The sequence below is a fragment of the Schistocerca nitens genome, chromosome 1 (assembly GCF_023898315.1).
Source record: "Schistocerca nitens isolate TAMUIC-IGC-003100 chromosome 1, iqSchNite1.1, whole genome shotgun sequence".
Classification (NCBI taxonomy): Eukaryota; Metazoa; Arthropoda; class Insecta; order Orthoptera; family Acrididae; genus Schistocerca; species Schistocerca nitens.
Window position 1 is genome coordinate 614,597,492 of NC_064614.1, and position 144,179 is coordinate 614,741,670.

Sequence of the window (144,179 nt, forward strand, 5' to 3'; positions counted from 1 at the left end):
GTCTATTCGCATCTCACGAGGGATGCGGTATTGAGACCGGTTTTTTTTATTATATCACGGAGAGCGGGCTTCAATTTATAAAAAGGAGAAAAGCTGTATCATTATCATTGACTGTTGGCGTTAAGCAACCGAAACTGTTCATCAAAGGGTTTCGGTGAATGAGTGGTGAATGCGAAATGAAACTGTGAGCGAAGTTATGTTAAATAAAGCAGAAGAGACAAGACAGTTTGGTCGTATCTGTTATTATTCCATAAACCGTAACATTTCTTCTCGTTGTACGAAGCCTTTATAGACGATCGTTATGACAATTTGCTTTCAAGGGATCTCGTTACGAGTTAAGTTTTTGGGGACCTGGTCAACAGGGGATAGATCTTAACTACTGCAGCTATTCTGGAATCAGGTGCTACCGTGACCATTGTGTGTTGTCAGTGGCTTAAGGTCATCATATCTCATGCTCTAAGATCGACGCACCTTTCCTCTTGGTATAACGGTGTCTCACAGTAACAACGACAACGCCGAAGGCGAAGGAAGATACAGTAGAAGATCACATAACTAATGAGGAGGTATTGAATAGAATTGGGGAGAAGAGAAGTTTGTGGCACAACTTGACAAAAGAAGGGACCGGTTGGTAGGATATGTTTTGAGGCATCAAGGGATTACAAATTTAGCATTGGAGGGCAGTGTGGAGGGTAAAAGTCCTAGAGGGAGACCAAGAGATGAATACACTAAGCAGATTCAGAAGGATGTAGGTTGCAGTAAGTACTGGGAGATGAAGAAGCTTGCACAGGATAGAGTAGCATGGAGAGCTGCATCAAACCAATCTCAGGACTGAAGAACACAATAACAAAAATGATTACATGCCCCACCCAGTACCTTACACTTTGTATTTAGCTAGAAAAAACAGAAGTGGCTTATCTGTTATCTTCAATGATCATGTTTATCTCTGTATAATGCACCAGAAAGTATTAGACAAATGTCCTTTTTTAGTGTGAAAAACCCTTTTAAGAAATTGTTATCTTAGCTTTGCAGGACATAAGAAAAGATGTTTTCCTTCAGCTGAATAAACATGTTTCAAACAGTGCTCCTCTTTATAATCACATTCCTCAACTGAAAAAAGATATACTCACTGAGTATTTTAAAATAAGGCTACATGATGACGTGAGACTTCACAGCAAGAAGGTACACCACACTTTGATTAAAAGTGTTCACATAAAAGTAGTTTCATTTAATAATCAGTGATTTTGTGATTGTTTTGAAAATGGAATTACATACACATGTAGTGGCACCTGCAGCTACAGAAGTTAATTCACCTACAGCTGAACTGTAGTCTTTCTGTTTATTTATGTGAAATAAATTAATGTATTTGAGCTCCGTTCTGTAAACTTTCTCTGTATTCTTCTTAAAATCTGTTCCTGATAAATGAGAAATTGTATTATCATCTTAATTTTTAAGATGACTGAAATTTTTGTTTTCTTCTGCCCCTCATACAGTGTTTCCACGGAAGTAAAAGTCGCATTACATAAAGTTGATTCTAAAATATCTCTGTTAAGTGATACTGTAATAAATTTTACGGAACAAGGATGTAAGTTTTGCATTAATACTGTTTTTCTATGACACCAATATTCATAAATTATTACCGACAGCTCTTTCATTTTTCTGTTGTGTTCATTGCTGTCCTAAGGAACCTCTTGGAATATTTTGGCACCAGACCAGGAACAGTAAAGATTCAGTCACCGTAAACCATTGCCCCTTTACCAGAAAAGGCAGCATTCTTTACTACCTAACACAACTATATAGCTTATTGCAGATCTTAAAAAAGGTAATGCATTTCTATGAAACTGATAATGATCCTGTTAAAAAGGGGCTGTTTACCTAGTAAGGAATTGCTCTCTAAGGCAGGGTTCTTAAAATGAATCAAGTTTTTTTGCCAGAATTGAACAGCAAGATTATTGTGTTAAGCAGATAACCATAAACTGTGCAGAATGCTTTTTAAGACCCTTGGAATTCTTCACACACTCCCCAATACATATACTCCTTAAAAAACAAGCTTCAGGTGAATTATGATGTATACAGTCACAAGAAAAGATATACAAAATAATCTTCATGTACACTTCGGATTTTTGCTCCATGATCAGGTGGTGTTATGCATGGGGAATTCCTACCAATTTAAACAAAAAAGTCACTTAATTAGCTACCCTTTCTAGAATTTATCTAAAGATCTAGATAAAATGATTAAAAAGACTGTCGGTTACATGGCAGGTAAAAGTGTTCTTTGTAAAGTTGTATGTCAGATACTAATTGGAATCAACAACTTTATTTGATTAAAAAAGGATAATCAAGTAAATATCAAGCTACCACTAGGAGATAATCAGCAACTATTTAAAATAACTGTGGAGGCAGCATCTTCTTTCAAAGTAGCAGCTTTCTTTTTAATTTTCGTAATTAAGTTTAGCTAGTGAGGACATGAATAATACTAATCTATACAATGGTAGGTAGATTAATGTTAATATTGGAATTGATTAAGATCTGCAATTTCCTTGTCCTATGTTAATGTATATCGTGACTACATCCCTGATGGGATTTTGTCTCAGATCATGTTTTGTGCTTTGTACTAGAAACAGAAGTAATGACTTCCATGTATACTCAAACTATTGTTTTGCAGCCTACAGCCTAGGCACACTCACAAAAATCTCAGTTGTAAAAAAGTATTATTTCACAATCCTCACAGAGATATTTCTGTGAATTGAAAGGTAGGTATTATGTTGGTCCTTAGAAGTAAAACTTGATGAAACACTAAAAATTTTAAGATGAAAGGATATTAATATATCCAACTAACTAGAGGAGTTTTCTCTAAAATTAACGTTTTCTAGTATATTACGATATAGATTGTTTCAGTGTCTGACAGCATTCTGCAAAAGTCATAAAATGTAGATGCTTACTTTGCGTAATAACAGACATTATAGGTATAAAAGGATTTCATTTTTTAAAAAAGTCTAACAAAACATTTCACACATTGTTGAGGAATCTTCATTTTCTCTTTCACTCTTGTGAAAGTAGTGAACTAAAAAATTCACAGTGCAACAAAAACAAGTATTCACTGACGAATTGGAATTCTGTTGCTTGTAAACAGAACTATCATTATGTTTAACCTGGACACATGTAGAGACGATTACCATCGCTTTAATACTGGGAATTTAGGAGAAATTAGGTTAACTGTGCTATTGCAAACGTAATAACAATAGGGCATGTTGCTTTATTGTTAAAATCAATGCTTGATTTCAGTTACAAATGAGAAAAACTTTGACTGTCAACTTTATTTCACATAGCTTGTAATGGTGTGAACTCAGTTCCCTGCCCTGAATCACATGACTTAGATGTCAGTTTCAAACCTCAACACTGCAGAGGTAGGAGTATGCACAGCATGTGCTATTTGTGGTCTATGATTTACACTGTGAATCAGAGATAATTCTTTCTTTCTTTACAATATCTTGTTAAAAGTATTACATTACAAAATATATGACAGTAACATGAAGTAAAATAATGTGTGTGTGTGTATAACTTGAAGACTTAGTATGAACACACTGTTTCTCTGTAGTGCTATGGGATTCTTTTCATTTATTTGTTTATAACTGACTGAAGAAGTATAATGTACAAACAATTATATGCCAAGCTCTTAAGGGTGGTCGTTGCCACTGTCACAGCTTTTTCATTTAGTATGTTCTGTCCATGATTTCTGTTGTGAATGAAAATTTCCAGTTCTTCATTAATGCTGAGTTTGTCGTTCGTTCATTTTGTGAAATATTAGATTGTCCTCTATGTTATCAAAGGACTGTTCTATGTTCTGCATGTGTGTAGCTATGGCAGATTTATTGGGTGCATTGTACCTAATTGCATTAATGTGTTCTTTGAATCTAATTCGGAAGCTTCATCCAGTCTGACCTGCATACTGTGTGGAGCATTGATTTTTCTTGTATAGATTTGAGTTGGAGAATTTACCTTTATTGGTTTTTCTATTGTGTGGCAGTCTATTTCTTAATTTATTGTGTGTGGAGAAAGCAACTCTTATGTCATATAGTCTTAATACATTAGCAATTTTTTTCTCAAACAGTACCAAAGTACGCAAGGCATACCATCCTGGTGTCTGTCTGTTTGCTCTTCTTATTCATATTTCTACCTATTTCTTTTTTAACTTCCTTAGACATTTTCTCTATGAGTGTAGGTTGGAAACCGTTTGTTGCTGCTGTCTGTTTAATAATGTCAATTTCTTTTTGCAGCGTTTCCTAACTTAATGAGATTTTGTGTGCTCTGTGCAACATGGATCTATAGGCTGCTAATTTGTGTGCGTGTAGATAGCGTGAAGAAGCATGGATACTTACATCTGTAGTTGTTTCTTTTTGTAAATACTGAACACATGTTCATTCTTTTCTAGTGTTGGTGGGGTCCAAAAAGTTTATTGACCTTCTGACTTTCGCATTAACAAATGAACCGAATGTCCTTGTGCATGGTGTTCAATGCCTGAGTTATTGCTTCAACTTTTTGTTTGCTTCACTCCTCTGTTGCTATTAATGTGTCAGCAGCATATCTTTGGTAAACCGTAATGTTTTGTGTAAATGGGGTGTTATTATGAACAGCAGTCACAAATGGTTTTCAACCGACATACATAGAGAAAACATCTAAGAAAGTTAAGAAAGGTATAGACAGAAACATAAATAAGAACAACAGACAGACAACAGGATGGTATCACTTCCCTACTTCGGCACTGTTCCTAAAAATATGCTAATGTAAGGAGACTATCCATGTAAGAGCTGCTTTAGCCACAAAAAATAAATTAGGTAATTGACCGCCACACAATGCAAAAACCAATAAAGACAAATTCTCCAACTCAGGTCTATCCAAGATAAAATGCGGTCAATGCTCTGTACAATAAGTAGGTCCTACCAGACGAAATTTCAGAACTAAATTCAAAGATTACATTAATTCATTTAGCTACAACACACCCAATAAATCTGCCATAGCTACACAGATTCAGAGCACACGACATTCCTTTGATTACATGGAGCACAATGTAATAATACTTCACAAAATGAACAAAGGCCACATACAGTGTGCGTACAGTAAAGTCTATTCAGTTATGATTACATTAATTAATAGATCCTGAATTTAACTGTGTGCTAAGTTCATGTTGTAAGCGAAAATAAATAACTTTTTACGTTTTATAAAACACCTGAAGCACTAAACAGTAGGCCCAATTTTTGCTGCTCATAAATAACAAACATTCGCGTAGTGTGAAGCATGTTAAGTGATTTAATTATGTTTCTAAGCGTGTAATCTGTCTTGCAATGCATGATAAATGTGGATGTTGCCATAGGATAGTCAAAGAGGGAGTTTATTTATTTACACTCCTGGAAATTGAAATAAGAACACCGTGAATTCATTGTCCCAGGAAGGGGAAACTTTATTGACACATTCCTGGGGTCAGATACATCACATGATCACACTGACAGAACCACAGGCACATAGACACAGGCAACAGAGCATGCACAATGTCGGCACTAGTACAGTGTATATCCACCTTTCGCAGCAATGCAGGCTGCTATTCTCCCATGGAGACGATCGTAGAGATGCTGGATGTAGTCCTGTGGAACGGCTTGCCATGCCATTTCCACCTGGCGCCTCAGATGGACCAGCGTTCGTGCTGGACGTGCAGACCGCGTGAGACGACGCTTCATCCAGTCCCAAACATGCTCAATGGGGGACAGATCCGGAGATCCTGCTGGCCAGGGTAGTTGACTTACACCTTCTAGAGCACGTTGGGTGGCACGGGATACATGCGGACGTGCATTGTCCTGTTGGAACAGCAAGTTCCCTTGCCGGTCTAGGAATGGTAGAACGATGGGTTCGATGACGGTTTGGATGTACCGTGCACTATTCAGTGTCCCCTCGACGATCACCAGTGGTGTACGGCCAGTGTAGGAGATCGCTCCCCACACCATGATGCCGGGTGTTGGCCCTGTGTGCCTCGGTCGTATGCAGTCCTGACTGTGGCGCTCACCTGCACGGCGCCAAACACGCATACGACCATCATTGGCACCAAGGCAGAAGCGACTCTCATCGCTGAAGACGACACGTCTCCATTCGTCCCTCCATTCACGCCTGTCGCGACACCACTGGAGGCGGGCTGCACGATGTTGGGGCTTGAGCGGAAGACGGCCTAACGGTGTGCGGGACCGTAGCCCAGCTTCATGGAGACGGTTGCGAATGGTCCTCGCCGATACCCCAGGAGCAACAGTGTCCCTAATTTGCTGGGAAGTGGCGGTGCGGTCCCCTACGGCACTGCGTAGGATCCTACGGTCTTGGCGTGCATCCGTGCGTCGCTGCGGTCCGGTCCCAGGTCGATGGGCACGTGCACCTTCCGCCGACCACTGGCGACAACATGGATGTACTGTGGAGACCTCACGCCCCACGTGTTGAGCAATTCGGCGGTACGTCCACCCGGCCTCCCGCATGCCCACTATACGCCCTCGCTCAAAGTCCGTCAACTGCACATACGGTTCACGTCCACGCTGTCGCGGCATGCTACCAGTGTTAAAGAATGCGATGGAGCTCCGTATGCCACGGCAAACTGGCTGACACTGACGGCGGCGGTGCACAAATGCTGCGCAGCTAGCGCCATTCGACGGCCAACACCGCGGTTCCTGGTGTGTCCGCTGTGCCGTGCGTGTGATCATTGCTTGTACAGCCCTCTCGCAGTGTCTGGAGCAAGTATGGTGGGTCTGACACACCGGTGTCAATGTGTTCTTTTTTCCATTTCCAGGAGTGTATTTAATCGTGTCTGAGCTACATCTGTAATTAATTAATACGCTATATATACTAGGTTACAAATACAAGTAAATGATAGTTATTCATTCATATATACATTCATGATCTTCACATATTGTAAGTTGTCATTATTGTCTAAAGCAAGACTCATATCTCTCTCCAGTGTTCAGCACACTTCACTGCAGCGTCGTTGGCCAACCACAGGTCTTGGAAAGTGCATGGGGCCAGCAAAGATGGACAGGTCAGCAGGTGTGTCATGGTTTGTTTTCCTCCACATTGGCAGCGCTCTTCTTCGGCGTATCCCCACTTGATAAGGTTACCCTGTGATCTTCCCATTTCACATCTAAGTCTATTTAGGCTCTTCGAGACTCTCCATTCCATTTGTGATCCAGCAGGAAGTTTTTCTTTAATGTTCCAACTTTTCAGACTGCCTTTATCCAATTTCTGTTTCCACATTGATTCTCTAGTTTGACTTTCGGTTAGTGGACGTTCAACTTTTATGAAGTCTTTCCTAGATTTAAGTCTTGCCTCGGCTGGCTGATGTGCGTACAGGGCATGTCTTCTATCTTCGCACTGCCTGCTTCGTTCGGCCATCGCCAACGTTTTCCGTCTGATCTGTGGGGGGCTATTCCAGAACACATATAAAGGAGATCACGGTTTGTAGGCTTCAGGCATCCCGTGATTAATCGACATGAGGCACTCAGTGCTGCGTCTAGCTTCTGAACATGTGTCGATCTTCTCCAGACGGGGCACGCATATTCAGCTGGAGCAAAGCACAATGCCAGGGATGATACACGTAGAATTTCAGGGTTTGCTCCCCAGTGTGAGTTGGTAAGTTTACGGATTATGCCGTTCCGTGTGTTGACTTTCGCTCTAGTTTTCTCTACGTGTTTCTTGTAAGACAACGGGGACAAGGAAGGAGCCTCCCAGAAGATTGTACAAGTACATTCGGGCGTCCCCTGGGCAACGGTAAATACCGGCAGATCCTTCCACACACTGAGCTGCGTCTAAAGAGGGAGTGATAAGTGTAGACTATGGGATGGAATTTCACTGGGGTGATTATAGCTTTAAACTGAATGGGGAATTCAGTGAGGCTCTCCCATGGAACTGTAGACTCTGCAAAAAAGACAAGAGAATCGCCGAACACGAGGCAAAGATTTGTGCCCCTCAGACTGAATAAGATCACGCGAAATTGAAACTAGATAGATTGAAGGGGAAAAAAGGTCGTGGGAACTGGGTAAAGGTAACAAGCAATGGGCGGAAGGGGAACAGCTCATCAACTTCTTCTACATTTGAGGTATCAATATCGAATAAATTTGGCTTGTTACATGAAGTAGGAGGGGAAGAGCCTCATACAGCTGTAGGTTACAGTAGGGTGCAGCAGGCTTCTAGCCAAGAAACTCAGAGCAGGTTAGTACCCAAAGAGATAGGAAGAAAAGAATCTTGCTGCTAGGTAGGAGCCATGGGAGGGGTGTAGACCATATGGCGCAGGAAAAGTTAGGAACAGGGTACCAGGTCACAAATATTGTGAAGCCAAGTGCTAGTCATAGCCAGGTGACAAGGGACATAGGAAAATAGTGCAAAGGTTATTATAGTATGTGGTGCAGGAAACCTCATAGCTAAGAACAGTATTTACAGCATTAGGACTGACCTGGATAAAATAGGAGTAGCAACTGCACGCACAAATGTGAGTTTTCTGGAGATCTTGCAGCGCTATGACCAGCCCTGGGTTAATAGTGCTGTGAGCTATGTTACTCTGAAATGAATTCTCAAATGAGTGCAGTGCCCTTTGCTACAATTGGCAGATGGAATTATACTAGACATGACTTGCACCTGAATAGGAGAGGGAAAGTTAGGTTGGCTGGACTTCTTGCAGGAAATGTAGGGGAGGGGGGGGGGGTGGGCGCACCATCGCACAATGCAAGATCCCTGTGGTTACTTGTGTTAGAGGGGCACATTTTTTAGGTTAGAATAAAGTTTCAGGCATCATGTTTTGAAAGAAGTCACTATTACAGAAGAGCCCCACAAGAATACACAGAAAAGTCAAGTTAGCTTATTCCACCAAAATATTAGGGGACTGACTAATACGATAGAAGAGCTTCTTGCCTGCTTTCAAAATTTAGAGGAAAAGATAGACATCCTATGCCCATGTGAGCACCACATAACAACAGGGTTAGTTAATTTACATATAAAAGATTACAGTCTAGCAACTTACTCATGCAGAACTAATATGGGAAAAGGAGGAGTTGTTGGGTATATTAAGACAGAACTCAAGTTCAAAAGCATTGACACAAATAGATTTTGTAGTGATCAGCACATAGAAGAAGTGTGTGCTTGTGAAGTACTGCACTTTTAATTGTAGGAGTATATAGATCCCCAATGGGAAATTTTGAATTATTTATGAGGAACCTGGATTCCTTACTGTGCTGTCTGTCAGGCATCAGGAAGCAGTTATTAGCCTTTGGTGACTTCAATGTAGATTTTCTATAGGATTCTGATAGGGAAAATGATCTGGAAACCTTATTTGGATCCTACAGTTTGCTCTCAGTAGTTAACTTTCCAACACAGGTGGATAAAGGCAGTAGGTCCCTAACTGATAATGTTTTCTTTGATGAGGCACAAAGCAAGATAATAACTGTTTACCCAGTAGCACATACTCTCTCTGATCATGATACATAGTCAGGATAAATGACATGGTGCCTTACAGTGCCGATATACCTCAGTGGAAGTCAGTCAGAGTCATTAATGACTACAGGGCAAATGTTTTAAAGAGTAGTTTACAAGAAACAACCTGGGATGAAATTTATAAAGAACCAGATGTCGATATAAAATTTAATCTAGTCATATTCCATGATAAATTCTTATCAGTATTTGAAAATAGCTTTCCATATAAGAAGAGACATTGAACAGACATGTAAAAAACCATGGATCATGAAGAAGATTAAAGTATCTTGTGAAAGGAAGGGGAAAACGTATCTTTTGGCAACAACAAGCAGAGACCTTGCAGTAGTGGCAAAAATTACTCAAAGTTATTAAAAAAATCAAGAAACGTGCACATAATGTCAGAAATCAGTACTTCTGACAACACAGTTAAGGCAATATGCAATATAGTTAAGTAAGGGACAGGACAATCAACCACAGAAGAGGATAACATTACTACTGAATTGAATGGAAGGGTTATAAATGAAAAGCCGCAGGTAGCAAATGTATTTAATAATCATTTTTAAACATATACAGGATGTTACAAAAAGGTACGGCCAAACTTTCAGGAAACATTCCTCACACACAAATAAAGAAAAGATATTATGTGGACATGTGTTCGGAAACGCTTAATTCCATGTTAGAGCTCATTTTAGTTTCTTCCACCTACGCTCAATGGATCACGTTATCATGATTTCATACGGCTGCTAGAACACGTGCCTTTGCAAGTACAACACAACATGTGGTTCATGCACGATGGAGCTCCTGCACATTTCAGTCGAAGTATTCGTACGCTTCTCAACAACAGATTCGGTGACCGATGGATTGGTAGAGGCAGACCAACTCCATGGCCTCCACGCTCTTCTGACTTCAATCCTCTTGACTTTCATTTATGGGGGCATTTGAAAGAAAGCTCTTGTCTACAAAACCCCGGTACCAAATGTAGAGACTATTTGTGCTCGTATTGTGGATGGCTGTGATACAATACGCCATTCTCCAGGGCTGCATCAGCACATCAGGGATTCCATGCGATGGAGAGTGGATGCATGTATCCTCGCTAACGGAGGACATTTTGAACATTTCCTGTAACAAAGTGTTTGAAGTCACGCTGGTACGTTCTGTTGCTGTGTGTTTCCATTCCATGATTAATGTGATTTGAAGAGAAGTAATAAAATAAGCTCTAACATGGAAAGTAAGCGTTTCCGGACACATGTCAACATAACATACCGAGCGAGGTGGCGCAGTGGTTAGACACTGGACTCGCATTCGGGAGGACGACGGTTCAATCCCGCGTCCGGCCATCCTGATTTAGGTTTTCCGTTATTTCCCTAAATCGCTCCAGGCAAATGCCGGGATGGTTCCTTTCAAAGGGCACGGCCGACTTCCTTCCCCGTCCTTCCCTAATCCGATGAGACTGATGACCTCGCTGTCTGGTCTCCTTCCCCAAACCAACCAACCAACCAACATAACATATTTTCTATCTTTATGTGTGAGGAATGTTTCCTGAAAGTTTGGCCATACCTTTTTGTAACACCCTGTAGAAAGCATAGGGTTCAAGAGGAAGATCACAGTAATATGTTAAAGAAATAACCATCTTAAAATTACATCATATGAATGTACCACGAACTTCTACTTCTGAAATTAAGAGGGTGATACATTCTCTCAAGAATGAAAGCTCTTCTGGTTTTGATGGTGTTTCCAAAAGAGTACTAAAGATTTGTTCCAATGTAATAAGTCTGGTATTGTCTGAAATATCCATTGCATCACTAACTCAATTCCTTTTTCCAGAGAGACTAAAATATGCTGTTGCTAAGCCCCTCTTTAAGAAATGTCATAAGAGAAACATAAGTAACTACCGACCTATTTCATTTGTGACATCATTTTCCAAAATTTATGAAAAGGGTATGTATTCTAAAATAGTATCTCACCTTGGCAACAATGATATCCTCAGCAAATCACAGTTTCGGTTTCAGAAGGGTTGCTCTACTGAGAATGCCATTTACATGTTCACATATCAGATATTACAAGGATTAAATAACAAAATGGCACCGGTAGGTATTTTCTGTGGCCTATCCACGGCATTTGATTGTGTGTATCATAGTATACTCCTAGATAAATGGTAGTTTTATGGGATCCATGGTATAGGCAACAAATGGATCATGTCATATATAACCAAAAGAATGCAGAAAGTTGTACTCAGTAGTAATTCAACCAGCAGAATCCTGGGACATCATTTTGACTAGGGAGAAATCACGTATGGGGTTCCCCAAGGCTCAATCTTAGGTCCACTACTGTTTCTCATGTATGTAAATGATCTAACGTCTAATGTACAACAAGCAGAATTATCTCTTTTTGCAGATGACACCAATGTTGTAATCACACCCAGTATACATACAGAAATGGAAGAAATGGTGAACAAAGTTTTCAAAAGTATCACTGATTGGTTTTCTGTGAATGGTCCCATCCTGAATTTCACAGACACATCCTATTCAGTTCTTCACCTATAAGGGTACTACAGCAGTGATAAGTGTAACACATGGTGATGAAAAATACAAAAGGTGGCAACTTCAAAATTCTTTGGTGTTCACATTAATGAGAATTTAATTTGAAAAAAAAAACAATTTGGAACTCCTAAAACAACTTAGTTCAACCATATCTGCACTTAGAATCACAGAAAATTTTGGGCAGAGAGAAATCAGTAAGTTGACATATTTTGCTTATTTTCATTCAGTAATGTCATATAGAATAATGTTCTGGGGTAACTCATCTTTAAGAAAGAATGCCTTCATTGTCCAAAAACGTGCTGTAAGGATAATATGTGGTGCTCACCCACGATCATCTTGTAGATGTCTGTTTAAGGAGTTGGGTATGCTGACTATCGCTTCACAGTGTATTTATTCCCTCGTGAAGTTTATTGTAAATAATCCTCTGCAGTTCAAAAGGAACAATGAGGTACATAGTAACAATACTAGAAGAAAAATGACATTCATTACTCAATGTCAAGGTTGTCTTTAGCACAGAAAGGGGTGCACAACGCTACAACGACAATTTTTTACCACTTACCCAGTGATATAAAATGTCTAACAGACTGTAAGGTAAAATTTGAAAATAAATTGAAAAAGTTTCTCCTTGACAACTCCTTCTATGCTGTAGATGAATTTTTATGTTTGTAATGTGTAATAGGTAGTGGGTAGCAATTGTTAACTCAATCTGTATATGTTGTTTTCATTTTGGGGGTAAAAATAATTATATGATGAGGTTTAGAGTATAAATAGATGTACAAATTAATTTGCAATATGAATGTAAACTGACTCATTCCTCATCATGATGACTTATCATTCAAAATTATCTATGGAACATGAAAGTAACTAACTAATTAACTAACTAACCTTTATGAACAGCTGGAAATTTTCATCCACAACAGAAAACGTGGACTGAACGCACTAAATGAAAAATCTTAGACAGTGGAAATGACCTTCTTTAAGCACTTTGCAAGTAAACTAGATGATGCATTGCAACTCTTTCTAAATTCTACTCCCTGAGAAAGTTATAAATAAATAAATATCAAAGCACTACAAAGAAACAATATGTTCACACTAAGTCTGCAAATTTTGTATATATACAGCTTATGTACTTTTATGTTATTATCATATATTTTGCTATGTAATACTTTTAACAAGATGTTGTAAAGAAAGGAACAATATCATAATTGCTATTTGAATATTTGATCCACAATGTAAACTAGCTATGCATGACCTCTGACGCATAGTACCATATCTTTACATGGCTACAAACTTGGAAGTGTTTATATTAATAGTTCGTGTTTCTGTGTGAAAAATCAAATCAAAAATGTTCATTCATGATGAACTGCAGGCTTTTGTACATGAAAAAGACTGTAAATAACTTCATCACTATTTCAAATTTATAATTTTAGTGCAATATGACGATAACAAGTGCCTGTTATGCTTTTTAGGTAGCAAAATGAAACTAAAACAAACAGCTAAATGCAGCCAGCTGGTACACATGTAACAAGATATTGCTGTTTTTCACCTGAAGATGAGAGTATAAACTCTTGAAACACGTTGTGGGAGAAAATAAAAAGTGACTGACATAGATATATTTGAACTTTTATTCTCCAGGTCTGTATGGAATATTGTAAATATTAATGTGTTCCATGCATGTTACTATACTTCTCATTTCACATACTATTAAGGGGACATGCTCGTGAAATGACCAAAAATTTGAAAAAAATTCTTGGTCTATAGAAAAGACCATTTCAAACTGATTTAAAAAATGTGTAGTTTATTGGCATTATCATTTTCCGTTCGTTCTAAAATTGTTTTGCTTATGATAGTGGGAGCATTACGATGGAGATAGGCTGTTCATGTTTTCGGTTTCTTAATCATTCTAAGATCAATGAAAGTTCGTTGCGAGATGGTATACCCACTCCAGCAGGTTTCGCACTAACGCACGTAATTCGTGGAATTCAGAACATCCAAAACACAACTATTTGCGAAATACTGGTGCATAGTCTCAGTAAGTGCTATTTAATTACAGTGAATCAATGTAAGTGATGCTGTGTGTTATACATCCTCCCATCATTAACAATGTTCCATTAAACCTAGAGTCTTCCACGCCATAAACGTACATGTAGACTTCATGCTGATTTTTGAAATTTAATATGCTTGCAACGAAAGTACAACCCACCCAGCTGAGCAATGGAATCAGGTGTCTGTAACATAGTTATCAAACGTCTGTCAGGGGTATTTAAATAGTGACGCCCTGTGTGGTACCTCTCTCCATCATTAAAAAATGTTCCATTAAGAATACAGTCTTCCACACCATTCATATCCGATACTGATTTTTGAAATTTAGTTCCATATCACCATCATTTAGACAGGATCCAACTTGAACACTCCATTTGCATAGTTATAAATCAGAGTTTAAAAGCCAGATTCCTTTTAACAGGGGAAGATGTAAACGTTTCTCCCAGGCATTATGTATTTGCACATATTCATTCTGATTACCTGAATCCATAAGCTGGTAGTCATCTACAAAAGGCCATTGCAATAATATAGACCAATGGTCCATTTCAACATCAACCATTGCTGCTTTCGATGGAGTTTTTATATTCCTGCAGCATCCATGCTATGGTATATGGTACAAAGTCTCTGGAGTGCATAAACTTCCCCCTATTAATGTACACAGCATACACTGCGTACATTAAGAAAACCAAGCGCCTTTGAATACATGTTCTGGTTATGTCTGCTGTGTCATGTTTTATACTAAAGTAATATGACGCATGGCCATAAGTAGCACTCGGATTTTCTTTTACTCCCTGCAATACGCCTCAATGCAGAATCTAGTCGCTACTAGCTTGGTGGGGTGTATGTGTTATGGTATCACATGGACCTCTATATTACACATCTTAACAATAGTACTCCGCTGGAGGACGAAATGACGTTCTTTTTCTCATGGAAGACTGCATACATTGACAGAATGGTGAAATTGTATGTCAGTTCTGTACTTCGACAATAAAAGGAATCACGGTTCTTTAGCACAGCTCAGGAGGTATTAAGATCACGGTGTAATCAAAGCTATCAAGAGCAGACTCAAATGTGACTGACGTAGGAAAACAACAAAAAAGAATTCATTTTAATGATAATGCTTTATTCCTCACAATGTGTATTAACAAACTATAAAAAGTACAGCATAAAATAAAAGTATTTCTTACAACATTGTTGCATTCGTCAAAAATGCTCTTACTGTATCTAAACAGGTCTCTGACTCACAGCACACCACGAAAGGATAGGTCCACATGTAACGCAAGCAGTAATATATCCTGGAAGCAGGTTTCACACATGTGAGCGTTATCAGAAGCTCTCATGGTCACAAGGTGTTCTGTTGCTGTTTTCTGAAAATTTGATGGAGGTTTAACATTATCTGCAACCTTTGCAGTAACTTCTGCATCTCTCCTCTGACAGATATTATCCACAAAATCCCTACCCCTTGCAAGAAGCACAAACAAGCACTTGGTAAGCCACACAACATATTCAACCCATAGTTTATCTGTATCATCCCAATATTTCAACCCTCCACCACAATGCAAACACGCGGTTTCATCTCCATTAATGGCATAAAAGAATCCAGCTTCACTTAGTTTCTCAGGATGTTGCTTAATAGCTAAAGACAAACCTTTGAAAGATGCATAAAATGTTCTAGAGGTAGGATGAGCAAACCTAATCTCCCACACAGCACACACTGAACTGTATAATGATGCTGATTCAGGAGATGAATTCTGCACAAGTTACAAGTATCATACAGATCAAACAGCTCAACACACTGAATATCTCCCAACACCCTCAAACATCCACTATGTTACAGAGCGACCTGCTTTCAAAGCTCCCATCTATATACAGCATATCTTTAACGATCCAAGATGTTGACACTTCTACTCATGCGATCCTGATGTCACTTTTGGTCATGTATTCTAAATTTGCTTGTAAATGTATAGCTATCAACACTTAGTGCAACTGCGCTGTTTCTCTCTCTCTTTCTCTCTCTCTCTCTGTATGTGTGTGTGTGTGTGTGTGTGTGTGTGTGTCAGTTTCATATGTTGGCCCTCAGACCCTGCTCCAATGAATCCACCTTCAGACGCCACCTTGGACTTATCACAGTTGGATTCACCTACAAAGCCTTCCTTGCCCCTACCACTGGAGAATCCACCTTGAGATACCTTCCCAGACATATCGTGGGTGGATTTACCTTTGAACCCTATCCCAGAAATAGCACTTGGTGGCTCCACCTTTGAACCATATCCCAGCCATAATCCATAGTAGGTCCATTTCCAAACCCCATCCGGACCATAACATATGGTGGATTCACCTTCAACCATATCCCAGGTGTAATACATGCTGGATCCATCTATGAGCTATATCCTGGTCCTATCCCAAACTTACCCTGTGCTGGGAAGCCCCCCCCCCCATGTGAAACCGATATACACACATACATAAAAACAACAGTAGACTTCAGATATATTAGTGCTATGGCGAGTATGTTTTCTTTTATTCGAAATTTAATTACTTTATCTGCAAAAGTGTGATCCTCATGTGTGTGTTGTATTATGACAGTTGTTTATGAGTGGTGGTTTTTCCATGACAATTTCGATGTGTAATTAGAGCAGTGAATCATTCCTGTCACTTGTAGTAGTATATATTTAATCATGATCTGTGTGTGTTTGAAATACCTGGGCTTTTGGGTAACTGTCAGCTCAGTTTCAGGTTCTATGTGATTTTATTAATTGATAATCTGTGAGCTTTTCCAGGCAAGTGGTTGAGGGAGGAATGCTGCATTCCCATCAGTTTCAAAACCTCTCCTGGCCGGCAGTGGTGGTTCATGGAGCCTAGGGGCAATGGTCACACAACTGCAGTCCCTCCTGCCTGGTGCAGTCATGGTTCCAAGCACTCCTGCAGTCGTTTGATGGTGCATGTGATGATGCAAGTGTGTGTCTGTGTGTTTAGTGGTGGTCAGTGTTTTAAGTGAGTTTTTTTCCTGAAAAAGAGTCAGTCAATTTGATGAGATATTTCCCATCAAATATGCTAAAAGTGGCGCAGTGTTTCTGGGAGGGGAGGAGAGTGGATGGGAAGGGATCATGGTTGGGGTATTTTCCAGAAGGGGAAAAATGGATCAGAACTGAACTGGAAAGGGAATGTCAAAGAAAGTGTCCCAGGATCGGTAACCCCTTTCCCAGAGGTGTTAGGGTGGAGGAGGAGGAGGGGGAGTGGTTGGGGTTTCTCAGAAGGATGGATTATCTGCAGGAAATCATAAATCAACATCCAAGGGATCATAAACCAATTACCATAACAATAGGTTAAGGATAGGGGGAAGGGCATAATTTGCCCTCGAATGTATGCCTGCCCCTGAATATATGCAACACACACAAACAAAATGCGCCAGAGCATCTTTACTGCACTACTGTGAACTGCTCGACACCGTCTAAATGGCTGATGTAGTGTTGGTTTCTCTAGACACTGGCAGAAAGCGTACATCAGCAGCTTGTGGTCTGTTACTAAAGTGAGCTGCCGTCCCTCTAACATGTAGCGAAACTTCTTAATGGAGGTGTATGCAATGTACATTTCACGACTGTATATGGACCAGTTTCGCTGTAATGGCGGTTACTTTTGACTGAAAACGGCCAAGGGCTGCAGACACATCGACCATTAGGGCGAGAAATGCCTGTGGAACGGGTGTGCTAACAGTCTAGCTTCTGTGATGACGATCTCCACATTGTTAAATGCCAACTTGGCCTCACTATTTCACGGCAGTTTCTCCTTTGGCATTGGTGCAGAATGCCAGAATTCATTCAGTGGTCCAGCCAGGAGATCATGGTTGCAAATGAAACAATGTTAGAAATTAGTGACACCTAGAAATCACATCATTTTCTAACCATCATACACTGGGGAATATTACTATGGCTTCGACTTTCTCCTATGGCGGCGTTGTACCGTGAGCATTGGTTGTAGGCTAGGGTGCTCTGAAGATGTACTTCGACAGATTGATAAGCAGACTGTGTCCACAAAGATGAGTGAAAAAACGCCATCCACGTACACATAACAAAAATGTAGGGTATGTGCAACTTCATCCATGAAATATTGAAATGTTTGGGCTGCGTTACAAAGACCAAAAGGAATTGTAGTGAATTCAAACAGTTTGAACAGTGTGCAGATGGTGGTCTTAGTAATGTCGTCTGGTGCCACAGGAATTTGGTAAAATGCCTGTACTAAATCCAATGTATCAAAAATACATTTACCATGGACATTTGAAACGTCCCCTTTTGACAATTTTTACATAACTGTGCTTAAACTGACGCACAATATTTTTTTAGCGCAACGCGATCTGACTTTCAATAATCTCTACAAGAGAATGGCCCTGACTAACATTAACCTGTACTTTTCAGAAATCACTTACCTCACAAAAATCTTGGTTACTCCCACTACTACAATACAGCAAGCGCCACTACTGCCAGCTAAATAAAAGATTCAAACTATGGAAGGCACTAACTACTGATAGGGATAGTTAGCAAATGAAAGATATTAATAGAGAACAAACAATGTATTTACCTTGATATCATGACAAATTACAAAACTCCGCCATCTCTCTCCCCACATCCACCACTGCTGGCGGCTCACCTCCAACTGCCCAGCGCTACGCGCTGTTCACAGCCAGCTGCCTAACACTACAATGGTTGAGTATTACAACAATGCAAAGCAGCCACAGACTGCACACGGCACAGCCGGTGATTTTCATACTTAGGTGGCGTTACCAATAAAAAACCTAAACAGCCTACTTACATAGCCCCCATGCTCCCCACAAAAAAAATTTTACAAATTGGGTTGGGCAGTGGGCAATACATATTTGTTAAAATTTTTCATAATCGTAATTACAATAACAAATAAATCAAATGCACACACTTATTGATACAATGTTGGTCAAAAGCTAAAATTTTCTCACAGTCCCTAAAGACAGTCCTGATCATTCATCACATTGCAGTGTTTTTCTCAAAGTCTGAGCAGTAAAAGACAATGCACACAGACGTAGTGGATTTCCATGCAGTCTTGAAGAAGTAGTGTTGTCCTTCCAACGGAAAGACAGTGCTGACTGTTGACATGCTGACAGGTAATGGGCCACAACAGAGCAAACCCACAACAGAGTCAGTCGAAGTTTTGAAGAGTATTGGTGTGTAGGTCATCACAGAGCAGACCCACTGTAGTCCTGGTAGAGATTACGGTATTGGTGGGCCACCAGAGGTGCAGACCCACTGTAGTCCTTGTAGAGATGGCTAGCAGCCATCTGTTATGACTGTGCAGGTACACAATCACCATTGAAGAGTCTTGCGGACAATATAGCAAGTCCATAACCACCACTTGTGCACTCACAAAGTTTTTGGAATTGTCCTTAGAACCAGCAATGCTGTTATCCAGTCCCTTGCTGAATTATTAACACACGTGCAAACACTAACAGTCCCTACTTGTCACATATTGTCCATATATTATGACCAACAAAAACGTGTGCAGTGAAATGTAACTTACAAGTTACTTAATTTGATGACCTGGTGTCAATTACAATTTTATAACATAAGAATACAATAACAACGGTATAAAATACATCATTAAAAACATAATAATACAGATAACATTTGTAGGAATAGGGGCTTTACAAAAGAATAGAAATAAACAAATACATCAGTGTTACAAAAATAATGACATAAGTACATACATAAAGATCAGAATAACTTTTGGAATATCAACTTCCACATGAGCATTAAAACAAAACAGAACAAATACTGTTTAAACATGTTTACAAAGTAAATAACATATTATCAATGCAAATTATATTTGAGGATCACAGTATTCCTCATCATAGTGAATGTAGCTTAGTATTAGAAGAAGAAAAAATTCTATGAAACTACACAAAGACAGGAAGAAAACAAATACACAAGGGTACACAAACACATAGTGGGATAACACAATGGAAAGGACAGGGTTCGTTTTCAGTGTAACTTTTGGGACTGCAGTATTTTGTGAACAAAACCTTTTTTTGTTCTTGGAGATCTCCCTTCGTTCCTCATTATTTCCAAAAGTCCTATCTGTACCTCTTTTCTGTATTCCAACCATAATTCTTTCAAAATAAATATGGCTCATTGTACAATACTCATTTTGGCCCTATCTGTTTCTTGCGGCTTCTCAATGCATTTCTTCCAATTCATCATAGTTAGTTTCTTATATAGTCTACCCCCTCTTAAGCTAACTTAAATCTACTGAGCTCAGATGCTAAACTATGGGACGAGGCAATGCAGCAGCACATAACAAATTAACACAAACAGCAATGACAAAAAAAACGCAGATTTGCGAAGCAAGCAGCATTAAGAAATTAGCAAAGCAATTGTAATATTACAACTAATCTAAGGCAATGTGCAACAAATAATAACAAGAAATCATTAGTAAAACTGGCTTAACAGAATAATACAAAGTCAAATTCAATAACACTATGCCTGGCAAACAGCAGCAACTGATACCTAAACATGACATAGCTCAAGCAGAAAAAATAGTACACTAAAGATAACAATGCAGATAAGGGAAATGTATAATCACATCTTAATGTCTAAGTAATTAAAGTGGTGCACCACAACAACTTATTGTAAAAAAAATATTACCATGTACTTGAAAAGAAAATTATGTGTGCAGTAACTGTTACTAGTCCCTTCTTATTGTTCTTTCCATTCCAAGAGCTCCTTTTTCGAAGAATGTGGGTCATAAAGTAATTATTTAATAGATCTGTTGACAGAAAGTGTTCACATTAGCAAATGAATTTTTTTTTTTATGAAACCAATGCTGCAACACAGCTGGAAACTAGATATCAAATGAAATAAGCAACTATGTACAAAGTAAAGCATAAAATAATCATTCAGTAGTCATGTGACATTTCATAAGTTAGAAATTCTCTCAACTCTCGTAGAAAGACGCTTGTCGTAATCAGGTGTGCAGATGTAAAAATATTTCTCGTCATTTCATTAGGCATTTCTGTCGCCATATGGCATTTCTCTCAACTAGCACGACAATAGCCGTGAAATGTTGCGATGCTTTCTACAAAGGAACGTCAAGCGAGGATAATGGCCCCCCCCTTTTTTTTTTTTTTCTCCACCTAATGGCTGTTTCTCCAGGTGGCTGGCACAGGTGGCCGCTCACAACGAATTACGTCTCGGTCACTTACCTCTCATCCCGGAATATTTACGACAGCAGTTTTCGCTACAGTGACTCATATAAAAATATTTCACAGGTCAAGAATTTGGATTACAAATCTGTAGAAACAAAATCCTATAAATATAACAGCGTCCAAAAAAAATTTTCGTCGGCATTGTGATACATTCACGCATTTACACACATTTCATAACTCTTAAAGTACGATTCTTGGTTTCCAACAACCTTTATCACAAATCAGAGTCCCTAAATCACTATTCATTACTCCTTACCTTATTACACATATACAAATTCGTCGACGCTTCTTCAATATTTCCTGTTAATGAATACGTAGCATAATCAAATAACTCATATAGCATCAGCTTCTTGACCATAAACATACCTCAGCAGCATAATACACATCGTCGTCGTAATAATAACATCATAAAACCTCAGTCAAATCTCAAAAACGTCGTAGCTTCCTCCAATAATTTCAAAACCTAAAAAAAATTCTCTGCTTATGTCAAAAGTGTCATCTGCCTCAAACGTACTTTAAAAATTATGATCCCATACCAAATACATCATTCAACGCTCTCATAGTATCACAATGGTTCCGAAAAAATATGAGCATTTCACAAAGTACAGACAAAATACAATTTCATAAGTGTGAAGGTATCCAACTGCGTAATTGCGTAAACATCTGTCATTGATGTGGTAAAATAAATGTTTGTTTCTTTGTTAAATAATCGGATAGCTGTGTAATTTGTGTGTTAGAGAAATATGGTACCGATGTGTAAAGTTGTATAAGCAAATACCATATTAGCTAGGGTTCCTTGTGTTTGCCAAACACATGGTACACAAAGTAAGCGTGTACCCCCCTGAGGATAAATGTAATTATACCCTCCGGTGTTACAAATTACAGCAATGGAATGAAATGTATCACGGAAAACTTTCTTTGCAATTTAAAAATCTTAAAAAATAAATGTTTGAAGTACAAAATTAATCACTCAAATACGTGTCCTGTAGCGCTAAACTGTGCGTCATGTTGTAAGATAATCTCTGTGGAAGTGTCGTAGTTATCGTCCTCCGAAAGCTAAGTTCTGCAGAAGTCAATGTACTTACCTGATGATACACAAAAGTGAAATGCTTTGCGTATAGATATCTTAGTTATTACGCTTATTGTTGTGATGAAGAAAGTATTGTGCTGTAACGTATTGTTGTGCTACGGAAAAGGCTGGCTCATTGTTGCTATACCACAAAAGTTACTACTAAAACATGTTTTACTTTCCAGAAGAATTCAGAAAAACTGTGCAGATATAAAACAGATACACCGCAAAAGCAACAAGGTGAATTGTGTCACACATTAGTAGCGTCGTGATATAGTCGTGTAGCTGTCAAATAGACTAACCACTGTGTCACCTGGTATCTCTCAGTAAGCACCTTGAATCCATAATGTATTTGCAAGTAAACCAATATGTTGCATTAAAAAAAAGCAGATTATCTTTCAATAAACGGTTTTACATGTGAAATGTGGTGTAAACCTTTACTCTTCCTAGTACGCAGAGTTTCAACTTCAACGCAATTATCATGTGGTATACGTCGGATTCTGTATGGTCCATTGTAAACTAGAAAGAATTTGTGACTCAAGTGTTTCTTCTTATGTGACAATGAATGAGCTTTAATGAGAACTTTCTGACCAATATACAATTTCTTTGCATTTGCTTTTCCGTGTAGTTTTCTCCTTTTGTCTGCTGCAGATTTTATATTTTTAAGAGCCAAATCAATTATGTCTTTGTGTCGAAGTTTACGTGTATTCGGGAAAGGTACAAGCTCTCTGATTCTGTTCGGTGGTTTTTCATTCTTCAGCACAAGAGTAGGTGGTAAAGCAGTGGAGTCATGAGGCATTTCATTCAGCACGTTTTGAAATAAGTGTAAATATCTGTCCCAATGCTGATGCTTTCTGTGACAATAAAGTCTGCAAAGCTTATTGATTTCTTTCATAATCCGTTCGGAGGGGTTACAATGTGGTGAATACAATGAAATAAAAACAGGTTTGATTTTATGGTTGCGAAGCATGCGAGACCAAACAGCAGATCTGAATTGCGGTCCGTTATCTGAAATGACTTTACTAATGTGTCCAACTTCACGTAAGAAATTTTTAACAAAGGCGTTGGATACAGATCGTCCAGTGGCTTTACGTAACGGAGTGAAAGAAACAAATTTGGAAGTAAGTTCAACAGCGACTAGAACGTACGAAAATCCATTCGATGTTCTGACAAGGGGTCCCAATAGATCATCTGCAGCAAATTCTTTTAATTTAGAAGGAATAATAGGAAACAACGGAGCACGATGTGAGACAGTAGATGGTTTCGCCTTTTGACAAAGTTTACAAATAGACAAGACTCTTCGAATTCTCTTTTCCATATTGTTAAAATAACAAGTCGTTCGAAGAATATGATAACATTTTCGTGGACCAAAATGTGCGTAGCTGAAATGAATGTACCAAATGAGCTTATTAACAAAATCGTCAGGAATGCAAAGTACCCATAGCTTGTCATCAACAGTGCAGCGTTTAAACAGTATGTTGTTTCTAACCAGATAATAATGCCGAATCTGTGTGTGTGTCTTTTCATGCCATTTGCTTTTGATGTCTTTCCAAATCGGATCTTTATCTTGTTCATGAGCAATGTCCTTTAAAGATGTGGTGATGAAGTTTTCAAAGGCGACTTTCTGAATGTAAAGAATACTGAAATTTTTCTCGAGGTTGCCTTCTGTGTTACTTTTCTCAAGCCCAGCCGGTGCGCGTGACAGTGCGTCCGCAACAATGTTCTCCTTGCCGGGAATGTAGACTATTGTGAAGTGGAATTCTTGCAGAAACAATGCCCAACGTTTTAACCTGTCATGATTTAATTTTGAAGACATAAGAAATTGTAATGCACGATGATCACTGTATACTTTTACGTGCTTACCAGAAAGAAAGAAACGGAATTTGTTAAATGCCCAAACGATAGCTAAAGCTTCTAATTCAGTAACGGAATAATTTTTTTCAGATTTTGTTAGCACTCGGCTAGCAAAAGCAATGGTTTTCTGAACAGTAGTGTCATTTTCTGTGGCTTCTTGAAATAAATGGGCACCAAGACCGACTTTAGAAGAATCCGTGCTAAGGCAGAACTCTTGTGACAGATCTGGATGAGCTAGAATTGGCGCGTTAAGTAGCGATTCTTTCAAAGAATTGAATTCCAACTGTGCTTGTTCGTCCCAGTTCCAAATAGTATTTTTTCCAGTGAGAGAACAAAGTTTTGGTGTAACAAGGATATGCATATTCAGAAAACGACGGTAAAAATTTACGAGACCTAGAAAACTACGGACTTGTCTTTTTGTGGATGGAACTGGAATGGCTCTGATTGCTTCTAACTTTTCAGGATCCGGCTGAATGCCTTCAGAAGAAATAATATGTCCCAAAAACCTCACCTTTGACCTACCGAATTCAGACTTTTCCAAGTTAACTGTAATTCCAGATTCTGCAAAAATACGTAACAAACTGTTGAGGATGCGATTATGTTGTTCCCATGAGGTTTCTGCTATCAGAATATCGTCCACATATAAGGTGATGTGACGTTTTAAGAACTCAGGTAATATGGAATTTAGCCCGCGAATGAATGCTGCTGAAGAAATGTTCAAACCAAAAGGAAGTTTCCGAAACTGATAACAAACGCCGAAACAAAGGAAAGCTGTGTATTTTCTACATTCTGGATGAAGTTCGATCTGATAAAAGCTGGATCTGAGATCAATGGAAGACAACACGTTTACACCATTAAAATTTTGAAGAAGTTCTTCCAACGTTTGCGGCCTGTCTGTTTCAGGAATAATGATAGTATTGATTTGTCTCGAATCTAAGACAAGCCTGATCGATCCATTTTTCTTCTCAACAACATGTAATGGATTGTTGTATGAGCTTACTGCAGGCTCAATAATGCCCTCGTCAAGCATAGATTGTATTTCTGTTCTAACACGGTCCCTATAATGCGCCGGAATTACGTATGGTCTAACACAAAATTTAGTATGCTCACGAACACGAAATTGGTATTGAAATCCCTTGATTGTTCCTGTTTTGTGAGTAAAAACTGTGGAATGTGCTTGTAAAATCTCAAAAAGGTCTTGCCTATCATTGTCATTACAATTCTCAATTGTTTGAATTTTATTCTGAATTAACTCATTAGTATCAAATGCGCCGTCGATATCACCCCTGTCAGTACTTGCAGAGTGATTGTTAGTGTCAAGTTCCGTCGAAAATTCCGAACTGTTGTCTAACAGGAGGTAAAGCCGATTAATTTCTTCGTCATGGTTTGAGAGCCAATCTTCAAATTTCAAAGCTACTGACTTACCTTCTTTTTCTAAACTTATTTCAGCATCGTGAAAGCTTAAGATTGCTTTGTATTCATTCAAAAAGTCTACTCCCAGTATAATTTCCGTCGACAATAATGGAACAATGAGAAAGTTCATAGAGAAGCTGTGGCTTTGGCAAAAGAATTCTAAGTTGGTTTGTTGGCGTACATCTACACTTTTTCCAAAGATTGCACCTTGTAATTTAATCTTACGTAATGGAAGTATGGGGCAATCGTTCGATTTGTTGCATTTGCTAAAAGCTGTTTCACTAATTACTGAAATGGGACTGCCAGAGTCAAGTACTGCCGTAAATTTTACGTTATTTACTGTAATGTGAATCACAGGATATGCAATGTTGTTATGTTTTACGTCGTGTTCTTGGAGTAAGATGTCCCTAATGTCTTCCATTTTTACGTAATTACTAGCTACGGCAGCTGCGTCGTTAGTGTCATAAGAACGTTTTGTGGCTGCCAGCGGTGTGAGTCATTGCCTATTGTCTCTCTGTTGTCGCGCGTCGTTATTGGGATTTGGAGACCTAACTTCTACAAATTCACCGTGACGAGAGGGCCCTGCCCTGTTTAAATCCCGCCAGTTCTGATGCAATTCAGGTCTGTCGTTACGATCACATCGTCTGTCGTCATGTCGGTAGTTTCTGTGGTTTCTTTCTTGTCGGTTAAGTGGTGGAGAATTTCTCCCTGAATCGTAACTGCGCGCTGGACCGTTGCGTCTAAAGTTATTCTGTCCCTCGTAATAATAATTGTTTTGGTTCCCATATTGTCTGTTTCTCTGATTGTCTCTGTGATAGTCATTACCGCGGAGAGGTGATCTTTCCCTGTAATTATTACTACTCTGCCAACGGTTGTTATACGGGTGGTGTCTGTTTCGGTCACGATTTGTGTTGTGAGAATAGCCTTGTCGCGTCCAGTTATTATTTCTTTCATCGCGGAATTGCGACGGATGTGATCTGTAATTGTTGTGCTCGTGCGTTCCGCGATTGTCAGTGTCAATTTCTAGTTCTTGTAAGAGTCCTTGAAATGCTTCAATGTCGTCTTTGCAACGTCCTGCCAAAATAATATGTCGCAAATGTTCAGGCAGTTTGATTAAGCAAATGCGGATGAGTTCTGAGGGGCTGTATGGGTTTGACAGGTACTGATTCTTGTGCAACATGTCTTCAAAATATTTCACAAGACTGGAAAATTCAGATTGTTCGAAATGTTTCATCATTATGATGCTATGTTTTACTCGGTCTTGTGTAGCTTGAGACCAATATGCTGAGAGGAAGGCATGATAAAATTCTCCTTCACTGTGACAATCGTGAATGACCGATCGCATTCTTACAGCTGGTTCATTTTCTAAATAGCCACACATAAATTCTAATCTGTGCTCTAATGACCAGTTGGGAGGAAAACAATGAGAGAATTGATGGAGCCACGCTTGTGGATGAATGTCGTTGCCAGAATTCTTAAATGTTTTGAATTTACGTGTAGTAATGAACAGCTTATAGTCAAAGTCATCATGTCGGCGAGTCGCATATCGGTCATTATTACGTCGTTTCGGCGGTTCCATCTCAAAATTCGGTGTGCCTTGCCAATTTCTGTCATAATTTCCGAAGTGTCCTGTGTTATTATTTTGTGGCTGTTCCATATTGCTAAGTCCCTCTTCCCGTATTGGGGCGCGAGTGTCCTCCGAAATACGTAATTCTTGTACTACCTGTGTCAGCTGATCTTGTACTTCGCGGATTTCTCTTTGGTGTTGCGTATTAATTTGATTCTGATTTTGTTTGAATTTCCTAATTTGTTCGCACTCTTCTGTGTCATTAAAGACTACCGGTTTTGTGTCATTCAGATTATCATCTACCTTCGTAGATAAATTATTTAGCTGATCCGAAAGTTCAACTACTTTCTCTGATAATGTACTAATTTCCTCCATGTGTCTTTCTACTGTGTCTTTTAAGTTTTCCTGGGTTTTTGCAAGTTGCGTAACCGAATCGGTAGATGCAACTGAGTCAAATTTAGCTTGCAAGGTCTCATGATTTTCATGAACAGTAGTTTGCAGTTCTTTTATGGCTACTTCGTGATTCTGTAGTGCATTTTCATGCCGCGAAAAAATAGGTTGGAAATGCTCACAAATTTGTGTTTTTACGTCGTTACAGACTTTTTGACATTTCGATTCAATGTGATGTAACTCATTAGTTAAATCCTCACGTGTTTGTTCAAGAATTTGCTCCAATGAGTCTAACTTTTGAAGCTGTTGCTGTGTTTGACTCTGATTTTGTTCCATTTGTTTCTGATTTTGTTCCATTTGTTTCTGATTTTGTTCGATTGTGTCTAATTTTTGAAGATTTTGTCCCATTTGTTTCTGATTTTGTTCGAGCGTTGTGTCTAACTTTTGAAGCTTTTGTTGTGTTTGTCCCATTTGTTGTATTAATTGTAATAACAATGCACTGGTGTCTGGAACATGTTCCTCAGTGCTTTTCGGCAGTGAATTTGCACCGGAAACATTCACATTTTGACAAGCAGAAAATGTGTCTTGACTCATTTGAGAAAACGGTGAGGACCCAAATCCTGAATTCACAGCATTTGCGAGATTGTTTCCTGTCGTTTCGGATTCCTGAGGCGAGCTGTCGCCGACCGATCGATCGATAATGCTTCCCTGTTCTCTAATTGTTTCGCTGTCTACACCATTGTTTGCAGCCCGCTCCATTTCCCTATGCACAGCTACCAAATTATTACTTTGAACATCTGTTAATTCATTACACAGTGGTGCTGGCAAGCTACGCTCGTCGTCACTATTATTTCTCAGTTTGTTTTGGAGCCTAGTGTTACGTTTTTCACACGCCATTATTGTCACAGTATTTCACACGACAACACAGAAAAACACAATTTGAAGAGCAAAAATAAGAAAACACATTAACATAGCACTGAAAATAATATCTAGTTAATTGCAAGCGCAGCTGCGAAATACTTGCTGCAAATCTACATGCATGCCACAACTGTTTTACTGTACAACAATGAAAAACTACAACTACAAGGAAATTCTCTCTATAATTACGCGCTAGCAATAAACAAAATCTACACTAATTACACAAACTACAAGGAAAAAATCAGAAGATTCCAGTGAGGTATCCTCGGCTAAGGGTCGACATATGAAACGTCCCCTTTTGAACAATATACACGACTGTCCTTAACCTGACACACAATATTTATAGCGCAACGCAATCTGACTTTCCACACACAATATTTTGTTAACGCAACGCAATCTGACTTTCAAAATTCTCTACAAGAGAATTGCCCTGACTAACATTAACCTGTACTTTTCAGAAATCACTTACCTCACAAAAATCTTGGTTACTCCCACTACTACAATACAGCAAGCGCCACTACTGCCAGCTAAATAAAAGATTCAAACTATGGAAGGCACTAACTACTGATAGGGATAGTTAGCAAATGAAAGATATTAATAGAGAACAAACAATGTATTTACCTTGATATCATGACAAATTACAAAACTCCGCCATCTCTCTCCCCACATCCACCACTGCTGGCGGCTCACCTCCAACTGCCCAGCGCTACGCGCTGTTCACAGCCAGCTGCCTAACACTACAATGGTTGAGTATTACAACAATGCAAAGCAGCCACAGACTGCACACGGCACAGCCGGTGATTTTCATACTTAGGTGGCGTTACCAATAAAAAAACCTAAACAGCCTACTTACACATTGAATACAAAATCTTCGATATGATCAGATACTGGTCAGGGATGGTTCTGGCGTCCAGCTGTCTATAATCTCTACATGGATCTTCTTTCGATCCACATGTGATGGAGAGACCTGCTAGTGCTTAATGGTGGCAGTGTGGACCCATTGGTGGCGAAAAGGTGCAGCCATCACAATTTCGGTAAAGCAGACGGGCAGATGGATAAACTAACACATTAGTATCTTTGTCTACAAGGAACTGTAGCTTTGTATTATGCTCTGTCACGAATTGTGAATGGCTCGCATGTGGAGCACCAGTGGCCTTCATGACTGACTTCCTGTTGTTTCCCTTCTCACATGGTGAACTGCACTCCCACACCTTTGAAGTGTAACTGTCAGTTTTACCATCAGTCTCTTGCTGAAGAGAGTGAGTGGCTGCGCTTTGCTGCTGGGCGGTGGCGACTGGACTGGCGACTGGTATTCTGAGTTCGTAAGGCAGAAACTTACGCAGTGAACACAGTGATCTGTGTTTGTAATCTGTTGAGGGTGTTACCTGCCTGAGGCTGTAGGTAAACTGTGGTGATGCATATGGACAGATACATCTCCGCTATGTGATCTGAAGATTGTGAGAACCCAACCAACTCGTTAGCACACACAGTTAATAACTTCTGTGTGTTACGTGGCAGGCATGATAAATAAATGTTCCTCCGGATGTCTTCGTTAACAGCATTGCTTGCTAACGTACGCAGGCGCCGCAGTACGATGGAGAGCCGTCACCTAGCTCCTCAGCAGGGAGCAGCTTCTGCTTCTCCAGTCTCTCCACCTCAGATTGCAAGAGGCGGATAATCAGGGTGTCCTTGATCGTTGTGTAGGGATCAACGCTTGCTGGTGACGCCAGAATGTCTTGCAATTTCATGGCCTTACGTTTGTTGAGCTCTCTAATATCGTAGCTATACTTTGTGTGGTCTGCAATTACATACACTAAAAAAAATTAGCTTTCTAACTCCACAAACCACAGGACATGTTTCTTCTGCCAAAACAATGGCAGTTTTACCATCACAAGATTGATTACTGCACCTGTAAGCACTTCTGCAGTTGGTAGCCGGTCTGACTTGCGGAATTACAGTGACAAAGATGCGAAAGATGCATCACGTGGTTGGCGTAAATGTTCCTTACTTAATGTGACATGGCATTACTGACGCATCAGTGACGGACGAATATCATGTTGAGGTCACCAATTGTTGTAGGTTTAATAAATTGACATTTGAAACTATCCTGTAACTCAGTCGACGTTTTTTCAGACACAGAATCAAATGAGATTAATTACAAAACAGAGAGAAAATATAAACCGCAGAGTGATTGTTTCAGAGACAATCACCGCACAGCGTAATCACTTGCACGTGTAGCATTACACTTCATTTAACGCTGTGGTTCAGTCGCATACCCTGTAAACAGCACAAAGAAAAAATGCACAGATAAATCATAAGCTTTTGGTTGCTTGGACACACACACCTTTACGTGATGTGGCATGTTACAAACCTAATCTTCCCTTAACAGTTGCATATTGCCTCTCGCTACTGGCGTACTTATATACAACAACACTCAATCGTGGCCAGCAAAACATTAGAATCTCAGTGCTCTTTGGCTGCGGGTAATAATCAAACAGTGTATCTCGCTTCTGGCTAAGTTTAAGAAAACATAAAATTCTTTGCTGCAACAGGAGTGAGCTCAGTGAGAATAGGTTAGCTTCTGATGTTAGCAGGCAAAGTCACAGTTTCCAGTGTCTGTGCATGCACATGCAGATACTGCAGTATATATAATATTGTAGAAGTATACACTTGGTATAGGCAGTTGATTACACTGTGCAATAATGAAAATGTAAATCGAATGAAAATAGCTGATTCCTATCAGTTCTAATGTGCTGATCGCGAATATCACAGAGACAATTCAAAATTAGCTCTAGTTTTCATTTTATACTGTTTTATTATGATGAGATAAATATATATGGATTTGTATGGTAAGTTTAAAATCAAATATTATAGTGGTTTGTCAAAGTCATAATAACAAGTAAAAATGGATTATGTTTTTGTCCCTGGTCTTACTTGTGTGCAATATTTTGGATATAAACATTTTAGTGATCTTTTTGTCTCCCTCCTCTTCAACTGCAGTGACTTTATTAATGCATGTAATACGTTTTGCACGTTTGTTTCCAGATTAATCACCAGTTGTTCAAGTTGACTGCTTCTGAAGTGAACAAAAATGCCACAGGTTTGTGTTAACAGTGCGGACACATTTTGGTATGTGTGTGAAGTGACATTTGCTTCACAAAACAGCAAATAACTCTATTGATTAAAAAAGCTTATAGTTGTTAGATTGGGTGCAAAATTGGTGATCAGGATAAAACCTGGGCTCCACATGTGATCTGCAACACTTGTGCCAGCAACCTCAGAAATTGGATGCATGGGAAAGGACATTCAGTGCCCTTTGCAGTGTCCATCATCTGGTGTGAGCCAATTAACCATGTCAGTGATTGCTACTTTTGTATGTTTCCTCCTATCAAGAAGGGAATGTCTAAGAAGAAGCAGCAGGCACTGATCTATCCTCACATTCCATCTGCCATTAGACCAGTATGCGGGATTTCAGAAAAAAATTAATGGTGGCCCTCAACTATGTACCCACAGACTCAGAGTTGAAATATTAAAAGTTTTGGCTGGTTTCGTTGTCTATGGGCTGGGATACGTAGTTGCCGCATTATATGCCATATACTGCTGCGTCTACAGTATACAAATGAATACACACATGAATCAAAAGGTGGAAGGTTCCTATCACTCGGCAATTGCGACTTTTGAATGTAACATAGAAATTCATAAATGAAAGATTGCAATTAAATAAAATCTTCAGGTACTATTTTAACGACTTAATGATGAGTACGATATCAGGAGTACCTTTAAGAATGTCATTTATTACTGCAAAACACTTATTGGAGTAAATGGTCCTGCATTTAAATAAAATATAAGTTGAATAACAGGGAAACAATAGAATCCTACTTCACGTAGTTAGCTATGAACGACAACATAGCTCACAAAATATTCACTTCTAAACACATACTACATCTTCACTGCAGAAGCCATGGAAATCTCACAAGTGCATAAGTCAGCACTACGAAATATTTCTATCTCCCGCGACCACGTGCAAACTGCTCAAGTATTTCCTGCGGCCGTCCGTCGCGCCTTCCCGTCCAACACTCCTCCACCTGTGCACTACACATGCTCACACGGATTTTAGCACGAAGTATTGATCAACTCACATCAGTCTTTTGACCAAGTGCCTCGCAGAAATCGTGTCTACCTCTGAATTCCGAGCTCCACCGTTTATAGTGACAAATTTGTCTACAACGAAAACCAAAAGTAGAAACCCATCAACAAACCATTTCCCAAATCCAACCAGGATCCTCGGTAAGGATTCCCTCCAGCGGAAAACGGTACTTTAGGAACAAAGTCACAAGGCAAACGACTGAATCACAGTAAGCTCAAATTCTCACAAGGTCTATTTAATTGACTTTAATAAATCCTTCCTACCTCCATGCACCAAAAAATGCGTGCATACACAATTACAATTTTAATGCCCATCAAATTGACCACTAAATTCTTCGCCACACACTTATAAAAAGCATAAACCAATACATATTGTACTTAAATCCACGAGGTCACTGACCTCCACACACCCTCAGTGCCTAAACTTCTCCCTCTTGCACACTTACAGTGCCACAATAAACTAACAAATTACTAATGAATCCCCAAGTAAAACATATAAAATTATCCCTCCAAAATTACTACCACTAATTACAAATTAGAACAGCTTTTCATTTCTCCCATTTCTCTATAAACAGCCTCAACTCCGTCACCTTTATTATACCCAAAGGTTTTCCTGAGAAAGGATATTTTAAACGGTATGCATTTGGGTGAGGGTACTCTGCCACAATAAATGGTCCATAGTATAACTCAAATAATTTCCTTATCTCCCCGTCCACTTCGCTGGAACGCTCTTTGGTGCGCACAAGCACTTTGTCCCCCACTTTGTACTTCATCTGTTTGTATCGCCCATTGTGTCGCCCTTTCCTTTCAGAGGCTAACTTTTTCATGCGGGCTGTCACTGGCTGCTCTCTTTCAGCAGCTGATTCAGCTTTCCGCGGCGGGAATTCTACCGTTTCTATGAGTAGGAACATTGGTTTCACCCTGGTCATGACTTCCAAAGGTGAGTACCCCGTAGCCTTACTTTTTATGCTCTTGAGTATGTCCTCAAACAAGCTCATGTACTCCACCCACTTGGAATGACGATTGCTGCCATACGTCCTACATAAACGTCCTTCTTCCCACCTATACCTTTCACATGGGTTGCTCGCTGGTTGGTAGACGGATATACGGATATGTTGCACACCCTGGTCGTTCATGAACGTGTTTCGATCGTTCGGAGTAAACTGTGATCCGTTGTCAGACAACAGCCTTACTTGTTTTACAATATTCTTGAAGAAAGCCTTCTTCGGTTTGGCGATCAGAGTTTCATTATTCGCTTTCCGTATCAGATACAGGTGAATGAACTTAGAGAACACATCCACCACAACAAAGATGTATTTCATGCCACCGCGTCGTGTGGGTAGTGGGCCACAATCGTCCACAGCCAATAAATCGCCCACTGTAGTAGGTATAATGCTTTGCATTTCCCCCTGTTGCGCGGTAGTGCAATATTTGACCCGTTGGCAACGGTCGCACCCCGCCAGCTGCACACGGACCCACCGGGCCAGGTTGTTTACGTGGGCGTATTTCTCGATGATCTCAGTGTACTTTTCGGCCCCGTAATGTCCGTGAGTTAAATGGACGTAGTCTATTAACTGTTCCACATAACTATTGGGAAAACACAGTCTCAGTTTGTCCGTCTCTTTATCTTTCCGCCGGAATAACACTCCCTTGTGTATCTTAAATTATTTGAGTATTTTCTAGTATTTTGCTGTCGAAATTCACCTTAATGTGTTTCAGTTCAGGATTGCCGTTTTGTGCTAGCCACATACCTTTGCACACCGCACGAATTTCTGTCTCTCTCGCTACCCCCTTCATATACAGTAGCTTAAAGTCGTTCAGCTCATTCCTTCCATCGTCTTTCCCCCCCTGGTAATCTGAACAGAGCATCGGCAACACAATTTTCTGTACCCTCGATGTAGCGGATTTCGTATTCGAATTGCTGCGTGAATATTGCCCAACGTATTAAGCAGTCGTTCAGTATCCTGCAGTCTTACAGATAACTCAGCGCCTTGTGGTCCGACAACACTGTCACTTCTCTGCACTCTAAATACATACGGAATTTCTTAAATCGGTGCACGATCGCGAGCATCTCCTTCTCTGAATTGCTGTATCCCCGTTCGTGCTTATTTAGCATGCGGCTGGAGAATGCCACACTATGGTGTTCAATTTTTCCATCGACTAGCTTTTACCGAAATAGCGTAGAACCTATTCCATAGTCCGAACTGTCCGACGCTAAATACAAAGGGAAATTCATATCTGGGTAGTACAACATCTTACTATTGCACAATTTATCTTTTATACCCTGGAATTCCATTTCACATTCCTCGGTCCACCTCCAAGCTGAATTTTTCTTCAACAATTTGCCTAAATGCGGAATATTCATTCCTTCCTCCCCCAAGAATTTTCTATAGAAACCGCACAATCCCAAGCATGACTTCAGTTGTTTCCTACTTTTGGGTCTATTACATTCGGCAATGGACTTTAATTTTTCGGAACTAGGTAAAATTCCATCAGAAGTATTGATATGCCCCAGGAATTGAATTTGTGCTCGAACAAACTCACATTTTGCGAGCTTTAAAGTCATTCCATCTCGTCTCAGAGCCATGAGTACCTCCTCCAAAACTTGACAATGCTCATTCCACGTTTCTGTAGTGATCAATATATCATCTACGTATATCACGAGTTTGCTCATTAGACTCTCCCCCAGGACATGACTCAACGCTCTTACAAAAACTGCCCCAGAAATTGTTAAGTCCGAATGGCACTACCCTAAACCGGTAGCTTCGCACTTCAAAAAGGAAAGAAGTGTACCATCTGCTTTCCTCTGCCAATGGGATCTGCCAAAATCCCAAGGTCATATCAACACTGGACATTAAGTTAATATTATTAAAATCCTGCAGCAGTTCCTCCTTTGGTCTAATTTATTACTTTATTTATTTTTCTCCCATCTAATACAATTCTGACTGAGTTATCAAGTTTTTTAACAATAACGTTAGGACTGCAGTAATCGCTCCTTCATTGTTCGACTGTACCCCAATCCAACATTTGTTTTAATCGAACTCTGACAGCATCCCAATCATCTATAGGTATTATATACAGTTTGCACTTTATTGGTTCGTGAGGTTTCATTTTTATAGAGTACTCGAGATCGGTAACATTATCAGGTCGATCCGAGAATACATCCTCGTAGCCGTACAACAACCCACACAACACTTTCTTTTCCCCTTCTGATATACCCTTGACTGCATCAATAACTTCCTTAATTCTGTTATGCATATCGACTTCCTCACTCCAAGCCTCAGTAACTACAGCATGAACAATCTGATTTTCACCTGTTAAAAGTCTTTAAAAATTTTACTTTTTTCGTTCTGAAATTCAAATTCTAGACATTTCCCTACACAATTAAGCGAAGTATTATATTCGCGCTGGAAGTCAGTTCCTAAAATTACCTCCTTTACTAGACCACTAAATTTTCTGTTAGTTCTTCCACATCTTTCGCCGATTCACTACCCACAGAATTCACAACTTTACTGTTTTTCCCCTCCAAAATATCGACACTTGCAGCTTCAACAAAATTACACATCAATTCACTGTTAAACACTTTATCTTCCTGACATAATACATTGATGCCAAAGCTGTCATCACCATAAATATTCATCTCAGCAACCTTATCTGCTGATACACCATTTAAATCACTACATAAATTCACATCAGGAACCTTACTTTCCTCCATCAACAAATTAACTTTATGTGAATCGTACACAACTTTATCCTCTGCCACTACATTACACAAATTGCTGCTACCTTGTCATACAATTTTGGGGCTTCCAGACTTGCTACATTCCGCTGTGATTGGACAAAAATCAGCACACAGTGCTATTTCTACACACTTTTCATCCAAATTAGCCCCCGATCCTACTTTACATACATTCTTACATTCATACTCAGACAAACGTTTTAGATCCACACATTCATCAATAAGTTTCATTTCGCGTTCATTCGTCATTAGAAGCGCACAAATTCCTTCCTCCGAAGTATCAATACCAGTAGCTTTCACATCATTACATGAATTCCCATTACTCTGTTCCTTTAAACAGAAATCATCTATCTCTGCTGATACATTTTTAACTTCAACTGCTGGTGAGATCAATGCTAAGCCACCCTTAGTAACATTGACACTTTCCGCCAAAACACAATCACCCTTGCTTTCAGCTGGCGGTACCAAATACTACAACACCTTCCTTACTGCAATTGCTACTACTTCCTAATACCTCTTCAGAACTCTCCACACAATTTGCTTTCACAAAATTCATCTCCTCTTTAACTTCTTTTTGAACCACTGAATCTTTCCATTCATCACCATTCACACACTCATTCATCACACATTCATAACTTACATCATTCCCTGCAAATTTATTCCGATTACTTTTACTTAAATCTCTCACAAATCTATGCTTCTGCCGTTCGCGCCTGCTTTTATTGAAAGAGCCACCTATATAACCTTCCTCTTTAACATACTCCATATTACGTATTTGTTTCCTTTCTCCAAACCTATCAACATTTCTACCATTACCATTATCTACAGACCTTTTCATCGCCTATTCAGATCACTATACCTGGATCTGAGATGTGGCAAACATTAGTTTCCCGACTGGTTGTTACGTGACTGCACTTAGCGCGAATTTCCCCCATCAAATCTATGTTCTTTATTTGTGTCCTGTTCGCGGAAGATATCACTGCTGTTCATTCTCCAACCATTCTGCTCATTCCAGTTACGATTTTCCTGTCCAGCACTCATCCTCCTGTGCGACCCGATGCTCCTCCCCCACTTCCTTACCGTCTCTCCATTGACTTCAGTGTTCGTCTACCGTAGTAACGAGCGCTGTGATTGGCTAGAGCGCTCCCGCCATGTCTCCAAGCCAACGCACACTCACAAACATATTGAAACATATACGAAATACTGGATTTACATTTAAATAACTTGAAATTAAATAAATATTCCTACAGCTGCACCATAAACACGCTCTAGCACACATTATTAAATACATAAACAAATCAAATAATCATATATCAAAGGAATAAAACAAAAGTAGGCCATTAGGCTAATGTCTTTGTCCTGTCTAAAACACAGTAAATATTTGACCAATTTCTTCATGAATAGTATATATCGGATATAAACAAAGACATAGACGAATAAATATATTTATAAGCATGCTGCAAACGTTGTTTCGTGTCACTGTGGGGTACTTATGACCTGACGTGATCAATAGTAATCGGCCATTTTGCGCTCCAATAACTCATGTACTATTCAAGTTACATGCCTGTAATTCATACAAATGTAAGTTTACACTAATAGCTTTCTAAAGATATGTCGATCGACAAAATCGGACGAGCCGTTTACATTTTGGAAACTCGTTGCTGGGTGTTACTTGTATAATTTACAGTCAGATACTAAATTTTAGACTAATGAAGATACTGAAAATCTGATTACACCATCAGAATTGTCGTGCAAATTATGATAATGTACATGTGTCTTTTTAAGGTATCATGATTCCTCTGGCTATTATTAATTTCTACATGAACTGTGAAATGTCTGCCATTATGGTTTCACAAAGTCCACCATCTTTGGCACTCCCAGAATACAAAACTCCTTCATCGACACAAAGCACAGTCCTTGACACAGTGTCAACATGGAATTCCCAGCCACGTGGTCGGCCTGGACCACGCACTTAGGCTACCCCTCTCTTCTCTTCTTCAGTAGCTCTACAGCCCTTGCTGAGCCTTGGCTTCTTCAACAATCTTCCTCCACACTTCTCGGTTATTTGCTGCTTTTTTCCACCCCCGGACTCCCATATTGCTGATATCCATTATTACCTCATCGATCCATCTTCTTCTAGGTCTCCCTTTTCGCCAAACTGAATGGATCATACCTTTCATCATTTTCTTTGGAATTCTATCCTCTGTCATTCTCTCCAAGTGTCCTAGCCATCGTATTCGCTGTGATTTAACAAATTTTACTATGTCCCTGCCTTGTATTAACTCCTGTAATTCAGCATTGTAACGTATTCTCCAGCCTTCTTCCTCCCTTATTGGCCCATAGATTTTGCGTAGTATTTTCCGCTCAATGCTTCTTAGAGCATTTTTATCGTGTTCTGTCAACGTCCATACCTCTGAGCCGTATGTGATAACTGGGCAGACTAGGGAATTATATATTAGCAATTTAGTTTTTCTTGTAACAAGGCTACTTTTGAAAAGCTGCATATTTGCAAAGTAAGCTCTGTTTCCTGCTTGTATTCTTTCCCTTATAGCCTTTCCAATACTGTTATCATTTGTTATTAGGGCTCCCAAGTAGTTAAAAAAGGACACTCCATTGAAGCATTTCCCATTGATGTTTAGGTTTTTAGGGGTTCTTCTGGCCTCAGATTGTGACATTACCATATATTTTGTTTTGTTTACATTTACTATGAGGCCAATTTTTAAGGCTTCTGTTTCCATTGCCCAGTATGTTTCTAGGAGTGTATTGGTATTTCTTCCTACTATAGCAATGTCATCAGCGTATGCACATATCTGGCTAGTTTTCATAAATATGGTGTCTCTTTTGTTGATTTTATTTACTGCACTATGCAGGGCAATGTTGAATAGGACAGTGGAGAGACTATCCCCTTGCTTCACACCTTTATTAAAGTCAAAGCTTTCACTTGTTCTGCTAAGGACCTTTACTTTTGCTCTTGTGTCTGTCACTGTCATTCTGATTAGTCTTATTAATTTAGCAGATATACCAACTTCTTTCAGTACTCTGTATAGTTCTTGCCGATTTATGCTGTCAAAGGTTTGTTTGAAATCGATGAATAAGAAATGCAGATCTATATCATATTCATAGAACTTTTCCATCATTTGCCTTATCACAAATATTTGATCAGTAGTTCCTCTGCCCGGTCGAAAGCCACACTGATATTCCCCTAGTATGCATTCTGCACACTTCTGTATCCTTTCGTTTAATATACTTGTGAAGATCTTATAAGCTGTACTTAGGAGTGTTACACCTCTATAGTTTTCACATGCTGTTCTGTCCCCTTTCTTATAAATGGGGACTATTATTCCAATTTTCCAATTATCTGGCATAGTTTCTGTTTCCCATATATCTGATATTAATGTGTGCAGTTCCTTTATTACAGCCTCACCACCAGTTTTTATTAATTCAGCAATTATGCTGTCTTCCCCAGGGGCTCGATTGTTTTTTGACTTGTGCACAGCCTGGGAGACCTCTTGTAGTGTTGGTTTTCTTGCCTCATTGGTTTCATTGTCTACTTCCAGCTCCACTCTTCCCTCCTGTGCAGCTGTCTCTTCATCTTCTAGGCTGGTGCTTAGTGTATCTTTGAAATATTCTGCCCATCTTCCCACTATCTGTTCTTCCTCCCTTATCATTTTCCCATCTTTACTGGAACAGGCCATTGTTTTTGGTTGGAATCTATTCTTCATTTTGCCTACGGCATGATAGAACTTTCTTATTTCACTCTGTTCCTTTAGTTCTTCTAGTTCTTGAAATTTCTTCTTATTCCACTCTCTTTTCTTTCTCTTGCACAGTCTGTTAGCTCTTCTCCTTAATTCTCTATATTGTTCCACATTATTTCTGGTTTCTCTCTGTAGCATTTTTGTTCTTGCCCTGTTCTTTTCCTCTATTGCTGACCTGCAATCTTCATCAAACCACTCCTGGGTTCTTCTGTTCCTTCTTATGCCTATTATTTCCTCTGCAGCATCCTTAATGGCTTTTTCAAACCTGTTCCACCTTTCATCTACTCCTACTGTGGTCTCTTCATTGCTCAACTTTCTGCTAAGTGTTACTTGGTATTTTTTTACTTCATCAGGGATGTTCAGTTGGTCTGTATTCCATTTCATCATCTTTCCCATTCTGTTGCCATTTGTTAGTGACAGTTTCTCTCTCAAGACTGATTTTATCAGAAAGTGGTCTGAATCACAGTTTGGTCCTCTGCAGCTCCGTACATCCGTAACTGACGTGGAGTGGCGTGCAATCACTAAAATATGATCAATCTGATTGACTACTCCATTGGCTGCAGACTTCCAAGTACCCAGATGGATCCTTTTATGTGGAAAGCAGGTACTTTTGATAATCATATTATTCCTTGCTGCGAATTGGCATAGTAAGTCTCCATTCTCATTGTTTTCTTCATGTAGTGAATATTTTCCAGAAACTCCATACAGATGTTCATTCCTCCCTATTTTTGCATTAAAATCTCCTATTACTAGCATCAGGTCATATTTAGGTACTGCACAGCATACTTTTTCCAAGTCTTCGTAGAACTGTTCTTTAATTATATCCTCTTTTTCCTCTGTTGGTGCATGTGCATTAACTATTGATATATTCCTAAATTTACCTTTTAGTCTGAGTCTGCACATCCTTTCATTTATGGGTTCAAATTCTAGAAGGCTTTTCCTAACTTCCCTAGTTATTATAAACCCTGTTCCAAGTTGGCCTGTTCTTTCTTCTGGTCCACTATATACCAATGAGTACTCAGGTTTATCTATCTGCCGATTCCCCTGCCATCTTATTTCCTGTAGCCCTACAATATCATATTTGAATTTTAAAATTTCATTGGCTATTTCTTTCATCTTTCCAGGCTGAAGCATTGTCCTAACATTCCATGATGCTACTGTTAGATCCTTTATCCGTTTCCTTTGCCGGGGTCGTGATACATGCTTTCCATCCAGTTTCCGAGGCTTCTGTTGAATTTCCGTAATATTCTTTTTTTTACAGTATGGGGTTATTAGCCCCATGCCCAACCCCCAACCTGGAGGACCAGGATTTGTATGAGGTTTACTCCTCTAGGGAAGCCGGCTTCACCACGCCTCTAGAGCCCTCCCTGCCCTATGTTGTGGGACACACTTTGTCTGGCTCCTCTGTCGGGACCAGTCCAGCTTGGGAGACCCTGCCAGTAGCTATGCTACCGCCGGCATAGCTCTCGACTTCACCGAAGCACGCAAACCCTCCCGCCCGGCACTGAAGGTGCCTACTATAAGGCGGTGTCCCCTGAGAGGGCGGCTACCCCTCTAGCTCCAGCTAATGTTTGGCACCACATGGTTGCTGACGAGCCCTGGCTTGCCGAGTGGCCCATGCGGCCACACCAACTCCGAACTTTGAATATTTTAAGGGCGCCACATCTCGCCCATTACCTCACAAGTTCTACATTGGAAAGGACTGCCAATACATGAACCAGCGACAGAGTATGAGATTACTTCTGCTGCGGATTCTGAATGTCCGGAACCATGTACATTACAAGATCCAGAGTTTCTTGCTAATGTACTGATGATCGATAAAAATTGTCTAAAAATGAGTTAAGTGATATCATTAGAGATTTTGAGCTCTCTAAAGCTTAGGGTGAGATTTTAACATCAAGGTTGCAGCAGTGCAAATTTCTAGAAAGCAATGTAAATGTTTCATTCTACCGTAGATGAGAGCAAAAATTCACTCCTTTTTTTTTTAACATGCAAGATAGTCTTGTGGCATGTGTAGACATAAATGGTCTAATGAAGGCTCTCATAATTAATTACAACCCTGACGAGTGGAGACTCTTTATTGAGTCGTCAAAGTTGAGCTTAAAAGCAGTCCTTTTACATATTGGTAATGAGATTCCTTCTATTCCAGTTGGGCATAGTGTGCATATGAAAGAGTCATGCCAAAACATGAAAATTTTATTAGAAGCCATCAAGTATAATGACTCTCAATGGCAGACTTGAAAGTGGTTGCACTGCTATTAGGTATGCAGTTAGGGTATACTAAATATTGCTGCTTTCTCTGTGTATAGGATAGCTGAGTTCATGCATTTCATTACAGTTAACATGAATGGTCCACCAGAAAATCTCTTCAGCCAGGTATAAAGAACATTAGGAGTGAATCTCTAGTAGACATTAAAAAGATTCTCCTCCCGCCCTTGCTCACCAAGTTAAATCTCATGAAAACTTTTTTAAGGTAATGAACAAACACGGTGACGCATTTAAGTACTTAGGGCAAAACTTCCCTTACGTAAGTGATGCCAAAGTAAAGGAGGGCATCTTTTTAGGCCCATAGATTTGAGAGCTTTTTTAGGGAACAAACCAGCAATAAATTACAAGGAGATTGTAGCTAACATGTTGTCATCTTATGAAAAATTTGGTTGCAATATGTCACTGAAAATGCATTTCTTACATAATCATCTTGACTTCTTCCCCAAAGATTGTGATGTAGTAAGTGATAAACATGGGGAGCGATTACATCAAGATATTGCCACATTTGAGAAGAGGTATGCTGGAAAGTGGAGCCCTACTATTTTAGCAGATTATTGTTGGACTGTCATAAGGGATGTTCCCGAGTATGTGTATAAATGTCAAGCCAAGCGAAAATGGTCATCTTCTGAATTTATATTTTATCTCTGAACAAAATATGTAATTGTATACACTGCATATATGGACATTTAGCATTTGTAATCCTTTATATACATTTGTGACCAGTTAATTTATATATTTTCTTTTGTGCTTTACATTGTTCTGGTACAAAGTAGACTTATGAAGTATCTTCATTCATGTAATATTATCTTCATTTTTCTTGATATTTTTCTTTTGTACATCCAGAATGGCATTGAAATTTATCAATGCATGACACATAACATAATTCAAGTAATTATTCATTTAAAATTTGTTATACTGAATCTTGGAACATGCATACTTATTTAGTTAGTGACTTATTTATACACAAATGTAGATTGCTTTTTTAAAAAAAAACTAGAGCTAAATATTGATGAAGATGACGATTTTGTATCATTTTATACTGAATAAACATAGCTAACTCAGAATCATGCAGTTTACATACTGTCACTGCAAACTTGTTGTTCAGCGATATTGATGCCATTGACCCATCCACGACTAGGTTGTTAATTGATTTAAGGCCAGTTCACACTGTCTGTAGTAGCACTGTCACGTCACAGCACAATCATGTCAAGGTGTATTCACATCATCCATCACGTTATGGCACATCAAGCCAATTCAAATCACGTGATGTCTACTCACATTACTGCCCTCATTTTTTCTTTTCGTGGGAATTGCGATCTCTGCAAGACGATTTTCGCACGCACAATGTGTTACCTTATATATAGGGCGTGTAGGGTGCTTGAGTCCACATTTGTACGAAATTGGCAATTATTGTACTGAAATGATCTGCAGCCTGCAGGGACATTTTGTATATTAGAGAAGAGAGATATAAGTGCAAAGAGAGTGCATGGGTCCGAAAAACTGTCCTTACGTGGTACACAAGGGGAATTTCACACTTTATACAAAATACTTGTGGAACAGGAATCCATATTTTATATTTTGGAAAGTGGAAGCATTAGTTTCTTCATTTGTTGCATCAAGCTATATCCAGAATTACTTGAAGGAACACAGTGTTGCGAGATACCATCACATCTCGTGAAAATTTGGTTTAAGGTTAACTTTATTTGCTAGTTAAATACAAATTTTTGTAAATTACTCGTTTCTCCCTCAAAATCTTTCCCTTCAAGATGTATAGGTTTTCTATAGATGTTGTGCTTGGCTTGTAGTAGTTAAAGTGCCATATCTGTCCTGGTGTTAGATAGTGAATCCACATAAATATTGACTACTGATACTTGCTTAAATATAAATAGACCTTGCACAAATACATTTTTAAACAAACAACTAGCAGTGTCCGAAAGTTTCAGCGCATTTCCGTACGTGACACTAAAAATGCCGCACAACACACAAATAAATTCCATCTACTAAATCAATCCGATTCTACCCACAGTACTTTTTTTAGTTCAAGTTGCAACCATGTTGTAATCCATTTCATAATTAAATATTAAATATGATAGTGGTATCTATAAAAATCCACTTTATAATTGTAGTATAGGGCAAGTAATTTAGCACGTTCATGTCATATAGTTCAGACTGCTGAGTCACTGCTTCAATTAATCTGTCGTCATTTATTATAAATTTTAACAAAAGAAATAGCAAACGAAACAATGTGTAGCTAATAACAAACAGTAAGGAACTGATATCAACCAAGAAAACAACGATGGCACGAAATATGGAGGTATACACATGGTCATGTATTGGAAGGTAAAGGGGCTTGTGGGTCATGTGATCAGCAACGAATGTCAGCTGTCAAAACTTTCCTCCAGAGTAGGGATGGGGTAAACTGCGATTTTCCGATATCAGTGATTTGTGTGAATGCTACTTTTTGATAACTGCAGTTCTTAACTGGGATTTTTCAACTTTTATCCCTCTGCTATTTCAGCGAATTCTGCGATTTTGCTACTCCTGCGATTGACGCAATTTCTGGGACTTATGCGATTTCTGTGACTTCTGCGATTTCTGCACTTATCGCGATTTCTGCGATTTATAACCGTAGATGGTACACTGTCCTTAGGCGCAAGTAAGAAATGAACTGTGTCAGTGCAACCGAGACATATGTTCTCCCTGTGTAGGCGATTATTTATGAGGGCCTAGTGTAACGTCTCAGTAACCTGAAATGGTATTATTAATATTTCCAACGATTCTTCCTCAGTTGTTACATGATATACAAAAGATATGCTTACCCATAGACAAAATTCCGTTCCAAAATTCCGTTCCGTTCCGTTCCAACAGTCAGTATTAAGTAGGCTTTACTTATGTTCTCCTTTTGGCTTTAGTTTTATATTAATGGAACAAGTGTGAAAATATTGATAGTGTAATGTTGAGAATCATAACACAAATACCACACAGTAGCATAGGAGTTCACGTTTAGAATACAGATTCTAACCACGTTGTTACGTTCACAAGTATCTGAACCACATTTTCAGTCACTTGACATAGCAATAATTCAAAATATAAATGACAGCAGAGCTGCAAAAGTTGTCGCACCGTCTTTACACTGTCTTCGTGAGAAGTAAGATTAGTTTCTAAGTTTGTGACTGAATATAGGAGCATCATTTATGCAAAGTGTGAAACCTCCCCCCTCCCCCCCCCCACTCCACTGCTTTTATTACCAGAAGTACTAGCAGTTGCATAATGTGAATTGCATTACTAATAATTAGTAGGAATATAAAAGTTTAATAACCTGACATGTTTCACATAATTACGAAGTGTCGTATTCGTGATCTATGGAACAAGTACTAATCTAATCTTTCCAGATGCAGTTTCCATTTGGATTATTGACTGTTCTATGTACTCATCCACATATAGAAGAGATAAGACTGAAGATTCAAATCGACCCTTGAAGAATTCGCAGCGCAAAAGAGCCATAATTGATAGCACAAGTGTGCAAACTGAGTATTGATACTGTGTGTCATTGAAGTCATCGTGTGATCTGAAAGGCATGAAAATTAATGTTAACTACACTGTGAGTCAATTATGAAAATTCTGTTTTAATCTTTCATCCCATACCCCAAAACTTTTAGCCATGTATTTAGTGATAAAGACTCGTTAGAGTGTGATACTGATCCGTCCACACTTCCCACCTTCAATGTTGGTTGTGATGACAGGTTGACAGGTTGGAAGGTTACATGTTTTAAGATTGATGATGTGCAAGTGAAAGTAATGGAAAGCAGTGATATTACAATTACAAGTTGACATTGGGAATAGTACTAACGCAGTATTTTAAAATACAGACAAAAGTGTAACTGAGTATTACACTGTTGGAAAAAATATCAGTCTTTTAAATACAGTTGTTAAACATTTGGTAAAAATTACATAGTATACACCAGATTGCATTTTTAGTAGTTTATGTACGATATATGTGTGTAATATAAGTCAAAATAATCATCGGAGTCTTATCCATTACCTGTTTTCGAAATTTTCCTCAAGTTTTAACTAAATATGTCATGAAAATTCCAGGCTACGCTATAGGTCTGTCTATTAGGGTAACCTATATCAGGCTTCACATTCCTCGCCTGCACCAATTCTCAGATGGTACACGGCGTTGTATGTTAACTGCGCTTTTTAGTTGCTACTTCCGACTTCTACTTGCCACTTGTCACTTAAATCTCAGCTAGACAAGAGGTTCATAGGAAGAAGTACGAAATTCGGCCAACAGATGACAACCGGCTTTAAAAGTTAAAGGCTACTTGCGACTCCTAGTTGTGACTGAAATAGCAGCTAGATTCTGTAAAGTTGTAATTGTGATATCTGTGAAATCTCAGTCACTGTGATTTATAACAGATACGCGATTTCTTGCTCACCACTACTTCAAAGAAACCTGGACGGTGACCTGACGTGACGGGACAGCCAATGTAAAAGCCCTCATTTGTAACGCATTGCAGAATGTTTTGATGTAACGTGACGAAATGTGACGTGACGTGACAGCCAGTGTTAATTGGCCTTTACATGCAAGCACGTGACACACACCCACAAAGAATAGTCAATTTTGGTCAGAACGCCGCTCGTGTGAAATGGACTTTAACCGGCTTCCGATTGTGATGGTGGGCAGATACAGGTACAAGTTTTCAATGTCTGTGAAAACGCGTAGCTACGTGTATTAAATGAAAGATGTTTGAGATGTTACATCAATACAATCTTTGCTTAACAATGTAAAGTCTTTGTTAGTTAATGAGTTTGAAGATGGCGGCAAACAAATCTCCTGTTCAAAAACAGAAGGAATTGAGTTTACCAATTTCACGTATCAAAACTATTATGAAAAGTTCTCCAGATGTCGAAAATATTAGCCAGGATTCTCTGCACCTAGTGGCGAAAGCAACGGTTTGTATTTCGGCAATTATGTTTGACACATATAGCTGTGTAAATAGGTTAGGGGCGGTGAATTTTTGGATAATGTATAAAGGTTGAATTACTAATCTATCCGAGTACGTTTTGGTTAGTGCATTAGGCCCTCAGTATATATATTTACATTCGTGGTGAATTTATTGGTCGTTTCGTGAGTTGCATGTGATCTGTATATGGCGTGTAAAATCATACATAGTAATTCCTTAACCAGTTTTGAATATCACTGAATGCGGTTTAGGAGAGAAGGCGATGAGTTCACAAAAGTTTACATCATTATGTTTGCACAGATTTACAGTAAATTGATTGTATCCTGTCATTTCACATCAAAACTAACAAAATTCTATTGAATTAATGAACAATTGACTTGAATCCACACTAACGTTTTAAGTTACTGCTAAACTAGCCATTGCCCCTTCTGAATTAGGCCTAAATGAAATCATGGTACTGAGCACTTTATGAGGGTTTCCAGTGCAATGTAACATTCAGAATATGACGTAATGTTTTATTTGAAGGATTTTACCAATTTAGGGAATAAAGTTTTTGTAGTACAGATCTCTTGAACATCCATTGTCATTACAAGTTCTATAGTTCTCAAATTACAGTATCTCTTCCTTGTTATACAAATTGTGCCCAGTGTCCTAACATTGGGATACATTACAGATCAGGTGTTACCTTAGCTGAAGGGGAGGGGAGTGGTTCCCTAGACCATTGTTGTTGTTTTTCTAATTTGCATAAATTATGTGGACAATGTTTATTTGGGGTAAAGGTGCGTATTAACTAAACTACATGGTTGCAAGTCTGTTATCAGTAATAGAGATGTAGAGGGAATATTACACAAAGTAGTAACATAGAAATCACTGAAGTGTGTCCTCCACTGTACTGTGCCCACAGTTTGTCAAGGATGTAGAAGACATGTACAGAGTTACAGAAGCTGTTAAATGTCAACCAATGCACTGACAAGACAATGATGGGGGATGTTTGCGCAAAGTAGGTTAGATCAAAATCAGAAAGTTTGGTGTATGGAGGAGTTTGGGTATGATATTAAAATGGTAGCTACACAAGTGAAATTTGCTAAGATAAATTACAAATTTATTTCTAAAGAAATCAAATAGAAAAGTGATGTAAGGACCATATGGAACTAAAAATAAAAATGTGTTTAGTAAACTTGACAGAAATTTTATGTGATGTAACTTGTAGGAAAATCGATAGGAAACTAGAAAGAAATAGACTTATCTAAAAATATGTAAGCTGATAGGCCTAGTGCATTAAGTAAGATTCCATGTGACTCGCATGTGTTTATTAAGTGTTTTGTTTGTACTCATGTGACATGGAGGACCCACATGTAATGGTGGTAGTCGTCGTGAGTATAGGTCATTCCATGTCAAATCAACAAATGAAACCATTGTTTTCAACCTTACCCCCTTGGATTTAAATGAAATTATGTACACATATAGTACTCATAAATAGTACCACAAATTAATTTTTTCGCATTTTTCTGATAAAAACTTACCGAGTAATGGACTTTCAAAAATTGAAAAAATGACAAATTTTTGACTCGCGGAACAATGTTGTTTTCTTTATAACTCGTGTTCTAATTAAGCTAGAACAATAAAATTTACTTCATTGGAATGCTCTTTTCAAAGATGCCAAACATAATTAGTTTAATACACACACACACACACACACACACACACACACACATTGTTTATAAAAACAACATGTTGTTGAATTTATCGAATTTTGAAAAACTGTATTTTTAAAATTTTCAAAAAAATATATGTGAAAGATACACTTTACAACTACATATTTTGAAAGTTTCAACTTGGGATGAGCATGGGATCACTATCAAAAGCTATTTTATGTTTACCATGATTCTCCAAAATCACAGTCAGATAGGTGAATTTCTATTATTTTACTACACAAGAAAATATTACAGTGTTAGATTTTTATTACATGGTCCACAAATTGTACTTTTGAAATGAATAACTGCTTATTAATCTTAAGTGCTAACTATTCATTAACAGCTGTAAAACTATGGGGAAAAAAAAGAAAAACAGGAAGCTATCTCTCATTTTAAAGATTATATATAAAATGATTCTTTGGTGTTACTATCTGCAATCTATTCAGTATTTTATCTCTGGTTCATATTGGCAGCAATTTTCATCTATTGTTGAAAGATACCCACACATTCTTTTGTTGTGAGGCAGCTGTAGTGAAATTATGTGATTAACTCTGAAATGTGTTTTGAATCTAGCTTAAAGGTACTTTTGTACAAACCTCACAAGTTGTATGCCTACAACCAGTTAATTTTTGCATACTATTAACATAATGAAATATTTTTTTACAGGAAGTGAAAGAATAGAGAAGTAATATTGTGTAGTATTGAATATAGAAAGCTGGGGCATTCAACTTCAAAAACATTTTTGTAAATTAGTTTGTTCACTTGAGAAATATAAAATGCCTAAAATTTCAGCTTTGTGCTGTAATATATTTAATGAAAAGGGCCACAATAACCACAAGAAAAACTTATGAACTGTTTCACAATGGATGATAGCAAGAAAACCTTTAACTTTAAATCAAAAAGTGTGTGACAACTGCCGTAAAAAAATTGCATGAGTAGAAATTTGTGATACGTTTAGCACAGAAAATGATGATGATCAACTGTATTCCGTGGTGAAACAAGAAAGTGAAAAGGTTTTATGCGATAGTGACGTACAAGACATTGCAGCAAGTGAGGCCTTAGAAAGGTTGAATGCTTCTTTGCAGTCTGTTGGTGAATCGCCAATTAAGAAGAAACGACAGTGTGAAGCAAAATATCCTAGGGAAAAACTAATTAAATTAACTTCAACAACTCAAACAAAGGTATTATTGCTTCCTTCCAAAAAAGAAGAGGTACATGCTCATGCAGAATCTGAGATGATCAGTCAGCTAAAAGATAAATTTCGTACATGTACATCTCGAAGTAAACAGATGGAAATTCTTACCATTTTACTTAAAAACTGGAGGGTTAAGAAGCTTCAAGATGAATTTAACGTAACAAATTACATGGCTCGAAGAGTAAAAGATTTGGAGAAGGCCAAGGGAATTTTGTCTTCACCAAACCCAATACCTGGCAAGGCTCTTGACCAAACAACTGCTGATTTTCTTAGAAACTTTTATTGTTATGATGAGATAAGCAGGGCAATGCCTGGGGAAAAAAGATTTTGTGCTTGTGAGAGATAAAGGAGAAAAACTGCAAGTACAAAAATGGCTAGTTTTAAGTAATTTGAAAGAAATTTATGCAAACTTTAAAGACAACCATCCAGAGCTCCACATTGGATTTTCGAAGTTTGCAGAGCTATGTCCCAAAAATTGTGTTTTAGCTGTAAATAGTGGTACACATAGTGTCTGTGTGTGTACTACCCATCAAAACTTCAAACTCTTGCTGACTGGATGTAACATTCCTCAGCTGACAAAGGATGAAGATAATCTAATAAAAACTTACAAAGACTGCATTGCAAGAGTTGTATGTAATCCGTCATTACCTGCTTGTCATTTTGGTGAATGTAAATTCTGCCCTGGCCCAGAAACATTTAAGACATATTTACAAGATTTGTTGAATACTAATGATATTGATAATATAACTTATCAGCAATGGGTTTCCGTTGATCACCCATTTCTAGAAACAATCATAAAATCATCTGACAACTTTGTTTATTGTTTTTTGATAAATTAAAATCGCTTACATAACATTCATTTGTTGCTAGTCAACAATCAACCTTACAAAAGAGACTGAGAAATGAACTTCAAAGAAGGTGAGGTCTTAGCGATCTGTGACTTTTCTGAGAATTACTCCTTTGTCATGCAGGTCGAAGTTCAAGGCTATCACTGGACAAACATGCAAGCAACAATTCATCCCATTGTTGCTTATTACAAGGATGGTAACAAACTCCAGCACACAAGTCTTGTAATCATATCAGAACGCCTAACACATGACACTGTTGCTGTGCATTTGTTCCAATCGTACTTGGACTTCCTGACTGTTAAATTTGGTAGAAAACCAAGAAAAATATATTATTTCTCTGAAGGAGCAGCAGCTCATTATAAAAATAGGAAGAACTTTATCAATCTGTACCATCATGAAGAAGATTTCCAAATTGAAGCTGAATGGCATTTTTCAGCCACTTTGCATGAGAATGGAACTAGTGATGGTGTTGGTGGAACAGTTAGAAGACTTGCAGCTCGAGCAAGTCTGCAACAGCCATACAGTGATCAAATAATGACACCAAAACAACTTTATGTGTTTGCCAAGGATAACATAGAAGGAATGAACTTCAAGTATGCTACTAAAGAAGATCACAAAAATAAAGAAATGAAACTTATGGAGAGATTTGAGAAATGCTGCAAAATTGTAGGGATAAAAAACTTCACACTTTTATTCCTTTTAGCAAGGACAACATAACAACAAAAGTGTATTCAAACTCTGATGGTAGTAAAATTGAACTGGTGACAGTTTCCGACAGTGATACAATACCATTCAAAGCCATAAAAGGATATGTTGCTTGTGATTATAATGGACACTGGTGGTTAATCTGTGTACTAGAAAAACATCAGGAGAAGGATGAAATCACAGTTTCTTACATCCATATGGACCGTCATCATCTTTTACATTTCCGAGTCACCCAGACATTCTTTCCATAAGCAGTAGGGAAGTAGTGGCAATCATGAACCCTCGAACTGCTACAGGGCGAACTTATAAGTTATCCAGGGCAGAAACGTTAATGTGCAACAGACTGATTAGTTCGAAATATGAAGTAGTGCACTAATAGGGCACCTATTTGTAAATAATAGTAATTACTAACTGAATTTAGGTCTGATCTCAGGTATTCATCTTTCTGTGATTTATTTATTTATTTATTTTAAGTTTTCATTTTGTATTTATTAATTACAGAAGCATAAAACATATGTTCTTTTGTCAATTAGAAGTTATTTTTAATTTCCACATTTTACAACAACATACAGCTGGTGAGAAGTAGGCCTAATATCTAAAATAAATTAGTTTTTACGAATTATTAAAGCACGACCCTTAAAGTAAAATTGCTTTTGATAGTGATCCCATGCTCATCCCAAGTTGAAACTTTCAGAATATGTAGATGTGAAGTGTATCTTTCACGTAAAGTGTATGTTTTACATATATTTTTTTGAGAATTTTAAAAATACAGTTTTTCAAAATTTGGTAAATTCAACAATTTTTTTTAACAGTTTGTGTATATATATTAAACTAATGATGTTTGGTATCATATAAAAGCTCTTTAAAAGAGCTTTCCAATGAAGTAAATTTTATTGTTCTAGCTTAATTAGAACACGAGTTGTAAAGAAAACAACATTGTTCCGCGAGCCAAAAATTTGTCATCTTTTCAATTGTTGAAGGTCCATTACTCGGTAACATTTCGTCAGAAAAATGTGAAAAAATTAATTTGTGTCATGATTCATGAGTAATATATGCATACTTAATTTCAAAAAAATCTGAGAGGGTCAGGTTGTAGCACTTGTTGATTTGACATGGAATTGCCCGCATACAGATTTTTTACGTTTACGAGTATCGCCGGCCGCGGTGGTCTCGCGGTTTTAGGCGCTCAGTCCGGAACCGCGCGACTGCTACGGTCGCAGGTTCGAATCCTGCCTCGGGCATGGATGTGTGTGATGTCCTTAGGTTAGTTAGGTTTAAGTAGTTCTAAGTTCTAGGGGACTGATGACCACAGATGTTAAGTCCCATAGTGCTCAGAGCCATTTGAACCATTTTTTGTTTACGAGTATCACTGAGGCATACTTGTCTACGTATATGTAAGCTACTGTCAAGTGTAAGCAGCTTTATTGTGTGAAGTTCTGAATGTCCCTCATGCAAACACCTTTTTAAACAACTATTTTATTTCATAATTTGTAAGGCATTGAAAGCTCTCCACGCAAAACAGGTTTTATTAAGTCTGTGACATAGTTCCATTGTGGACCTTCCTAATTAGTCTTGGATAATGTGCATTCCTGTTAGTTTTTCGAATTGATTACCACTCTACCTGAGATACAGCTTGTGTTTGAATTCATTTTTACAAACAGAATGTAGTTTGTTCTAATTACATTATCTTCTCAATGTCACTGAAAAATGAAAACGTGGACTGGAGAATTTAACATGTTCTTATGTATAGAGTCTTTTGTCACACAGTGTTACAGTAGTATTGCTTGCAAATATCTTGTTATTGGTTGCAATGTCTGAGATTTGTATGCCAATTATGTAAATAGGGTTAATAGATGACTTCTTGTATTGCCTAGTAATACTGTTTTGATGTCTAACACATGTGTATTAGATACCCATTCAACTTTATGATCAGAATGTTTTGATCTTAGTTCCAAACATGTGTTGCAATCTGTCCATATGATTTGAACCACATTTTCCCCCCTATTCCTTGTGCTTCCAGTTTGTCTAAAAGAAATTCGTGGCTACGGTTTTAGAAACATTTAAATGAAATTGGCTTCTGTCACACTTTTGTGATTTTCTCCAGGTTTCAGGTTGGTATCAGAGTATGTCATTGTTGCTGCACTTCTGCTTGTTCCAAAGCCATACCAGTCAACGTGCAGTACCATCTACATACATACTCCACAAGCCACCATATGATGCATGGCAGAGGGCACCTTGTACTGATTATTCCCTTCCCTGTTCCTCTTGCAAATAGAATGAGGGAAAAACAACTGTGTATATGCCTCTATAAGAGCCCTCGTGGTCCTTATATGTAATGTGTGTTGGTGACAGTAGAATCATTCCGCATTCGGCTACAAATTCTGGTTCTCTATACTTTCACAGTTGTTTCACAAAAGGAATGTAGTCTTCTTTCCAGGAATTACAATTTGAGTTTGCCTGTTATACTTGGGTATTCATTGAACTTAACAGTAACAAATCTAGCAGCATGCCTCTGAATTGCTTCAGTGTCTTCCTTTAATCCAAATTGGTGGGGATCCCAAACACTTGAGCAGTTCTCAAGAATGGGTCGCACTAGTGTTCTGTTTGTGGTTTCCTGTGAACATCTGCTACACTTTCCTAAAATTCTCTTGATCAGCTGAAATAAACCATTTGCCTTTCCCTGTTACTTACATGCTCGTTCTTTCATCTCTCTTTGCAAAGGTATGCTTGGGTACTTAATTGTTGTTACTGTATCAAGTAGTGCCCCACTAATTTATTCGAACATTTCTTCCATGGGGCAACCCTGACGGATCCTTGTCGTTGGTGAACACTCGCCATCCAGATCATTGTACTGGATTCTGTAACTTTTGGCATCTTTGAGTCACTTGCATATCTGGGAACCTATTCCAAATGCTTGGACTTTGTTAAATGAAGTTTGTTGTCATTTGTGGCTTGCTGCTTTATTAATCTTTCAAATGCTTAGGAGACTGCAGGCAGGAGTAATATAGGGCAACAGATTTCAGTCTTTGAAGAAACATTCCTTCACTAAGCATAAATTGGCAGTGTATGCCAGTGGCTTTGCAATATATTTGTCATTGGTATTTTGTCTATACCTGCTGTCATTTTGCATTTTAGCTATGCTAAATCAATGTGCTGCACAACGTTTAAAAAGTTTGGTTTTCCCCAGTGTTTTTGAAAAATTTTTGTGGTAGGCTGGTTTGATGCTGTCGTCTACCTGCTTCTCCCCTGAGTGTCTCCTTTTCATTTCTACGTCAATCATATTTTATGTTGTTGTTGTTGTGGTCTTCAATCCTGAGACTGGCTTGATGCAGCTCTCCATGCTACTCTATCCTGTGCAAGGTTCATCATCTCTCAGTACGTACTGCAGCCTACATCCTTCTGAATCTGCTTAGTGTATTCATCTCTTGGTCTCCCTCTACGATTTTTATCCTCCACGCTGCCCTCCAGTACTAATTTGGTGATCCCTTGATGCCTCAGAACGTCCTACCAACCGATCCCTTCTTCTAGTCAAGTTGTGCCACAAACTCCTCTTCTCCCCAATCCTATTCAATACCTCCTCATTAGTTGTGTGATCTACCCATCTAATCTTCAGCATTCTTCTGTAGCACCACATTTCGAAAGCTTCTTGTCCAAACTATTTATCGTCCATGTTTCACTTCCATACATGGCTACACTCCATACAAATACTTTCAGAAACAACTTCCTGACACTTAAATCTATACGTGATGTTAACAAATTTCTCTTCTTCAGAAACGATTTCCTTGCCATTGCCAGTCTACATTTTATATCCTCTCTACTTCGACCATCATCAGTTATTTTGCTCCCCAAATAGCAAAACTCCTTTACTACTTTAAGTGTCTCATTTCCTAATCTAGTTCCCTCAGCATCACCCAACTTAATTTGACTACATTCCATTATCCTTGTTTTGATTTTGTTGATGTTCATCTTATATCCTCCCTTCAAGACACTGTCCATTCCGTTCAAGTGCTCTTCCAAGTCCTTTGCTGTCTCTGACAGAATTACAATGTCATCGGCGAACCTTAAAGTTTTTATTTCTTCTCCATGGATTTTAATACCTACTCCGAATTTTTCTTTCGTTTCCTTCACTGCTTGCTCAATATACAGATTGAATAACATCGGGGAGAGGCTACAACCCTGTCTCACTCCCTTCCCAACCACTGCTTCCCTTTCATACCCCTCGACTCTTATAACTGCCATCTGGTTTCTGTACTAATTGTAAATAGCCTTTCGCTCCCTTTATTTTACCTCTGCCACCTTCAGAATTTGAAAGAGAGTTTTCCAGTCAACATTGTCAAAAACTTTTTCCAAGTCTACAAATGCTAGAAACGTAGGTTTGCCTTTTCTTAATCTATTTTCTAAGATAAGTCGTAGGGTCAGTATTGCTTCACGTGTTCCAACATTTTTACGGAATCCAAACTGATCGTCCCCGAGGTCGGATTCTACCAATTTTTCCATTCATCTTTAAAGAATTAGCGTTAGTATTTTGCAGCTGTGGCTTATTAAACTGATAGTTCAGTAATTTTCACATCTGTCAACACCTGCTTTGTTTGGGATTGGAATTATTATATTCTTCTTGGAGTCTGAGGGTATTTCGTCTGTCTCATACAGTTTGCTCACCAGGTCGTAGAGTTTTGTCAGGACTGGCTCTCCCAAGGCTGTCAGTAGTTCTAATGGAATGTTGTCTACTCCTGGGGACTTGTTTCGACTTAGGTCTTTCAGTACTCTATCAAACTCTTCGCGCAGTATCGTATCTCCCATTTCATCTTCTACATCCTCTTCCATTTCCATAATATTGTCCTCAAGTACATCGCCCTTGTATAGACCATCTATATTCTGCTTCCACCTTTCTGCTTTCCCTTCTTTGCTTAGAACTGGGTTTCCATCTGAGCTCTTGATATTCATACAAGTGGTTCTCTTTTCTCCAAAGGTCTCTTTAATTTTCCTGTAGGCAGTATCTATCTTACACCTAGTGAGATAAGCCTCTACATCCTTACATTTGTCCTCTAGCCATCCCTGCTTAGCCATTTTGCACTTCCTGTCTATCTCATTTTTGAGACGTTTGTATTCCTTTTTGCCTCTCTGCTGTTCGGTGACGTTAATACCAGGATGTATACGCTCTGGGACAACCAGGAAATCCAAGAAAAACCGGGGATTTTTTTATCCAGGAGAAAACCGGGAAAGATCTGGGAATTTTTCATCGTTTCAGTTGTGAGTAAAATTTTTGTAATTTTGACTGGTAAGAACTGATAGTCTAGCAAAGAATTTTACTGTATCACATTACTACAGAATAATACTGTAGCAATAAAATGTAAAAGACAGAATAAAACCAAAGTAAAGGTTACATTGCAAAGGAAATGCCCCATTTACAGTAATAAAACACAGTGCAACCACAAGTGCTTGCCTAAAGCAAAATGTATCAAAGACTTTAGGTTGAAGACTGTAAAATACTTCAGAATAGCAAACTACTTCCAATGAGCGTGACATCATAACTGTTTAATTAAGTTTGTTTTGAGCTGTTGCCAGTGGGCTCCTGCGCATGCGCAGTTGAGTTGCGTATGAGCAGTACCTTCCACTTCTGGCTACTTCAAGTGAGGCTGCAGCAGTAGCAAGAAGTAGTCATGCTACCGAGAAAAATTTTTCTGGCGCGCCTAAGCTGCCAGTGAACGTGACCCCAGAGACACTTATCTGTTGTGGAACAGCTGTTTCTTGATTTCAACTTGTAGTAATTGGTGAACAGCATATTGAAGATGCCTAGCACCAGTCTCACGACAATTAGAAACTGTTTTATGTGGTTTTTCCCATTTTATGTTGTACGACCTTACCATCGTGGAGCTAGCCAACATTGTCACAACTGTTAACTGCCAAACAAGTGCAGTCATGCGCCATTGAACAGTACAGATGGTGTAATGTACGACTCAAAATGCAGTATTGCAATTCACCTGTCATTTGGAGCCAAAATATTTTCATCTCAGAGCAGCACTTTCAACCTACGTCCTCAATTGTTGGCTGGTTGTATCCCAATCTCTGTCTTCCTGTAAAGTTTTTACCCCTTACAACAACTCCCTTTAGTACCACATAAGTTATTCCCTGATGTCTTAACACATGATCTGTCAAATCTGTCCCTTCTTCTTGCCAATGTTTTCCGTATATTCCTTTCCTTACTGATTCTATGGAGGATCTCCTCATTATTTACTTTGTCAGCCCACCTAATTTTCAACATTCTCCTGTAGCACCATATGTCAAGTGCTATTCTTTTCTTTTCTGTTCTGTTTTACCCACAGTCCATGTCTGATTGCCACACAATGCAGTGCTCCAAACATACATTCTCAAAAATTTCTTCCTCACATTAAAATCTGCATTTAATACTAGTAGACTTCTCTTGACGAGGAATGCATTTTTGCCAGTGCTTGTCTGCTTTTTATGTCCTCCTTACTCTGTCTGTTGTAGGTTATTTTTCTTTCTAGTTAGCAGAAATCCTTAACTTTGTCTACTTCACAATCGTCAATCCTGATGTTAAGTTTGTCACTGTTATCATTTCTGCTACTTCTCATTACTTTTGTCTGTCTTTGGTTTATTCACAGTCCATATTCTGTACTCATTAAACTGTTCATTTCATTCATGAGGTGATGTAATTTTTCTTCACTTTCACCGAGGACAGCAATGTCATCAGCGAATCTGGCCATTGATAAACTTTCACCTTGAATTTGAACCTTTCTTTTATTTCCACCAACATGTCTTTGATGTATATATTGAACAACAGGAATGGAAGCCTGCATCACTGTCTTGCACCCTTTTTGAACCATGCATTTTGTTCTTGGTCTTAAAGTCTGATTGGTCCCTCTTGGCGCATGTACATATTGTATACTACCTGTCTTTCCCCATATTCTCCCATAACCTTTCTTCTACTACTCCTCCTACATCTGCATTTCAGTCTCCCATGACTATTAGATTTTCATCTCCGTTTATGTACTGCATTACCCTCTCAATATCCTCATATACTCTCTCTCTCTCTCTCTCTCTCTCTCTCTCTCTCTCTCTCTCTCCCCCTCCCCCTCCCCCTCCCCCCCCCCTCTCCATCTTCTGTGTGCGACATCGGGCATGTATATCTGAACCATCATTGTCGATGTTGGCTTGCTGTCGATTCTGACGAGAAGAACCCTATCACTAAACTGTTTACATAAACTCACTCTCTGTCCTACCTTCCTATTCATAACGAATCTTACTCCCATTAGATGATATTTTTGCTGCTGTTACGCTGCACCTGATGCTGCTGCTGTTATTGTTATGCTATACTCATCTGATCAGAAATCGTTTTCTTCCTTTCATTTCACTTCACTGACTCCCACTATACCTAGATTGAGCGTTAGCATTTTCCTTCCCAGATTTTCTAGCTTTCCTACCACATTCAAGCTTCTGACATTCCATGCCTCGACTCATACATTATCATTTTGTTGGTTAGTAAATCTTTTTCTCATGGTCACATTCCCCTTGGCACTCCCATCTTGGAGATCCGAATTGGCGACTAGCCTGGAATCTTTTGCCAATGAAGAGATTATCATGACACTTTTTCAGTTACAGGCCACGTATCCTGTGCTGATTCGTCTGCCTTCGAGGGGTAGTGTCCCACCCCAAGGGCTAGAGTGTGCCCTTATCCTCTGTCCGCTCCTCTGCCTTCTGTGACAAGTTGTTGGCAGAACAAGAATGACCGCCAGAAGTCTTCAGCCACCATTGCTGATGATTTTTATTCAAAATTTAAGCACTGGTGGGTCTCAAACCTGGGACCAAGAATGTTTTGATCACTAATCAAAGACACTACCAGTACACCACAGGTGCAATAGTACGCTGTTCAAATTTGATGTCATTCTGAGCAAGGGTTCTCTTTTTGCAGCCTTCTAAAACTGGAACTGTAATTTTGGGCATCCCATATAGGGACCTCATTTCTGATCTCTAATTGCCACCAGCAGCTCCATCATAATCATATGTTCGTCACATAAATGTGTCAGCTTCATAATAACCGATTATCTGTTGAGTGTTGTGATCACTGTGCTGTCATCATCCTGCCCCTGGATCTCTGTAGGCATTACTGCCAGGTACAGTATTACATCACCTTGATCCCACAGTTATTGCTGAATGTTTCACGGCAGACTTTGCCCAAGTGTCCACATGTGGTAACTACCATCCTAATATCCTGACGCGGAAATGCCTGTTGGAGCAGAACTCCTTATCCATCCATACACAAGGCTTCAAATCGTATGCTATTCCATGTAGTGAATAGGAGTTCTGCAGTGCTTTAGCAATGTGTCAACACATACCTTTGGACCTGATAAAATTGATAATCAAATGCTTAAACATCTTAGCAATGACGGCATAAAACACACCTCGAGTTTCTCTGTTGTATTTGGCTGGAAGGGGAGTTTCCCTCCCAATGATGGGAGAGAATTATTCCTATCCTGAAACTGAGAAAAGCCACTCAACTTTTGACTAGTTGTCAGGCAGTCTCTCTAATGAATGGGATGTGAAAATGCTCAACAGATGATTGTGTTGGTGCCTGGAAGCCAGAGTATATATATAACAAACTGTTGCTTCATCGGGAAAGAGGAAAGGAGAGGGAAATACGAAGGGATGTGGGTTATAAGGGAGGGGGTAAGGAGTCATTCCAGTCCGGGGAGCGGAAAGACTTACCTTGGGGGGAAAAAAGGACAGGTATACACAAGCGCGCGCGCGCGCACACACACACACACACACACACACACACACACACACACACACACACACACACATCCATCCGCACATACACAGACACAAGCAGAGACACACACATATATAATAGAGGGAAACATTCCACGTAGGAAAAATATATCTAAAAACAAAGATGATGTGACTTACCAAATGAAAGTGCTGGCAGGTCGACAGACACACAAACATACACACAAAATTAAAGCTTTCGCAACAAACTGTTGCCTCATCAGGAAAGAGGGAAGGAGAGGGAAAGACGAAAGGATGTGGGTTTTAAGGGAGAGGGTAAGGAGTCATTCCAATCCCGGGAGCGGAAAGACTTACCTTAGGGGGAAAAAAGGACGGGTATACACTCGCGCACACACACACATATCCATCCACACATATACAGACACAAGCGTGTGGATGGATATGTGTGTGTGTGCGAGTGTATACCCATCCTTTTTTCCCCCTAAGGTAAGTCTTTCCGCTCCCGGGATTGGAATGACTCCTTACCCTCTCCCTTAGAACCCACATCCTTTCGTCTTTCCCTCTCCTTCCCTCTTTCCTGATGAGGCAACAGTTTGTTGCGAAAGCTTGAATTTTGTGTGTATGTTTGTTTGTTTGTGTGTCTGTCGACCTGCCAGCACTTTCATTTGGTAAGTCACATCATCTTATATATATATATATATATATATATATATATATATATATATATATATATATATATATCAATTTCAAAGTGGCTTTCCTTGACTCTGGCCCATCACAGACAACAGAATCATCTGGAATCATCAGTGTGCAGTGCTTTCATGCATCACCAACACCTGTTCGCTGTGTTCCTTGATGTACAGAAGGCATACTATACCATCTTGCACCATCACATCCTGTCTACACAGCATGGGTATTTCTCCAGAATTTCCTATCCTTCTGATGATTCTCGGCCCAAATACATACGGGAAACTGGAGTCCCTTAGGGTTCAGTTCTGAGTGTAATCCTTTTTGCAATTGCAATCGGTGGTATCACAGTGGGTCCCACTGTCTAACCTCACAGTATGTACATGACCTTTGACTGAATTGCAGCTCTTCAATGAGAACAGCTGAGTGCCAACATCAAGGGGCTATAAGAAACTACATAAATTGGCCCTGAATCATGGATATCAATTTTCTCCTGTGGAAACCCATGTCGTGCATTTTTGTCAACTCTGCATTCGCATCCAGTACTTTACCCCAGTAACATTTACTTGAAGTCATGGAAAATATAAAAATTTTAGGCCCTTTATTTGACAGTAAGTTAACATGATTACTACATTTATGCCAGCTCAAGGCAAATTACATGAGGAAGGTTAATCCCTCAGATTTCTCAGCAGCTCCTCCACACAGTTCTCCCGCAGCTTTATGGGGTGTTGATTTTATCCCGACTTGACTACAGATGTGTTGCCTTTGAGTTGGCACCAACATCAGTGCTGAGCTTGTTAGACCTGCTCACCACAGTGGTGTGCAGTTGACTTCTTCTGTACGAGCCCAGCAGACAGTCTCCTGGAGGAAGCTGGTGTCCTATCATTGAGGATCAGGACCCAGCAACTCATGACAAACTATGCACCATCTGCACCATCTGTTGTTACTCATCTGCATCAAAACCAGTTCTTCAGACTGTTTACAAACCGCCCAAAACTGGGTAAGCAGCTGGGCTACAATTGGAAGCTCTTTGCAAGAACTTCCAATTGCCCTTCCTCTCTGTATTCATTGAGTTTCCTCTTGGAGCCCCCCCTCCCCTCCCAACACCCTGGCAGTCCACCCCCAACTCCCCATGGTAAAATGGTAAGTACCCAGTCCTATGATTCAGATGAACCTCTTTTATGGCTGTAAGAAAAATGCTGATCCCACCAATCTCAGGTTCCTGCTCTGTTTGGTTCTCCATGATGACTCAAATGCAACATGGGTCTACACAGATGGGTCATAAGTCAGTGAAAGGTGCAGTTTTGGTTATGCACACACAAAGAGGTGCAAGAAGTATTCTCTGCCAAATTTGTACAGTATATGTACTGCAGAGTTAATCAACATAACATGGGCTCTGCAGTACATTAAAACTCTTGACACAAAGGACTTCTTCGTTTGTAGTGAACCATGAGCTGTTTACAGGGCATATCTGAGTGCAGCCCCAAAAACCTTTTCGTTGCTAACATCTAAGACCTATTAGTTGACCTCCACAGCTCTGTGACAACAGTAACATTCATCTGCACACTGAGCCAAATTAGAATTCTGGGAAATGAATACAGTGACAAATCATCTAAAGAAACAACCACAGGAGATAAATTTGAACTCATGCGTATCAGGCACAGACATAAGATTGCAACTAAGACATATAATTTTGAAAACCTGGGATACATAATAACAGGTTACTAAGACCTTCAACGAGCTTAGAATAATAAAAAGGACTTCAAAAGCATACCATACGTCTTTCCAGGCTTCTCAGGAAGATGCTGTTGTACTGTGCCAACTGCGTATCAGCCACACCAGACTTATCCATGACCTTTTGTGTCAGGACAACTACCATCAGTGCAACTGTGGTAGTCATCTCATGATCACCTGTGTTCTTGCAAAATATGCCCTGCTGGCTGATTAAGAGATAAGCAATCGACCTGTTTACCTCACTGCCTTCGATACATGTGGACACTGGCTTAGCGGCTACCAAAGTCATACAAAATTTAATGCACTTCCACATTTCGTGTCAGTGGTGTTTGGTGGGGAGGGGGGGGGTGAGGAGTACCATTTGGCATATGATGCCGGCGGGTGGCTTCAGGTTCCCTCTGCACTGTCATGCATTTTTAAATTTTTGTATGTGTATTTTATTTACCTAGCAGTTGAAGCTAATTAGCTATCTAGTCCATACGGTCAACATGTTCTCCACACATTTTAATTGTACTGGCTATGATGACCCTCTTTGGTGTATCCTTCAGTGACCAGCTACAGTTTCAGCTGTCTGGGTTTTATCTCCCTTTCAACAGTCTGGCTAAAACTGCTGTCAAAACATTTTCAACTACAGTGATGTGGTCATAGCCCTAGAGCTGATAATTCTCCTTTTCATATCTTCTTATGCCATTTCCATATGAATTGAGGAACTTATATCCAAGTAGTTAAGTTTCTTTAAACCCATAATCGTTATCATTTGCAGCAGCAGCATAAGCATCTTAGCACTTCCACCTGCACCAATTCAACCAATTATGAATATTCATCAGGTATACTCCTTGTATTAACTTGCATAAGTTTCAATCTGTTACCACTTAATTAGATACAAAGTGTGAGTGAGTGCCCAAAATATACATGTTCATATACCTTAAAAAAGCTTATCAGGGCTTATCGGTAGTCACCACCTCTTATCCCCTTGTGGACATATCTCTTTGCAGCTCTCACAACCTTATTATGTGAATTGGTGTATAGTGCAGAATAAAATCTAAATCATCAGGCTAAGCAAAGGTTATGTGTTTATCTTTAGGATGTGCGTACCTTGTAAGAAGCCACAGTACTTCATTTAGTATGGTAATGTGTACTTAGTCATGTTATTTCTCCTGCAACTTTGACTATGGTAACTCTTTCACTATTCTTTTTCCTGTAACTTCAGCCATGGCTGTTCCATTTTTGCAGCTTGACATGTCTTCTTTATGGTACGTAGCAATCTACAAACTTCCAGCATGCTGGAGTAGCTTGTGTTAGCAACTTCTGTTAATCAGTAGAACAAAAAACCAGTCCAAGTTGCAAATTTTTACTTCTTAATCATTCGATGACTAGTTTTGGGCTGACCAACTTTCAGATGGTCGAAAATGGCATTTCCGAAGATGTTAAAAAGTGTGCAGTGAAGATTTGCAGTGCATACAGATAACTTTACCAACAACACCAAGAGAATCCATTGTCACGAAGATCACGTGGCTGCCTCTTTTATGCCTGTCAACTACGTTTGTTGCATAACATACCAGTACAAAGCTAAGTCAGTTGGGCACGTCCTGGCATGCAGAAATGGATGCTCTTGGAACACGATCAGTTCTGTGGAATTAGTGTCTCTAAAACTAATCAATGTGCTTTCTCAGTGGCTCCAGCTTCCTAAAAAAACTTTTTCTGTGCTTGGCTTTCATTAGTAATATGCTCTATTTTAAGTTAATTCTACAAACTTAAGTTACTACCTTTTAATCATTACATTTTATACTAATTCTTAAAAATATTAGTTTATCCTTAATATTGTAATGCCTAAAGGCTGGTACCTGGACATTGTAAGAATCAAAACAACCTGCTGTTGTCTCAGGTTTTGCACCTTAATTAAACCCAGCATTCATTGTTTTCATAAATTGTGTCCTGCACTTACACATCTTCGCCAACCAAATAGCTGTCACATGTGGACATTTACGGCGACTGCATAGCCTCCTCCTCCTCCTCCTCCTCCTCCTCCTCCTCCTCCTCCTCCTCCAGTGTATGAGCCTCATCCTCCTCCTCCAATGATATATCCCAGACCATAGTTTCATCGACAGCATACACAGTGCACCTGTCTATTTTCTCCTTAACAAATAGACAATGTCCTATACGGCAATTTACAACGAGAGGCTGTGCATGCATCCACAAGGGGTGACCTCTGACAGTTGTTGAACTTCTAGCTGCATCTGCCAACTTCTTTGGTGTGCCTTATAACATGCACCCACGCATCTTGGCTGTGTATCTGTGTGGGTCATCACATCTGCACGACAGGTGTGTTGTGGGAATAGTACCGGCCTGCTTTGTTGAACTATATTGGAGGTGCTACACATGCCAATGAGCATGGCTGCGGACAGGGTGAGATTGGTAGAGGAGGGGACAGGCACAGCAAGGGGAAGGAGGAAATGGGCAGAGAGAGGAGAAGAGGGCAGATGCACGAGGCAGGTGGAAGGTGTAGGTGGGCTGTTGGGTAAGGGTGCAAGGGTGAAGGGGAGGGGGAGGTGGAAAGAGGGAGGGGGAGTAGAATATGGTCAGAGGGAGATGAAAGGAAGATATGGCAGAGAGAGGGGGTGGAGGAAATGCATAAAGGGGGAGGGAGGGGGGGACATGGAAGGATAAGGTGGGCAGGCATAGGTGTGTTCGGTATATGTTGAACACACAAGTGGGCAAAGCCATGGGGGAAAGGCAAGTTAATAATAAATCTAAGGATAGATTTACTTTTGTCACAGTGCATTTGATTGCTGATTTCAAGTTTCAACGGAGATATGAGGATTAGCGCATGTGCTCACATTCGAGGGGATGGTAGTTTCAATTCCCATCTGGCCATCAGTATTTGGGTTCTTTGTTATTTTCTTAATTTGATTAAGGTAAGTGCTGGAATAGGCCCTCAAAAAGTCTGCAACGATAACCTTTCTTCTTCCAGCAAGTATTACCACTCACTTTTGGGCTAGATAAAGTTATTGTTGTATATTGTGCTAGATAAAGCTGTTGTTGTATATGTCATTTGTTAGTGTTAAGATACTGTTGAGGCATTGTTAGTAAGAGATGACATACAGCATCAGTTTCATCAACCATGGCACCAGTCAGCCAAAGGTCATGCATTAACTTGTCAAATTGTAAAAATGCTCACTAAAGGTGTATTTTGTTGGATTGAACTTCAGTTACTTCTATGGAAGCAGCTGCTGCAATTGATCAGCAGTGCTTTTCAGTTTAGACGTGGGACACAAGTGTTTGCACATCTGAAACACACCGCTGCAGTCTTATGCATTTCTGTCTACATTTTTACAAATATTTTTGATGGCAATTTTTATTGCATTTTCTGAGATTTTTTGTAGTCTCGTCTGTTTCTTGTCTGTGTGTCTTTCCAGAAATTTCACCTTTATAATGTGTTCATATACAGTAAGATGCAACAAATCTAATTCATCCAGCATACTTTCCATTTGAAATTTTCAGTTTCTGAAATTCCTTCTATATAAAAGTGGAACTCAGTATTTGTTTTCACTCTCTTCTAACATCTTGTCATTGTTCCAGGCTGAAGAAGAAGAAGAAATCGTTCAAGTAGTTAGTCGTATAAACTTCCAGCTGTTAATTTTTCCTTGAGCTGACAACATGATGAGAGTTCACTTTGGTAGTAGAATGTGGTTGCATGTAGCAAATACACGTCATGAAAACTTAATCCTAATGAATTTATGCATGCTTGAATGTAACAAATAGACATATTAAACACTCAGAGATACACATAGGTACAGTTCAAAAACAGATTTTCTGCTAGTGTAATAGGTGATATTTGTTGTCTAAAAAACCATCTCAGCACTGTAATTCATGTCCATTGAAGCAAGTTTTGATCTGATCAGCTGGTGTTGGGGTGGGTGTAAGTTTCACTGCTTCTGTAGTATTTTTGTCATTCATTTCGGCCTTCACCAAATATGTCTCAATTCCTCAACGAGGTGTACAATGTGTACTTTTCTATCTAAATTTAATGGAACTGTGGCACATTTAAGCAATTGTTGTGGTCCAGTTACTATTGCTTTTATTTATTCCATTTTTATTTATATTGTGGAAAATTATTTATGTTCAGTTCATGTGATCTCCCTTCTCAGAAGTAATTCATCATGAACTCAGTTCTTACCGTGCTGAAACACTTTCTTCTTGTGTCTTTACACTTCATGGATACCATCTTATTTCTGATGATAGATTTCTTCGCTGTGGGAACATATCTACTCCTGAAGTTTATAAAGATTCATTGTGTGCCCAATATTACAATACTTGCAACACGTTGTGACTCAAAGATAATCTGTAAAACCCAAAGCAATGAAGTCTGCATATGGTATTTTGTATGTCGACCAAAAAGAGTTATACATGCTCTTGAGGAGACAGAGACTTCATTTACGTGATGCACTATTATTCCATCCATTTCAGCTGTCATCTGATAATAGCTATATACCCGAAATTGGCTAATAGTGGATTCATAAGCACTGTTTACAGTAATAGGTGGAAGATTGTCATGGTTTTATAGATTTAATACAATTGTGGAAATAATGCAAATCAAAGTTAGTAAATAGTTTATAATTCTGTTTCCCAGACATCGTTTGCATTTGAACCATTGTAAACTTGCTTCATTTCAAAATTAATTTGCTGACTACAAATTCTTTGACGTCATCTGTATTTTCATTTAATTTAATTTTAATTCAGCAGTTACTTCGGCAAAAGAAGTTTGAAGTTGCCTACCTTCAGTTTCTCATTTTCAGGTCCAAGACTTCCAATTTTGGATTGCAAGGTGTAGAAGACAGCTTTATACCTTCCTCCAGTCTCTTATTCTCATGTTTAATTTTAATTTTTCTCATTTATCTAACCCATTCCTCGCAGTTGGTAAAAATCACACATCATGACTGTCTGCTTTCGTTTGTAGGTATTGCTTAGATGCAGCCTTCTATGTTCAGTGATTTCATCTTGCACAAAGTTTGCAATACGTATCTAAAAAATCACTTTATTCTCCATTTTTTCATTTAGATTTTGGGTTCACTTCAGCTCAGCTGTGCATATTGAGGTGGTTTCTCCACTTACTTGCAACTACTGCTTCACATCGCATGGTACACATTTATTTGTTTCTCAATGGTTCCTCCTGTGAGGTCAGCCGTACTCATCCACCTTCGTTTTCGCTTACCCACCGAACTGCAGCAATTATATTTGATAGCCACATCCAGTGTCTTCATTGATTGTCACAGTACTGTTGCTGTAATCCACTTGCTTACATAGTGTTGCCTTGTGCCATAATAATTGGCTAAAACTGATGGCATAATGCTAGTAGCTGACAACACTATGATTTGCCTAGGCTGGCAGAAATGACAGCTGGGAGCTCCAGATGCGCTGCAGAAGTCTGCACGTTTCCTGCTGCTGGTGTAACTGATGACGAGCGGTTCTACGTGGTTAACCTCTCACCATATTGAGTTTTTACGAATTATGTTCATAAAAGTTGTATTTTTTGTTAATGAAACAGTCCTGTGATGGACATTGCGTACAGAGATATAAGTACAGATTTTACAGCTCAAAATATAAGTTAAAAATTATTAAGGATAATTTTTAATAAAATCTCAAGTATACTTGTGCAATGGACTTGGACTAAAATATCCTGAAAGTTAATCATATTTTAGTTTCTTTCTATATATGGGGTCAAACTATGCATTGTGCAATTGTTTCCTACGAATGGGTATCTTGGAGAAGGTGGGTGGAACACAGTAAATGCATTCGTCTCGTACCACTGGCGAGCACATGTAAGTTACCTGACTAACTGTCATCACTTTCATTTTTTTTTTTAGGAGCATTGTATTATTCACTTTCTGAATCATTACATTGAGTGTCAAACTCAGGATCATTACAGCCAACCATCTTTGGAAGCACTGCATAAAAAAATAATGTAGGGCAGAGGCTGAAAGCACACACTTTGTTGTCAAGTTAACAAAGTTGTGTACAGTGAAGATGATATATAGTGGCAACTACTGCAACCAAAACATGAGAGCCAGGCTACAAATGCAGGACAGAGTGACCTCCAGTGACGGAACACACACCTGTCAGCATTGCTTTCAAAGGTCTGTTCTTCAGTTGTGCGCTACTTGATGTTTTTAAGTTTCAATCAAAATAATAAAAATGAGAACTTCGGACTTCATGTTGAAGAGCTAATGTACAGGAACTTGAATGGGATTGATGGAGGAGAGTGTAGCCTCTCCATGCACATAATGTACAAATTAACTTCAAAAATTTAATTATTCACACTGCATAACATAATTATGTACCAATTTAATAAGAATTCAGTAAATTATTAACATTTTTGACACCTGTTAATGCCCATACGAAACTGCAAATATTCGCTTGTACTGCACGAAAATTGGAGCTGATCAGGTATTGCATCATGTTACTGTCAGTAACTGCTACCATCTTGGCACGGACAATATTACTGATTACTGACTGTGGTCAAAGAACTGATCTCGAGCATACTAACATGGATTCTCTACTTTGATTGAGACTCTCACTATGGAAAGAATATAGTGGACTCGGTACCACTGTAGCCAGCTTTCAATTGCAAAGCGCAAATTGCTGCAGGCAAAAATAGTAGAGGCCTATAGAGTTGTGGCAACATTGAGGTGTTGCCATTGAGACACATACAAAATCTCATTACATGATTGGCTGAGATAGATGCACGTAGCAGCTGTGCTAAGTCCACTGCAACTGTCAGGGATATTCTTCCACTGACTTTCTTGTAGGGTGATATGTGTGTGAAGCCTTGTGCTAATGGTTCTACACTAATGGAGCTGACTTCTGTCACTTTGGATGTACATACCAGTCCACATCACACTACCAAATCCCAGTAGCTATTCGTACTTTGCATTTCATAGGCTTCCAAAATCTGTGGTGAGGTGACATACTTTATTGTATTCAAAGTTTATGGTTGTTAATGACAAACATGCCTTAAACAGCAGTTTAAGATAGACTTGGTAGACTCATAATTCAGAGCCATTTACTTACACTTACCATCTCTGCAGTTAATTTACATGCATTACATATTAGGACAATCCTGTTTTTGCAAAGATGCTTCAGACTTGTTATCTGACATGGACTTTAACTTTTTTAATCTGCTATACGTGAATAATATATAATTAATATTTTTTGTTGACAGATTCTTATTATTTGCATTGCCTTTATTGTCATAATCATTTCCTTTTCTGCTCATTATACCTTGTTGTCTTTTCATATCTGCCAAAAAGTTTATGCAGTGCAATGGTCTGACCCATGACCATGTGACAGTGACTTGGTGTAAATCCATTGGAATACAATGTAAATGAAAATACATGTTGTAGTGTGCTGATTTACAATATCTGAAGTTGTGATTGAGATAATTAACCTCTTCTGAAAATAAAGTATTTCTTATGAATATAATAGAGGGAAACATTCCAAGTGGGAAAAATATATCTAAAAACAAAAATGATGTAACTTACCAAACGAAAGCATTGGCATGTTGACACACACACACACACACACACACACATACAGACACAAGCAGATATTTGTAAAGGCAAAGTGTTTGGGCAGAGATGTCAGTCGAGGCAGAAGTACAGAGGCAAAGGTAAGCTTGAATTTTGTGTTTGTTTGTGTGTCTATCAACATACCAACGCTTTCGTTTGGTAAGTTACATCATCTTTGTTTTTAGATATAAAGTATTTCTTATATTGATTGTCCTGACAGTTGTACATTTATGTTGATAATTTGAAATAATCATGGTCTTAGAGGTATTCTGGAACTGTTAATGACTAGTTCATAAGCTGGTTCAGGAAATGGTTATATAATATTTCTTTTTAACATTTTTACAGGCTCTTGGCAAGACTTTTGTCAGGGCTTAGGTCAGGTGACCATTTATTTTTATTCAAGATAAAGCTACCACTTTGTTTAAATCTTCCACTTTCTTTTGCAGTTAATTTGCGTAGATATGAGAGAATGGTATTCATGCAAAAGCCAATTTGATCACTTCACGTCGCTTGAATATTTTCTTTTTGAGCTTTATTGCTATTCAATGGAAGGAAAACTGTCATATTATGGTCCACGAGTAAACATAATTAATGCTCTGCATTTAGTAATTAATTAGTTATAATTTTATGAGCACAGAAGGAAATTATCTATTTGTCAGTGGAATACATCAGTTACCATATTTTGGATTAAAAAGTAATTAAAAATAGATTATTATGGGCTTTTCTTACTGATGAAGTGGTGTTAATGATATTAAGGAGTATTTATTAGACTGTGTTAGTCAGTTGCTATGTTCAGTTTTGAAATGTCACTGTGATAATTCTTGCATATTACTCCTCCATTTCCAGGAATTGTTTATTCAGTATGTCACACAAAAAGCATTTGAGGAAGGTGGCTGTACAAAAGATTTGCAATACAGTCACATAGCGGAAATTGTGGAAAAGAATGATAATTTGCTTTTCCTGAAAGGTAAATATTGTTCTGGTAAGGGCAAAGCATATCATTGATAAATTGGTAATTTGTAATATATCATTTTCTCCTTTTCCAGAAATTGTACCAAAGAAAATAACATACAGGGAATACAAGGAACTACTCAAGAAAAAGAAACAGAACTTCAACTCTGATGATGAATTTGAGAATGTGGAAGAAAGTGAGAGCTCGCAAAACAGAACAGCAGTTTTTAGTTGAATACTTAAGTATGCATTTGCATGAGTGAAAACTGTGATCATTATGAAAAAAAAGACATTGTATATTACGCATCTAAAAAGTGTGTGATAAATACAGTGCAGTACAAGGAAGGAAGTGTCAGTAAGAGAAACAATTTGTTAAGCAAGAGACTTAACTTTTTTACTTGTGGACTGAAAGAAGAAAAATGTATGTGGTAGGATACTATGATTACTGAGACATTTGTTTTAGTGGTGTGAAACATTCATATACCTACATTTTCAGGTGCTTGGAAGAGAATGCTTGTAGTTGGAAAGATGTGTAGACTAGAAAGAGAAATAAATATATAAACAGTAGGACAAAAGTTCTGAAAAAATCAAGAGAGATTATTACAGTAATGATAGGCATTGTAGTACAGTGCAAGCAATATTATTTTTCTTGCAGCAACATTCAGCAACAGTAATGTAATTTAAAAATGTGACACAGTGCTGTATTAATATATTTTTATTTTCAGTAAGGACATTGGTGATATACCATCTTCTTGGTGTGAAAAAAAGGCTAATATGACTTACATGAAATCTCATATTAACTGTAAATTCTTAATAACTGTGCATCTTAGCAAGGCAATAAATGCTACAACACAGAATAAACAATGACCCAATAGATAGCAAGCCTATGGGTAATTGCTTATAAGACAAGAGATGCAGCAATGGACAATTTAAATCAGTCTACTGTGTTTGAGGTACAATATAGTGATATGCTGTGACTAGATAATGAAGAAATTCATTCTGTTACTTTTAAAGGACTTGGGCCTTAATCAGGTTGAGATGTTCATGGTAACATTGATTGTATTAAGATGATGGTGAGGTAAGTATAGATCAGTTGGTACATATGGAGGGATTAGCAAAGTCAGAAATTTTTTATGTAATTAGTGGAATGAATGGTGAAACATTCCAGACAGTGAAGTGTGTGTCACTTTTGCTGGAGTGATATTTTGGTACAAGTGTTGAGGAAATGAGGAAAATTGCTTGTTGAAACAAGCAGACTTGAAATATGAAGAAATAAAACTTCATTACTTGTGCGTGAAAGAAAATTCATGTGGTTTGTCTTCATTTTTTTTTTTTTTTTAACTTTTTGACCATTAGGTCAGGACTGAAGATTTGTTCTATTGTTTTGACAATTTTGACCTCTTATTGTTGATAATGTGACCCTTTCCTTTTAACTATTCCTCTGTGGATTTTAAACTTGTGCCTTGCCTTTTACACACTTGCTCTTGATAATCATTAATTTCTTTAATTGGTTACATTTCTTGTTAAAGGTTTTGTAGTTAAAATGGATATTTTTTGTGTGTATAATGTACTTTGTGGCATGTAAATTATTACTTTTTTCCCTTATCTGAAAGGCACTGTACCTCAGATTCATTGTTATAAGTTTATTAATGCTTGAAACAAGAATAAATATCTCTCTATTATTCTTTGGCTCTCTTCTGTTAACATTTCTATCATATCTATAATTGATCAAAACAGTTTTGCAGTGTAATGTTTTTATTGGTGATAGGCTGAGTCATTTTCCATAGAAGTGCTACATGTCAAAGGAGGAAAAGATATTATATATGCCTGTGGAAATAAGTATCCGTTATAGTTAAATCATGGTTAACTCTTTGTGATAAGACTTACGAGCTTCTACAAATGAGAATATTTTTTGTTAATTATACTTGTCTTTAACCGCCTTCATAAATTGTGCAGTATTAAAATTTGACCAGTTAGTTAACTTTTGTTGTGTGAAAATGAGAGACAGTGTTAAAATGCTAATCTAATCATAGAAATAATATATCAAAATATGTCTAATAAAAACACATCTGCACTAGTGACTTACCTTTTGCATTTTTTGTTTCGCATCATTGCTCATATTTTACTTCGTGTAGATATAAAATATTCATACATTTTTTAATGTTTTTTTTTTTGTTATTACATTTAAGGTAGTGTTTTCTCTATACTGTGTGATACAAGCTCATTGACACATGAAATAATAGAGAAAGCATTATTGTAATTAAATGTTTATCATGCAGTTCCCTAATAGAGTTTGGGGAGGCTGAATTGCCTGCCTTGCACTCTTGCCTTTAAGCCAAAGGGTGTCACATTTATTTATTCTCCACTCCAACGAAGCTTTGTTTAATCCACCTGCACCTTCTTATGTGCCTCACACCTGCCAGGGTTGCCCAAAGTTCTGGGAACTCTTGTTTTCAGCATTTTACAGGCACATCACGCATCGTCGCTTGCTGAGTGCAGCTGAGTAGCTGTAGTGTCTCATGTGCCCCTCCCCTTCTCCATCCTCCTTACCTCCCCTCCTCTCCCATGTGCTTGCAATCAGTGTTGCCACCGCCGCTTGCCGCAAGCCCAACCGCTGCCGACAAGAGTGGCAGATAGATGTGAGGAATGGTATTTGCACAAGTTACCCTTTAGCGAATTGATCACCGCAGTCTCAATTCAGCAGCGTGTTGTCAGTAGCTCACAACTATGGGTGTGAATATCTGGTCACACACAAGTGAGTTTCCGCAGTGGGACAGTTCTGTGGGTATCTATGACAGATCAGGCTTACCGATCTGAGGCTCGTCATTTCCCACTAACGTGCAATCCCCACATGTCAGATCTAGCATTTCTGATCTGCCCACTGGCCAGGTCCATTTGTGTGTGGCTTTTTATTTATTGTAGTACATTTTCACATTCTGAAAGTACCATAGTTTATATACTCAAGAAAAAGTATGGACCTTGTTAGAAAGAACATTGTGACAGTTGCTGGAGGTTTGTTCACTATGTACGCATATGTTTCTCGAAAGAAGACTTGCTTAGTACCTGTGAAATAATGGACATGTAATAGCCTACAATAATGGATATAGTACAAACAACATTTTTTAGGCACTCGCTATTGTGTTGGTTTGTACAGCTCATCCCCCTACCCCTTTTTCCACTTTTTTAAGGGGGCATAGAGTTTTTTGAGCATATTTCTAGAATTATTGCAGGTATTTTATGTCCTCCTTTTTAACTAAAATAAATTGCGTATTTCTGTCATCAAATGTGTTTCATTGTATTGAAACAAAATATTGTCAGTGATCTGTAATGAAACACATGCGCAATCTGGCTTACTTTTCCCATCTAAAAACAGTTTGTTATAAAGGGTGCTGATGTTACTGATGATACGTTATGTCCAATTTTCAATCCCATTGGGAAAGGTTGTCTGCACATTTTTTAGGTATTCTCTTGTTTGGCATTGCTGTTTCTTGTACCATAATAGCAAAGACACATTAAAAATACCTCCAAAAAAAGGAAAACCAGGATAGAATGTAACAATATTATGATAAGGAAAGTTGTTACTTACCATATAGCGGAGATGCTGAGTCGCAGATAGGCACAACAAAGAGACTCAACTCAGAAAAGTAGGTCTTTTTGTTGTGCCTATCTGCAACTTATTATCTCCGCTATATGGTGAGTAGCAACTTCCCTTCTCATAATTTGTTAAAATACCTTCAGTTATTATTAAGCAACTACAGACAATATAGTCATACAGTGGAAAATTCTTTTTCTGAAACTTCATTCCAAATTTTATTCCAAATTTTGTAACATAGTTTTTATAACACCACAGTTGGAATACTGTCTGGAGATGTTTCAACCATCTCTTTATACATGTATTTTTTCATTCTTGTTTGTGTATTGTTCATATGAAGGTTTCTCAATGTGGATGTTAGTCCAGCCCTTTTATTATACTTAGCAATTAAAACCTGCTATCACCTAAACACCACTTATTCATCAGTGGCGCATTTCGAGTACCACCTATTTTTCTCATGTTGCTATGTTCAGATTTGCTTCTTTTGGCAAAACAAAGCAGAGTACATCACCTAACATCCTAACACAGTTGTAATTGTGACAGAATCCTGAAACAGTGGTTTATTAAATTAGAAACTGAGGACAGTTCAGGTCAAAAGCTTATGAAAAATCACATTCTCAGTATTTAAAAAAATGTACTTTTTGCACTTACCTTGTTTCAAAGCAACAGTAATTCTCATTTCACCAGCTATCAAGCACACTAAAAAATTACATAATTCCATTGCAAAATACTATAGTTACTCGTTCCACATGCTAGGTAAGACCGTTCACACGTTTATGATACAGCAAAATACTCTCCTCGTTTCATGCTACCATTTGCCAAAATCTTGTTTCAGTATCTCAAATCTTTTATGAGACATGAATATTTCATTCTCATGTGAGCGGAAGTAACTATGCAATATACAGTTCATTTTCTCAAGGTTGAAATTAGATATTGATCTCCCAAGTTTAAAAAAAGATTAAATACATTAGATAAATTTCATGCCTAGCAATATACTGTCTAATGTGCACTAAATGCAAATTCATAGTGACCCTTCTGTGGCGTGATGTAACCTACCCTTTTCTTCTCTAATGTCAAGTTTAGGCATTAATTATGGAAACTTACCATTCGTTTTGCAGTTAAGAGGGAAGGTCGGCATGGTATGCCTTGCTGCCCCACTTTTTCGACGTTTTTTTGCTTTTCACCTTTGTCATTTTGTGCACATACTGAAACTAGACATACTAATCTCTTGAGACAACTATTCTTCCTCTTGATGGTATCATACAGGTAATGTCATCATCTTATTGGGATATTTGATTATCTTCAGTATGCTGGTATTTCTGGAACATGCTACCTGTTATCTGGCAAGATAACTGGGCACGATGATGATGATGATGATGATGATCCCTTTGATGCTTGATGACGTGGCAGCAACTGGTGATCATGGGTCTCACAGTTGATGTCCTGTTCATCAGCCTACCAGCAACCGCAGCCTCGTGCCACCTCCGTCATTGCCACTAATGCTAACATTATGTTTCAAAATGCCCAATCCAGGATGACGTTACAGGATTGGAAATATTATGGATTCTGCAGGCCATCAAAAACGATGTGTCCTTTGCTACTACAGACTAGCAGACTGCTTTGTTTCTGATAACATTCCCTAACAATGATGTAGCTAGTAACATGCAGCTTGGCAGACAAGACATCATATAATATAGTTTATGGCTTAGCTGCGCACTTTAAGAAAAGTGTTGTCGCAGATCTCAAAGAGAACATACAATCAGCAAATGTGATATTGCTCTCAGATATTGGCATCAGGAAACAAACAGGTTGAAATGCAAAAATTTTCATCTGTATTTTTAGGCCATGTCACTGCTGCCATTGTTGGACAGTTTTAAAAAAGAAACTTCTGACCTGTATTTTACCAACCTGATTCAAATATCACTAGATGGACCAGACGTCAACTGAGCAGTCTTGAAGGATGTGTGTCTTATTCTGAAGAGTATTCGTGGGGACAGTGCATCGACTTTTATTGTAATTGTATGTTGTGGTCTTTATACAGTTCACTAGATTTTCAAGAATGCCGTCTTAAAAACTAACTGGGGTGTTGTACCTTTTCTGAGATTGATTTATAATCTGTTGAAGAATATACCTGCAAGAAGACCTGATAATAAAAGATTTAATAAGCTTGAAAATCTGCCCTTACCTAAGTAGTTTCATCCCATGCGCTGGCTGAAAAACAATGATATGGCCAATTGGTGTGTAAAAATCATCCCCTTTCTAAAGATTTATGTGGACAAAGTAAAGAATCACAAAATTGTAATAGATACTTACAGCTGGCGAACGATGTTGAAGTACCTCAAAGTTCTTCTGCTGTCAGCTAAAATGAATTTTTTTACTTTGTTTCAGGGCAGGTCACACTCCTTTTGAAAGAATTCCAATGTGTGGTCCACAAGTTACCATTTTTGTACCATTCTTTTGTCTCTATTCTTGCTGATGTGATGTCCATAGCAGTTAAGCCTGATGTTTTATCTGCCATGAAATCGGTATGTGATATAAAACTTTGTTGATGAAGCTAGTCTTATTCCTACCAAAAAAAACTAACTTAGGTCACACTGTACGGTCTGAGCTGAGAAAGATAATAGTGTCTGCCAGAGACTGAGTGTGGGACTATGTGATCAAATGACCTTCGAAAGTCACCTTTGAAGTACAACATTTGTAGACGCATAGCCCTTTGTGATCCAGTGATAAATAGCAACCCAAGAACTAACAAGAGTAGAGGCTGTTTCAAAAAGGACTTCACAACTTTGAAAATTCATATAAATTAATTCCTAGTACCTACAGAGGTGATTATAGTGTCAATTTGTAGGGAAGTACATAACGTTTCATCTCGCATAGTTCGCTAGTGCTGAATTGTGCTGTAAGCTGCACTAGTGGCAGTTGTATTAAAGATGGCTGCCTTCATGGACCCGAGTGTGGTAGCTGTGTGTTTCAGTTTGAAGAAACGAAATCAGCGACAACAGTTCAGCGTAATTTCCGTACCAAGTACGCTGAAGAACCTCCTAGTAGGCCTCCAATTTATGAATGGCATGAATGTTTTGTAGAAACAGGGTGCTTAGTAAGACATGGGAAATCATCGGGTCATGCAAGCACATCTGGCAATGTCGTTCAGCGAGTGAGAGAAAGTTTTGTCAACAGCCCTACGAAATCGACCTGTCGTGTTCCTCGTGAACTGGAAATCCCATATACGACTATTTGACATGGGTTGAGGAACCATTTACATTTGTAATCGTACAGTTTGACGATCATACAAGCAATAAAAGACACTGATAAAATTGCTCACAAGAACTTCTGTGCGGATATGTTTAATCGATAACATGAGTATGAACATTTCGTGGACGAAGTCATCATTTCTGTGTCAACTTTTCTTTTAAGTGACTAGGTTAACACACATAACTGTAGGTTTTGGGGCAGTGAAAATCCACATCAAACATTGCAACAAGTTCATGATGACCCTAAACTGAACGTTTCTTGCGCGTTGAGCAAGAACAAAGTGTACCACCCCCTTTTTTTTCCATGAGAGAACCATCAACGGGATAGTGTATCTGGATATGTTACTGCAATTTATGTTACCACAGTTCGACGAGGATGACTAAGAATGAAATGTTTACTTCATGCAAGATGGTGCACCACTTCACTACCTGACCAATGTCCAGGATTTTCTCAGTGACTGCTTTCCAGTCAATGGATTGGTCGTGATGCATCAATTGCGTGTTCTTCAGACCTGACACCACTTGATTTTTTTTAAAATGGGGATTTATCAAGGCTACCATATTTGTACCTCCTATGCCAGCTTCACTACCTGAACTCGGAGCAAGAATTTACGCTGTCACTCAGCAGGCTACACCTGCAGTGCTACAGTGAGTTCGGGAAGAAACTGACTTCTGATGGGATGTGTGCAGGATAACCAATGGAAGCCATATAAAACATCTTTAGTTTAAGGTGAAAAAACTTGATGTTTTTCCCTACAAAATAACACTAAACCCAGCTCTATGTCTCCTTTCAATAAATTTATATGAATTTTTAAAGTTGTAAATTTCTTTTTGAAAAACGCTGTAGAATCTCAAATGCCTTGCAGAAATAACTTTCACAGAATTGGATGAATGCTAAAGACAGTGATAAAGTTTAGAAAGAATTTGTGCAACTTCATGGTAAGCAAGAATTTTTGGAACTCTGCGCAAGCTAAAAGAGAAGTGAATCAAGAATCTATCCCTTTTTGGAGAGACTGGTGGTGATACCACTTGTCTGCATTTGTGTAGCTTTCTTCAAAAGGCTTTCAAACTGAGCCATGGTCAAGCGTTCACGGAACAATGTTTTTCCATTAATAGAGAGTGTATGATAGTTAACCAAGTCTATAACAGCTTAAAATTGCTGCTGGTGTCTTCAAGATTGATGTTAACAAGAGACTGATTCTGGACTACCGCAATGCTCAAGATCGGTATCCAAGAGAGCTAGCCAGGAGAGGTCCATCGTCCAGCAACTTTATGAACTGAACTGAAGGCCAAAAAGTCACAGATACTAGCAGAGGGAGCTACTGAACTGAGTAGTATCGACAAAGATTGCTTCTCTCAGAAAGGAGTTTTGCATGGTTTTCATTGAGTGCTTTTACACTCCTGGAAATTGAAATAAGAACACTGTGAATTCATTGTCCCAGGAAGGGGAAACTTTATTGACACATTCCTGGGGTCAGATACATCACATGATCACACTGACAGAACCACAGGCACATAGACACAGGCAACAGAGCATGCACAATGCCGGCACTAGTACAGTGTATATCCACCTTTCGCAGCAATGCAGGCTGCTATTCTCCCATGGAGACGATCGTAGAGATGCTGGATGTAGTCCTGTGGAACGGCTTGCCATGCCATTTCCACCTGGCGCCTCAGTTGGACCAGCGTTCGTGCTGGACGTGCAGACTGCGTGAGACGACGCTTCATCCAGTCCCAAACATGCTCAATGGGGGACAGACCCGGAGATCTTGCTGGCCAGGGTAGTTGACTTACACCTTCTAGAGCACGTTGGGTGGCACGGGATACATGCAGACGTGCATTGTCCTGTTGGAACAGCAAGTTCCCTTGCCGGTCTAGGAATGGTAGAACGATGGGTTCGATGACGGTTTGGATGTACCGTGCACTATTCAGTGTCCCCTCGACGATCACCAGTGGTGTACGGCCAGTGTAGGAGATCGCTCCCCACACCATGATGCCGGGTGTTGGCCCTGTGTGCCTCGGTCGTATGCAGTCCTGATTGTGGCACTCACCTGCACGGCGCAAACACGCATACGACCATCATTGGCACCAAGGCAGAAGCGACTCTCATCGCTGAAGACGACACGTCTCCATTCGTCCCTCCATTCACGCCTGTCGCGACACCACTGGAGGCGGGCTGCACGATGTTGGGGCGTGAGCGGAAGACGGCCTAACGGTGTGCAGGACCGTAGCCCAGCTTCATGGAGACTGTTGCGAATGGTCCTCGCCGATACCCCAGGAGCAACAGTGTCCCTAATTTGCTGGGAAGTGGCGGTGCGGTCCCCTACGGCACTGCGTAGGATCCTACGGTCTTGGCGTGCATCCGTGCGTCGCTGCGGTCCGGTCCCAGGTCGACGGGCACGTGCACCTTCCGCCGACCACTGGCGACAACATCGATGTACTGTGGAGACCTCACGCCCCACGTGTTGAGCAATTCGGCGTACGTCCACCCGGCCTCCCGCATGCCCACTATACGCCCTCGCTCAAAGTCCGTCAACTGCACATACGGTTCACATCCACGCTGTCGCGGCATGCTACCAGTGTTAAAGACTGCGATGGAGCTCCGTATGCCACGGCAAACTGGCTGACACTGACGGCGGCTGTGCACAAATGCTGCGCAGCTAGCACCATTCGACGGCCAACACCACGGTTCCTGGTGTGTCCGCTGTGCCGTGCGTGTGATCATTGCTTGTACAGCCCTCTCGCAGTGTCCGGAGCAAGTATGGTGGGTCTGACACACCGGTGTCAATGTGTTCTCTTTTCCATTTCCAGGAGTGTAGTTGCATTTTGGACTTTTTATTGCTTTGCAAAATACTGAGTATTATTTGTCAGAGAAAATGTTACTGTATACTATGTGATCAAGAGTATCCGGACACCTGGCTGAAAATGACTTCATGGCGCCCTCCATCAATATGGTGTTGGCCCACCCTTAGCCTCGATGACAGCTTCCACTCTCACAGGCATACGTTCAGTCAGGTGCTGGAAGGTTTCTTGGGGAATGGCAGCCCATTCTTCACAGAGTACTGCACTGACGAGAGGTTTTGATGTCAGTCAGTGAGGGCTGGCACAAAGTCGGCATTCCAAAACATCCCAAAGGAGTTCTGTAATAGGATTCAGGTCAGGACTCTGTGGAGGCCAATCCATTGCAGGGACGTTACTGTCATGTAACCACTCCACCACAGGCCATGCATTATGAACAGGTGCTCGACTGTGCCGAAAGATGCAGTCGCCATCCCCGAATTGCTCTTCAACAGTGGGAAGCAAGAAGGTGCTTAAAACATCAACGTAGGCCTGTGCTATGATAGTGCCACGCAAAACAACAAGGGGCGCAAGTCCACTCCTTGAAAAACATGACCACACCATAACATCACCATCTTCGAATTTTACTGTTGGCGCTACGCACACAGCCAGATGATGTTCACTGGGCAGTCGCCATACCCACACATTCCCATCGGATCACCACATTGTGTACCATGATTCATCAATCCACATGTTTTTCCACTGTTCAGTCGCTCAATGTTTATGTTCCTTACACCATGTGAATCATCATTTAGCATTTACCTGTGTGATATGTGGCTTATGAGCAGCTGCTCGAACACGAATTCCAAGTTTCTCACCTCCCACCTAACTGTCATAGAACCTGGAGTGGATCCTAATGCAGTTTAGAATTCCCATATGATGGTCTGCCTATTATACATTATGACTGTGGGCGGTCTCTGTCAGTCAACAGACGAGGTTGGCCTGTACGCTTTTGTGCTGTATGTATCCAATCACCTGTTCACGTTCGAAGTCCTTGTGTTCCGCAGAGTGCCCCATTCTGCTCTCTTACTACTGATGTTGCTGATGTGGAGTACCTGGCAGTAGGTGGCAGCACAATGCACCCAATATGAAAAAGTATGTTTTTGGGGGTGTCTGGATACTTTTGATCACATAGTGTAGATTTCGTCGTTTGTGCGCACAGCACAAAGACTCATACAGGGACAGGATTATCGCCTTTGCAGTCGTGTATGAACGTAAAATGCTATCTCCATTCGATGTAATTCAACCAAAATTAGGGAAAGACGGAGTAAATGTTAAGGTATTTGCTAGGACATTAAGGGGTGTTTGGCAGGAAGTCAAGAATGCGAACACAAAAGGATTGGAACGTCAAGAACGAGTAGGGCTGAGTAGGAGGAAGTTGCCACAGAAACAAATAGGTCGGTTGGTATTACTTGTGAACCTGTACATTCCGAAGGGTAAGACCAAGAAATTTTTAATGAAGCTTCAGGGTCCTTGCCAAGTGATTGAAGTAACATCACCAGTAAATGTGAAGTTGAAGTTAACAGGACAAATTTCAGTAGTGCATGTGGGTAGAATTAAACCTTTTCAGGGAGCAGTAGATTCTTTACCTCAAGTACTGTGTACGCAGAATAAAAAATGGAATGTTAATCAGAGGTTTTGGGGATATACCTTATCGATCAAGATCAAGGAATAAGTAGTGTGGATACAAACCACAGGTGTAATTGTAGAATTTCTGCTTTGTTTATGTTTGCATAGGGTTTTGCATTGTATTTGTATTTTTGTTTTTGTTACTCTCCAGAATGGAAAGGGTTTGTATGTAGACTATTTTCTTTAGGTGATGGCGAAGATGACGCCTACGTGGGTTGTATTGTGCAGGACGATGTTATGGATTTGTCAATCAACCATTGGAAAACGGGATTTTGTTTGCGCAACAACCGGATGTGGTGCTCAAGAATCACCAATGGTCGCTGAGACTGACCTTTGACATGTGGAAGGTAAGGAATGAAGTGAGGAATTTACAGATTATGTTTCTGAATACATCGGGTGAAGCAGAACGGGATAATATGTCAAAGGATATTCAGGGCGAGTATCTGGAACTTAAGTTCTCGTATGATAAACTGAAGGAGCAGTTGTATGAAATAGATAGCATGATTCAGTATTCGTTGGTACGAAGGAAGAGACGATGGTTAAATGCAGGAAGTAAACTGTTGAAAACTGTGTTTGGCACAGCAGATAGCGATGATATTTTGAGTTCGAATACCACTATAAATCACGTGCAGGACATGGAAAGACAAACAGCTACAGTAGTGGATTGGTATACAACACAAATTGCTGGTATGGAACAGAGATTGCTAAATGTAACTAAGGTTATGCGCGGAGTAACAGTTGAGTTGGAGCAGTATGCTAGTGATATAAAGATTACCTTGAATAAGGCTTTGGGTATCACGCAAAATCATATGGCTAGGTTAATGTGAGGACTAGCAAACAGCTCGAACGACACGAGAGTAGAGGTGGGAAGGATTCAGGAAGCTATCCACCACGTTACCCATAGAGAATTAAGCACTACGCTACTAGCACCAGAAGCATTTTTGCTGGGCTTGCGACAAGCAGAAACAAAATTTCCATTAGATCTTCAGCATATTGTTCCAGTAACAAAGAAAAACATAGCATTTTATTATCATGTTTCAATTGTTAAAGATTATTCTGACAAAGCAAGGGTGTTAATCAATGTATAATCTCCAGTAACTAGCTTTAAGTCCTGATTTAATTATTATACTGTTTATGCATATCCTATCAGATGGAGTCTTATTGATAAATGGGTTAAATTTTCTGTTAAAGAAGTATTACTAGTATCGGAACAGCGAGAGAGAAACATGGTTATGGCAGTAAAACATCATGATGAATGTATAGGTGAGACGATTACTATTTGTCCTACATAGGTGGTGCAGACAGACAAGTGGTCATGTGAATTACAATTATTTTTGGGGAACATGAATACACCAGGTTGTAAAAACGTTATTATGAAGCTACAAACTTATTTTCAAAGATTTGGGAATAACTGAATGCATTCTGTGTACAAACTGCAAACAGTAGTCATGAACTGTTATGAGAACAAAGTTTTTTCAGGTATGATGAAATAAAATTACAGCTTAGTGGGTTATGGGTTAATGGAACGAATTGTGACACAGCAGGGGAAGACTTTCATCTGCCAGTAACCATCATGGTTACTACAGTAATCAATTGTGATCAGCCAATGTTGTATTGGCCAGAGAATTCAACCAGCATTTTACCTAGTCAGAATATTTCTTTCCTAAATTATATTCTAGACACTACAGTACTTCATAGTTTAGATAAATTGACTGACGAGAGGAATGGACAAGTTCCCATGGATCAGATGTTACAGGATATATATGTAATCATTTTATAGGTTCATAGACATGTACTACTTCCTATAAATGCCTAATATGTATCAAATGACCTGTCCTATATCATGATGTGCATTTCCGTACAATGTATGATTCAGAGGATCAAAATAAATAAAAATTGTAAACAGAAGCAAAGTACAATTACCATTAGTGTAACAGCCACTAGTATAACCGCAATACAGGCAATCATTTGTGTAGTTTATCTTTTCCTGAGGCATGGAACAACACAAGCAAAATGTAAACCTACGCACGAGATTTCTCTGGAATGGATTACACCAGACGGGGTAGACAGTAAGTGAAGTATAAGGGCAAAATTGGTAAAGATTTTGTAAATGGTAATGTTATGTGTGTATTGAACCAGGGATCTAGAAACGATGGAGAGGTTTCATCCTGCCGTAGCCCTAGTGGTTCACAACCCCACAATAGGCCACAGCAATCCACCTACACCACCGCCACCCCACACCGAACCCAGGGTTATCGTGTGGGTTTGGGCCCAGTGGAAACCCCCCCCCCCCCCCCAGGAACGTTTCATACCAGATGAGTGTAAACCCAAACGTTTGCATGGTAGAGTAATTATGGTCTATGCATATGTGGAGACTGTTCACGCAGCAATTGCTGACACAGAGTAACTGAGACAGAATAAGGTGAACCAGTCCACATTCACCGAGGCAGATGGAAAACCGCCTTAAAAACCATCCACAGGCTGGCCGGTACACAGGACCTCGACACTAATCTGCCGGGTGGATCCGTGTCGGGAACTGGTACACCTTTCCACTTGGGAAGCAGCGTGTTAGACTGCACGGCTAGCCAGGTGTGCAAATGGCACCATAATTTATACGAGTGAGAATTCTTGCTGATTCTTGAAATTCGAGTTGAATTTTTGTAATGGGGGGGGGGGGGGGGGGGGAGTTATGTGCCAACTTGTATCAGTCAGCTGTCCGCAGAATTTCATAACTGCGATACCTCGTTCACTTTGTATTCCTTGTGGGAGTGTCAACAAGCATGAAACAAAATGGCTATGTTTCATCACATTACAGGTCAGGTGGAAAGTAGGACATCACCGCTTTGCACAAATTGGGTAGCTAGTATCAGCGGCAGCTTAGTAAAGCAATTCGATTGAGAAGTATCACGTCACCTTGTTATGTGAAGCCACATCGCTAACATGAAGAGTCGTACTGAATATTGTTATGGACAAGTCTGTTGGAATAACAAGTGTATTAAGCAAATATGGCACGATATGAATCGCTGACACATTCGTATTAGGAAAGCCTATGTGGCCATTACAAGTGACAGTGGGTCAACACCAGCTGATATTTCACACTATAAATACTCCAGCATTTGAGTTCAAAAGGGAGTTGCACAGAAGGATCGATGGCGTACAGGATGCACATACTCGATTCTCTGACACAGTTAATGCTGGGTATAAGTCTGTTGCAGATTTCCTGCTAATACTCAACACTGCCAACAGCCACTGGAGAGATGTCTTCCTCTCAGTAAGCACCGGTCACGAGTTTGGCGCTGCTGACAGCTTCCAACCCTTCTGACCTGGAGGTCTTCCATGTCGTCTTGAGCCAGGACACTAGCATTCCTGACACTTCAGCGGAGCCACGGGGCCTACCTGCACGAGACAGGCCAGGGTCGGTGCACTTCTCGACCAGATGACAATATCATCGCGGTTCAGAGAGCAAATGGCTCTGAGCACTATGGGACTTAACTTCTGAGGTCATGAGTCCCCTAGAACTTAGAACTACTTAAACCTAACTAACCTAAGGACATCAAACTCATCCACGCCCGAGCAGGATTCGAAGCTGCGACCGTAGTGGTCACGCGGTTCCAGACTGTAGCGCCTAGAACTGCTCGGCTTCAGAGAGCAGAGATGAGCCACAGGTACGGGAGGGGATCAAGGACCTCCTTGGCCAGTGTGTGTAAGCCACATAAGCATGCGCCATCTTCTTCGAGTGCGGAGGCTGGAGATGCAGCATCCACTTCCTGAGTAGCTACCAGGCACCTGGACAAGCAGCGGCAGAGGACTGCCATAGCATCGATAAGATGTATTTGCAGAAATAAATGGTTAAAAGTCTCTCTTCTTTTACTGTGCCTACTGGCATACACAGGTTACAACCACCACCTCTTCCAGGAGGAACCGGCAAGTGGCAAATTGAGTGAGTGCCTCCTGACACACCATCCATCTACCATGCCTCCTGATAGTCGCCACCTGCACATAATGATACTTGTGTAATACTCGGACTATAATTATATATACATACGTTTTTTATTTAAGTACCACACATCAGATGCAGCATTTAAAAAAATCATCTGACTCTTTCTTTATCTTCTTCTTCTCACCTGTACAGAATTCCCCAAACAAAGCTTTTTGATATGCAATAAATTTCGGGCGCATCGCCTTCAGGCCAATGGGTACCTCACAATATTTGAGTTTTTCACACACACATTTAAATGGTTTTTCTTTTGGTTCTGCATTCATGTGTAAACAATGGTACTGCTTCAAATCATTAACATGTACACTACGCACATGGTGAAAGTTTATAACATCATTGTATGCGGAATCTATGCTTGGCAACTAACAACTCGCCTCTCCACAAGTAACAACTCAGCCTCTCCAATGCAAGACAGTATGCAGATCATATAAGTTCATAACTGAGGCATGCCATAGACAAACACAAAATATTGTCACCCAATTTCACACATAGTGGTGAGTCATCATACACTGTTTATTAGTAGATAGTGCCACACCAGTAAGGCAAATGTCTCGGGGGGGGGGGGGGGGGCGAGTTCAATAATACTCTGCAGTCTTCTGCTGATCGATATAGCGCCGTGCATGACATATTTCGTCCCAGTCGACTCAGAAACAGGCACTTTAGCCCTCTTTGATGCATTTTCCATTTATTTTCTCACATGCAAGCCCCAATCATGATGTCCTTCGATACCCACATTTATACATTTCGTTCCACTCGCAATTAAATTGTAAGTGGAACTAAACATCATAGGTATGCTTGATACCTTCTTATCCATAGCATCTGCACTCTGTGTCTGCACTAGCACAGGGATGTTCTGCTGGGATGTGTCATGTGTCGGTGACCACTACATTCCTCCATCTTACTGTTGTTTAGGACCACCAGCAGCATTTGATGTACTTCGAGCAGACCACGTGTCCTCATGGCACAAATCAATGAGTGGGACAGACAGCAACTGCTCCGTGTCCTGCTCCAGCAAGTGGCCTGTGTGTGCTACAGGATCCCATGTGGTCGCTACAGATTCAGACATGCTGAAGATTGTTGTTGCCACAAGTCCAGAGGTCAGTGCAGGTCTGGACAATATGGTAGCTGTGGCTGTTGCAGCTCCGGACACGGCAGAGATCGACATGTTGGCACTTGTCCCTGCAGGCTTGGACGTGTTGAGGGCTACTGCATAACAAAGAGGAGGAGGCATTACATATGGACCAACATGCGAAAACAACCAATAATAATAATAATAATAATAATATAAATATCTAGGATACAGACAAAAAATAGGAATAGATAATACAAATATTAAAGAAGAACTAAAAGAAAAATATAGACAAAGACTAACAAAAATACTGAAAACAGAATTGACAGCAAGAAACAAGACCAAAGCTATAAATACTTATGTCATACCAATATTGACCTACTCATTTGGAGTAGTGAAATGGAGTAACACAGACCTAGAAGCACTCAATACACTTACACGATCACAATGCCATAAATATAGAATACATCACATACATTCAGCAACAGAAAGATTCACATTAAGCAGAAAGGAAGGAGGAAGGGGATTTATCGATATAAAAAACCTACATTATGGACAGGTAGACAATTTAAGAAAATTCTTTATAGAACGAGCAGAAACTAGCAAAATACACAAAGCAATCACTCATATAAATACATCGGCTACACCACTACAATTTCATAACCACCTCTACAACCCTTTAGACCACATAACATCAACAGATACGAAGAAAGTAAATTGGAAAAAGAAAACACTTCATGGCAAGCACCCGTATCATCTAACACAGCCACACATCGATCAAGACGCATCCAACACATGGCTAAGAAAAGGCAATATATACAGTGAGACAGAAGGATTCATGATTGCAATACAGGATCAAACAATAAACACCAGGTATTACAGCAAGCATATTATTAAAGATCCCAATACCACAACAGATAAATGCAGACTTTGTAAACAACAAATAGAAACAGTAGATCACATCACAAGCGGATGTACAATACTAGCAAATACAGAATACCCCAGAAGACATGACAATGTCGCAAAAATAATACATCAACAGCTTGCCTTACAACATAAACTTTCAAAACAAGAAGTTCCTACATACAAGTATGCACCACAAAATGTACTGGAGAATGATGAATACAAATTATTCTGGACCAGAACCATTATAACAGATAAAACAACCCCACATAACAAACCTGACATCATACTCACCAATAAAAAGAAGAAATTAACACAACTAATCGAAATATCCATACCCAATACAACAAATATACAAAAGAAAACAGGAGAAAAAATTGAAAAATACATCCAACTGGCTGAGGAAGTCAAAGACATGTGGCATCAGGATAAAGTTGACATCATACCAATTATAGTATCAACTACAGGAGTCATACCACACAATATCCACCAGTACATCAATGCAATACAGCTACATCCAAACACATATATACAACTACAGAAATCCGTAATTATTGATACATGTTCAATTACCCGAAAGTTCCTAAATGCAATATAACACATACCGTACAGTTAATAGGAAGTGACGCTTGATCAAGGTCCGCGTCACTTTCCATTCTCAACCAGACTTAACGTCTGAGAAAGTAAAGAAATAATAATAATAATAAGGCTAACTACAGACAAAGATGTGATATGGCATAGTCACTTTTCAGTTTCTTCCTGTTCTGCAGGGCTATGCTGGATTGCGACTGTATTCATGCTTAATGGTTCTTCTTTTCTTTTTCCTTAGATGCTACCGTTGCTGGCAAAATGAGCAAGACTGAGGTCGCACAGTTGCTGAGCCTACCTCATACCCCCCTCCAGTGATGCCACCAAATACTGCCAACCTATTGGCAGAAACGTAACACGTGACTGGATTCAGGGTTCCTATTGGTTCCCATCCTTGTTTCTGGACCGCCATCTTGGACTATGTCACAGGAGGTGGGGTGGTGAGGGGCCGACAGCGCACTCTGGCGGCGGTGTTGTGAACTAGGTCAGTTGGTCTCCAACACTCAAGGTGAATACTTATGGCTCATGTGGATTAGGGAAAAGTTGATGTCGTGTGTTAGGTAATTTCAAAAAAAGGTGGGCAGTTCCACCACAAGCATCCATCTGTGTGAATACTGAAATGCATGTTTACCCCATCGAGCTGCATTGCCATTATTTTTTGAAAAGTATTCACCACACACTTGTCCATTATCTTTTCTTTCCACTCATTGTGAAGGAGGCTATGGATACAGTCCTCAGCTGTGTGCTTGCATGTAGTACATGTATTAAATTCATCCCTGTTCATCACCAGCATTTTCTCAATGGTACACATGGATGCTTGCACTGGGGGAAGGACGACAGTGCTGTCTGGTGGCGATGTTGTGAACCAGATCAGTGGCACTGTGGACCTCATGTTGAACACACTGGATGGAGCTACTGCCTATGACAACTCAAGTTGTTTACATAAACAATGCATGCAAAATAAATACTTATGTCCATTCTATCCAAAAGCACAGCACAAAGTGGGTCCTTTTCCTGCCAATTTCCAGATGGGGGAGAGGGGAGGGGTGAGGTGAGGGGAGGAGAGTTGGTTAGGTTAGTGGAGGTAGCCCAACTGACCTATTTTCCCACCAAAATTTGAACTTACCACTATGATGCCACCGCAATGTTACTACATGGATGGCTGCCATCTTTGGTTCGCCATCTTGAATAATTTTGGCAACAATGCAGAGTGGTGTCGTTCCTGCTTTGCGCTACTACTCCAGCTATGTCACACTTCGTTCTTTGATTAGTAATCCGTATTTTACAGTTCTAATTTTGCCATCTGTGTCGATTTTCCATTTCTATAGCAGTTGATAATCATTGTTTCTGGTGAAAATATGGAGTCAATCCATCGGCCACTAATTTTCTGGAAATATGGCTGTGGGGCTAGTACTTCCCTTTTAAATCTATGGCTTGCATTCTCCCAAGAAATAGTATTGTTTCACATGCCTGTTTGTTAGTCTCAACTACTCTGACTGGACAAATGGTAACTCTCTCTGATACAGTTATTTTGATCTACTATGGACATCAGTCCATGAGCGTCTTTGCATCTTGAGGCCAATAACACTTCATGTAGAGACTTATATCCATTTATTGATGGTGTCCCACTTAATAGCACGTGGACATGTCTTAAAACATTGATATCATTCATTTATGCCTAGTACCAGAACTTATATGGTGATATATAAACTAGATCTATTAGTACTAACTTTAACAGTAAATATATGATAAAACAAGGTTATATGGCAATATATTATTCTGTTACAGGCACGGCATACTGTAACCCTGTGGGAAAATTCCTCTGTGCTTGTTGTAAACTTGTATGCAATTTCTGTGAGGTTAGCAGTGTCGTCCTCCATGGGTGGCAAGAAGAACTGCTTCTTGCAGCATTTCAATTTCGAGCCCTGCATCACCCAAATTGTTTGCTAATTGCTATGGCACAGAATAGTAATAGATAAAAATTAGAAGAAATTATACAACCACAGGCAAACTTAAGTCATGCCAGAGACTGAGGTGGAAGGAGAAAGTGAGCCCGTATGTTGCAAGTGGGTCAAATCGTGGATGCATTACAACACTACCTGCAAAGTATGGATACACATTCAACAGAAAGGAGACTGGGACGGAAGTGAGGCAAGCATATTGGTTAGCTCATAAGTTGAAACTCCATCTCTCTCGCAATAGCACACAGTGAGGAATTGACACAGCAGTTAACACCCTGTTAAGTGAAACTTGCAGTATAAAGAGGAGACATGCAATCATTATGAAATGAGCCTTATTTCATAATCTCCTGCCAGCTCCCTTTAAATACTCCAGCTCTCATCATGGGTTATTCATTGGGATCCATGGAATTTACAATGGTAGCACTCGATTGCATGATTATGTTTCTGTAGAAAACCTATATCCTAGATGCTCCAGCACAGTCTATAAAATAGCCAAAGATGTACTCCACTTCATGCTACTCGCCACTTACCATCTACTGATGGAGGAACTAATTGTCTTCCAAAATCACCACACAGGAGGCTGCTGGCGGCACTGAACCTCACTGCAGAAGCCGGCAACAGGACCTCTTACGGTCAATGTTCCTGTTCAATGCCCGGGCAGCTCCAGGTGCTGAACAGCTAGGGAGGAGATCAGCTGACCACGACTGCCAACACCAGGTACATCACACATGGGTCTGAGGACATTCCAGCAGCCAGCTTGAGACATCTTCACTCTTGGCAATGGCTGTGGCTACTCGCTGACAATCCATCGTGGCGCCAGCGTAGTGCAGCCACAGAACTGACTACATAAATATCAGCTAGAATCCAACACACAGCTGAATGAGCAACAGCTGAGGCTGGTGTGGATGAGTTACGACTTCTAAACATTGAGAATAAATAACTGAACTCTAATAATGTTCTACTAGTGTCTTTGATGCTTGACATGTTACCAATAGATATCCTGGCTCCACACACAGGTGTCTCCCCTTGGCCATCTGTAAACTGGTGGCATAAGCATACACTCCATCATCAGAGGATATGGCATCAGAAGTGTTTGACTCCAACGCTTGGAATTCAGAGGCTGCTGTCTGCATCACTGACGTTCACGCATCACAGCAGTAACTGCAATGCAGTAAGCACAAAAGACATTTTTCTGTTTCTTTGGTTGTGATGTGACAGAGTTTAGATGTGTAGATGGGCGTGCTATGTCTAAAGAATACTTTGTGAAGCCCATGGAATCTGTTGGTTTACCAAAATTCAGAAGAAATTATAAAGAGACATAATTGGTACTAGTGAGATGTATTATTTGTAATTTAATGAGTTCTAGTGAACAGTGCACTAAGTTTGCACCAGTAACTTGTTCTATTTGTAGACAGAATGGTCATGCAGCACAATAGTGTAGTGAGTGTCACTGGGCGAAGGAATTATTTGAGTCTAGACTTGTATGTTGTAAGATGTATTTTACTTGTGTGGTATATGCTCTGTTGGAAGCACATATTTTCAGTATAAATATAAGTTAGTGGTAAATTGCAAAAGTACTAGGCACAAGGTCAGCTACTATCGGTGATATTACAATCGTTCTGCCTGAGCAAATGTCACAACTGTTACAGGAAAATTCTCAACAACAGTTACATCTTCGCAAACAATCAATGGTTTGCAGACTGTGCAAGAGCCACACTCAGGTTCAAGTGACTTGATTTCGCCAGCAGCAGTGCCCCATTTTCGAGTAGATCCTTCAGTAGCTAACCTAGCCACACCCTTCTCTGGCAAAACACTGAAGACATAACGGTATTCATTAATGGTGTACTGGCTGCAGCCAGAATGAGAAATTGATCAGATGAAGTTACACTGTGAATGGCCCATTTACATCTTACAGGAAACAATGAGCAAGGGAAGTACATTTAAAGAATTAGGAGAAAGTTTGTGTGAGAGATACTATTAGTTGAATAGTGCTAGGTTTTTTTATAGAAAACTTGAATGTATGATGTATGACATTGCGTTGTAATCAGAATAACACAGGCACTGCAATATCGTAAGAAACTTGAAATTTCGTGACAGATTAAAACTGTTTGCTGGGCTGAGACTCGAACTTAGGACCTTTGCCTTTCGCGGGCAAGTGCTCTAGGTTCGCAGGAGAGCTTCTGTGAAGTAGGAGACGAGGTACTGCCAGAAGTAAAGCTATGAGGACAGGTCGTGAATCGTGCGTGAGTAGTTGGTAGAGCACTTGCCCACAAAAGGCAAAGGTCCCGAGTTCGACCCCCGTCGTAGGTTCGAGTTCTCCCTTGGGCATGGGTGTGTGTGTGTGTGTTGTCCTTAGAGTAACTTCCAATTTTTTTCCGAGTTCGAGTCTCCGTCCGGCACACAGTTCTTAATCTGTCAGGAAGTTTCGTATCATTGTACACTCCGCTGCAGTGTGGAAATCTCATCCTGAAAACTGCAATATCGTATTTCTCTGCCGATATTGAGCGAGCGACTTCAAGTACAATGTATGACCTGTACGGGAATATACACAATGGATGTATGAGTCCATGTCGTAGGTGTATGGTTGATGGCATATGGAAGTTTGGTTCTTGCCGTAAGTCGCGCACGGGTAGCCAAGTGGTAAGGCGACCGCTCGCGATAAGCAGGAGATCCAGGTTCAAGTCCCAGTCCGGCACAAATTTTCATTGTCGTCATTCCATTTTACAGCTCATGGTTGTCACTATTCACAGCTGCGAATACATTTAATGTATGAAAGTTGAATGGGTTGACGCAGAAGTTAAATGAGAAAGTGGAGAGTTTTTCAGGCAGAATCCATAAGACAATTACGCAAACGTATGAGTTGATAGGGAATCCAGAAGCGGATCACATCACAGCCAGGGAGGCAGAAAATAGATTTCTCGATGTGTTCTTGTAAGGAATTCCTGCGGAGTTTTCACGAAGAAAATCCAGAGGATTTGACTACGGCACTGCATGTGTCCACACATTTGCAGGAAAAAGATATTGCTACACACACATGCAATGATAAACGAATTTTTATTTTGGAAAGAACTTTTATTGTTGTGGGAAGAAAGGACATTCGAAGGCGCAGTGCAATGTCGCAGATGTGGCAACACTAGCTTGGTAGTAGAGTATGTGGTGTGCAACATTGGCCTGGTTTCAAATAGTGCAGTTCATGACCTAAGTTCATGGTTTGTAGAAAATAAACTAACACCAAATCACAGTAAGATTCAGTTTTTACAGTTTCTAACACAATTCAACAAAACCTGACGTTTTAATTTCACAGAATGGGCATATGATTAGTGAAAATTCTTGGTGTTCGGATAGATAGTAACTGTCATGGAAAGTCCACGTTCAGGATCTTGTTCAAAGACTCAATATTGCCATTTTTACTTTTCGAATGGTATCTGAGATGAGTGATCGTTCGACACAAAAATTTGTCTACTTTGCTTATTTTCATTCGCTTCTACATCTACATCTACATCTACATGGATATTCTGCGAATCACATTTAAGTGCCTGGCAGAGGGTTCATCGGACCACCTTCACAATTTTCTGTTATTCCAATTTCGTATAGCGCGCGGAAAGACCGAACACCTCTATCTTTCCATAGGAGCTCTGATTTCCCTTATTTTATCGTGGTGATCGTTTCTCCCTATGTAGGTTGGTGTCAACAAAATATTTTCGCATTTGGAGGAGAAAGTTGGTGATTGGAATTTCGTAAGAAGATCCCGTCGCAACGTTAAACGCCTTTCTTTTAATGATGTCCAGCCCAAATCCTGTATTATTTCAGTGACACTCTCTCCCATATTTCGCGATAATGCAAAACGTGCTGCCTTTCTTTGAACTTTTTCGATGTACTCTGTCAGTACTATTTGATAAGGATCCCACACCATCCAGCAGTATTCTAAAAGAGGACGGACAAGTGTAGTCTAGGCAGTCTCTTTAGTAGATCTGTTACATTTTCTAAGTGTCCTGCCAATAAAACGCAGTCTTCGGTTAGCCTTCCTCAAAACATTTTCTGTGTGTTCCTTCCAATTTAAGTTGTTCGTAATTCTAATTCCTAGGTATTTAGTTAAATTTACGGCCTTTATATTTGACTGATTTATCGTGTAACCGAAGTTTAACGCATTCCTTTTAGCACTATTGTGGATGACATCACACTTTTCGTTATTTAGGGCCAACTGCCAATTTTCGCCCCATTCAGATATCTTTTCTAAATCCTTTTGCAATTTGTTTTGATCTTATGATGACTTTATTGGTCGATAAACGACAGCGTCGTCTCCACACAACCTAAAACGGCTGCTCAGGTTGTCTCCCAGATCGTTTATATAGATAAAGAACAGCAAAGGGCCTATAACACTACCTTGGGGAACGCCAGAAATCACTTCTGTTTCACTCGATGACTTTCCATGAGTTACTACGAAATGTGACCTCTCTAACAGGAAATCACAAATCCAGTCGCACAGCTGAGACGATATTCCATAAGCATGCAGTTTCACTACAAGCTGCTTGTGTGGTTCAGTGTCAAAAGCCTTCCCGAAATTCAGAAATACGGAATATATCTGAAATCCCTTGTCAATAGCACTCAACGCTTCATGTGAATAAAGAGCTAGTTGTGTTTCACAGGAACGATGTTTTCTAAACCCATGTTGACTGTGTATCAACAGACCGTTTTCTTCGAGGTAATTCATAATGTTCGAACACAATATATGTTCCAGAATCCTGCTGTATATCGACGTTAATGATATGGGCCTGTAATTAAGTGGATTATTCCTTCTACCTTTCTTGAACATTGGTGTGACCTGTGCAACTTTCCAGTCTTTGGGTACGGATCTTTCGTCGAGTGAACGGTTGTATATGATTGCCAAGTATGGAATTAAGGCATCAGCATACTCTGAAAGGAACCTAATTGGCGTGCAATCTGGACCAGAAGGCTTACTTTTATTAAGTGATTTAATTTGCTTCACTACTCCGAGGATATTTATTTCTACGTTACTCATGTTGGTAGCTGTTCTTGATTCGAATTCTGGAATATTTACTTCGTCTTCTTTTGTGAAGGCATTTCGGGAGGCTGTCTTTAGTAACTCTGCTTTGGCAGACTGTCTTCGATAGTATCTCCATTGCTATCATGCAGAGAAGGCGTTGATTGTTTCTTGCCGCTAACATACTTTACATACGACCAGGATCTCTTTGGATTTTCTGCCAGGTTTCGAGACAAAGTTTCGTTGTGGAAACTGTTATAAGCATCTCGCATTGAAGTCCGCGCTAAAATTCGAGCTTCTGTGAAAGATCGCCTATCTATGGGATTTTGAGTCTGTTTAAATTTGTTATGTTTGTTTCGTCGATTCTGCAACAGTGTTCTGAGTCGTTTTGTGTACTAAGGAGGATCAGCTCCGCGTTTGTTATTTTATGTGGTATAAATCTCTCAATTGCTGCCGATACTATTTCTCTGAATCCAAGCCACATCTGGTCTACACTTATTAATTTGGAAGGAGTGGAGATTATCTCTCAGGAAGGCGTCAAGTGAATTTTTATGTGCTTTTTTGAATAGGTATATTTTTCATTTATTTTAGGAGGTTTTGGGGGTTACAATATTCAATCTCTCCACGACAACCCTGTGTTCACTAATCCCTGTATCGGTTTTGATGCTCGTTATTAACTCAGGATTATTTGTTGCTAAGAGGTCAAGTGTGTTTTCACAACTGTTTATTATTCACGTGGGCTCAAGAACTAACTGCTTGAAATAATTTTCTGAGAATGCGTTTAGCACAATTTCGGGTGATGTTTTATGCGTACCTCCGAAATTAAACATATATTTTCGCCAACATATTGAGGGTAAATTAAAGTCAGTACCAACTATAATCATATGAGTCAGTTACGTGTTTGAAATCAAACTCAAGTTTCCTTTGAACCTTTCAGCAACTGTATCATTTGAATTGGGAGGTCGGTAAAAGGATCCAATTATTATTTTATTCCGGTTGCCAACAATGACCTCTGCCCATACTAACTCACAGGACCTATCTACTTCAATTTCACAAGATAAACTACTTCTAACAGCAATAAACACACCACTGGCAACCGTGTTTAGCCATTCTTTCGGAACACCGTTAGGTTCTTCGCAAAAATTTCAGCTGAGCTTATCTCTGGCTTTAGTCAGCTTTCAGTGCCTATAACGATTTGAGCATCAGTGCTTTCTATTAGCGCTTGGAGCTCTGGTACTTTCCCAACGCAGCTACGACAGTTTACAACTGTAATACCGATGGTTCCTGTATCTACATTCTTCCCGTGTTCGGCCTCCACCCTTTGTGGCTAAAGCCCTTCTAGTATTTTCCCAAGACCCTCTAACCTAAAAAACCGCCCAGTCTACCCCACACAGCCCATGCTACCCGTGTAGCCGCCTCCTGCGTATAGTGGACACCTGATCTATTCAGCGGAACCCGAAACCCAACCACCCTTTGGCGCAAGTCGAGGAATCTGCAGCCTACACGGTCACAGAACTGTCTGAGCCTCTGATTCAGAACCTCCACTCGATTCTGTACCAGAGGTCCGCAATCGCTCCTGTCGACTATACTGCAAATGGTCAGCTCTGCTTTCATCTTGCGAGCAAGACTGGCAGCATTTACAACTTCTGTTAGCCCCTTGAACCAAAGAGAATCTCTTCTGATCCAAAGTGACACCCATCATTGGTACCGAGGTGAGCAACCACTTATTTATTTTATTTAGTCCTTCAAATCCTATATGTATAGAATATATACAAGGATATTGGACATGGTTAGGTATTTACAAGATAAAATACAGTTTGTATTGCAATCCTAAGGACTAGATATTGAAGTAATTTAGCACAGATTCATAAATACAACAAACATTACAGGCAGCATACAAATTAGAATATTAATAATGCATCATTATTTTTGTTGTTTGGCTTTTATATATTCTGTCAGACTGTAAAAGCAATGATCAATTAAATATGCCTTTACTTCAGCCTTAAAACTACAGAGTTTACCTATTGATTTAATATGTTTAGGTAGATTATTGAAAATCTTAATCCCAGTATGTAGTGTGCCTTTTTGGCACAGTGATGTTCTTACCCGTTTCACATGAAGGTCAGATTTTTGCCTTGTATTGTGTGCATGTATATCTTCATTTTTTAATAAGATATCTGGGTGTCTATTGATATATTGTTTGATGAAAACTGATGTTTCATAGATAAAAATGCAAGGAAGAGGAAGAACTGACAGTTTTTTGAATATGGGTCTGCACGATTTCGTATTGTTTACCCCTTCAATAATTCTTAGTATTCTCTTTTGCATCCTGAAAAGTTTAATATTTGTTGTTGTATTGCCCCAGAAGATTATGCCATATTTAATTACAGAATGCACATAGGAGTAGTATACATTTAACAGGCTGGCTTTGCTGCAACAAGTTTTTAAGATCCGTATCATGTAACAGGTTTTGCTTAGTTTTCTTTGCAAATATTCAATATGTACCGCCCATTTTGTGTTGTTCTGTAGCCAGAGTCCCAGAAATTTAGTGCTGTCAACACTTTCAAGAACTCTGTCCCTAAGTTCTATTTCTATGTTTGGGTGGTGTCTTCCTTTTACATTATAGAAATTCAGTGCTACTGTCTTTTCTTTGTTTATAATTAGCTTGTTGTAGCTGAACCACTGTTCTACACTGTTCATTGTTTGGATAGCGGAGTCTTTTAGTTTTTCTTCTGTTTTACCACTAATAAGGAAGCTTGTATCGTCTGCAAATTGGAGGGTAGTTTGGCAATACTTGTTGTACATAAGATCGTTGACATAGAGGAGAAACAGAATGGGTCCTAATACTGATCCTTGAGGGACACCATATTTCACATTTTCATATCCTGAATAGTAGTAGCTGATTTTGTTATGGTCAGTATATTGCACTTCAACCACCTGTTTGCGACCACATAGGTATGTCTTGAGCCACTCATTGGATATACCTCTAATTCCTAACTGGTCAAGCTTCTGCAGTAGGGTACTATGGTCAATGACGTCAAAAGCTTTAGATAAATCAAGACATATGCCTGTCACAAACTCACCTGCATCCAGTTTAGTATAGATTTCATTAAGAAATTCAAATATTGCACTTTCAGTTGAATAGCCTTTCCTGAAGCCATGCTGTGAAGGAGAGAGAATCTTATTTTTATTTAGGAAATCAGACAATCTCTTATAAAAAACTTTTTCTAAAATTTTAGAAAATACAGGCAGTAGGGCTATTGGTCTATAATTTGAAACACATTCTGGATTTCCTTTTTTGAACAGTGGTTTCAGCTTCGCTGTTTTTAAGCATGAAGGGAAGGTTCCTGATGCCAGTGAGCTGTTGCACAAATGTGTCAAGGGTTCAGCTAAGGCAAGACAGCATTTTTTAATAATTGCATCTGGTATTCCATCAATTCCACATGAGTAGCCTGTTTTCAAGGTTTTTATAACTGATAAAATTTCTTCAGAATTTGTGGGTGAAAGGAACAGAGATGTAGACACATTTCTCACACTATTGCATGTTGGAGGTGATATTTTGTTGTGTTCTTCCAGTCCACTCACCAACTGTTCACTTACATTTGCAAAATATTTGTTGAAGGTCCCTGCAATTTCTGTTGGGCAAGAAATCATTTGTCCTTCATAACATAAGTTTACATTTTTATATTGTTTAGTTTCACTTGTTGTTTGATTTTTTATAACTTCCCATATAGCTTTAGATTTGTTTTTTGAGTTTTCAAGTTGGCTGCACCCTGTGCTCTTCATGGCATCCAGGAGGACCCGTTCCACATCTGGAATGACTCCATCTGGTATGCACAAGAAGTGCACATTGGTTTTCTTTCCCAACTTTGCAGCCACGTCCCTAAGGGGCCCCATAATGCGCCTAACTTTGGAGCTCCCAACTATAAATAATCCCACCTTCTGTCATTTTCCGGATCTTGCAGGTTGAGAGGTGTCACATGGTATTATATTTTGGGGTAACTCTTCCCATTCTAAAAGGATATTTTTGGCTCAGAAACTGGCGGTTTGGGCAATAAGTGGTGTAGGTTCACGAACCTCTTGTCGACCCCTGTTCATGAGTCTGGGTATTTTGACACTGGCCTCTCAATATATATATATATATATATATATATATATATATATATATATATATATATATATATATATATTCCTTACTGTCATTTCCTGTTAACAATATTAGCTTATTCCCTAGAATAATCAGCTTTCGCTTAGTTAACACTCGGCACAAATCAAACCTGCATTTGGATCGGACTTCCTTAACTCTTGTGCAGAAAGGTGTGCAGTATACTGCTGCATCCATTTTCAATAAGCTACCGCTCAAATTAAAAAATCTTAGCTGTAATCCACGCGCTTTCAAATAGAAACTGAAGAGTTTCCTCATGGGTCACTCCTTCTATTCTGTCGAGGAGTTCCTTGAAACCTTAAGCTGATTCTTGTTGTATTATTGATTGCGTTTACTTAAACTTATGGCTTGACTTTTTTCAAGTTCATAAACATTTTATTTTTATCTGTTACTACTTTTATGTTGTAATTTCATGTACTGACATATTCCATGACCTTGGAGATTTGCTCCTCAATTTGGTCCTACGAAACTTGATGTGCAATTAAACAAATAAGTAAATGCAGTGTGGAAATTGAAAGCAAGGTAATGGAAATGAGCAACGGAAAATGTTTAACTTAAATGCGGGTGTTTCATCCTTTGGGAAACGTTCCCAGCAAGTCAGTGTACTACAAACACTAATTCAGAGATGGAGTGCAGTTTGATGTGCTTTGTAAATGGTAAGGAATGTAAATTTTTAGTCGATATCGGTACATATGTGTCTGTGATTAGTCTAGATCCATGGGTCTAGAGGAGATTAGGGACGCCAAGGTATAAATCACGTGGAGTGGAAAATAATGGTTTGGTATCATTGGGAACAACACAGCTCGTTTTTAGGGTTGAAACAATTGGTTTCGTATGCATATGGAAGTGTTGCCAAATGTGGGACAAGGGAATTCCACAATTCTTGGACTTGACTAACGGTATAGGAATCATGCAAAAATTAATCTTGCACAGTGCACAGTTGAACTTGGTGGAAACTTGTTTCAGGTGAGGCCAATAGCTCTAAATGTTTCAGTGTCACACAGTACATCGGTTGCTAAGGTGTCAAGAACTAAACTGCGTATATATATTAAACATAATTACATGTGACGAAGTACCTACTGGTAGGGGGAGGTTGGTTTCGTTATCTGTAGATGCTGATGTGCCGCTGCAAAGATTGTGTGTGGTTGAGTCACTACAGAAAAATGACGTATTACATGAAATGAATTTTTCTACATGAAGAAATGTTGCACACATAACCAAAGTTAATAGGGAAATGGTGATTCTGGTAAGCTTTGATAAATTTGTGATAGATGAAGTGAATCTCCAAAAATAATTAATTACAGTGAGTTTAGGGATACTCGAGGATGAGGATTTCAATGGATCATGGGGTAATCGAAGCATCAAGCAAATCGTCAAGGCTGAAATTAATTATTCAACAACTGAAAAAGATATGTTAGCAGTTTCTTATGGACTCTTTTAATTTCGTTGCTATTTATACAGAAGGAAATTCAGAGTGCTTACAGAACACTTTCTATTCCGCCTGAACAGGTTATGAAGGCCACACAGCACCGTTCGGCCGCCGTGTCATCCTCAATCCATAGGCCTCACTAGATGCAGATATGGAGGCACATGTGCTCAGCACACCATTCTCCCAGTCGTATGTCAGTTTACGAGACCGGAGCTGCTACTTCTCAATTAAGTAGCTCCTCAGTTTGCCTCACAAGGGCTGAGTGGGCCCTGTTTGCCAACAGCGCTTGGCAGACTGAATGGTCACCCACCCAAGTGCTAGACCAACCCGACAGTGCTTAACTTCAGCGATCTAATGAGAACTGGTGGTACCATTGTGGCAAGGCCATTGGTTTCATTACAGACTACACATCTTTAAAATGGTTATTAGGGTTGAAAGATCCATCAAGATTAGCGTGATGGATGTTAAAATTAAGTGAGTTTGACTGTGAAGTAAGTCAAACATATGAAAGCTGATATCCTAAGCAGAAAGGCAGTAGTTCTGCAAGTGAGAGGTGGAGACCAGGTGGATTCGATAAACGCGCAATCAACTGACATTGAGTGTAAATTATTTCAAACACAGCCTAAGTTTGAAATGTAAGAAGGCTTGTTGACCTTGCATTGTAGTTCCTTCAGCACTGAGAATGGAAGTTAATTGGTTGGTTGTTTGGGGAAGGAGACCAGACAGCGAGGTCATTGGGCTCATCGGATTAGGGAAGGACGGGGAAGGAAGTCGGCTGTGCCCTTTCACAGGAACCATCCCAGCATATGCCTGGAGCGATTTAGGGAAATCACGGAAAACCTAAATCAGGATGGCCGGACGCAGGATTGAACCATCGTCCTCCCGAATGCGAGTCCAGTGTGCTAGCCACTGCGCCTCCTCGCTCGGGGAGAATGGAAGTATTGTGTCAAGCACACGCCCATGTCTTATCATGTCATGGAAAGAAAAGAACAACTGAAGATTGTTGAAAGATTTTGGTGGAAAATGCATCACAGTGATGGAGAACAATATGCAAGAAACTGCATTCCATATGCACAGAGAGCAGATTGGAATCATCAGAAAGTTCAGTTTCAGATACTACCAGAAGCTGACAAATCATTTTCTGTGCCTGACTTGGATGTTTTAGGACCTTTTAATAGAAGAGTAACAAATATGCCCCTAAAGTGTTAGGTCATTTTTCACGATATTTAGTTATGGTAGCCATCTTAAATCAGAAGGCGAATATGGTAGCACATGCCAAGGCAAACAACTAGTTACTGAAATCTGGCGTGCCAGAAATCATTCCTATCGACTGTGAAACTAACTTTGTATCAGAGCTAATGAAACAGTTAAGTCACTTACTGAAAATTAGGAAGCTACATACGAGCCTGTTATATCCTCGAATGAATGGACTCAAAGAAAAAGTTAACTGTAAATGCACAGCATTCAGATTGGGATGGGTATTTAAGTTTCATAGTCATTGCATATAATTCGAAAGTTCATACTGGAACTGGCCTTTTACCATACGAGTTAATATATCAGTGGAAAATGCCATCACCGTTTCATGTAGTTAAATGTAAACTGGGTCCACAGGGGAACCGCTGACAAATTATTCAATGAAATCTAAAGAAATTTAGCAAAGTGTAAAGGATGCCAGCACAAAAGCTTTGAAGAAGCAAGAAGGGATTGGGCAGTGGACGAATTAGGTGCCACAATACAGAATAGGGCAGTGGGTACTAATATCTAATCCACATATCGAAAATACTACAAACAGCATAGTGAATGCATTATTGTGGCCAAGATAGATACGAAGCCCACGCCTACTACAGTAGTACAAGTTTATATGCAACTAGCTCTGCAGATGACGAAGAAATTGAAGAAATGTATGATGAAATAAAATAAATTATTCAGATTGTGAAGGGAGGCGAAAATATAATAGTCATGGGTGACTGGAATTCGGCAGTAGGAAAAGGGAGAGAAGGAAACGTAGTAGGTGAATATGGATTGGGGGTAAGAAATGAAAGAGGAAGCTGCCTGGTAGAATTTTGCACAGAGCACAAATTAATCATAGCTAACACTTGGTTCAAGAATCATGAAAGAAGGTTGTATACATGGAAGAACCCTGTAGATACTGAAAGGTATCAAATAGATTATGTAATGGTAAGACAGAGATTTAGGAACCAGGTTTTAAATTGTAAGACATTTCCAGGGGCAGATGTGGATTCTGACCACAATCTATTGGTTATGACCTGTAGATTAAAACTGAAGAAACTGCAAAAAGGTGGGAATTTAAGGAGATGGGACCTGGATAAACTGACTAAACCAGAGGTTGTACAGAGTTTCAGGGAGAGCATAAGGGAACAATTGACAGGAACGGGGGAAAGAAATACAGTAGAAGAAGAATGGGTAGCTTTGAGGAATAAAGTAGTGAAGGCAGCTGAGGATCAAGCAGGTAAAAAGACGAGGGCTAGCAGAAATCCTTGGGTGACAGAAGAAATACTGAATTTAATTGATGAAAGGAGAAAATATAAAAATACAGTAAATGAAGCAGACAAATAGGAATACAAACGTCTCAAAAATGAGATCGACAGGAAGTGCAAAATGGCTAAGCAGGCATGGCTAGAGGACAAATGTAAGGATGTAGAGGCTTATCTCACTAGGTGTAAGATAGATACAGCCTACAGGAAAATTAAAGAGACCTGCAGAGAAAAGAGAACCACTTGTATGAATATCAAAAGCTCAGATGGAAACCCAGTTCTAAGCAAAGAAGGGAAAGCAGAAAGGTGGAAGGAGTACATAGAGGGTCTATACAAGGGCGATGTACTTGAGGACAATATTATGGAAATGGAAGAGGACGTTGATGAAGATGAAATGGGAGATTTGATACTGCGTGAAGAGTTTGACAGAGCACTGAAAGACCTGAGTCGAAACAAGGCCCCGGGAGTAGACAACATTGCATTAGAACTACTGACAGCCTTGGGAGAGCCAGTCCTGACAAAACTCTACCATCTGGTGAGCAAGATGTATGAAACAGGCGAAATACTGTCAGACTTCAAGAAGAATATAATAAATCCAATCCCAAAGAAATCAGGTGTTGACAAATGTGAAAATTACCGAACTATCAGTTTAATGAGTCACGGCTGCAAAATACTAATTCGGATTCTTTACAGACGAATGGAAAAACTAGTAGAAGCCGACCTTGGGGAAGATCAGTTTGGATTCCGTAGAAATGTTGGAACACGTGAGGCAATACTGACCCTACGACTTACCTTAGAAGCTAGATTAAGGAAAGGCAAACCTACGTTTCTAGCATTTGTAGACTTAGAGAAAGCTTTTGACAATGTTGACTAGAATACACTCTTTCAAATTCTGAAGGTGGCAGGGGTAAAATACAGGTAGCGAAAGGCTAATTACAATTTGTACAGAAACCAGATGGCATTTATGAGAGTCGAGGGGTATGAAAGGGAAGCAGTGGTTGGGAAGGGAGTGAGACAGGGTTGTAGTCTCTCCCCGATGTTATTCAATCTGTATATTGAGCAAGCAGTGAAGGAAACAAAAGAAAAATTCGGAGTAGGTATTAAAATCCATGGAGATGAAATAAAAACTTTGAGGTTCGCCGATGACATTGTAATTCTGTCAGAGACAGCAAAGGACTTGGAAGAGCAGTTGAATGGAATGGATAGTGTATTGAAAGGACGGTATAAGATGAACATCAACAAAAGCAAAACAAGGATAATGGAATGTAGTCGAATTAAGTCGGGTGATGCTGAGGGAATTAGATTAGGAAAAGAGACAACGTAGTAAAGGAGTTTTGCTATTTGGGGAGCAAAATAACTTATCATCGTCGAAGTAGAGAGGATATAAAATGTAGACTGGCAATGGCAAGGAAAGCGTTTCTGAAGAAGAGAAATTTGTTAACTTCGAGTATAGATTTAAGTGTCAGGAAGTAATTTCTGAAAGTATTTGTATGGAGTGTAGCCCTGTATGGAAGTGAAACATGTACGATAAATAGTTTGGACAAGAAGAGAATAGAAGCTTTGGAAATGTGGTGCTACAGAAGAATGCTGAAGATTAGATGGTTAGATCACATAAGTAATGAGGCAGTATTGAATAGGATTGGGGAGAAGAGAAGTTTGTGGCACAACTTGAGTAGAAGAAGGGATCGGTTGGTAGGACATGTGTTGAGGCATCAAGGGATCACCAATTTAGTATTGGAGGGCAGCGTGGAGGGTAAAAATCGTAGAGGGAGACCAAGAGATGAATACACTAAGCAGTTTCAGAAGGATGTGTGTTGCAGTACAGATGAAGAAGCTTGCACAGGATAGAGTAGCATGGAGAGCTGCTTCAAACCAGTCTCAGGACTGAAGACCACAACAACAACAACATATCGAAATGAATTTGTCAGTCGAGGTAAAATTTCAGCTGTCGACTTGACTTTCTACAGTCCATGTAAGTAGAGTCAAACAATTTAGAAATGAGACTGATACATTGCCAAAGTCTCCTTAAACTGTTGCAGAAAAAGAATTGCCAAGGAAAAAGGAAAATCAGAGAAATGCACCCTATGACTGTAAGTCTAGGAAATAGCAAAAATTGCTTGTAAAATGCACATATGATATCCGTTAGTTACTTGGGTTAGTCTCAAATGTCCTTGTTTATCACGTTCTATATCTATTTAGTTGTGTAAAGGAGGGAGGGGTTGACAGTAATACCTTTTCTCACAGGTATTCAATACCTTGTATGGAAAATTAAGAACTAACTTAAAACAATTAACAGAAATGGTACCTAATATGCTAAAAAATATGTCAGTTAGATGCAGAAGTGAAACTATTAAATTATTTTGTTTGGAACAGCAGATAATGAGGATATAAAGAATTTAATCAACCCATTTGGGGAATGGTTACAGATACAAACACATTGCGTTTTAGTAGTTCCTAGTTTTAGTTAGCGTGTATCACTACATCTGTAGCAGAATTAAAAGATTATGTTAGAGAAAATGTTGTTATCTGTCCAACAACAGTGATACAGACCAAAAACCAGTCATGTGGGACAGTTGACTATTAATTAATGGAACTATATGTGAGATAGAAGGGAGACAATTTCACTTTCCGGTTGCCACCATGGGTACAACAACGATTAACATGTCCTGCCCAGTTTCGTATTGGTTGGTGGAAATACTCCAGCTCTCGTCATGAGTTGATCACTGGAATCGATGGCATTCACAGTAATATCACTCAGTTCCATGATTAGGATACTGTACTGAATCTATGCCCTAGATGCATCAGCACAGTCTATGAACTTGTCGAAGATGTACTCAATATGATGCCCTTCAGCTGATGAACTTCATGCTGCTCGCCATTTCCATCTACTGATGGTGGAACTGATTGTCTATCGAAATCACCACATAGAAGGGTGCTGCTCGCACTGAACCTCAACACAGAAGCCAGCAACAGAGCCTCTTAGGGTACATTTTCCTGTTTACCAGACACCCCAGCTGGTAGGAGAGCAGATCAACCAACTACACAAGAGGCAACATAGAATTTGGAGTAGGACCAAGAACACTCCAGCAGCCAGCCTGAGAACACGTTGTGTTGATCAATGGCTGTGCCTGTTCGCTGGCAAATCACTGTAGCGCCAGGATCACTGACATTTTCTACTGCACGTGCAACAGCTGAGTTGCTAGAATCCAATATGTAGCTGAGTGAGCAACAACTGAGGCTGGTGTGGAAGAACAGCAACTTGTAAATACTGAGAATAAGTGATTGAACTCTAAAAAGGTTTTACTAGCGTCGTGGACACTTCCAGGTTCCCAACAGCTATTTTGACTTCATGCAGATATGTCCGCACTCGGCCCTCTGTATAATGTTTGCAATAACTTCGCTACTACCATCCTTCCATTAATTGCACTTAGATGACTTTGTATTTCCTTTAAATGAGTGTTGTGGGCATCCGTGTCTGCTGCTGTAATTCTATAGTTAACTCTCACACTGTTTTGGTAATATTCATTAATCCTTGTTCCATGTTTGCTAGTTTTGTCATGCACCAACCCGCTGTTGCGTTTGTGTCTTCTGCCATCTCCCGTGCGATTTCTACCATGTCGTTCAAGCTAGCTACAGCATCGCTGTCTACTGTTCAAAACACCGTTTTTAACATCTTCCCACTTGCTTCTAACCATCCTCTTTTCTTCTGTACTAGTGATCACAGGAGTATCTGTCAACTGCTGCAACTGAGCGCTTAACTTCTCATAGGAAAAACTTCAACTGTCTATACTCGTTTTGCACTTCTGCTAATAGCCCTTCTTTCAATTCCCCTATGTACAACACTATGTGCATGTTCTGTCTTCTGAATTCGTTCCTTAAGTCCCAAATGTTGTACTTCAACTTAAATATCCATTTGTGATCTGTGAGTAGCACATCTGGTTGTCTTTAGAACAAAATCCCAGCGTTTAGAAGCTGGTTCCGAATCATACCTCCTCTGATTCTGCACATCATCATTGGTACACCACCTAACAGAAAAGGAATTACCATCAAGCCTTTGCCTCCTTCAGGCCATTGTATAGCTACAGAATCAAAGACAAGAAAATGAAAAATAATGTTAACGTAATTACCCTTACATAATACCAATGTAACCCATGTGCACCTGAAGTATATAAAATGCAGACTCCCCTTCGTTTTCCTTATATGTAATTTCGTGTGGTACATTATGTGAATCTCTTCCTTTCACAGGCAACTTCTCCTTTTCTGGTAATGGTGAAGGAACCTGCGGTAATGTGTCAATCACTCTAAATGGCCTCACTCTGCTGACATGGACTACCTATGTCTTAATCGTAGTTGTAGTTTTACATTCACCAGTGAAAGCGTTTTGACGACCTGGTATGGTCTTTGTTATTTCATTAAGAACTTTTTTTGTTTCACCCTTTTGGCTGTAAGCATTTGCGAGCAGTACCCTTTGCCATGTCCTGTAGTGCGGTAGTTTTTTGCATGCTGCCCTGTATGCTCCTGGTTTGCCAAAGCCATAATGTTGGCACATGTTATCCTGGTGAGAGACCTGTCCCTATGTGAACTTTATAATTATATGTGCTAACTACAAAACTTACATAGGTATCTTAGTCTTCACGTTGTCAATTCAAGCAATGGTTTAGCATTTTCGATACTATGTAGAGAACTCTTCCTGTTCATCATTTCACTTGTGGATGAACATGCATAGACAAGCAAATCATTACGGTTTCAGAAAAATTGGATGATCTGCTTAAGAAAAGAGCTTCACAAGCTGAGCAAGTCAATAACATGTTGCCCTACCTTTGGCACCTTAGTCAACAGTTATTCGGCTTGGCTTTAAATGATAGAATTCTTGGATGTCCTACTGAAGGATATTGTGCCACATTCTGTCCAACTGGCGTGTTAGATCGTCAGAACCCCGAGATGATTGGAGGGCCCTGCCCATCATGCTCCAAAAATCCTCAGTTTGGGTTGGGTCCAGCGAACTTGCTAGCCAAGGTGGGGTTTGGCAAACACAAAGACAAGCAGTAGAAACTCTCATCGTGTGGCAGGCAGGCATTATCTTGCTAAATTTTAAGCCCAGGATGGCTTACCACGAAGTGCAACAAAATGTCGCGCTGTATTGTGGGTGAAAGGCATGTTGGTATCCTTCCACTGTCTGGGACATTTCGAGACATGTCTTCAACGTGGAATCTTTTTGACTGGAGTAAAATTATCTTCAATGATCAGTCCCTCTTCGAACTGAGGCCCATTGACCAGTGAAGAAGTGTCTGGAGACCTCCTGGACAGCAGTGGGATACCAACCTGACTATTGCTTGCCATATGGTCTGACAAGGTGAGTGATGGTCTGAGTTACCATTTCTTCTCAGAGCATGACCCCGTAGGTTGCACCTTTACAGTACAGTGGCACATCGATGATATTCTATGTCCTTTTTCATTGCCCTTTACAGCTTACATTTCAGCAAGATATGCCTGTCTGCGCACAACGAATGTTTGTACGCTTCTTTTAATGCTGTGTCCAGTTGAGAACATTATGAAAATTATGGGCAGGATCCTCCATGTAGGTTGGGATTTTAATAATCTGACATGCCAACTGGAAAGCGTTTGACATGATACTCTTCAGGAGGACATCTAACAACTCTATCAATCAATGCCAAGCTGAATAAGTGCTGCATGAAGATCAGAAGTGGACCAATGAGTTATTGGCTTGCTCAATTTGTGAAGCAGTTTCTGTTGAAAAATTATCCAATTTGTTTATCTGTACATGTATATCACATCTACCGATTTCTCTCCCATTCGGATAATTTCTTCATGGTGTGTCGTTTTCTTCGCCCCAGAGCGCTTTTGTTGTCAGCTGGAGTTCTGTTGAAAGGTCCTAACACGTCAAGTACTACCATTTGAACATGTTCTTCAGTTTATGGTAACCTCTGTAACTATATTTTTCGATGGCTTAACTCTGCCCTTTGTGCACACTGGATGCAGTTTTTGACATACTGTTCTACATTATTATGCCATGTTTTCCGACAAACTCTTGCAGCAACTCATTTATCAGTTGTCCTCCTACCCCCATGACCTGATAATATATGGTCTTATGCCTATTGTAATGATTCAGTTCTGAGCATTACATTAACCATGATGTGTGGACCACACCTCATGGACCTGCACGGTAAGCCCTCTTGCGTTACAAAGACTGCATTTTAAACAGTTTACATTCCTTGTCACCTGCCTTTACCTGTGTCCATTTTGCTTCACTCTTACTTACTGCCTGTAACACAGCTACTTTTCTACTTCATTTATGTTGGTATGTTTTACTTCTGGCTTGTGAAAAACTTCACAGTCAGACTCACTCAGTTTGAGTGCCACCTTGTTAATCAACTTAAAGGATTTTTTATGTTTTACGACAGTTTAAAGGACGCATCAGATCTGTTATCAGTTTAAATTTCTGGCCATACAAATAAGAGCGAAAATTTAAAAAAAATCATTCATTGCTACCAACATACGTTTTCCAGTTGTTGAGTAATTTTGATCAGCCTTGTTCAACTGTCTATACGCATATTCTACTGGATGTTCCTTTCCATTGCAACTCTGACTCAGAACGCAACCTAATGTGCTGTTACTAGCATTGCAATAAAGTATTAATTTCTTTTCAAAATCACGAAATACTAACATGGGATCTGATATCCGTTTTTCCACCAATTTCTGAAATGCTAGCTGATGTTCTGGCCTCCATGGACACTTAACTCCCTGCCAAAGTAGATGGGTTAATGGTTGTGCAATTTCAGCAAATTCCTTTACAAACTTACGGTAATACACTGCAAAAAATTTCCTTTGTTCATTTTGCTTGACTCTTACCTACTACCTGTAACACACTGCGAAAAATTAGTACATCTGGAAAGACTACATCGATTTTGATCCAATGACGGCATGTGCCATCTGTGGGATGGTAGCTGTACTGATGATGGCTTCAGTGTCATCCACCAATAGATAGAATAATGGCACAGCTATCAGAGCGCCATCTACATCTACCCTTTAATAGGAAATGTTCACCGCCAGTCAGATCAATGTGGTGTGTGGGAAGCAAACAGGTAGCCATGCCACAGAGATGCACTTGTGCTTCCAACAGCCAACTGAGCCAGTTTGAAACGGGTCAGATAGTGGCCTTACGAGTGGCAGGATGGCCCTCTCGGAGAATCGCCACATAACTGTGTCAGTTGTGCAATGATGCTGGTGCCAGTGGTTATATCAATGGTCATGTGAATATTCTCATGCACATGGACGAGGTTATGGACATCTTCACAGCACAGACGCCGACCAGGGTAGTCGTGTTTTAAGGGCAGCAGTGGCAGATCACACAGCTACCACAGCACAGATAAGAGGGATTGTGAGCCCAGATGTGTCAACACGAACTGTTGCTAACCAGTTGTTAGCAGTGGGACCACAGGTACACATACCTACAGCACTCTCACCACAACACTGACGTGCACGGCTCAACTGGTCTTATCAGATCAGTTAGAAGATGAAATGGCGCGCCATGGTCTTCTGCAATGAAAGCAGATTCGGCCTGCATGCAAGTCATGGTAGCTTGCGCTTATGATATAGACCTAGTGAACACTATCTCATAGAGTGCCTTTGTCCATGACACACTGGCCACACCCCAGGCCTTAAGGTGTGAGTTGCGATAAGCTACAACTCTCGTTCACTTTTGGTTTTCCTGAAGAGGCCGCTAACCAGTGTTCAGTACATGCAAAATGTTGTTAGGCCCATTATTTTGCTCTTCTTTCAGCAGGAACGTGAATTGTCGTTCCAGCAGGGTAGTGTTCAGCCATACACTACTTGTCAAGCCCAATGTGCTCTGTGGAATGTGGAGCAATGTCCCTGGCCAGCACAATCTTTGGACTAGTCTCAAATCGAGCATGTGTGGGATATGATGGAACGAGAAGTGACTTGTGTGACTCGTCAAGCAACAACTCTTACAGAACTACATGAAAAGTCGAGCAGGCTTGGAATAACGTATCGCAGGACAGTATTTGCCATCTGTACAATCGACTGGATGCCAGAATCAGCGCCTGCATTGCCACCAGTGGAGGCTACACCGTATGCTAATATGGGTGTTGCAGCATGGGTCGATACCTAGTACCTCAGAACTGCTCGTGGTAGTGATCTGTAAATGTAATCATTTCATGTCCCACTGTTGCAACAACAAATCATGAGTGAAACGAAAATTTCTAAAAGTGTGCACTAATTTTTTCTGACAGTCTAATTACACAAGTCAAGAAGTTATTGGAACTGTTTTATTGTATGTGATCTTGCAAAAACATGCATGGCTATAATGAGATGTTGATCAGCCCTTACTCGTTCTTTTCTGTTAATATGTCTGAGGGAATTAATTTTTGTTTGAGCAAGCGACATTTCTCAATGCTAAATGAATGGCATCCCAGTATGATGAACACTTCATCTGAGCAATTGACACAATCTTCTTGAAAAACTATTGTGTCAAAAGATACATTGTACATATCTTTGGTTAGTCTATGAAGTACTCCAGCTAGCAAACATTGGAATGTAGCAGGAGCATTTTTTAATCCAAATAGCATCCAGTGGTATGCCGGTATGCCGGAACAGTCGTATGAACTGAATGTTTTGTGAATACTGTTTTAGACCTGTCTTCTGGAAATACTTCAAGTTACTGATAACCCCTTCTGAGTTCTATTGTCAAAAATGTTTCTGTGATGTTTGGCATTGGAGATGCATTTGCTACTGTGCATACATTTAGGAAATGTTAGACACAAGAGAATCTGTACTTCTTGGTTCCAATGGATAAATTCATCTATCAGCAGTTGTAGTTGCTTTGGTATTCTGCAAGCCTTCTTGTAGATTGGTGTATTTTTTCGCCTGTTGAAATGCAATGTTGTGTTTTCGGCATACTGGCAATGGACCATGTAAGTTAAATAAATCTGAGTATTCTAATAACAATGTTTTCATGACTTCCCATTCACTGTCTTTCTCGTGACAAACCTTGGCATATAGTGCAGATGCATTGACGGCTTTCTTGAGGATGACATCATATCAGTGTTAGACAATGAAAACGTCATAACGCCATTTTCTAAACTTTTACAGGTGAAACAAAACCGGGTTTTTAGAAAATAATATAAAGTGATACAGAAACTTGCTACGTGTGTAGTTGTATAGTAGAAGCCTAGTTATTGACTGATTAGAGAAAACCATACACTTTCAAATCTTTCTTTGATTATGGAGTCAGTGGTAACAGGAAGCACAAGTTCTCACAGACAGATGGAGCTATGAGGTTTCTGTTGCCTACCATCGTATTGATCCGTCGATATCAACCTCCTCAAGCATCAAAAGTTGCTTCTACTAATCTCTTTGGGATACTCATCCACCCCAAAATTACCCAACTTCACCGTAATGGTACATTCGTCTTTTACATTGCTTACACACACACTACGCTTCTGTGTATACAATAATGCCATTCCTCTAATGCTTCGTTGTTCCGTGATGGTTTAACCACACATAATACTCATCATAGTACATCAACATCTACGGAGAGCCAGGTATGTTAGAATGCTACTTCTAGTATGAGCAGGTGTGCAGGCCTCAGATCGAATCCACCCAGCAGATTAATGTTGAGGGCTGGTCTCCTGGCCAACCTGGATATACTTTTAATGTGATTTCCTACATCCAACTAGGTTAACACTGGGTTTGTACCAAAGTTCCACCTCAGTTACACACTTTACAAATGTTTATAAAACACACACTTTCACATGGATAAGATAATACAAAGACAGTGAGAACATGCATCTTCCTGGTAAGGGTTTGGAGGGGTGGGATGACAGCAATGTGGTGACAGACACCCTTTACATTTACCATGCCAAATCAGTTCCTAACAATGCCAACCCCATTTAGATGTGGGATAAATGCACAGGTGTTTCAGAAACATTCTTGTTTGAAAGCACACAATAATAACAATCCTTGCAGAAAATCAGCAGATTATGTACAGGTTTATCATTGTATGGCTCAATACATATACATAATATGATTACTTTATAACTTTTTTCCCTCTTCCAACAATTTGACTCAGTTAGTGCATTGTAAAGTATGGAATAATTATGGGATTAATCACTAGAGCACTGCAGGCTCTGTGGAGTGGAATTATAAAAATTTGATGTAACAAATATAGAAAAAATATTCAGTTTCTCCATAGAAAAAAGAAAAATAGTCATAAGTGCGCTACATTTTCCAATACGAATCCCATACTCCAAAAAACAATGTTCAGTTCTTCCAATACTCGTAAATGTGTCTGAAATTAACTTCATTTCTATAGGGTAGGTTTCTAAAAACTTCGTTTTTTTCGTTTTTTTCGTTTTTTTTTAGTGTTTCACAGAGGCTTCAGGTGTTCAGTTTTTTTGTTATGAGGTTCACAGCATTCTTTTGCCCTTGTGGAACAAGTGATGCCATTTTTGTCAACGTTTTTACTAGATCATCAGCATCTTGCAGTTCTTCTTTCCATGCACTACCACAAGGTAACACCACTAACACAATCTGTATGACAGAATTTTTCTGAATCAGTAGAATATTGATATTACATAATAGTTTCAATTATACCATCAGAAATGAATTCTTTTATATTGTTTTCAAGGGTAAGTGCAACATCTGGAAGAATTCGATAGAGGAAGGGGAAAAAAAACCAACTACTGGATGGATATGTCTGCACATCTTAAAATTGAAACTTGTGCCTCTGTAATTGTGTATACAGATTCTGCAGATCAAGTGGCATTTGTCATAAGAGCATATATTCTGCAGTTTCTTGACAACATATCTTGTTTCAGCTGACTTTACAGAATACTTGTCATATTCACCACACTCACAAGTCCCAATCACAGGTAAATGGTTTATGCAAGGAATTAAGTAATTATAGTGATTAGTTAAAAACAAGTTGGCACACTGATAGATTGATGTTGTCCATCAATGGTGTAGATAAAAACTTTAGGAAACAACTGCTGGATGATGTCACAAAAACAATAGAAAATAAAATCTGACAAACTAACGTGACCTCCATGGGAACAGGGGATTTGGACCAAGATTGTTCTCGTTAAAGTCTCTAAACATACAAAATCTCAATAAATTTGTGGGAATATGGGGGTTTGACTCATGGATGCAGTAAAGGTCGTCACGGCACATTAGTTAGGTTTGCCAACTCGCAGCCAAACTGTCACCTTCCAACCTAACGTAGATTTTGAGCTATGCTACAACTGAGAGTACAGCTCATAAAACAATATATGGGTCTAGAATACAACATAGTCCAAAACATTGTTCCTCTCATTGGATCGCCATATCCACTAGACCTACATAAGTCAGTAAACAGCGTGATCTGACCCACGAAACACAAGAAATAAACGACATATTATAAACAATATATGGGTATAGCGTACTAGGGTTGCCGAATTCAATGATGCACGCTACACCACATGTAATAAACACTGTTTTTATTTTTCGTAAGCACACATATACAGTTGTTTACATTCTGAATTCTCGGTACACGTCCGTACACTTTCGCGCGCGACCACAGACTAAACAAAGAGCTTGCCAAAAACAAAGATATTAACCGCGACTTGGTCGATAGTCGCCACATTAGCCCCCCCCCCCCCCCCCCTAGAGTGTGGAGCACAAACATAAATATTGGGGCATACATGTAAAGGGAACACCCAGGGGGGAGGGAGAGGGTGTTTAATCAGAAACCATACCATACCTTACATTACATTACGTTAGTAATTGAAGTCTTCGAGCCAGCGAGGGGGGCGGATGGTCCTGCCTGACCGGGTGAATCCTCGTACAGCAGTTGAGGGATCTGGGGAGGGGATGGTGGGTTGTGAGGGGCCAGGATAGCGGATCTGAATGCCTGTGGCGGTACGTAGGACTTTGACCGTTGATGGGTCAGTACCAACAGGCAAGGGGACAGACTGGAGGAGATGAATGTGAGTTAAGTTGTCCCTGGGGAAGCTGGCTTGTTCGTAGAAGATGTACACATTACCCGGCTGTATAACAAAAAACACATTAGAGCTGCAAATAAGATCAGTGTTGACATTCACTACCACTTCCTGATACGGGTTGACAGAATCTCCACACGAGTCGTCATCGGTGACATCACACGCTCTGGGGCTGGTCCCTGATACATCACTGAATCCTAACAGGGGAGAGGCGAGGGGCTGCCTGTAGGAGGGTAAGTCATCACACGCATCACTCTACATAGGAATGTCACACGCACCTGTAGCACTGTCACACGACTGGGAGTGGGGAACGTCACACGTGTGGGAATGGGCGTCGCTCATCCATGGACTGTCGGTAGATGCCTCATGCGAGGTGGGTGCAGCAGGGGATGGGGTCTGACTGGGTGGGGTATCGGGCAGTTCTCCCAGAGTCCATGCAGGTTTGAGGCGGCAGACGGATACCGTTTGAGGCGTGCTGTTAATGAGCACTTCGAACGTGTTGGTACGCCGTGATATGACTCTGTGCGGGCCCGTATATGGAGGTCTGAGTGCCGCTCGGATGGTGTCATTTCGCACCATGACATGAGTGCACGACGCCAAGTCCTTATGCAGAAATACGGGAGGAGGCGTGTGTGGTCGAGGAGGCGGCACGTGGATGTTAGCAATTAGCTCCTTGACCTGCCCGACGAATGTCGAGTCGCAGATTTGATCTGGAGGAAGTGAAGGCTCGACTAACTCTGCTGGGAGTGTGAGGGGTTCTCCATACAGTACCTCTGCCAGGGATGCGCCAAGGTCCTTTTTGTACGCGGCCCGAACGCCTAACATTACCCATGGTAAGGCATCGGCCCACTCACCTCCGTGGCACATCAGGGAAGCTTTAAGCGTTCGGTGCCAGCGTTCCACAAGCCCATTGCTCTGGGGGTGGTATGCTGTAGTCCTAAATCGTTTCGCCCCACACAGTTCACAAAGCTGTCGGAAGAGGGCAGACTCGAACTGGCGGCCCTGGTCGGTGGTGACAGAGACTGGGCAGCCGAAGCGCGAGATCCACATTAACAGCAGGGCTCGGGCCACTGCATCGGCTGTGATATTAGTGAGAGGAATTACCTCTACCCAGCGGGTAAACCTGTCAATTGCGGACAGTATGTAACGGAAGGGGCCTGAGGGGGGTAAGGGCTCGACGATATCGATGTGTATGTGCTGGAATCTTCTTTTTGCCACATCGAACGTACCCATGGGGGGCTGTGCATGACATCCTACTTTTGCGCGCTGACAAGCCACACATGCTCGTGCCCAACTGCGACACTGTTTTATCACCCCGGGCCAAACAAAACGTTCAGATACCAGACGTGCGGAGGCGCGAATGCCAGGGTGTGCCAAGTCGTGGATACTATTAAATATGTCCCGGCGGAGAGGTGCAGGAATCACCGGGCGTATGCGTCCTGTTGAAATGTCGCACCAGATGGGTGATGAAAACCCAGGAAGTGTCCGTAACTCTAGTTTGAGTCCTGTTTTGATATCGGAACGCAATGCTGCGAGTTCAGTATCCTCTGTCTGCAATTTAGGGAGCTCACTGAGGTCCAGTTGTGAAGATAAAACCGACACCCGAGACAGAAAATCAGCGACGACATTGTCTGCGCCTCTGACGTAACGTATGTCATTCATAAACTGACATATAAGGTCCATATGCCTAAAACGTCTCGGGGATGAGTCCTTACCTGGGTTACGGAAAGCGTAAACCAATGGCTCGTGGTCGGTAAATACCACGAGATGGCGACCTTCGATATCGTCTTGCAAATATTTGATAGCAGCGTAAATAGCAAACAGTTCCCGGTCGAAGGTCGACCATTTACGTTGGGAAGCGGTCAGTTTGTGGGAGAAAAATCTGAGCGGCTGTACAACAGAACCCACGGATTGCTGAAGTACTGCCCCCACTGCTGTATCACTTGCGTCTGTAGTAAGCGAGATGGGAGCATCAGGAATGGGGTGAGCAAGCGTAACAGCTGTCTGTAAGGCTGACTTTAGATTATCGAATGCGCGACGCATTTCTGGAGTCCACGTGACCGCCCGAGACCCTGATGTGTTTTTTCCTGCGAGGGCACCCGTCAGTGGGGCTTGTATGTCGGCGGCGCGGGGAATATGTTTGCGGTAGTAATTTACCGTTCCAAGGAAGCGGTGGAGGCCCTGAAAATCTTTGGGCAAAGGCACCGTACTAATGGCCTCCACCCGTTCAGTTAGGGGGCGGATGCCGTCGCCAGAAACTCTGTGGCCCAGAAAAGTGACACTGGTGCGGCGGAGTTGTGACTTAGTATTGTTCACTGCGATACCGTTTGCTTTTAATAGTTGGAGCACTGTATTTAAATGTTGTTCATGTTCCTCGAGGGAGGAAGAAAAAATTAACAAGTCGTCCAGGTACGCATATGCAAAGTCCAGTTTTCCAACCAGCGAGTCGATGAACCGTTGCCACGTCTGTGCAGCATTTTTAAGGCCGAATGGCATAAACAAATACTCGAACAACCCGAACGGGGTGATGATAGCGGTCTTTTCAACGTCCTCAGGTGCCATTGGCAGTTGGTGGTACGCCTTATGACAATCGACTACACTGAAAATTTGTGCCCCATGCAGCTGGGAAGCAAAGTCTTGAATATTTGGGACGGGATAATTATCTAAAATTGTTCTGGCGTTAAGCGCCCGATAGTCACCGCAGAGGCGGAAAGTGTCATCTTTCTTAGGCACCAAATGAATGGGTGACGACCAACAACTAGAAGAAGGGCGGATAGTCTTATTATCTAAAAGTTCCTGAACAATAGCTTTAGCGTGTTTAAGTTTTTCCGGATTTAAACGCCTAGCCTTTGCACGTACCGGTGGGCCTTCTGTGGTATTTATTCTGTGGACAGTACCGTTATTGATCGCGAACACCGATGGGGATGCTGGACCAGCACCCGTTGCACTGTGACTAACCTGTAATGCACACGTGTGTGTGTCCAAGGCCGGCAGTTCAGCAGCGGTGGCGGTGATCCACTGGTAGTCCTTGTCGAAGAGCTCGGTGGGGTACCTGGTAGCGTCGCGGGTACAGCTTCCATCCGGCAGTAGAAATGTCACGCGGCGTCGGCTGCCGGTGCGAGGAAGTGGTGCGGGGGTTGGGCGCGTGGCCGTGTGCGACAGCTGGGCGGTCCGCTTACGTGTGTCCGTGAGCTTGGCTTGCACGGCGGCGATGCGTAAGCGGAGGGCCCCATTGCTGTCCCGAAGTTCGTCGTTGTGTGATCTAAGAGAAAGCACTGCAACAGCAGTTTCCGCTAGCTCACACAGCAGAATGGCGCTTCCGAAAATTTGTGGGTATATGGGGGTTTGACTCATAGATGCAGTAAAGGTCATCACGGCACATTAGTTAGGTTTGCCAACTCGCAGCCAAACTGTCACCTTCCAACCTAACGTAGATTTTGAGCTATGCTACAACTGAGAGTACAGCTCATAAAACAATATATGGGTCTAGAATACAACATAGTCCAAAACATTGTTCCTCTCATTGGATCGCCATATCCACTAGACCTACATAAGTCAGTAAACAGCGTGATCTGACCCACGAAACACAAGAAATAAACGACATATTATAAACAATATATGGGTATAGCGTACTAGGGTTGCCGAATTCAATGATGCACGCTACACCACATGTAATAAACACTGTTTTTATTTTTCGTAAGCACACATATACAGTTGTTTACATTCTGAATTCTCGGTACACGTCCGTACACTTTCGCGCGCGACCACAGACTAAACAAAGAGCTTGCCAAAAACAAAGATATTAACCGCGACTTGGTCGATAGTCGCCACAAATACATACAACAACATTTACAGCAGAAACACACAAACCAGAACGCTCCAGTCAGAATCTGCACAACATGTCATTCCACTTCTAAGTTTGAATCAATTGCTTGTGTTGATTGCTTGGTGTAAATGCTACTCTTCCAACTGTCTTGGGGTTTATTATGATACAAATGTATGGCCTTCATTCACCAAGTTATCAAATGGATAATTTCACTGCCCTCCCAAAAGTTTTGTTTCTAACATGTTTCAAAAAGGAACTGATACAACTGTCTGCTACAATTTTCCTTCTCTCGAAAGTCAGTATATTTCAAGGTCTTGTGCTTGCTTTCCAAATGTACGTTCTTACTGGCGCCACCTTGCATTTTCTTATAATACACTCACGCCTGTAAATGTATTTACAGTAGATAACAAGTTATTGTGTCTGCCCATTCATTAACATAGATTCTTAAGCTGCATCCAACAATGTAGAAAATGTCAGTCGTCCTCCTGCAAGAGTGTCGTTACAGTTTGTAACCATTGTTTTCTTTGTTGTATCAACAGCAAACATCAGCAATGCATTCTTCCAAGATTAACGTGCCATGCTCACAGTACATGTTGCCTAATATGACTCATGATAGCACGCCATGGATTGAAATAAAGTGTGGTGTCTGAAATAAAAACTACCGTAAACTGACGGAAAAAACTGCAGCTGCAAAAAATAGTTAATGTACACTCCTGGAAATTGAAATAAGAACACCGTGAATTCATTGTCCCAGGAAGGGGAAACTGTATTGACACATTCCTGGGGTCAGATACATCACATGATCACACTGACAGAACCACAGGCACATAGACACAGGCAACAGAGCATGCACAATGTCGGCACTAGTACAGTGTATATCCACCTTTCGCAGCAATGCAGGCTGCTATTCTCCCATGGAGACGATCGTAGAGATGCTGGATGTAGTCCTGTGGAACGGCTTGCCATGCCATTTCCACCTGGCGCCTCAGTTGGACCAGCGTTCGTGCTGGACGTGCAGACCGCGTGAGACGACGCTTCATTCAGTCCCAAACATGCTCAATGGGGGACAGATCCGGAGATCTTGCTGGCCAGGGTAGTTGACTTACACCTTCTAGAGCACGTTGGGTGGCACGGGATACATGCGGACGTGCATTGTCCTGTTGGAACAGCAAGTTGCCTTGCCAGTCTAGGAATGGTAGAACGATGGGTTCGATGACGGTTTGGATGTACCGTGCACTGTTCAGTGTCCCCTCGACGATCACCAGTGGTGTACGGCCAGTGTAGGAGATCGCTCCCCACACCATGATGCCGGGTGTTGGCCCTGTGTGCCTCGGTTGTATGCAGTCCTGATTGTGGCGCTCACCTGCACGGCGCCAAACACGCATACGACCATCATTGGCACCAAGGCAGAAGCGACTCTCATCGCTGAAGACGACACGTCTCCATTCGTCCCTCCATTCACGCCTGTCGCGACACCACTGGAGGCGGGCTGCACGATGTTGGGGCGTGAGCGGAAGACGGCCTAACGGTGTGCGGGACCGTAGCCCAGCTTCATGGAGACGGTTGCGAATGGTCCTCGCCGATACCCCAGGAGCAACAGTGTCCCTAATTTGCTGGGAAATGGCGGTGCGGTCCCCTACGGCACTGCGTAGGATCCTACGGTCTTGGCGTGCATCCGTGCGTCGCTGCGGTCCGGTCCCAGGTCGACGGGCACGTGCACCTTCCGCCGACCACTGGCGACAACATCGATGTACTGTGGAGACCTCACGCCCCACATGTTGAGCAATTCGGCGGTACGTCCACCCGGCCTCCCGCATGCCCACTATACGCCCTCGCTCAAAGTCCGTCAACTGCACATACGGTTCACATCCACGCTGTCGCGGCATGCTACCAGTGTTAAAGACTGCGATGGAGCTCCGTATGCCACGGCAAACTGGCTGACACTGACGGCGGCTGTGCACAAATGCTGCGCAGCTAGCGCCATTCGACGGCCAACACCGCGGTTCCTGGTGTGTCCGCTGTGCCATGCGTGTGATCATTGCTTGTACAGCCCTCTCGCAGTGTCCGGAGCAAGTATGGTGGGTCTGACACACCGGTGTCAATGTGTTCTTTTTTCCATTTCCAGGAGTGTAGAATAACGAAATTTTTGTCTAGGTACCATATTTGAGTGAGTGCTCTTGCTTTCAAACGACACGGCAGCCCAGACCAGGTCCAGTGTGCCTATCACACAGACTGTTTGGCTACAGGGCCTCAACTGACCTCGTTCTAACCACCACATGGCTGTTACTGGCACCAAGGAACAACCAGCTTTCGTCAGAAAACGCAACAGACCTTCTCTCTACCCTCCAATGAGCTCTCGCTTGACACCACTGAAATCGGAAATGCCAGTAGTTTGGGGTCAGTGGAATACTCGCTACAGGGTGCCTGGCTCGGGACTGTCCTTCAAGTAACTGATTTGTAGCAGTTCGTTGTGTCACTGTGGTGACAATTGCAGATGCAGTACAATGCATCAGAGCCACACGCCTAACATGATAGTCTTCCCTCTCAGTACTGCCTCATGGCCATCCAGATCCTAGGCTTCTTGCGTACTTGCATTCTCGTGACCACTGCTGCCAGCAATCACGTACAGTGGCTACATTCCTGCCACATCTTTATGCAGTATCGCAGAAGGAATATCCAGATTCTCATAGCTTTATTAATGACTTTGTTCAAATTCAGTGAGCTGTTGGTTAATGGTGTCTTCGTCATCCTAAAAGCATTCTTGACTAACGTCAATGCACCACATCCGATCTCAAAGGTAACTAATGCTCACGACTGTTACAGCGAATATTTAAAACAATAATTTTCAAGATGGCGGCCGAAGTAAATCGCGAGTGTTATATTCCTGTTAGTAAAAAAAGAAATTGCGAGAAAATGTGTGAAAACTGCAAACAATTCAGTGTTTACCGTAATAATATCTGCTTGGCATGTCATATTGCCGGAAAAACAACTGAAATAAAGACTAAGGACATAGAAAAACGCTATAAAGACATTGCTGCATAGCAACCACGTCCTACAACAGTGATATGAACGTATTTCTCGATTCCGCTTATTGCTACTGTGAAAAGCGAGCTCACAAAGGAATAACATGAGTGAAATGTAAAACAATATTTCATTTTCAATGTGCAAATGCGACTTCAAAATGGAAAATATGGTTATGTGTAAAATGTGATCAAAGTGAATTGAATAGTAAACTTAAAAAGGACTGTAAAAATGAAATTATTATTGTGTTAATAGAATAAATACATACATTAAAATACAAATGTGATGAACTTTCGTATATGATAACAGAAAATCGTATCACAACTCGCACTGATAAAAGACTAGATGCTATCACCCAAGTTTCAAGTGTTGAAATTTCGTCTCATTGTAAAAGATGCCAGAAAAATGTGAAAAGTCGTTTGAAGTGCAACGAATGTTGTCTACTATTTCACTTTAGATGTGGAAAAGTTGATCCATCCCTTATAGAAGACATAAAATTGTTGACAAACTGGAAATGTTAGGAATGTAGGACAAGATCTAATGCTATAAGCCAACAGGAAGTTTACCATAGAGAATTTACAACAGCAATGGAATAGCTAAATAACGAAACACCGTCCAAGTCCACAGGGCAAACACATTTTCAGAAAAGCACCACAGGATGGATTATACCTCAACCGCCTTGTAAGGTAAAGGTACTACGAAAAAATAAACACTATAATAACCTAAAAGTTTTCTCACACAGTTTCGGAAGAGGGTTAGCTATAAAACTGAAAACAGATGATGCAGCAGGAAGGTTCAAAATTCAATGACTAGTAAAACCTAATGCAAGATTAATCCAAGTTGTTGACAGTGTTGAAGAAGAATGCAAGAATCTATCATCAAATCACTATGCAGTAATTATAGGAGGTGCTAATGATGTGTATCACAATGAAACAGTTGCAGCAACAAAAGCACTGAAAGAGTCACTGGGTAAGCTAACACATACAAATGAAATAGTCGCTAAAATACCTCACGGTTATGATCTAATAGAACAATCATGTGTGAACAACGATATTAAAAAAGCAAATAATCTCTATGATTCAATATGTAAACATTTCAAAAATTATCAGTGATTGACATGAATGATATTTCAGACTGCTGCCACACCACAATTGTGCCCCTTAGCAAACCTTGTCACTGTAACAGAGCAGAGCTTGTCATACAAACCACGGTCAGCATCTAAATGGCTTAGGATAGTCACTTCTAAGCAAAAAAACTTGGGATTGTAAGAGAAAAATTAAGCTCTGTTAATAAAACAATTTGTAGGCTTCAGTTCAAAGATATGATACAGGGAAACTCCCAGTAGTGACCAAATCTAACACAAGTTGGATTTGGTCACAACAGTTTGCAAGGGACAGTAAAGATAATGCAACAGAAAAAGCAACAAGTATTCCTCCCAGTAACAAAACCGATTTAATGTTATATCATGTTTATGTACAATCCCTAAGACATAAGGTTAATGAGTTACAGTACTTGGCAGACAAAATTAGCTGCAACATACTGTGTATTAATGAGCATTGGTTGCATGACTCAGAAATATATTTGCGTGTACCTTATGGCTACATATTAGCCACAAAATATTGTAGAACAAATATTGCACATAGTGGAGTTGCAATCTACATCAAAGAAAACTTAAATCTGCAGCATTCAGTGATAGACCTTGAAACACGTACGTTTCATATGTATTCATTACCAGCGATGGCGAGGCATGACAGAATCTCTGACCAGAGAGTTATTTATCATTGCTAGTCTGCGCTTGACCGCGCGAGAGTTCACTTGCGAGTTGCACTCTGTCTGTAGTAGAAGTCGGATACAGTTGTGTGTGGCGAGTCGGCATGCGTCCGCGGTGTGCTCTGCCCACGAGTCTGGTCAGGAATGTGGTGGACGATATGTATATTATTGTAGAAGGTAATGAAGCAGCATTGCGCTCATCTAATAACGTATGTTAATTGTAATTAATTTGTTCAAAAAATGATGCCCCAATAATAATTTTTTTTATAAAGTAAATTTTTTAAAGAAAAGTAATCATTTCAATTTAAAGAATTTTTCCACTATTTTGAAGAGAAAGCATTCATTTCAATTTAAAGAATATTTCCTATGCATTTCCTCCAAGAATCAAAATTAAATATAGGCCAGCATTGCACGGAGCTGTGCCGAAAAATAAGAGCAGATATAGATGCAGTTTTACTGAGGTAAGAATTTTGGTTTTTTATTCAAGTTTAATTATTTCACAGGGCCGTAGATCAGCGCAGCTGCCCTTACAAAATTTATCAGGTTTAATTATTTGTGTTGAGATGTTACATACAGTTCATGGTTCATTATTTAATTAACATTATTGTGGGTTTAATGATCAATTATCATTCCTTAACGTTAATTTTGTGGGGAGTTTACATTTGGGCAATTATTATTCTAAAATTTTGCAAGGAGGTTACGCTTGGCTCATTTTTATTATTCACTTTTGTGGGAAGACAACATTTGGTACATTTACATTGTTTTTTATAATTATTGACTTTCAAATTTTCTTGTGGGGAGGTTACACTTGGCGACATCCGGACCAGGATCGTATTTCTTTGTGAATCTTCTGATAAGTAGTCAGATATCTGCTCTTATTTACTTAATATAATTAGCATTTGGCGCAACGCATTTTCTAATTTGTCAATCTTTCTTCCACAGATCATCGGCAATTTTGTTTGCTCTTTGTTGTAATAGTGTTTGTTGGATTTTGTATTGTGTTTGTTTCATTATTGAATAATTGTGATTTGTGTAAAAATGCCGTGAAAAACTGTTAATAGTACATCACGAGGTATAGTGAGTGAAATAACTGAGTTAAACAACTTGACCGATAGTACTTGCGTCACGCAGTGTAATGATGACAATCCTCCATTTACAGACAATCTGTGTGTACCGACCATTAATGTTGATTTTGATCCTAGTGGTGAACAGACAAATTCAATTGTGTCGTCTGTTAATCTAATGACAATTGATGACGCGAGGCGTTCTGTTGCAATCAGCGCTGCCCAGCTTGACACACCCGGTTTGCAGGATTTACGTGACGAACAGATAAATTTTTCTAATGAACATGAACAGAGGAATCAGAGTACGACGGACGTATTTAATTCCGGTGTAGTGACTAACAGTACACATCCGATTGGGAAACATTTTCAAGAATCACAGAATAACCAAATGGTTACACAAAACGTGACAATTGCAGGTACATCATCAAACAGCACAGTGAATAGAGTAGGTAATATTGGTCTGGATCAAATTATGGCATTATTGCTACAAATTAGTGAATATAACAAACAATCTAAGAAATATTTCAAACAAATAGATAACAATTCCAAACAACAGAGTGAAGATAACAAACAATTTAATGAAAAATTAGACAATTCCAGATAGTTAAATGAAAAATTAGACAAAAATTCCAGACAGTTAAATGAAAAATTAGACAACAATTCCAGACAGTTAAGTGAAAAATTAGACAACAATTCCAGACAGCTAAATGAAAAATTAGACAACAATTCCAGACAGCTTAGTGAACAGATTAGCGCTGTTGCGTGCAGTGTCATGATACTAAGGAACAATTACGTGAGGAAATTGAGGCTTGTGCTACGAAAAGTAGCGAAGAAATTAGATCTGTTGCGCAAGAATTAAGAGATATGCAAACAACTACAACAGAATCACTTAGAGACGAAATTAATGCAGTCGGTAACCAATGCTCTGAGAAGGCAACACAATTACGCGACGAGTTTAAATTAATAACAGTAGAACTTTCGTGCACAATGGATGCAAAGATAGACGCGAAATTCGAACAACAGAACATTCAAATTGACGAACGTTTTAATCACCACCTACAAAACAGTGATACGTATTTCCGTAAATTTATATGGGAACAGAATAAAGTAAAACGACAAGTCATGGAAACAATCACAGCACAGAGACAAGAAGACAAACGTAAATTGTTCGGGAAAGCAAAAACGTACGTAGACAACAATATTGCTACAGTGTCCGTCGAAATTAATACCATCAAGCAGTTGAACACAGAATTACGTGATGAAATTTCCGATCTAAAATCAAAAACGGACACACGCACAGCAGACTTTCAGACAGTGACAGACAGACTCGAACAATTAGAACTAACACAGAATTCTGATGTTATCACAGCTGACGTTAAAAAATTGAGCGAAACTACACGTAAAATACAAAAACAAATTAATGCTTCTGACACTAAAAACGATGATCAGGTAAAAATACTGACTGAAAAATATGATGAATTGGCCAGTCGTATTGACGTTATTGAAAATAATAATGACAGCAAATCAGACGATACTTCACCGGTTTTGTTTACCAAACACCTGAATTCCAAAATTTACAGCAGACAATCAATTAGATCGATTCGTCTAATAACACATTACGTAGAAAGTTGTCAACCCTTCAGCAAGAAGTAACAGAGATGAAAAATATTTCAACGTTTAACACGTCACAGCATACGGCGAATTCCGAACATTTCTCACACTCACACAGCCAGTATAATTTAGGTAATCTACAGAGAGTACGTGAGTTAGATTCCGAACAGTCACAGTCAAACAGATTCCCATACAATCCTGAACCTGTTCCGTCATACAGTGACGATAATTTTGATTACAAACATTTTCTATCAGTAAAAAAATTTGAAAATGACAGAGCACGACGAGTTTAATTTAAAGTCACGAGAACTGTCATACAGGCTGGATACGGAAAACGATAAGAACACTGTTTGGTGTACCTAATGTACTACCAAAAGGATAACATGGAATATTACTACGGCATTTCAGTGTCTTGGCTACGCTGATTAATACTTCTGGAAAAAGAACTTTAGATTGCCTCACTTGGTGTTGTGCTTCTGTAGAAAGATATGGACTTTCAGTGCAGCTGCGTGCAACCTAAAGTGCTACAACCATGACGCAATCTTTCCCTATCCTATCCTAATTCTTGTGACATAGTAAAAAAAATATCATCATTTTGTTATCATGATTTGTATTTATGGCCTATACATTTTGTGATTTTGCAAATATGTTCTGAACTAGAGTGCATGTGCACTTTTATCATTTTGTTAACATGTTTTCTACTCATTGCATATACATTTTTTGTGATTTGCTGATAAGTTCTGTACTACTGTGCGTGTGCACTTTTGCCATTTGTGAATATGTTTTGTACTCATTGTATATATTTTGTCATTACCTGATATGTTCTGTACTCAGTGCATGTGCACTGTATTTACTTCATGTTCTACACCTATATATCTGTATATTCTGTAATTGTAAAGTTAATTAGTTAAGTAAAAATTCGTTGCTCATTACAAATCCAAATGACTCACCATCGCTGCCAAATTTTTGCCCCCCCCCCCCCCCAGTGGAGGGTTATGAAACGCGTATGTTTCATATGTATTCATTACCAGCGATGGCGAGGCATGACAGAATCTCTGACCAGAGAGTTATTTATCGTTGCTAGTCTGCGCTTGACCGCGCGAGAGTTCAGTTGCAAGTTGCACTCTGTCTGTAGTAGAAGTCGGATACAGTTGTGTGTGGCGAGTCGGCATGCGTCCGCGGTGCGCTCTGCCCACGAGTCTGGTCAGGAATGTGGTGGACGATATGTATATTATTGTAGAAGGTAATGAAGCAGCATTGTGCTCAGCTAATAACGTATGTTAATTGTAATTAATTTGTTCAAAAAATGATGCCCCAATAATAATTTTTTTTATAAAGTAAATTTTTTAAAGAAAATCATTTCAATTTAAAGAATTTTTCCACTCTTTTGAAGAAAAAGCATTCATTTCAATTTAAAGAATATTTCCTATGCATTTCCTCCAAGAATCAAAATTAAATATAGGCCAGCATTGCACGGAGCTGTGCCGAAAAATAAGAGCAGATATAGATGCAGTTTTACTGAGGTAAGAATTTTGGTTTTTTTATTCAAGTTTAATTATTTCACAGGGCCGTAGGTCAGCGCAGCTGCCCTTACAAAATTTATCAGGTTTAATTATTTGTGTTGAGATGTTACATACAGTTCATGGTTCATTATTTAATTAACATTATTGTGGGTTTAATGATCAATTATCATTCCTTAACGTTAATTTTGTGGGGAGTTTATATTTGGGCAATTATTATTCTAAAATTTTGCAAGGAGGTTACGCTTGGCTCATTTTTACTATTCACTTTTGTGGGAAGACAACATTTGGTACATTTACATTGTTTTTTATAATCATTGACTTTCAAATTTTCTTGTGGGGAGGTTACAACCTACACAAACATTGCATTGAAGGTGCATTTGAAGTAGCAGCCATAGTATTGCATACCCAAAAAATTATCATCGCTTCTGTGTACCGTACATCAGCCTCTGATGAGGAAGTTCTTATAGATAAACTAAATTCACTAATCAAATTATTCACTAAACACACAAATCACAAAGTATTTATTGAAAGTGACTTCAATATAGGTACAAGGGAAAGTAGAAAAAATGTAAATGATATGGTTAACAGTCTAAAGGCTAAACTGCTACCGTATAAATGAAAAACCTACTAAACTAGATGCATGCCTTGACAATGTAATTAGTAATGTAAATCTAAAGCATGATGTGATTAAGTTAGAGTTATCTGACCATGACGGGATATGGGTCAGAATAGGCAGTATGATCCCAGAGAGAACAAAACAATTAGTCACTTTCAGAATACTAAAAGAGAGCAATATTGTACAATTTAAACATGAAATGAAGGTGGTAGATTGGGCAAATATACTACACAATATAAAAAGTCTTGCTGAATGTTTCTCTATGTTTTATATATCATTAAAAATGCAATAGATGGTCATTGTCCGCTTATCACATAAAGATGCACCCCTAACAACAGAAAAAAACCTCAGCACTCTAACAAGTAGTACACTCCAGAGCTCAAGAAAATGAGGACACTGCTACTTATAGTAAAAAATAATAGTGGTAAAAATGAGGAAGCCAGGAAACACTATGTGACCCTTAAGAAGTTGTGCAAATATGAAATAAAATCAGCTATTTGTAAAGTAAATGATGAATATATTGCAGACTCAAAAAATGCCAGCGAAGCAGTTTGGAATATAATATAAAGTGAAATCAATATGAGACAACAGGAAGCCACAGTGCCTATAGATTGCAACATCCTTAACGAATATTTTATAAATAGTGCCAGCTCTCATTCTTCTTCTTCTTTTTCTTCTTCTTCTTCTTTTGGTAAAAATCATTCTGATAATATTTCAGCTGCTGGAACCCTTCTTAAACAACAAGTACCAGCAACCCAGAAATTCTCTCGGTCAAAAATCACCTCTGACCACATTATCAAATCTATAAAGAAACTTAAAAACTCAAAGACAGAGGACTATTACAGGCTTAGTAACAGTATTGTTAAACACATAGCCACTACAATCTTAAGGCCACTAACATAACTGACGAATCGCATACTTGAAGAAGGAGTATTCCCTGAATGTCTGAAAATGACAGTTACACTCCCAATATATAAGAAAGGCGACAGAAAAATGCCAAACAATCATAGACCTATATCAATAGTTCCCATTATATCAAAAGCAATAGAAAACTGCTTACATATCCACATTTACAATTATTTTGAATGTAATAAATTGTTCAGTAAGAACCAGTTTGGCTTTCGATCTGAACTATCGACAACCAATGCAGTTGAATGCCTCCTTAGTAATATATATGAAGGATATGAAAACAATAAACTCACTTGTGCTACATTGTTAGATTTAACAAAAGATTTTGACTTAGTCACACATGAAATAATTATAAAAAAACTAAAGCATTATGGTATTATAGATAAACCATTAAAATTTTTTCGATCATACTTAAGCAATAGGGTACAGTTAGTAAAAACAAACTATCAAAAGTCAACACCCATGAAAGTAAAGAGAGGAATTCCGCAAGGCTCAGTGCTTGGCCCTTTCCTGTTTTTGTTTACATCAATGATTTCTCGAATTATATGCCATGCAACAATGTACTGTATGCTGATGATATGACACAAATAACAGATGGAGAAAATCTGCAAGATGTCATAGAATACAACAAAGTAGTAACTGAAATGAGCAGCGACTGGTGCAGTGCCAACCTTTTATCAATAAACAAATTGAAAACAATAAATTTACTTCACCTGAAACCAACTGAACAGAATACAAAAAATGTCAAGTTACTAGGTTTACATATAGATCAAAAAATTACATGGGACAGACACACAAATTATCTATGTGGCAAACTTGCTTGAATTCTCTTTCTATTACACAAGCTGAGACACGTTATCAGTAAAAATCTGCTAATTTGCACATACTTTGCATCTTTCCATTCACAACTGCAAAATAGGGTACTTCTTTGGGGTAACTCAGTGGGTTCAAGTAACATCTTCAAGTGGCAGAAGAAAGCAGTTATCTGCATTTTAGGACTAGCACCAAGACAAAGTTGCAAAAATCATTTTAAAGAACTAAAAATAATGACACTACCTAGTATATACATTTATAATTGTTTAATATATGCTAAAGAGAACATAAAGAACTTTAATTTAAGATCTGAAGTGCATGTTCATAATACTCGAAATAATAGTAACATAGACCTACCATACACAAGGCTGACATTAAGACAAAAGAGCCATAAACACCTTAGCTTGAAAGAAAGGATAATGCGGAGACATGGCTTAGCCACAGCCTGGGGGATGTTTCCAGAATGAGATTTTCACTCTGCAGCGGAGTGCTAGTTCTGCAAGGTTCGCAGGAGAGCTTCTGTAAAGTTTGGAAGGTAGGAGACGAGATACTGGCAGAAGTAAAGCTGTGAGACCGGGCGTGAGTCGTGCTTCGGTAGCTCAGTTGGTAGAGCACTTGCCCACGAAAGGCAAAGGTCCCGAGTTCGAGTCTCGGTCGGGCACACAGTTTTAATCTGCCAGGAAGTTTCATATCAGCGCACACTCCCCTGCAGAGTGAAAATCTCATTCTGGAAACATCCCCCAGGCTGTGGCTAAGCCATGTCTCCGCAATATCCTTTCTTTCAGGAGTGCTAGTTCTGCAAGGTTCGCAGGAGAGCTTCTGTAAAGTTTGGAAGGTAGGAGACGAGATACTGGCAGAAGTAAAGCTGTGAGACCAGGCGTGAGTCGTGCTTCGGTAGCTCAGTTGGTAGAGCACTTGCCCACGAAAGGCAAAGGTCCCGAGTTCGAGTCTCGGTCGGGCACACAGTTTTAATCTGCCAGGAAGTTTCTGATTTGTATTCCTTACTGGCATCACTCTTAACTGACTGGCGCCAAATTTTAGTAGACATCATCTTTCAGGCCTACCAACTTTCGTTTATGTCACACAACTCCTTCTTGGTGTTGCGATTTTCTTTCTGTCAGTGTGTGTACAGTCCAGACATTTCCTTTAACGCTGTTGAAAAACTAAAACATGTTCGTGCAGTCAGTCGTACTGGTTAAGCAGAAACAAACAAAAAGCCAGTACCTGTTAATCTATTAGTGAGTCAGTTGTCAACTGAAAATCGAACACAATTGCTCGATAGATTCTTCACACATACAATTATTCAACCTATATTTTGTAGCTTCAGTCACTGAACTGCAGATGTAAGGAAAACGAAAAATTCATCTTTGTCAAAAATAAAGTTTGGATCTTCACTGATTACCTACAGATCAAAACTAAGTCTGTTCAGTTGAAGGAACCTTGGTTCTTAACGTTTTGATTTCAATAGAAGTGGTTGCAAATTTACCTGATCCATGACACATAGTCATTTCTTTTAGCTGTATGGTCGAATTTCCTGTAGTGTACTTAAGATAAACAGACATGAATCTTTTCAAGTTCTACTACAGAATTTGTTGCTATGTTGTAACGCCACTAATAAAAACTATTTATCAATGCCACTTCAAAAGACACATGAGGAATGTCTTTTTCGCTAACTGGATGAAAGACACGAGACCATAACCCCCTCAACTGCAACATTTGGAACTGGTTACGTCAAGCCTTCCAAACAATCAGTTTTACAGGACATTAAGCGACCTAGTCGTATCCCTTGATTTTTGCACTGTAGACAATGTTCCATTTTCGTGCTCCATACTTCTCGATATATGTTAGAATAATCTTTATGGATGTTTAAATTGATAGGTAACAGTGATTACTTCCTGTATACAAGTGTTAAACACACAGTCACATGTATTAGAGAGTGAAACAGCTTTGTTTTTAATGTGCAATGAGACGTCTATTCTGCGAGTCCTGCTGTCCATTTCAACATTTGTATTCATACACAACATGAATGTAACAGGACGTTAACGTCAAGGATACACGGAACGAAAATTTTCATATTGGTATTCCTGGTGGAGGGCGGGGGGGGGGGGGTAGGTGGGGGTAGCTTGAAGAATGCAGTGCTGAGATGATTATTTGAACAGTGTAACGATTTAATATCAGTGTGTTGTGTATTATACAGTATGTACAAAATAAAGTCTGGAAAATTTAGACCCTAAGTACTGGTATGACTTGAGAAAAACATTATAATATTATTACTGTGTTCGACACAAACATGTGCTGGTAAAATTAGTATTAGAAAATAATGTACCTATGCATATCATAAGCCAAAAACAGTGTTTCCTGTACAATACGATCAGGTGGCCTGTAAAATTATGTTATGAGATGAATAGAATACAAATATAAATCGTCTGTTAACATTAGAAATTAAACTCTACCTTAGCATTTTCTCATGTTCTTCTAATGGATTTTATACCTTTCTATCCTTTTAATCATTATCGTATTTGATTTGTAGGCTCTCCTGAGGCCATCTACACCTGTACTCTGTGAACGACTGTCAAGTGTATGCCAGAAGGTACATCGCCATCTACCAGTTATTAGGGCTTTTCCTCATTCCATTCATGTGTAGAGCATGGGAAGAATGATTGTTTAAATGCCTGTGTGTGTGCTGTAATTAATCTAATCTTCTCCTTACGATCCCTACTGGAGCAATGTGTAGGGGATTGCAGTATATTCCTAGGCATCATTTAAAACTGTTTTTTGAAACTTCGTCGGTAGTCTTTCTTGGAATCGTTTCCATCTCTCTTCAAGAGTCTGCCAGTTCAGTTCTTTCAACACTTCTGTGACAGTCTCCCATGGGTCAAACAAACCTATGATCATTCATGCTGCCCTTCTCTATACACGTTCAATATCCCCTGCTAATCCTATCTGGTACATGTTCGATACACATGAGCATTATTCTAGGATGGGTCACACAAGTGCTTCATAGGCAACCTCTGTTGTAGACTGATTGAATTTTCCCAGTATTCCCCCAACATATTGAACTCTGCTACCTGTTGTACCTGCAACTGAGCCAATGTGATCATTCCATTTCATGTCCCTACTAAGTATTACACTCAGGTATCGGTATGAGTTTACAGATTCCAACTATGAGTCACTGATATTATATTCCAAGGATGATATGTTTGTTCTTTTTCTGTAGTGCACAGTTGTATATTTCTGAACAATAGCAAGTTGCCAAGCTTTCCACCACATTGAAATCTTCAAGGTCTGACCGATTTTTGGTATAGTTTTTTTAGATGGTACTTCACTGTAGATAACTGCATCATCAACGAAAAGGTTACTATTAATATTGTCCCCAATGCCATTAATATACAGCAAGAACAGCAAATGAGCTAACACACTGCCCTGGGATACATCTGAAGTTACTTCTACATCTGTCAATGTCTCTCCATCCAACATAACATGTTATATCTTCCCTACCAAGAAACCTCAGTCCAGTCACAAATTTCGTCTGATAGCGCATACAGTCGTAGCTTTCATAATAAATGTGATACTGAGTCAAACTGCAACTACCTCACTACTTTTCTCCTTGGCTTTAGGATGCCATGTGAGAATAATGCGAGTTTGGTTTCACATGATCTATGTTTCCCAGATCCATGCTGGTTGGCATGGAGGAAGTCGTTCTGCTCGAGATATTATGTTTGAGCTCAGAATAAGTTCTAAGATTATACAACAATCGGATGTCAAGGATACTGTACAGTAGTTTTGTGGATCACTTCTGGTACCCTTCTTGTACAAAGGTGTAATCTTTGGTTTCTAGCAGCTACTGGGCATCAGGGTTCCAAACGTACGATGTTCCCCGTACAGATACGAGGTTTTTGGTCTGCTGTATGAGGTACGGGGACACAGTCATGCTCCTACAGTTATGTACGAGATCCCGACACGGGAAATTTTATAATATGGTTTTTTATTGTGGGCAACAATTTATAGCGTAAATGGGTCTATAAACTTCGGCTACATTGGCTGTACTACATGAAAAGTAGACGCATCAAATACGTTGGCGGATTTTTTTCACTTTAATGTATCTTTCAAAGTTTTCCTAGTTCCCTTAGCTCCCTCAGTTTTCCTCGGAGCTCGTCGCCAGAGTACAGGACGTTTCATATTTTTACACACTGCTGCCAACGAATGCGATTTGCTGTGTGCAGCACTACAATGAACAGAAATTCAGTGTGCAGTGGATGTGACAGCGGTAATGGCGATGATGATGATGATGACACGGAAATCTAGAGTGCAGAAGAATGTCTTGCGTGCAACTGACTTGTTAATGATTATATCCGTTCTGAATATTTTTACATGTTTTCAATGTAATTCATGTCTCACTCATTGAATAACTGTGTTACTCTTTTCTGTATTTCATATTCATTGATATAAAGACAAACCGTAACTTAATATAAACTTGCACAAATATGATCTTTCAGCAAATGTGTTTACTTTCGTGTTTGTTTACATCACAATAAGGAAGGACAGCATGCCCGTTGGCAATACCATGAAGAAGCCATTCCACTGTTACGCGTTGACTTTTGCTTTCGTTCCCCCTTGCCACATTTCCCCTCATCCCAGGAAACTAGAAAAACTTTACAAGGAATAGTCTCCCATGCCCATGCGTATCATAAGATATACTTCTAATTAGCATGGAAGTGACACATGCGCCACACACTGTTACTCAGCAATTCAAACACTGTTAAATGTAATACTCAAGGGGATCGGATCTATTCTCCATGGTAATAAATTAGACTCGTTCATTTCCTGAATATGGCGCAATGTTCTCTAAAATTAACGCTTCTGTTGTGACTTTCCTATTACTATAGAAATTAAATGTTTCATTGTAATAAGGACATTAATCAATCTTTATTTATTTGCAATTCATAAAAAAAATTAGTTGATGAAGCCTAGCTAATTTTCGAATTTTGCACACTAGAGTATATGACAATGAGGACGAGAAAGTCCAATGGAAATAAAATAATTTTTTTCTCACTGATATTAATTTTCGTTTCAGTGGCCTTCAGTCACACAAAAATTGATGTAACACTTGCAATCATATACTGAAAGTCTAGTCTAAGCTATCCCTAAATAAACATGTCATAATTTAAAAGAAAAAGCAATCTACTCTATGGTTACTTAGCCAAGAATCCTCAAAGAACAAATTCCGTTCTTCGTATATGTCGTCTCTATCACAAGGTGAATGTACTACTTAGCCAATAATAGATGGTCCCTTCCTCCGACGCATATCCAATTACCGAACTGAAAACGTAGTGCTGCTAACATATGCGGTCTAACAATGCCTGGTGCGGTATTATTTCAGTAGGTATTTCATAATGAAGTAGCCACACATTTGAACGAACACATACGCAACGCCCTTTAACGAAATTAGGCGATCGTTACAGCGCTCTGAGCTCACAGTGCATCAATAGTTCAGCGCAGGTGTGTTACTGGCAGTGACAATATCTCACCTCACCGTAAGTAGTATCTACTTATCTCTATTCCATACATGTAGTATTGTGTCTCTTGTGTAGTTGTTTGTACTACTTATTTACCTGTAATCATGATGACTGAGAAAAAGACAGTGACTGTTCATGTACTCTTACTACACCAGGAAAAATACCTAAAAAAGTGGCTGGACAAGAAAAAAGGAATGTAACACAGCATCGCTCGCAAAATTTCAGACATCAGTGGTTGAAGGATCCAGCTTTTAAGGACTGGCTTGTGCCAGACACCAATGATTCAACTAAAGCTAAGTGTGCATTATGCCCGGGAACGTCGATGGTAGCTGAAATATCTAATTTGAAAACTCATGTAACTACCAAAACCCATATAAATAACAAACATGGTTCTAGTGTAAAAACGCAAACATTAACATCGCTTGGATTCCAAAAAAATGTAACTCCACAAACTAAAGAAAAAGAACGCGTTTTTTTCCTTGCAGAGCATAACTTTTTCGGTTGCTGACCGTTTGATACCTTTATTAAAAGAAGTTGTGATGGAGTCTAATTCAGGAAATAGAGCTCAAACGAACTAAATTAACAGCAGAGATAAAGAACGTTTTTGGAGAAGGTCATAAAGTGGAATAAGCCCAAAAACTAAAAAAAAAAAAAAAAAAAACAGAAATTTCGGTCATGACGGGCGAGACAATCGACTCTTCATCGGTCAAAACTGCTTGCATTGTGGTACGCTATTTAGATCAAGAAGCTCAAAAAATATGTAGCTCATTCTAGAAGTTGCACCACGTTTTTAAGGAAAGAACCGCTGCTGATGATATTCCCACAGCCAGTGTCGAGATTTAACACAAATCTCTTATCGATTCATTCACCAGCTCTAATGTCCCACTCAAAAGTATTGTAGGCCTTGACTCAGATGGGTGTAACATCGTGATGGGTGAGAAAGACTCCATAAAAACTCGATTTTGAAGGAATCACAGTAGTGAAATGTGTTTGTCACTCTGACCATTTGTGTGTCAGTGAAGCATGTAAACAGTTACCTGAAAGTGAAGAGCAGTAAGCTCGTGATATTTATAACTTTCTAAACACAGTGATAAACGCCAGTTTGATTTTCGTAGCTTCCAGTCATTTGTTGAAGTGGCGCCTCACAAAATTCTTAAGCCATCTCAGACAAAATAGCTCTCATTTTCAGTAGTGGCTGAAAGGATATTAGAATAGTGGGAATCCCTACGTCTATTTTTTATCGATTTCATGACAAATTGTACACATAAATCCAAAGCCGATGTGTGAAATTCGGCAGTATTTAATTCTGAAAAACTCAGCAAAACACACTCTACCAACTTTATTTTTGTTTCTTTGAATGGTATCTGCTTTTATTTACTAAATTCAATCTGGAATTTCAAAGCGATAAAGTAGTTATTCACAATCCACGTGAGAAAATACGTGCACTCTACCAGGAAATCCTATTACTTTATTTGTTGTTGTTCTTGTTATTGTTGTGGTCTTCAGTCCAGCGACAGGTTTGATGCAGCTCTCCGTGATACTCTATCCTGTGCAAGTTTCTTCATATCCCAATACCAACTGTAACCTACGTCTTTCTGAATCTGCTTAGTGTATTCATCTCTTGGTCTCCCTTTACGATATTCACCCTCCACGCTGCCCTCCAATACTAAAGTGGCCCAACCAACTGATCCCTTCTTCTAGTCAAGTTGTGCAACAAATTACTCTTCCCCCCAATTATATTCAATACCTCCTCATTAGTTATGTGATCTACCAATCTAATCTTCAGCATTCTTCTGTGGCATCACATTTTGAAAGCTTCTATTCTCTTCTTGTCTAAGCTATTTATTGTCCACGTTTCACTTCCATACATGACTACACTCCACACAAATACTTTCAGAAAAGACTTCCTGACACTTAAATCTATAGTAGATGTCAACAAACTTCTCTTCTTCAGGAACGCTTTCCTTGCCATTGCCAGTCTACATTTTCTATCCTCTCTCCTTCGACCATCATCAGTTATTTTGTTCTCCAAATAGCAACACTCATCTACTGGTTTAAGTGTCTCATTTCCTAATCTAAATCCCACAGCATCACTTGATTCAACTTGACTGCATCCCACCATCCTCATTTTGCTTTTGTGCATGTTCATCTTATATCCTCCTTTCCAGACACTGTCCATTACATTCAACTGCTCTTCCAGGTCCTTTGCTGTCTCTGACAGAATTACTATGTCACGGCAAACCTCAAAGTTGTTTATTTCTTCTCCATGGATTTTAATTCCTACTCCAAATTTTTCTTTTGTTTCCTTTACTGCTTGCTCAGTATACAGATTGAATAACATCAGGGATGGACTACAACACTGTCTCACTCCCTTTTCCAACCACTGCTTCTCTTTCATGCCCCTCGACTCTTATAACTGCCACCTGGTTTCTGTACAAATTATAAATAGCCTTTCGCTTCCAGCCAACATTCTCAAAAGCTTTATCTATCTCTACAAATGCTAGAAACGTAGGTTTGCCTTTCCTTAATCTGTCTTCTAAGATAAGTTGTAGGGTCAGTATTGTCTCATGTGTTCCAACATTTCTACAGAACCAAAACTGATCTTCCCTGAGGTCGGCTTCTACCAGTTTTTCCATTCGTCTGTAAAGAATTCGTTTCATATTTTGCAGCCGTGACTTATTAAACTGATAGTTCGGTAATTTTCACAGCTGTCAACACCTGCTTTCTTTGGGATTGGAATTATTATATTTTTCTTGAAGTCTGAGGGTATTTCACCTGTCTCATACATCTTGCTCAACAGATGGTAGAGTTATGTTAGGGCTGGCTCTCCCAAGGCTATCAGTAGTTCTAATGGAATTTTGTCTACTCCCAGGGCCTTGTTTCAACTTAGGTCTTTCAGTGCTCTGTCAGACTCTCTACACAGTATCGTATCACCCATTTCATCTTCATCCTCTTCTGTTTCCATAGTATTGTCCTCAACGACATCGCCCTTGTATAGACCCTCTATATACTCCTTCCACCTTTCTGCTTTCCCTTTTCTGCTTAGAACTGGGTTTCCATCTGAGTTCTTGATATTCATACAAGTGGTTCTCTTTTCTCCAAAGGTCTCTTTAATTTTCCTGTAGGCAGTATCTATCTTACCCCTAGTGATATATGCCTCTACATCCTTACATTTGTCCTCTAGCCATCCCTGCTTAGCCATTTTGCACTTCCTGTCGATCTCATTTTTGGGACATTTGCACTCCTTTCTGCCTGTTTCATTTACTGCATTTTTATAATTTCTCCTTTCATCAAGTAAATTCAATATCTCTTCTGTTACCCTAGGATTTCTAGTAGGCTGGTCTTTTTACCTACTTGATCCTCTGCTGCCATCACTATTTCATATCTCAAAGCTACCCATTCTTCTTCTATTGCTTTTCTTTCCCCGGTTCTTGTCAATAGTTCCCTAATGCTCTTTCTGAAACTCTCTACAACGTCCAGTTCTTTCAGTTTATCCAGATCCCATCTCCTTAAATTCTCACCGTTTTGCAGCTTCTCCAGTTTCAATTTACAGTACATGACCAACAAATTGTGGTCAGAATCCACATCTGCCCCTGGAAATGTCTTACAATTTAAAACCTGGTTCCTAAATCTTTGTCTTTCCATTATATAATCTATCTGAAACCTTCCAGTATCTCCAGGCCTCTTCCATCTATACAACCTTCTATCATGGTTCTTGAACCAAGTGTTAGCTACGATTAAGTTATGTTCTGTGCAAAATTCTACCAGGCGGCTTCCTCTTTCATTCCTCACCCCCATTCCATATTCACCTCCTACTTTTCCTTCTCTTCCTTTTCCTACTGTCGAATTCCAGTCCCCCATGACTATTAAATTTTCGCCTCCCTTCACTATCTGAATAATTTATTTTATCTCATCATACATTTCATCAATCTCTTCGTTATCTGCGGAGCTAGTTGGCATATAAATTTGTATTACTGTGGTGGGCGTGGGCTTCGTATCTATCCTGGCCACAATAATGCATTCACTATGCTGTTTGTAGTAGCTTACCTGTATTCCAATTTTGTTATTCAGCTCTGCAAGGTCGTTTTGGCTAGTGTTCTAAGGCCAGGTCAGTCAATCATCCAGACCATAGCCTCTGCAACTACTGGAAAGGCAGCTGCCCCTCTTCAGGAACCACACGTTTGTCTGGCCTCTCCACAGATACCCCTCCATTGTGGTTGCTCCTACAGTACGGCTATCTGTATCACTGAGGCAGGCAAGTCCCCCCACCAATGGCAAGGTCCATGGTTCATTTATTTATAATGCAAATATGTCATGATGGCATACCTAGGTGAAATAGACCCTGAAAGTCAGCGACATCAACTCCACAACACTGAACTGTATCTAGGTGTCAAAGTGTACAAGCTCTTAAAACATCCAGATGTGGTCAGACATTCAGCAGATATTCAACAATTTTTCTCATGATGGAAAAATTTCAAGTTGCTGCCACAGAAATAAAAAAAAACGATACAACATGGAGAATCCTGTCTTGTCAATTTTATAAGTTTTCAAACCAGAATCAGCGCTCTCTCGCAATTTTAGGAGCCGTCTCCCAGCACTAAAGTCTCTTATTGATGTGGTTCTGCCTATAGTTGCACCAGATCATGCAAAAAAAAAAAAACAAATAATGGATGATCAGTGGAGACGGCTGCTAAACGCACAAACTTGGTATCCTGAAGGATTGAATGAAATTAGTGAACCAGATAAGTTTTGGGATCTTTTCCTGAAAACAGAAGATTTTTCTAAGTTGGCTCTTTTTGCTCTAACTGCACTGTCCCCACCTCATACAAATGCTGACTGTGACCGAGCTTTCAGTAAGGTTAATTTCATAAAAACAGACATAAGAAACTGGCCAACTGTGGAAAATGTGAACGGATCACTTCTTGCTGCAGAGAGAGTAAAAGGACCAACATGTACTGAAAATTGCGTCGATTTTGAACCAAAAAAAGACATGTATAACCATATGAGTAGGGAAAAATTATACAGCAACATAAATAAGAACGATAGCAGTAAACCTGAGGATGTGCCTGATATTATATTTGGAGACATAAATTAAGACTAGAAAATACCATAAAAATTCATAGTTGTATGCAAATGTGGGTTAGATGGCGCCACAGTTGAGTGATCTGTAGCAGTGTCATGGCCTAAGTCGCACCTCTAATGGCAGACCAGGAACGAAAAACGCTTCAACGTCACCAAACATTTGCCAAAGCAACGAAAAAATTTTCATGCCAATGAGAGGGAAATATATTCCAGTCAGCTAACAAAACAGTTAACTAAAGTGTCTTAAAGATCGTCTAAATAATAATAATATCAGGGTGGTTTGAAAAGTTCTCGGAATCACCGCGAGAGGTCAGCGCTAGGACAACGAGTTGTACGTGATATTCATTGGACTGTTGCCTGTAAACATGTGCCACGTCAGTGCTCTTGGAAGAGAGCTGTGGCGGGGATGTGACTCTGTTGTTGTTCCCGCATAGTGATTTGCGAAGATGGAAAAAATCGAAATTCGAGCATTGATCAAGTACTTTGTAAAGAAAGGTATGAAAGCAAAGGACATTCATTCCAATTTCCAAAATACACTGGGGGCTCTGTTCCATCGTATTCAACTGTTGCCAAGCGGACAGAAGAATTTAAATTTGGTCAGGGGACCTTAGATGATGCAGTGGTCGGCCAAGATATGTCACTACTCCAGAAATCATTGCAAAAGTGCACAAAATGATAATGGAGGATAGCCGATGTCATCTGAAAGGATATATCACATTTTAACTGAAGAATTGGAAATGAAAAAAATATCTGTAAGATGAGTGCTGCGACTCTTGACGCTGGATCAAAAACGTGTGCCGTCCCCATGGCAAAATTACACGAACTAAGGTGAATTGTTGCCACACCCGCGTTATTCACCCGATATGGCTCGGTCAGACCTCCATCTCTTCCGAAAACTGAAAATTTTTCTTGGTGGACGAAGATTCACTTCAAACAAAGAATTGACAGCTGAAGTTGACAATTATTTTGCAGGACTGGAAGAAACTCATTTTCGAGATGGGATCAAGGCACTGGAACATGGCTGGACCAAGTGCATTAATCTACAAGGAGACTACATTGAAATATTAAAAAAAAAAGGTTCAGTGATGTAAGAACTTTTTTTCTATTCCGTTACGAGAACTTTTCAAACCACCCTCATATATCATGTACCTGTGTAATTTTATAAACTAATAAATTATCACCTAATTGTTATATCCCGTGGTGAAATAGTGTGTCAATGTACATTCTCACTTAACTTCAATGGTTAATGCGCTTTTGCGAATCCTTGTTACTTCCAAGAGTGAAATAAATTGTATCGATATTAATGTGTCCAGAATATTCATGTGTCCAGAATCTGAGTCCATAAAATATGGCCAACGTAATATTTTATTTGTTTAATTCAAAATATTTCAATTAACAAGTGCCTGCTAAATCCACACTCATTTAACATGTCTTATATTTGGTTTTATAACATTTTAAATGCTTGATAACTGTATGAGGTTTGAAAGCCAAAGTATTTTAATTGTTTATGTACGAGGAATAAAGTTCTATGGTTGGCAACACTGTCGGGCATGCGAAAGCTCTCTCTCTCTCTCTTTCTCTCTCCCCGAGCCTTCGAGTGATTACGATAGATTATTATTAACAGAGGGGCCAGCTCAGCCGCAAGTTGGGTTAGAATTTGATAGGAAGTCAATCGGACACTTGAGATTTGTTCAGTGTTGACGATTTCAGCTGTTTAACAACGCCACTGACACTAATTCACTCGTCTTTTCAATGGCACGAGAATTAAATTGGTGCAACACCCGAGCTTTCTTTTGTACAGTGCTACTGTACTACACAGACCACTAACTCCTATGTGCACAGTTAACTTGAAAATGTAAACATAGGACTGAAGTACTGAACTGAACAAATGTCGCTTGAAAGTGAATATCCAATAAATCACTGAAACAGCTGTAAGCACCCAGGAAGACTGTCCAAATTACCTATTTATTGATGTTTTACTTGGTACC

General features: G+C 39.7%; 2 protein-coding genes across 2 annotated transcripts; one reads left to right on the plus strand and one right to left on the minus strand.

The window, feature by feature from the left end:
- Positions 1-15,307: 15,307 nt before the first annotated feature.
- Positions 15,308-40,082, minus strand: LOC126262868 (uncharacterized). The gene is made up of 5 exons (XM_049959776.1): positions 39,918-40,082; positions 36,585-36,717; positions 36,162-36,410; positions 35,697-35,962; positions 15,308-15,817 (listed from the first exon to the last, which is right to left on the minus strand). Exons 1-5 carry the CDS (start codon positions 40,080-40,082, stop codon positions 15,308-15,310), a joined length of 1,323 nt encoding a protein of 440 aa, XP_049815733.1.
- Positions 40,083-47,205: 7,123 nt separating this feature from the next.
- On the plus strand, positions 47,206-71,830 carry LOC126236557 (chromatin accessibility complex protein 1). Its single transcript, XM_049945972.1, has 3 exons — positions 47,206-47,366; positions 71,400-71,520; positions 71,600-71,830. Exons 1-3 carry the CDS (start codon positions 47,217-47,219, stop codon positions 71,737-71,739), a joined length of 411 nt encoding a protein of 136 aa, XP_049801929.1. The 5' UTR covers positions 47,206-47,216; the 3' UTR covers positions 71,740-71,830.
- The last annotated feature ends 72,349 nt before the right edge of the window (positions 71,831-144,179 follow it).

Bases quoted from the DNA above. Each gene is read 5' to 3' on its own strand.
- LOC126262868 (XM_049959776.1), bottom strand. From the start codon at position 40,082: ATGGCCTGTTCCAGTAAAGATGGGAAAATGATAAGGGAGGAAGAACAG. The intron at 35,963-36,161 runs GTAAAGTTGTGA...GACTTTTAACAG, and splicing joins TATTTTGGAGGGGAAAAACA to GTGAAAATCAGATTGTTCAT. The intron at 15,818-35,696 runs GTCAGAGTTCGA...TAACTTGTGCAG, and splicing joins CTATAGATGATTGGGATGCT to AATTCATCTCCTGAATCAGC.
- LOC126236557 (XM_049945972.1), top strand. From the start codon at position 47,217: ATGAGTTTGAAGATGGCGGCAAACAAATCTCCTGTTCAAAAACAGAAG. The intron at 47,367-71,399 runs GTTTGTATTTCG...CTCCATTTCCAG, and splicing joins ACCTAGTGGCGAAAGCAACG to GAATTGTTTATTCAGTATGT. The intron at 71,521-71,599 runs GTAAATATTGTT...CTCCTTTTCCAG, and splicing joins TAATTTGCTTTTCCTGAAAG to AAATTGTACCAAAGAAAATA.